Source organism: Ambystoma mexicanum, chromosome 11 (assembly GCF_040938575.1).
Source record: "Ambystoma mexicanum isolate Mex_15411 chromosome 11, UKY_AmexF1_1, whole genome shotgun sequence".
Lineage (NCBI taxonomy): Eukaryota > Metazoa > Chordata > Amphibia > Caudata > Ambystomatidae > Ambystoma > Ambystoma mexicanum.
In genome coordinates this window covers 1,290,227,280-1,290,371,458 of record NC_090934.1, presented here as the reverse complement: position 1 = coordinate 1,290,371,458, position 144,179 = coordinate 1,290,227,280, and positions in this window count along the sequence as shown.

Genomic DNA, 144,179 nt, shown 5'->3' with positions numbered 1-144,179 from the left:
GAAGACAATGGTGACGTTACGAGTGCCCGGACGGAGTCACAGATAGAACAAATGACGAACCAAGAATGACACAAGGAGACGAAACGCCATGAGAAAAGAGATTGTGAGCTTAAAGTGATAGAAAACTATCAAACCGCAAGAGAGTTAAGCTGTAAGCAGGATGAAGATATTCAACCAGCTAACGGCTGTACATATGCTTGAAACCGCAAGAAAGCTAAGAAAACAGTGTGGCTTGCTATGCTAAGTAGAAAAATAGCGCGGCAAGCGCCATTGTACATAATCTACCTCACAACGAAGCACAGTAATATAAGTGCGATTCCACCTTACACGAAAATCAGAATCAACTCAGGTTACTAGAGGCCAAACAAGACAAGATTCATATTCTAGAAAAATGAGAAGAGACGGCTGAATCGAAACTCAGCAGATGCAACTCATGCCAAGAGAGCCAAGGTCATACCAATAGAAAGAACGAACAGTAGCTACATCTAAATGAAACTAAGAACAGAATATCCTGTCTCTGAAAGGTCAAGATAAGGAAGCGTAGGCAGGTGGCAAGCCGAATAAGAATTAAATACACAAATTGAGAGAACCTAGGAAAATTCACGGTGTCCGCATCACGTGACCATCTGAGCGAGGAGAAGCACGAGTTCACACCTACGCGTGGCATCCGCCCAGGAGAAGATAGCAGAACCTTCTCAGGCAGAAGATGCAGTTTCAAGGCCAACCACAGTAACATAATTGACACATTGTTGTTGAAGTGATGATTGATTGTAACCTTAATTGAAGGAAGGCTGGGTAGCTGAGGGGGCACCCTGCACCTGGCTGACCATTCTGCATGCTGCTAAATAAAGTGGAAATGTATGCATGGGGTTGGTGCCAACCCAATCACAATAGACCAAATAATCTAGGGTGCTATAGTAGTAGAACCGATGGGACGTCGTACTTTTAGTGACGTATACAGTAGTCATTTTGAAGGAAGGGCTTAGACGCCCACCTGACAGTGTTTTACCCAATCCCTCACTCCGTTACCATATACAGATATAGCACCTATATTAAAGTTACCTTTTCCTAACCAATGCAATTGCATGTTAACTTTTGAGTGTTACACGTCAATTATGACGCGTTTTTAAAGTTACCTTTTCCTAACCAATGAAATTGCATGTTAACTTTTGAGTGTTACACGTCAATTATGACGCGTTTTAAGTATAAAAGTTATGATTTGTATGAAGTTCAGTGGAGTTGAAGCGAGAAAGACGATCACATCACTGCTGATTTCCATGACTCCCCGTTTTTTGTACTTGTCATTAAACAAACTCCCTTTGCTAAACCATTGAGTTGCTCTTATTGATTGGTGTTAGAGTAATAAATCTGTACCCCCATCCATCTCAAGGTGCAGCTATCTCGTCTTAAAGTACTCTCGGAGCAAACCTCGGCCATATGGGCCGGTCTAGGGTCTCCTGAGTACACTTAGTAGCAGAGGATGGTTATCGATTATCGATTATTGATTTGAATAAGACACCTATTGACCATCGACATAAAGTAACTGTAGGTCTTCGGCAATATCACGAGTCCTTTGCCATTCGGCTGAGTAGACCGTGAAGCTCCCCGTAGATAATGGCAGCACAAAGAGACTGCAGTCAGGGCCTGAAGGGAAACGTGTCCCCCACACATCCCTTCCCATTCCTACGGACAGCTGAGCGGGCGAAAAGTCAAAGAAGGCGGTAACAAAGGCGGTGATCCCGAGGATCCAGAGAAGAACCATGTAAACGGTGAGTGAAAAAGACTAATGTTCTGGCAAAAGTGCATGCTTTAGAACAAGTAACGGAAAAGGTAACTGAGGGAGGGGGGAAAAAAACTAAAATATAGTTAGAAATAGAGAAGACTGTATATATATAAAGGGATAATGACTCGAAAATAATAAAAGTAAGAGAAAGGTTACCGGAGCAGACACCTGAGAAGAGAGGGGATACTGGGGCAGACACCCGAGAAGTGAGATGATTCACCTTATACCTACACTTTTAATACAAGCGGCTAGAAGAAACGTGTACCCAGAGTCCCACATAACGGGGAACAAATAGACTACCACAGCGTTTAAAGACGTCGTGAAAGGGGTACGTTTACACTCCATGAAGGGGTAATGATTAGAGGCAGAGATATCTGTGTCCAGCTGGTGTCTGTATAGTCTGTCAAGCGTCTGTTTTATTTGTTTTGTTGTCACATCATATGAGGAAAAAAAAGAGAGACATTTTCTAGAGAAAACAGATTTGAATTTTGTGCGATTGGATAGCTGAGATAAAATCGCATATGAATTATGTTTTTTAATTAAATCAGAAGGTATAAAATTTTGTGAAAATCTGGATTGGAGTTTGCTGTGTTTGGGGCTCGCTCATATTGTTAGAAGTTGGTTAAGCCACACAAAAGCATTGACAAGTGTGATATGAGAGGAAAAGGGAACAGATTTAAGCATGGAAGATATGACTCCATTGGCACACTGATGCAAGCAGTTGCCAAAACACGCACCCAAACTAAAGAAATATAGTACCGAGTGGGTTAAAGGTACCGCCCACAAGATGTTTATGCCATGGCCACAAAATGGGTCTTTATCTAAAGCCGTTTTACAACATATGACAACATATTTGCATGCCACATATACAGGCAAGAAGTTAGAAAAACGCCTTGCTGTTCTCGAGTTGTGGAAAATGGACAAACAGGGAAAGGAGGAAGAGCCGCCAACAGATTGGATACTTAATGTATGCACAGAGGGGGGTGAGACGCCTACCGTGCCACCTGCCCCACCCAAAACAAAAATTGAAGAAAGCAAGGATGAGGGATTATACCCACTGAGAGAACTCAAAGCAGCCACGCAGTACAGCAACCCCGCATATGAGTCACCTACACATAGTAGTGATGAAAATCAAGAGAAAGATAAGGATAAGAATATTGCCTCTGCAGTCCCAAGGGACAAGGGGAGACATGATGATAAAAGAAGAGATCAGGCACAGACAAGTGCATCTCGCGACAAAGAGAGAGAAGGGAAGAGATGGAAGGGAAATGATTTGATTGAAACTCGATGGCAAAGGCATTGATGACGCGAAACAAAAGGAGAGGTTAGATGAGACATGCAGAAAGAGGAAAGAGAAGAAGTTAAGAGATGAAAGGATAAGAAAGAAAGACAGACAAAGGCGAGAACAACTATATCGCAAAGAGCAAGAGAGACAGCTCGATCGCAACCCAAGAGCAGCCAATGATGAAGACAGACAGAAACGGCAAAGGTTAGAGGAAGAGCAAAGGATACGTGAGAAAATAATAAAAAGACAAAGAGATGAGGAAATGCAAATGGCAGAAGAACATAGAAATGAAAAGAGAAATGAAGAAGATAGGGTCAGAGAAGAGGCGAGGAAACGCAAAGAATTTGATGACGACGTAGAACGTAAGTGAAGACAGAGAGCATGCAATCTTCAATGTCTGGGGAAAGAGGGTAAAAAACCTGCTCCAGTTGGAGACTGGGAAGACATCGAAGAATTCATTCCTGAGTACGATTCAGTACCAGGCACACCAAGGGCAAATATTGACGATGACTTCGACACCAGAAGCATCGGAGAGATGATCGATAGAATATATGATGAAATGGGTCTATAACAAATACCCCGAGGGGAGGGGAAAGACGAGCGCCTAGAGAGCACTCAGCTGTATGATACTGAGGATGTCTCCCGAAGTAGTGGGAATAGAGAGCTATCCCTTGATAGATTAGAAATAAGTAGAAACAAAGTGGATATGAGAAGTCGCACTAGTTGGGGAAAGACAATGTCTGACTCCGAAAGGGATGAGCGCGAGGAAAATGAGGAAGAGGGAAGGAGCAAAAGATGACTCCCGAGGGAAAAAGGAATAAGGTGTCAGACAATTGCGAATCTGCACCGAGAGCATTAGAGTCCGCCACACAGCCTGACTGATATGAAGAAGTATCTCACGGTCACAGGGGGGTGCCTTCACCGCCTTATGTGGACAGACTAAGGGCACTGCCAGGTAGACGGTGATACAGAAATATTACCCCTGCATAGACAGGAGAACAATGAGAGAAGAGAGAGAGGGCTACACATTCCAATTTCCATTGCTTGAGAAGGGGGGAGTAAGACCACAATATATACCATGGCCAAACATGGATCGAGAAAATTTGAAGAACAAGCTTCCAATGCTGACATCGGGAGCCGGAAAGTGGATACATGAGTTAGGAAAAATGACAGGAGGAAACACGTTAGCCATAGGGGACATAAAAGGTCTCCTAATTGCCATACTTGGTGAGAGAGCAGACGACGTATGGGCACGAGCAGGCTACCCTGGTATAACCACAATTAATACCACGCACAACGGAGCTCCATTCAACAATTGTAGAGCCGCAGTATGGAAAGCACTCCGAGTGCTTTACCCAGACACTTCTGATATGGGAGCTATAAAGACGCAAAAGATGAAATAGTCTGAAGATCCGTTAATTTACATACAAAATTTTCAAGACGCATGGGTGCTCGAGACTCATGAATCTTGGACGAAATCTATACCTGTGTTTTACCATATATTGTGCCAAGGGCTGCCAGAGCCAATACAGAAACAACTCAAGAAATTGGTAGGAATTGAAGCCAAGCCTTGGGCTGAAAGACAGTTGACCATCGCACATTATTGTAGATTGCTGCTGCAGGAAATAAAATCGCAAAAAGGAAGCAACTCGCAAGGGTGAGGAAGCAAAACTGGTGCAAAAGAAATTGTCAAAATATGCTCTTGAGGGAGCCATGATAACTAGCACAGCTGAATCAAGCATGCAGCAGGTGGCTACTCCACAGCAAAATAATCAAGGCAATGCAGGGTTTTATCCCAGGGGAAGAGGATTTAGGGGAAGAGGATGGCAGAGCAATCAGGGAGGCTTCCAAAATAATCAAGGAGGTTTTCAAAATATGCAAAATGGTAACCAAGATATGTCAAATGGGCAAATGATCTGACCACCGCCAGTATGTTGGCTGTGTGGAATGACAGGACTTTTGGCATGCACGTGCAGAAATCAAGGCATGATGCAGAACGGCCAAGGAACAGGAGCAGCCGTGGCAAATCCACCTGTAATTTTACAGCAGGGTGGTGCACAGAATCACACAGTGCAGCAACAAGCGCCAGGAGCGCAACTAGGTGTGCAACCACAAAGCATGGGGAATCTTCCACAAGGACAATCCCAACAGGCACCGCTGCAATTATCGCAGACGATGAGCACAGGGCAGACCACGAACCCTGGAATGGGGAGTAATAATGAGAATGGGAGAAATTCACCAGCACACAGTGGGCCAAATTTGTATATAAACTAGGACAGCTCACTGGGAACTCTGATGTGTTCTGTCCTATCAGTGACACCAGTGCCTCACAGGTAACCTAGGGTGGATGTCGTTATAGGGGATAAATAATATTCCTTCTTAGTTGACAAGGGTGCAACACGCTCGTGCATACTTGAAGGCAAGCTTTCCTTGTCAAGTGAGGCCATAGATTCTCAGAGTTTTACAGGCGCTACCAGTCGTGTTCCCTTCACAAATGCACTTCCAGTCTCCATAGGAGAATGTGAAATTAATGTACCTTTATTATATTCTCGCCAGACCCCAGTAAATATTTTGGATCGAGATTTAATGACAAAGTTAAACATGACAATCTCGTTCACGGAGAAGGGCATAGTATGTTCCACTACAGGAATGCACTACTCAAATATATGCAAAATGATTAGAGCATACTCAGGACACATAGCCATGAGGGCCATACCATTAGAGCCAGACATTTTTGCATATGGTATGCGTGTGCTTATGGCAGGATTGCCTGGCCTTGCAGACAAAACTATGAGAACTAATGATGAGTTCTTATTCAGACCCAGAATACTGATGCATGAGGAGAAGGGACAAGTATTTCCCTTGATGATACACACAGCTGCAGTGAAAGGGAGAGTGGCCTTGATTGATGTTTATGACGACGAGGGCTGACAGTGGTGCGCAGTAATCGACATTGAGGAGGGATATCGATTGACTGACATCACCGATGACAATCTGTTTGAAGAACAAGCAGATATGGGAGAGACAATGGTGGAAGTGAGTCTCACCTTTTGGGTAAAGATGATTAAAAGAGAAGTACCTCAGAGAATGATGTTGACACTAAATCATCCTGAATATTTTGATGATGACATAGCCAAGGTGCCTGTCTCAGTATGGACTACAGGCCCCTATGACGTAGGCCTCTTGAATGGGGTTGGAGAAGTGAAGATTAAACTGAAACCAAGAGCAATCCTACCTAGAGCCCGGCAATATCCCATGTCCAGAGAGGCAGATGAAGGGATTTTTAAGACAATTTCTGCTATGATAGAACAAGGCATCTTAGTGACGTCAGAGTCGTCATGTAATACGTCAGTGTACACGGTGAAAAAAAGTTAAGGGGGGTCATGGAGGCTAATTCAAGACCTTAGACCAATAAATGATATTGTTGAGGCCGAGTTCCCTCTAGTCCCTAACCCGGCTACAATTCTATGTAATATACCTGTTGAGGTAAAATATTTCACAGTGAATGACCTGAAAAATGCATTTTTATCAATCCTGTTGCACCGTGACTCACAAGATCTGACGTCATTTACGTTCAGACAAATGCGTCTGAAAAGCACGAGGCTGCCGCAGGGGTACTGTGAGTCTCCTTCTATTTTTAACAGAGTCCTGCAGATAGATTTGAGCAATATCGCACTAGAAAGTGTCGTCCTGCAATACGTGGATGACATCTTAATCTGCAGCACTACAGAAGAGCAATGCAGGCACGATTCTGTTCAGCTATTGACTATACTGGCTGAGAAGGGATATAAAGTTGACAAGGAAAATTACAATATTGTCGACAAGAGGTGCTGTACATGGGCCAGCTGATCTCACATGAGGGAAAGAAAGTGACCCCAGAAAGGGCTGAAGCCATATTTAACATGGCCAAACCACACACAATAAAACAGATGCAGAGCTTTTTAGGCCTATGCAACTATGTCAGGGCATGGGTTTTCGACTACAGCTCTTACACCAAGCCTTTACTTCAGGCCCTAAAGAAGGCCCAAGTGACAAAGGAAAAGATTGAATGGTCTGAGACCATGGAGAGAGGGTTTGCTGAACTCAAAAGAGCAATTTGCACAGCACCAGTTCTAGGGATCCCCAATTATGCAGAGGAATTTTACATGTTTTCACACACAAATGGCAGCGTTATGACGGCAGTACTCACACAGAGAACCACGTTGGGGTACAAGCCCCTGGCGTACCACAGTGGGAACTTGGACCCAGTTATGAGGGGTAATTTCCTGTGTGAACAAAGTTTAGCTGCCGCAGCGTTTGCCATAGAGAAAGCTACAACCATTGTAATGGGATGCTCAATGACGTTGTACATCGAGCACTTACTATTTGCCATTCTAGAGAAACCAAAGGGCACATTGACATCTCAGAGAGCTTCTGCTTATGAAGTGATCATATCAAATCCCTCAATTAAAATAGTCCGATGTAAAATAGTGAACCCAGCTATGTTCATGGCAGAGCCAGTCACTGAAGGAGAACCCATACATGACTGTACAAATTATGAAGAATTCTATGATGAAATCCCAAGGGTAAAAGAAAATGCCTTGGCAGGAGGAGAGATCATCTTTATTGATGGGTCTACAGGGATCGACCAAAATGATGGCCAAAGATATACAGGCGTTGCTGTGATGAAACACACAAAAAATGGAGAGTTTCAAGTGCTTCTTAGTGCACGAATACCATCTCATTATTCAGCACAGGCTGCAGAATTATTGGCGTTGATACTCACCATTGAGAATCACGCAGACCAGGAAGTAACAGTGTACAGTGACTCCGCCTATGTGACGTCATAACGCGCTGGAAAAGGAGGGGCTACCTCCGAGCAGACGGCACGCCAGTGCAGCACGCAGCCTTATTGGACAGGCTGATCAAGGCACTACAGCTCCCAGTGGGCATAGCGGTCATGAAATGCACCGCCCACACAAAAGGGACAGTTTTTTTTGGGGGGAAAATCAAATTTTATTAAGATTTTGCGTTTTAACAGTGCATAACATAATGAAACATGAATCCTCAAATCACATTTATAACACATCCCCCCTATCCCTACCCCCACCCACCCCCAGTTCGAGTGTTCGCACATGTTCCACTTAACGGGTTCATAGAGAGCTTAACAATGTCTGTCGGTTAGTTTCGATGCACACTGGTGTTTTGGGCCCATCCTTGAGCCGCTTTCAGTAGGTCCAATCAATGGTGGCGATTCACAACCAGGGGAGACCCCAGGTGTGTGTACGTCCCCCTAGGCCGTGCAACCGTATTTTTCAAAGGAGGGCCATAATTCTTCAATGTTTGTTTTAGACTCATCAATCAGATGGGTGAGGAACTCCATGTCGTAAATAGCCCGCACTTTCATGATCCATTCCTCCTCCCACGGCATATGAGTAGTTTTCCATTTCTGTGCCAGACAGCACCTAGCCGCCACCAACATAACCTGGAACATGTGACCCTGGGATTCCTCATGGTTGTCCCCTATATCAATCCCGAAGAGGAGGAGCCACAGGGACCTCTCCACTCCATCAACCCCCTTGATCCAGGATAGCAGCTCTCCCCAATATATCTGGATCTTCGGGCTCCTTCACCACATATGAATGTAGTCCCCCTTTACCCTCTTACACTTCCAGCAGTGTGGGTCATACCCCGGTCTCATTCTGGCTATCCTTTGCGGGGGGTGGTGCCATCTGTGTATGACCTTGAGAGCCTGGTGATGGAATTGTAACAAGGCTGTAGAGCGGTTGGTCCTTCTGCACATTTTTAACCATCTTTCCTCATCTATCTCCTTACCTAGGTCCCTACCCCATTGCAGGCGGGCTGACGGTGGGTCTCTCGGGGCGGAGAACAAGAAGAGTTTATAAAGACGAGATATCGCCCCTTTGGAACCCTGGGTGGAGATCAGGAGTCTCTCGAAGTCGGTTAGATCTCTCCTAAGGGTGTCAACCCACGAAGATTCGGTAAGGACCCCTTAGGTTGGAGGTATCGGAATGGGGACAGGGTGCCTATTCCCAGTGCCTCCTCCAGGTCTCTTAAGGGTAGAAAAGAGCCCCCCCACCCAAAGATGTCCAGTCCTGCATAGGCCAGCTTCAAACCATTTCTGGAACGCGGCTGGCTTTGCTATTTTGTCTGTGAAGGGGGGGCCAGATGCATCTCAATGGGGAGGGCGAGCGATAGTAACCTCCCTCCTTCCATAGGGACAATAGACCTTCAGGACTGGGTGGTTCAGGACCCTCCTGGGGATATTCTTTCTGGGGATCCAGAGCCATTCCTCCACTGTGACGGGTGCAAGGACTTTGTTATCCAAGGCCACCCATTGTTTTTCAGTACCTGGGGTTAAGTGATCTATAAGAACTCTCAATTGGGAGGCCCTATAATATTTCTCCAGGTCCGGATAACCCACCCCGCCGTCTTCCTTTAGCCTGATTAGTACCTCATAGGAAATCCTGTGTTTTTTGCCTGACCATAGGAAGTTCACGAGAACTCGCTTTGTTTCTGTGAACAACGTCTTAGGGACCTGTACGGGGAGCATTTGGAAGAGAAATAGAAACTTGGGGAGAATAACCATTTTCACAAGGTTAAGGCGCGCCATCCAAGAGAGGCCCGATCTTGCCCATCTTTCGATATCTTTTTTAATTTCTGACCAAGGCGGGGGAAAGTTACCCAGGAACAACCCCTCAGGGTCGCACGCCACATAAACCCCTAGATATCGGAACCCTTCCTCCTGTAGTTTAAAGGGGAGCCCTCGCACATAGTTCACCTCTGGGTCTGGGAGACCCCCCTATGAATGCCACCGATTTCCCGAGGTTGACCTTGTATTCTGATAGGTCCCCATAGTGTTTCAAACCCTGGAGAATCATGGGAACTGTCTGGGACGGCCTTGTGATGTAAAGTAGCATGTTGTCAGCGAATAGGCTAATCTTGCACCCTGTGTCCCCAATTTGTACCCCCCTAATGGCATCCTCCTTACGAACAGAGATTGCCCAGGGTTCCATCACAAGTGCGTATATCAGGGGGAACAATGGGCATCCTTGGCTTGAGCCTCGCTAAAGAGGGAACGACCTTGATTCCGTCGCATTGGCGACCACTCTAGCTGAGTGAGAAGAATATAGAGCGGACATCCACCCCAACCACCTCGGCCCCATCCCCAGGGCCAAGAAAACCTCCCCCATGAAGGCCCAGCTGACCCTATCGAAGGCCTTCTACGCATCGCGGGCCAACAAAAGTGTTCCCTCCTCCACACCACCCTTGAATTAAGAACATGAAGGGTTTTCCGCATATTGTCTGACCCCTGTCTATTTAAAATAAATCCCGCCTGGTTCGGGTGTATTAGGCAGGGGAGGCAACCCTCCAACCTGGTCGCCAGGATTCTGGTGAAGATTTTGGCATCTAGATTTAAGAGCGAGATGGGTATTACAGTGATTAGGGCCTGTTGGAATGTGGGTGTAAGCGAGTCCCGATCTCTAATTTGATTAAATAATTTGGTCAGTGGTTTCACCAGGGTCGATTGGCATTGTTTATAGAAGTCTGCTGTATAACCACCCCCCCCACACCCCCTGGGGCCTTCCCGGCCTTCAATCTTTTAATGGATCCCTCCACCTCGTCCTCTGAAATATCCCCCTCCAGGGCCTCACGCTCGGGGTCAGACAGTCGGGTCTGGGGGGACTCGGCTAGGTAAATCCATGTGTCCTCCCGTGATTCACCTTCAGGCCTGGAATATAGTTTGCTGTAGAAGTCAGTGAATCCCTCTGATATCTCCTCCAGATCTTTACGGATCCCTCCCTTCTCGTCCCTGAGGAGGCCCACCCCTCTCTCCACTCTACAGCCCTGAGCCCTTTGCGCCAGAAGGGTCCCCACCCTGTCCCCTTTTTCGTAATACCTTTGTTTGGTGTATCGCACTTTCTTGATGACTTCCCCTATGAGGACCGTGTGCAATGCCTGCCTCTTGCCCTGCATCTCTACCAAGAGGGCCTCTCGGTCTTACCCGGGCGTGCCGAGTCTAGCTCTCAGGCCCGTAGTTCTGTGCAGATTATTTTTTCAATTATGCCCCTTTCGCGCTTACGCCTTGAACCTTGGGCTATCAGGAGGCCCCTAAAGGTGGTTTTCGCCGCCTCCCACACCACTGCCATGTCTGTCTCCCCATTATCGTTTATCTCAAAGAAGGCCATTATTTCCTTCCTCATAAATTCCCAAAATATTGGGTCCCTGAGGAGTGTGTTGTTGCACCGCCATCTCGATGTTCTCGGGGAGACGGGCAGTGACCAGTTCGCTATCAGGAGTTCGTGGTCTGACCATGTTATTGCCTCACCCTTGGTTGTTCAACCTCCCCTCTCCCCTCCTCGGATATTAACAGAAGGTCAATTCTTGTATAGGTATAGTGTGGGGGAGAGAAGAAGGAATATATGCCCTGCCCCGGGTATGCCCTGCACCATGTGTCAACCCAATAGTGTTCCCTCAGAAGGGTCTGTAGGGCTAAGTTGTCCTTGGAGGGTCCCTTGGGCATTCCCCCCTTCACCGACCACCAATCCAAACGGGGGTCCAGCATAAGATTAAAGTCCCCACCAAGTATCATGGCCCCCTCCGCCCATTCGTCCATAACCCTGAAAATTTGAGTAAGGAATCGTATCTGGCCTGAGTTGGGCGCGTATAGGGTGGCTAGGGAGACGCGTTCCCCCTCGTAGGTGTCCTTAACTCTGAGGAACCCTCCCCCAAATCCCCTCTTGGTCTCTATTTCCGTAAGGCGGAACGTCTTCCCCAGTAGGATGCCCACCGCCTCCTTCTTGGTACTTCTATGGGAGGCCCAGTAGTTACTCCCAATGTCCTTCCCCCTTATAGTGGATTCCTTTCCCTGTTTATAGTGTGTTTCCTGTAGGAAGAGGACCAGTAGTCTTTGTTTACGAAACATATTACTCGTGAGAGATCTCTTATTCTGGGAGTTTAGGCCCTTAACATTCAGCGTGCCAATTCTCCCCTCAATCATTGTTGTTCCTCGTCTTGTGCTCTTCGAACTCCTCTATGTAGTTCCTATAGATAACCCGTTGTGAAACAAAAAACCCATGACTCAAACTGTTTTTCCCCTTTTCCCTTAACCCCCTCAAAAACTTCACCTCCCCCCTTCCTCCCTCCCTTACCCGTTTTGCCAAGGCGTTCGTCGTTGCCCCCCCCCGACTAGGGTTGCAGTTAACAATGAACCACCAGGGTTGGTACCCTGGCCCCGCGAAAAATTACATATGGGACGTTCCTCAACGCCCCCAACTCTGGGGTGACCCCTCTTTCCGTCTGCGTCGGAGCCCCGGTAAGGGCCCCCCTTTACACCCCCCCATGCTCACATTATGCAATCTGCCCCGATCGACACGGGATCCCGCACCGGGTGTCTCCCGACGTGGATCCGCCGGCCCACGTCTGTTCTAGCAAATGGAGCATTAGGGAGCACTCCACTCAACGCTGGGCCGATCTCTCACCATGCAACTGTGAAACTTTTAACTCACAACATTTGAACAAAAAACACCCCAACTGTGGTTTGGACTTAAGCTAGGCAACACTCTCCCCTGATGCTAAGGTCCCTCCACGGGTTGTATCCCAAGCTAGTCTAATGGTGGAACCTTCTTGACATTTTTCGCGTGTTCATGTGGGGCCCCCGGAGCTGCTGGGGATGTCTGGTTTTTTGGAACTTCCTAGAGCCTTTCACTTTGAGTTTTCCTTGAGAAAGGTCAGAGCCCTGGGGTCACCGCTGGGATACCTGTCGGTTTCATTTTGATCTCTGAATGTTCCCGCCATGTCCCCTGTCAGGTCGTCCGTGGCCCTCTGAATGTCTTCTTCCGTGACTAGCTGGTATCTCTGGCCCTGCCATTCAAAAGCAAGATAGAATGGGTGACCCCAGCGGTAGCGAACCCCCTTCTCCTGCAACCATCTGGTGATGGCTACACATTTTTTCCTCATCTGGAGTGTGAGGGGCGAAAGATCCTGGTAAATTGTCACCCTTGAGTTCCCATATTGAATGTCTCTCAAATCCTTGCCCTCTCCAAAAGTTTGGCCTTGTCTCTATAATAATGAAATCTTGCCAACACTGATTGCGGTCCCCTTCTGCCCCCGCCTGCGCGATGGACCCTGTCGAGCAGGAGCGTCTCTCCGGAGTCCGACCCCATGACGATCCTCATAATGTCTTGAACTTTCCCCTCCAGGCCCACCTGGGTCTCCCCTTCTGCTTCTGCCAGGCCGAAAATCCTCAGGTTATTTCTCCTTTCGCGGTTTTCCATGTCGTCGACCTCGCGGTGCAGCAGCTCCTTGAACCTCACTTCCATTTGTGTCTCAAGAAGGTCAGCAGAGGCCTGGTTATTCTCCACCCCTTCCATCCGATCTTCCAATGTGGAAACCTTGGCCGTGAGATCAGGAAGATTGAGCCCATGTCCGTCCGTATGCCTCTGATTTCATCAGGGATAGTCTGGATGTTGTTCTGCATGGTGTTCATGTCGGGAGCTGGCGCGGAGGGGGGGCTGGTTTCCATCCTCGGTTGCCCTGGTGTGAAAAGATATCTCGCAAGGGTTTCTTTCCAGTTCATGGGCCCCCAAGCACCCTGGTTTACTGTGATTTACAGCGTGTCTGCTGGTGTCTTTCCGGTGCCCTGGGTTTGTCTACGCTGTTGTGCGGGGCGGGTCTTTGAGGTGTTCTCTCCGTGCTTGTGGTATATGTTGCTCCCAGGGTCCCGTTCAACAGGTTACCGCTTTGATGTGCTGGTTGCGAATCAGCGATCTGGGGAAAAGTCTGGAACCACGTCTGGTACCCTGCTGAGGGCCTGGGTGGGTCCCAGTCGATGTCTGCAAGTTCAATGGTGAGGGATCTGCCTTTCAGTGCGGTCCCCTCTCTATTTCCTCCCTATGACCCCCCCAACGTGTTGGGGAGGTGTGGAGTTTCTAGGAGGCCTCCTGTGCTGCCACCCGGACCGGGCGACGCTTGTAGCAGGATGCTAATGTCTCTGCAGGTTCTGGTGAGGGCTCACTAGGCTGGCGGTGTCCCGTGTAGTTTTCTGAGATTGGCCGCATGAGGGCGGGGAGTCAGAGCCACCCCCTGATGTTGGAAGAGATGTTGCCTCCAGGGGAATACCAACTGGCTCCTGGAGCTGGTGGAGGGTGTGTCCCCCGGAGGAGGTGCAGGGTGCTTTGTGGTGCCCACTCTACTGAAGGTGCGCAGAAAGGTATCTGGGGCCCTGTGAGTGTTCCGCCGTGTGGGCACTTCAGGCTAGATGTGTGGCAGGGTGGTATGGCTGTGGGATCATGTTGTTCCTTTGAGCGCATGGCTTGGGGAGACTGACTTGATGTTTTGCTCCTTGCAGAGGTTGATTTCCCTGGATAGTCTCCCCCAGAGGTCTCGATGGGAGGAGAAGGGAGGGCCCAGGCGTGCTCCCGCGATGGCCCTGGTCTGTTGAAAACAATGCAAGGCAACTCCGAGGCCCCTGTAGGCTCACACTTCTGCTATTGCCCCTCACCGGGGTGGCCTGGCAAGATCCCAGCCGCTGCGTTGGGCAGAGAAGGCCCAGGTGCGCTCCTGCGTCGGCCCGGGCCAGACGGGGTCCACACTGATGGAAACGGGGGAGGCAGGGGAGCACGGTCCCCAGCGTCCCCACTGCGCAATGTCAAAGGCGCCTTGGCACCCGTGCCAGGCCCTCCTCTGGCCACTTCCCCACGCAGGGCCGTGAGGTCACTCTTCACTCCGGGGGTGGGGGAGGGGTGGGGAGAGGGTCACTGCGTCGGGGCTTCCCCAAATCGGCGAGTCTCCAGGGTGGGCCCGTTACCTCCAAAGCACAACGGGGCCCCCCCCCCCCGAGTCTGCAGGTGTTGGTCGCGTGGAGCGTGCCGGCCCCTCCACATTCGGCAGAGCAGGTTGCTCCGCAGGTTTCAGGCCGCGTCTTTCTCTGCGATGGCTGTATGAGGGGGAGGGCCGCAGTTCGCACACAGCTATATCAGCGACGGGGGCACCCCCGGAAGGCCGCTCCAGTGTTCAGGGGCTCCATGCCGGGTCGCCTCTCGGATCTCAGCAATTTGTTGGGGGGTCACAGAATTATATAGTGTATATTTTCATAGGTTCCCGGGGCCATGTGGGGAGCGTAATGCTTAGGCAGCCATCCTGCCTGCTCCCCCTGGTGGCCTTCAAAGGACATATTTTATCTCACGTGGGAATCAAGCAGCAGACACGGAAGCCACGCGTATGGCATCGAAAAGTGAGACGATTATGGAAGTGGAAGTTATCCATACCAACGAAGGAATGATGGTTACATGAACTGCACCGGAAAGTTACAGTAATTTGGGGCAAACAGAGCTAATGGAACTCCAAGGGGAGGCACCAGAGGAAGAGAAGAACCTGTGGAAACGTCGAGGGTGTTCTTCTTTAAACCCCTCTGACAGCTTGTGGCGACAAGACAGCACTGGTAAACCAGTAATGCCTGTAGCACTATTAAGAATAGCGCTGGAGCAGTTACATTACCCGGCGCACATGACAAAAGAGAATCTAGCAGCAACACTTGCAGAAGACTGGTTCATATTGAATTTAGCGGAGCACGTTGCATTCTTCATAGTGAACTCTATAATTTGCCAGCAATTTACGGCAGGGCACACATTAAAAGTAATGAGAGGAATCATCCGAAGGCCGAATGGGCCTTTTCAACACTTGCACATCAATTACGTCGACTTGATTCAAGTATGTAAAGGGTACAGATACTTAATTGTTGTGGTGTGTCCATTCTCTAGATGGATTGAGGCGGGTCCATGTACACACCCAGACTCTACCTGTGCGGCCACATTTTTTTGTGAGAGAAGTGTTCCCCAGGTGGGGGGGTGCGAGGTCATGAGGTCAGATAATGGCCCTCAATTTGTGAATGCAGTGTTCGAGCAGATTAGCTTGCTGCTTAGTATAATGCACAACTTCTCGTCGGCATATCATCCACAAAGTAATGGAGTCTGTGAGAACTTCAACGGCTTGTTAAAGGAAAGGATAGCCAAGTTGAAGCTCACTCTAAAGAAGGGATGGTTGCACTGCCTTCCATTGGCACTGTATGCTCTTCGGAACCAATCAGGGTCCAAGCATCATCTTACGCCACACGAGATAGCCACAGGAAGAAGAATGAGAACTCCTCTGACACCCCGAGATAGAACTAGATGTGATGCCCAGTCAACTGGAGAGGCTTTAGGTTCTGAAATGCAAAACGATCTGAACTGTATGACATCTTACCTTACAGTAATAGCAGACCAGCTGCAGCGACGACGAAAAGGATGCCGAGCAGCACAGAACACAGAAGGAGACACTACAACAGACCAAGTTCAAGGTCTACGTGTTCCACCCGTCATCCCTGGAGATGCCGTCCTTGTGAGGAATCACACTAGGAAAAAGTAGGACGAGCCAAGTTTCAACGGTCCTTTTACAGTGGAGAACTGCACTCCGTCCGCAGTGATTCTACAAGGCAGGAGAGCTTGGATTTTTCTCAGCGATATAAAACCCTACATCGCAGAAGGCCCACTCCCTGCACCCCAATGAGAGGAATCGACGAGCGACGGGAAAGAACCTCAGTACGTGCAGACAAAATCCATGACACAGAAGAAGGACACATGACCAGCCAGACAAAGACAAATAACTTTTTGCAAATTATGGCTTAAATTGGACACTTCATCTAAGCAAAAAAGGGGATAAGGACATAAAAAACAGACACTCTGTGCATCCTAGTTGCAGGGTGAAGAAGAAAATTGCACGCACAAGCCACAACACAGTCTGATGACTTTGAACTTTGAACTGAGGCATACTTAAGCTTCGAGGAAAGAATATGCCAAAGTTTGACCAAGGACACTTATATTGGAAGCAAATACAGTATCCCAATTTGTTTAATACTGAGACACTATTCGGAATCATTTATGGTGTCCCACAGTAGAGACATCACAAAGGACATAATAACATATCTTGTTCTAGTGCTAAGATCATACCCATCATTGGTAGGGAGGCTAACCAATGTCACTAACTTTCTACAAGATCCTGAAAACGAAAAGACAATAAGACAACTCCTCACTGTCATTGCCGAACAATTTATCCTACTCGCTGAGTACAGTGAGAAAGAATCAAATGATCCCAACAGAGGCACAAATAGATGAGCTCATCAACACACTGTCCTTTCGCATAATCGAAGACTGTCCAACTCTTATCGGAAGAACAACAGACAGACTCACCTTTCTTCGAGAGCCAGCAAATACAGAACATTCAAGCCATCTTTTAAATAAGATAATCATTCTGGTTGCACTCCAAGCGACCGGACCGTGTAGACATTGTTCACATTTGGGAGAAAACATATAATCCTGAACCTCAGCAGGACAGGACGGATGTCCCCGTCACCAGAAGACACCAGGTTGGCCCATAATGTTCTCTTTTGTCTAGTCACTGACTTCCCAGAGCTAGTGGGGAGACCAATCGATGTTGACATCCTCACTTTCATCAGAGACCCAACTAATATTGCACAGATGGGAATACTCTTACACGGAATCATACTCCAAGTGGAACTTTCTAACCATCAGAGGATCTATCTGAAGATATTCTAAGAACCTTCCGCCAAGAGACTGATCAAGGAAGCTGTGCCAAGAGCTCCACGTGTCATATTTGTTGTTATATTTGTCCCTAATCCTTCATACTGATCAAAGTACACTATGTCCTCAGGACTGAAGCAAATCCGAGGAGGGATTGGGAGCTCACCTATTTTGAACATGCACAGTAAAGGGACTCACTAAAAATGTTATTTTGGTTCTGATTTTTTCCATAGTCTAGCAAAGGATCTGTATCCTGACAAAATAAATAATTTGTACCTCGCGAGAGGGGGGACACTTGTGCAGTACCGGACACTCTTAAAATAAAGAAACAATAAGAGGAGGGACACTTGTGCAGTACCGGACACTCTTAAAATAAAGAAACAATAAACACTGACATTTGTTGAATGATCGAAATGGGGGTCCAGAACAGCAATCTGGTCCTCCCACAAGAAGAGAGGCAACCCCGCTTCTCTGGAAGAAAATGCTGTTGGCTGACCTACAGGGGCATAATGTACCTATGCATCATATTCATTATTGTTTTAATGTCATTAACAATCAGAACTGCATTCTTTATTGGTGCACAAAGCGTCCCAATTTCAGTGCACCTACCTAATGATGCACGCATAATACCCACAAAAGCACCCATACCTTATATAGTCATTCCAGTCCCTAGAAGATCTGATGGTGGAGTGAATGAACTTGAAATGGATGTAATTACCACACGTGTGGTAACGAATGAAAAGAAAAGCCGGAGACAGGGTCGGCAAAGGATGAATGAAGTAACCTTACTGACAACTACACGCACGCACACACTGAATGCACACAAAACAGGCCTAGTGTCAATGACCGCAGAACCACAAACTAAAACAGCAGAGAAAAAGAGACTGTCTGCCATAAGAAACTCCACAGCAGACATTGTGAGAAAACAAGAATTAAAGCAAAAATCAACAGAAGCAGTTATATCAGAAACTCTTAAGAAAACAAGAGCCAACGCTGAGAAACTCTCTGCACAGACACAACTGATAGTAGACTCATTAGTTCCGCACATAGCCAGAGCAAGGGAACTACAAGAGGAGCTGAAGAACAAAATTGCAGAGACTGTATTACAAAGCATAAACATTCCAATGCAAGGGACGAGTACCAGTTCTACAATACAACCATACACCAGTGTCAGGCTGGTTGGCATGGGCATTTGCAACCAGCAGAAGAAAGATGTATGAAGAGAAGGAAAGAGCTGTCAGATTCTTATCCACTCAAATGGCGCAGATTATTAGGCCTGCACCATGGACCAGGATACCTGAGAATCCTCCAGCAAGAAAAAGTCATACCGATCCATTCAGGGATGTACTCATAGCCAACTACATGAAAACATTAAGAATCAAGAAAGGCATGCATGGAGATGACAATGAACTAAACGACTACCTGGACAGCACAGCACATCTGGGAAACAGCATTTGGCACCAGCACATGAAAGAAGTTGGAAGACGAAATTCAGAAGGAGAATGCTTTGTTTGTGCACTCCTACCATACAGCATGGGGAAGTCCAAGATCTTCATAGCTGTAGAAATCGATGCCCAGACAGCACACTGTATGTCACACGTAGCATTGTGCAGTTATAGGTCAAAGGATCGACAACTAAAGGATCGAATGGTCAAAGGGTCGACACCAAAGGACCGAACACAAAAGGATCGAGAAAAAAAAAAAAAATTTTGGGGGGGGGGTCCACTTTTTTTCCCCTAAAAGAAAACCCCCAAAAAAATGTTTATTTCCCCCCCAAAAAATTTAATTAAAACAAAAAATTCAATCCTTTTTTTTTCTGTCCTTTGGTGTTGATCCTTTGACCATTCGACCCTTTGTAGTCGACCCTTTGACCGGACACCACAATGTGCAAGTCCAGAAGCCAGTTCATGGGTAGTGATGCCTCTCTGAAATGGGCAACTGACGCAAATGATCCAAATGAAGACGATTATGTCCAGGACATAAAGACAAGAAACAATGGAAAGACGAAACACATTGTGATCAGATGGAGTTAAAGGAGCAGAGATCAGAAGAGAAGCAAATCAAAAGCTAAATGTCGAAGGAAAAACTCCAGAAGAAGCTTGGAGATGGAAGAATAGAGGCCAAATGCAAATTTGGGGAACAGTGCTTTGGCCAGACGGATGGGAGAAAGGAGTAGTGATATGCCTAGCATGGATGGTCTTCGGTCACTATGAGCCCACCATCAACATAGTGCAAAACGGATGCAAACCATTATGGCCAAAGCTTGCAAAACTGCTGGCATGGGTCGAAGACAGAGGAGGACCCTTACAGATAGTTCCACTGGAAAGCCCAAAATTCTGCTTCAGCAATAAAGGCACAAGGAAGATGGGAGAGAATCAGAACTGTGGAAGAGTTTTTGATGCTCCAGGAATGGTACATGGAACAGCAGTGATAATGGACCATTATTGGGCGTGTGGATCCAAAGCATACATCAGACTGCCAAGAGACTATGGAGGCATATGCACGATTGTGAACGTCCATGTTCCAGCATTGGTGATCCCGAAAAGTGACCTGAATATTGAGTTTCCCAAAAGCAGATGCTCACCTAAGAAAGAAGAGATCTGTAGAACTGATAACTCGGATAAAGAGAGAGAATTACTTCTCTGCTAAATCAGAAGAAGCTTTTCGTGCAATCCCATATGAACACAGGCTGTTCAGCCTCACTTCATCAGTGTTCACAACGATTTTCATGCCAAGATTCCAAGTTGGAGCAAATATTAAATGGTTACAGATAACCAGATGGGAGTTACTGCAGACCATCAACACGACCATAAAAGGATTCAATGCGATCAAGGAAGAGTTAAGAGCCATCCGACTGATGACTTTCCAGAACAGATATGTGCTTGACATGATCACAGCCATGGATGGAGGAGTTTGTGCAAAAATAGGAGAATCATGTTGCACAGTTATACCTTCTCATGACGAGGAAAATTGAACTTTTACAGAAGCCATAGGTATGCTGACGAAGCTACAGAACCAGATGATCGACGAAACAAACGAGGTTGATGATCACAGCTGGTTTGGATCACTATTCTCTTGGGTCCCACAATGGATGGCAGACATATTTAAGTTTCTAGGAGCCCTGCTAGTGATGATATTACTAGGATTTTGTGTTATCAAGATAATAATCTCCCAATGCCAGAAAACTGCGAAGAAAGTCATAGGGATGAAGATCATGATTGATGTCAAGCCAGAATGGAAGCCCAAAGACCTGACTGATGAAGAAATAAGAGACTTTGTGAAGGCCAGCAGGCACGTGCCAGAAGGTACAAAGTTTCTCTATCCCAGGAAGCACAGAAACTATGTAGGAAGATGGGTTTACTGTAGCCCATATGGACAATGTCAACTAATGACATGGAATAAAGACGAACTGTAAGGACAGCAGGAAGCCTGAAAGGAGTAATAAAAATATGGACTCCAAAGAGACACTTCTTCAAACTATCATGGATAGATCCAGAAGATGAAGAAGGAATGAAATCAGGCGATGGAGTGAAGATAAATATAGAAGAATCGAGTGAATTGCATCCAAAGGAGGAGGTGAAAGTGGTCGATGAATCGCCCATAGGGGGAGTGTAGAGGAGGTCCCAAATAAAGCCTGCACTCCCATTGCCCATTTTGAAGTACCAGGAATGTTCACACCAAAATATGTGACATATGATGAGCAAATAAACTAGCAGAGAGCCGCAGTAGGGCTCTGCCCAGTACCCTTCAGAAGAGCAACACCTATTGAAGTACCAATAACTAGACAACCATGGACAGTAAGGTATCCATTGAGAAAACCCTACCAACAAGTGAGACGAAATGAAGATTGCCTAAGTACTGTCCCGGAAGAAACCAAAAAGGTCTTAATGGAAGATGAATGGTGACGTCACGAGAGCCCGGACGGAGTCACAGACAGAACAAATGACGAACCAAGAATGACACAAGGAGACGAAAGGCCATGAGAAAAGAGATTGTGAGCTTAAAGTGATAGAAAACTATCAAAGCATAGGAGAGCTAAGCTGTAACCAGGATGAAGCTATTCAACTAGCTAACGCCTGTACATATGCTTGAAACCACAAGAAAGCTAAGAAAACCTTGTGACTTGCTATGCCAAGTAGAAAAATAGCACGGGAAGCACCATTGTACCAATCTACCTCACAACAAAGCACAGTATTATAAGTGCGATTCCACCTTACACGAAAAGCAGAATCAACTCAGGTTACTAGAGGCCAAACAAGACACGATTCATATTCTAGCAAAATGAGAAGAGACGGCTGAATCGAAACTCAGCAGATGCAACTCATGCCAAGAGGGCCAAGGTCATAACAATAGAAGGAACGAACAGTAACTACATCTAATTGAAACTTAAGAACAGAATATCCTGTCTCTGAAAGGTCAAGATAAGGAAGCGTAGGCAGGTGGCAAGCCGAATAAGAATTAAATACACAAATTGAGAGAACCTAGGATAATTCACGGTGTCCGCATCACGTGACCATCCGAGTGAGGAGAAGCACGAGTTCACACCTACATGTGGCATCCGCCCAGGAGAAGATAGCGGAACCTTTTCAGGCAGAAGATGCAGCTTCGAGGTCAACCACAGTAACATAATTGACACATTGTTGTTGAAGTAATGCTTTATTGTAACCCTAATTGGAGGAAGGCCGGGTAGCTGAGGGGGCACCCTGCACCTGGCTGACCATTCTGCATGCTGGTAAGTAAAGTGGAAATGTATGCATGGGGTTGGTGCCAACCCAATCACAATAGACCAAATAATCTACGTTCCCATAGTAGTAGAACCAATGGGACGTCGTACCTTTAGTGACGTCTACAGTAGTCATTTTGAAGGAAGGGCTTAGACGCTCACCTGACAGTGTTTTACCCAATCCCTCACTCTGTTACCATATACAGATATAGCACCTATATTAAAGTTACCTTTTCCTAACCAATGAAATTGCATATTAACTTTTGAGTGTTACACGTCAATTATGACACATTTTTAGTATAAAAGTTATGATTTGTATGAAGTTCAGTGGAGTTGAAGCGAGAAGGACGATCGCATCACTGCTGATTTCCATGACTCCCTGTTTTTTGTACTTGTCATTAAACAGACTCCCTTTGCCAAACCATTGAGTTGTCCTTATTAATTGGTATTGGAGTAATACATCTGCACCCCCATCCATCTCAAGGTGCAGCTATCTTGTCTTAAAGTACTCTCGGAGCAAACCTCGGCTATATGGGCCGGTCAAGGGTCTGCTGAGTACACATTCGTACTGTCCGAAGACACTGAAAATGGCACCTTGAACTAGGGGTGAAGATGAAAAAAGAAGCCAGTGTTAAAGAAGAATACTAGTTCACCATGGCCTTCATCTGGGTCCCATCATGGCTTGGAACATTGGTGAAAATGATGGTGCCCATCATCGTGTCTTGGTGATTTTCTGCACGTGCCAATTGGGTCTCCGGTGTTGTGCCAAAGCAGTACCTACTAGCAAAATGATGATGGTTTCTATTTGTAATACTAATGTATAGGAAATAGAAATACAAACTGACCACCCGGTTCACCACATGGTCCCACTCCCTGTTGGAGATATAGTTGATAACATATACCACACAACCATTGTTCCTCCCCCTGACCCCGAGAATTACAAAGAAGTGTGGGTGGACCTGGCTGAAGGTGGGGGATGCATTTACATGACATGTATACCTGAGCAATACACGCAGGCAGGGGAAAGCTTAAGACATGTGTGTAGGGCCTGGATGCCGCTAAAAGGGATGCCCGCATGGGAGGAAGCAGTAAGGCGAGCCAATGAGCATAAATATGGGGGAGGAGAATTTGTTACTGTAGAAGTAACGAAAGGGGTGACTGTTGGGGGCAGAAATTAGTATATATCACCCCCTTAAGTTATTTCAGGTGAGGCGGATCCCCTATGCGATAGTGCAGTGAATAAGGGGGGGGAGAGAACCACACTATAAAACTTGGTGCGAAAGTAATATAGCACGAACAGCAGATGCATGGCATTAGGAGATAGATAGAAAGAAACACCATTTTGTAGTTATAACAAAAGCACAGGATTGCATGACAGCGCTGCACCAGTCCAGCACCCTGGAAAGATTTCACTAGGCCCAACATCATTAAGGAAGTATGAATCTGCACCGCCAGTTTTCACACAAGTCCACTCCTCCATGTCCCTTCATTGTTTCAAACATTTAGTATCTTTCAGAGGAATGCAGCCTTCAAGAGCGTGAGAAAACACCAGGCTCCGCGCAGTGCCCATTCATCACCACTAAGCTGCCAGCAGGCCTCCAACCTCCAACCGGGCAGCCCAGAGCCAGCCCCACACCACTGACCTGACCCCCACACCTCTGCATTCCCCGATAAGCTAGTGACCCCCCTGTCCTAGCACAAATCAATTGACCATAAAAGATTTAAGCATGCAGCACTGTTTCACCCCGAAGTTAAAAATATATCCTTTGTAACACGAGGTACAGGGAGGGATACATTATAGATCAAAACCCAGGGTGGAGACCTTGGGTGCGAGAAGAGCGGTATCAATGAAGCCCAGAATGCGTGGGTCAGTGTGACTGAACTTCATCCTCCCTTCCCCCTGGCACCGATCTCCGAACCGCCCAGTTGCATGACACAGTGATGTAGTAGTAGGCTTAATGAGCTAGTTTAGAAGTAATACCGTATTTTATGAGCGACCCGACCTTCACCAGAGAACAAGATGAGCCCAGCGGACCCACGTGGAGCCTGACCCACGGCAAAGGAACTAACCAATTATAGCCTTGCATCCCCTATGGAGCAAGCCTATGTATATGGACATGCCAATCAGTGGTGCTAGCTTTGTACTATATGTGATGACGCCACTCAGCCTTTTAAGCTTCTTCTTGTCTTATGATTAACGAGAACTTCTCGAGCAGCAGAGTCCTTTTCTGATATTTTATATTCTGTACAATTAAACCTTGCTATCCTTGCAAGTTGTCTCCTGGCATATTTCCCTAGAGGGTTGCATTCACTCTGGAGTGTGAGCATTAAAAGGGATTTGCCTTCATTGGTCCCTCACCGAGGCAATCCAAAACCATCCAGTTAGGCAATAATTTGGCTATAACATTAGCATACAGAGAATTAATCAACAAGGCCAAACGTGACGGAAAACAAGAGATGATTTTGTTTAGGGAATGCCCAATCCTACTTCAAAAGCATTTTTCTCATCAAGACTTACAAACAATAGTGGCATATCAGAGCCGTAAGGTCCACAATGTCAACATGTGCTTGTAAATTAGTGTGCCTTTAATTAATCATCATGAATCACAGCAACACATGATTTACTATGTTTGGGGCAATTCCCTTCTATATTTTGCCCATTGGAGTTTACAATCTGTATTCAACAGGAATCTGGGTGTTGTAACATGGGTGACAGGGATCAAATGACAAGACACAACCAATAGGTTCAGTGCAATTTTATTAGGTGATTATGGCCTGTTGGAATGTGGGTGTAATCGAGTCCCGATCTCTAATTTGATTAAATAATTTGGTCAGTGGTTTCACCAGGGTCGATTGGCATTGTTTATAGAAGTCTGCTATATAACCACCCCCCCACACCCCCTGGGGCCTTCCCGGCCTTCAATCTTTTAATGGATCCCTCCACCTCGTCCTCTGAAATATCCCCCTCCAGGGCCTCACGCTCGGGGTCAGACAGTCGGGTCTGGGGGGACTCGGCTAGGTAAATCCATATGTCCTCCCGTGATTCACCTTCAGGCCTGGAATATAGTTTGCTGTAGAAGTCAGTGAATCCCTCTGATATCTCCTCCAGATCTTTACGGATCCCTCCCTTCTCGTCCCTGAGGAGGCCCACCCCTCTCTCCACTCTACAACCCTGAGCCCTTTGCGCCAGAAGGGTCCCCACCCTGTCCCCTTTTTCGTAATACCTTTGTTTGGTGTATCGCACTTTCTTGATGACTTCCCCTATGAGGACCGTGTGCAATGCCTGCCTCTTGCCCTGCATCTCTACCAAGAGGGCCTCTCGGTCTTACCCGGGCGTGCCGAGTCTAGCTCTCAGGCCCGTAGTTCTGTGCAGATTATTTTTTCAATTATGCCCCTTTCGCGCTTACGCCTTGAACCTTGGGCTATCAGGAGGCCCCTAAAGGTGGTTTCCGCCGCCTCCCACACCACTGCCATGTCTGTCTCCCCATTATCGTTTATCTCAAAGAAGGCCATTATTTCCTTCCTCATAAATTCCCAAAATATTGGGTCCCTGAGGAGTGTGTTGTTGCACCGCCATCTCGATGTTCTCGGGGAGACGGGCAGTGACCAGTTCGCTATCAGGAGTTCGTGGTCTGACCATGTTATTGCCTCACCCTTGGTTGTTCAACCTCCCCTCTCCCCTCCTCGGATATTAACAGAAGGTCAATTCTTGTATAGGTATAGTGTGGGGGAGAGAAGAAGGAATATATGCCCTGCCCCGGGTATGCCCTGCACCATGTGTCAACCCAATAGTGTTCCCTCAGAAGGGTCTGTAGGGCTAAGTTGTCCTTGGAGGGTCCCTTGGGCATTCCCCCCTTCACCGACCACCAATCCAAACGGGGGTCCAGCATAAGATTAAAGTCCCCACCAAGTATCATGGCCCCCTCCGCCCATTCGTCCATAACCCTGAAAATTTGAGTAAGGAATCGTATCTGGCCTGAGTTGGGCGTGTATAGGGTGGCTAGGGAGACGCGTTCCCCCTCGTAGGTGTCCTTAACTCTGAGGAACCCTCCCCCAAATCCCCTCTTGGTCTCTATTTCCGTAAGGCGGAACGTCTTCCCCAGTAGGATGCCCACCCCCTCCTTCTTGGTACTTCTATGGGAGGCCCAGTAGTTACTCCCAATGTCCTTCCCCCTTATAGTGGATTCCTTTCCCTGTTTATAGTGTGTTTCCTGTAGGAAGAGGACCAGTAGTCTTTGTTTACGAAACATATTACTCGTGAGAGATCTCTTATTCTGGGAGTTTAGGCCCTTAACATTCAGCGTGCCAATTCTCCCCTCAATCATTGTTGTTCCTCGTCTTGTGCTCTTCGAACTCCTCTATGTAGTTCCTATAGATAACCCGTTGTGAAACAAAAAACCCATGACTCAAACTGTTTTTCCCCTTTTCCCTTAACCCCCTCAAAAACTTCACCTCCCCCCTTCCTCCCTCCCTTACCCGTTTTGCCAAGGCGTTCGTCGTTGCCCCCCCCCGACTAGGGTTGCAGTTAACAATGAACCACCAGGGTTGGTACCCTGTCCCCGCGAAAAATTACATATGGGACGTTCCTCAACGCCCCCAACTCTGGGGTGACCCCTCTTTCCGTCTGCGTCGGAGCCCCGGTAAGGGCCCCCCTTTACACCCCCCCATGCTCACATTATGCAATCTGCCCCGATCGACACGGGATCCCGCACCGGGTGTCTCCCGACGTGGATCCGCCGGCCCACGTCTGTTCTAGCAAATGGAGCATTAGGGAGCACTCCACTCAACGCTGGGCCGATCTCTCACCATGCAACTGTGAAACTTTTAACTCACAACATTTGAACAAAAAACACCCCAACTGTGGTTTGGACTTAAGCTAGGCAACACTCTCCCCTGATGCTAAGGTCCCTCCAGGGGTTGTATCCCAAGCTAGTCTAATGGTGGAACCTTCTTGACATTTTTAGCGTGTTCATGTGGGGCCCCCGCGGTCTGCTGGGGATGTCTGGTTTTTTGGAACTTCCTAGAGCCTTTCACTTTGAGTTTTCCTTGAGAAAGGTCAGAGCCCTGGGGTCACCGCTGGGATACCTGTCGGTTTCATTTTGATCTCTGAATGTTCCCGCCATGTCCCCTGTCAGGTCGTCCGTGGCCCTCTGAATGTCTCCTTCCGTGACTAGCTGGTATCTCTGGCCCTGCCATTCAAAAGCAAGATAGAATGGGTGACCCCAGCGGTAGCGAACCCCCTTCTCCTGCAACCATCTGGTGATGGCTACACATTTTTTCCTCATCTGGAGTGTGAGGGGCGAAAGATCCTGGTAAATTGTCACCCTTGAGTTCCCATATTGAATGTCTCTCAAATCCTTGCCCTCTCCAAAAGTTTGGCCTTGTCTCTATAATAATGAAATCTTGCCAACACTGATTGCGGTCCCCTTCCGCCCCCGCCTGCGCGATGGACCCTGTCGAGCAGGAGCGTCTCTCCGGAATCCGACCCCATGACGATCCTCATAATGTCTTGAACTTTCCCCTCCAGGCCCACCTGGGTCTCCCCTTCTGCTTCTGCCAGGCCGAAAATCCTCAGGTTATTTCTCCTTTCGCGGTTTTCCATGTCGTCGACCTCGCGGTGCAGCAGCTCCTTGAACCTCACTTCCATTTGTGTCTCAAGAAGGTCAGCAGAGGCCTGGTTATTCTCCACCCCTTCCATCCGATCTTCCAATGTGGAAACCTAGGCCGTGAGATCAGCAAGATTGAGCCCATGTCCGTCCGTATGCCTCTGATTTCATCAGGGATGGTCTGGATGTTGTTCTGCATGGTGTTCATGTCGGGAGCTGGCGCGGAGGGGGGGCTGGTTTCCATCCTCGGTTGCCCTGGTGTGAAAAGATATCTCGCAAGGGTTTCTTTCCAGTTCATGGGCCCCCAAGCACCCTGGTTTACTGTGATTTACAGCGTGTCTGCTGGTGTCTTTCCGGTGCCCTGGGTTTGTCTACGCTGTTGTGCGGGGCGGGTCTTTGAGGTGTTCTCTCCGTGCTTGTGGTATATGTTGCTCCCAGGGTCCCGTTCAACAGGTTACCGCTTTGATGTGCTGGTTGCGAGTCAGCGATCTGGGGAAAAGTCTGGAACCACGTCTGGTACCCTGCTGAGGGCCTGGGTGGGTCCCAGTCGATGTCTGCAAGTTCAATGGTGAGGGATCTGCCTTTCAGTGCGGTCCCCTCTCTATTTCCTCCCTATGACCGCCCCAACGTGTTGGGGAGGTGTGGAGTTTCTAGGAGGCCTCCTGTGCTGCCACCCGGACCGGGCGACGCTTGTAGCAGGATGCTAATGTCTCTGCAGGTTCTGGTGAGGGCTCACTAGGCTGGCGGTGTCCCGTGTAGTTTTCTGAGATTGGCCGCATGAGGGCGGGGAGTCAGAGCCACCCCCTGATGTTGGAAGAGATGTTGCCTCCAGGGGAATACCAGCTGGCTCCTGGAGCTGGTGGAGGGTGTGTCCCCCGGAGGAGGTGCAGGGTGCTTTGTGGTGCCCACTCCACTGAAGGTGCGCAGAAAGGTATCTGGGGCCCTGTGAGTGTTCCACCGTGTGGGCACTTCAGGCTAGATGTGTGGCAGGGTGGTATGGCTGTGGGATCATGTTGTTCCTTTGAGCGCATGGCTTGGGGAGACTGACTTGATGTTTTGCTCCTTGCAGAGGTTGATTTCCCTGGATAGTCTCCCCCAGAGGTCTCGATGGGAGGAGAAGGGAGGGCCCAGGCGTGCTCCCGCGATGGCCCTGGTCTGTTGAAAACAATGCAAGGCAACTCCGAGGCCCCTGTAGGCTCACACTTCTGCTATTGCCCCTCACCGGGGTGGCCTGGCAAGATCCCAGCCGCTGCGTTGGGCAGAGAAGGCCCAGGTGCGCTCCTGCGTCGGCCCGGGCCAGACGGGGTCCACACTGATGGAAACGGGGGAGGCAGGGGAGCACGGTCCCCAGCGTCCCCACTGCGCGATGTCAAAGGCGCCTTGGCACCCGTGCCAGGCCCTCCTCTGGCCACTTCCCCACGCAGGGCCGTGAGGTCACTCTTCACTCCGGGGGTGGGGGAGGGGTGGGGAGAGGGTCACTGCGTCGGGGCTTCCCCAAATCGGCGAGTCTCCAGGGTGGGCCCGTTACCTCCAAAGCACAACGGGGGCCCCCCCCCCGGAGTCTGCAGGTGTTGGTCGCGTGGAGCGTGCCAGCCCCTCCACATTCGGCAGAGCAGGTTGCTCCGCAGGTTTCAGGCCGCGTCTTTCTCTGCGATGGCTGTATGAGGGGGAGGGCCGCAGTTCGCACACAGCTATATCAGCGACGGGGGCACCCCCGGAAGGCCGCTCCAGTGTTCAGGGGCTCCATGCCGGGTCGCCTCTCGGATCTCAGCAATTTGTTGGGGGGTCACAGAATTATATAGTGTATATTTTCATAGGTTCCCGGGGCCATGTGGGGAGCGTAATGCTTAGGCAGCCATCCTGCCTGCTCCCCCTGGTGGCCTTCAAAGGACATATTTTATCTCACGTGGGAATCAAGCAGCAGACACGGAAGCCACGCGTATGGCATCGAAAAGTGAGACGATTATGGAAGTGGAAGTTATCCATACCAACGAAGGAATGATGGTTACATGAACTGCACCGGAAAGTTACAGTAATTTGGGGCAAACAGAGCTAATGGAACTCCAAGGGGAGGCACCAGAGGAAGAGAAGAACCTGTGGAAACGTCGAGGGTGTTCTTCTTTAAACCCCTCTGACAGCTTGTGGCGACAAGACAGCACTGGTAAACCAGTAATGCCTGTAGCACTATTAAGAATAGCGCTGGAGCAGTTACATTACCCGGCGCACATGACAAAAGAGAATCTAGCAGCAACACTTGCAGAAGACTGGTTCATATTGAATTTAGCGGAGCACGTTGCATTCTTCATAGTGAACTCTATAATTTGCCAGCAATTTACGGCAGGGCACACATTAAAAGTAATGAGAGGAATCATCCGAAGGCCGAATGGGCCTTTTCAACACTTGCACATCAATTACGTCGACTTGATTCAAGTATGTAAAGGGTACAGATACTTAATTGTTGTGGTGTGTCCATTCTCTAGATGGATTGAGGCGGGTCCATGTACACACCCAGACTCTACCTGTGCGGCCACATTTTTTTGTGAGAGAAGTGTTCCCCAGGTGGGGGGGTGCGAGGTCATGAGGTCAGATAATGGCCCTCAATTTGTGAATGCAGTGTTCGAGCAGATTAGCTTGCTGCTTAGTATAATGCACAACTTCTCGTCGGCATATCATCCACAAAGTAATGGAGTCTGTGAGAACTTCAACGGCTTGTTAAAGGAAAGGATAGCCAAGTTGAAGCTCACTCTAAAGAAGGGATGGTTGCACTGCCTTCCATTGGCACTGTATGCTCTTCGGAACCAATCAGGGTCCAAGCATCATCTTACGCCACACGAGATAGCCACAGGAAGAAGAATGAGAACTCCTCTGACACCCCGGATAGAACTAGATGTGATGCCCAGTCAACTGGAGAGGCTTTAGGTTCTGAAATGCAAAACGATCTGAACTGTATGACATCTTACCTTACAGTAATAGCAGACCAGCTGCAGCGACGACGAAAAGGATGCCGAGCAGCACAGAACACAGAAGGAGACACTACAACAGACCAAGTTCAAGGTCTACGTGTTCCACCCGTCATCCCTGGAGATGCCGTCCTTGTGAGGAATCACACTAGGAAAAAGTAGGACGAGCCAAGTTTCAACGGTCCTTTTACAGTGGAGAACTGCACTCCGTCCGCAGTGATTCTACAAGGCAGGAGAGCTTGGATTTTTCTCGGCGATATAAAACCCTACATCGCAGAAGGCCCACTCCCTGCACCCCAATGAGAGGAATCGACGAGCGACGGGAAAGAACCTCAGTACGTGCAGACAAAATCCATGACACAGAAGAAGGACACATGACCAGCCAGACAAAGACAAATAACTTTTTGCAAATTATGGCTTAAATTGGACACTTCATCTAAGCAAAAAAGGGGATAAGGACATAAAAAACAGACACTCTGTGCATCCTAGTTGCAGGGTGAAGAAGAAAATTGCACGCACAAGCCACAACACAGTCTGATGACTTTGAACTTTGAACTGAGGCATACTTAAGCTTCGAGAAAAGAATATGCCAAAGTTTGACCAAGGACACTTATATTGGAAGCAAATACAGTATCCCAATTTGTTTAATACTGAGACACTATTCGGAATCATTTATGGTGTCCCACAGTAGAGACATCACAAAGGACATAATAACATATCTTGTTCTAGTGCTAAGATCATACCCATCATTGGTAGGGAGGCTAACAATGTCACTAACTTTCTACAAGATCCTGAAAACGAAAAGACAATAAGACAACTCCTCACTGTCATTGCCGAACAATTTATCCTACTCGCTGAGTACAGTGAGAAAGAATCAAATGATCCCAACAGAGGCACAAATAGATGAGCTCATCAACACACTGGCCCTCATTACGACCCTGGCGGAGTGGGTTTACGCCAGCGTTATTCGCGGCGGACCCGTCCGCCCTACTACGAGTTTCCGTAGCGCCATGGAACGTTTTCCGCCTGGTTTTTCCGGGCGGAGAAATCCATGGCGCTACGGGACCTTGATGTTAATTACGCCACCGTATTTTACGGTGGCGCAATTAACGCCTTCCCCACTCCCATTATACCCTATGGGGCAAAAATGGGAATGGGGAAGGGTAAAATGGGGAATGGGGATTTACCGCCCCGCCAAGGTCGGCATGGGGCGGAAAATCCGCCAACCTCCATGGCGCTATCAGCAGCTTTCCGCCGTGCTCCGCGGTGCATTTAGCACCGCGATTTCCGCCAGGGTCGTAATGAGGGCCACTGTCCTTTCGCATAATCGAAGACTGTCCAACTCTTATCGGAAGAACAACAGACAGACTCACCTTTCTTCGAGAGCCAGCAAATACAGAACATTTAAGCCATCTTTTAAATAAGATAATCATTCTGGTTGCACTCCAAGCGACCGGACCGTGTAGACATTGTTCACATTTGGGAGAAAACATATAATCCTGAACCTCAGCAGGACAGGACGGATGTCCCTGTCACCAGAAGACACCAGGTTGGCCCATAATGTTCTCTTTTGTCTAGTCACTGACTTCCCAGAGCTAGTGGGGAGACCAATCGATGTTGACATCCTCACTTTCATCAGAGACCCAACTAATATTGCACAGATGGGAATACTCTTACACGGAATCATACTCCAAGTGGAACTTTCTAACCATCAGAGGATCTATCTGAAGATATTCTAAGAACCTTCCGCCAAGAGACTGATCAAGGAAGCGGTGCCAAGAGCTCCACGTGTCATATTTGTTGTTATATTTGTCCCTAATCCTTCATACTGATCAAAGTACACTATGTCCTCAGGACTGAAGCAAATCCGAGGAGGGGATTGGGAGCTCACCTATTTTGAACATGCACAGTAAAGGGACTCACTAAAAATGTTATTTTGGTTCTGATTTTTTCTATAGTCTAGCAAAGGATCTGTATCCTGACAAAATAAATAATTTGTACCTCGCGAGAGGGGGGACACTTGTGCAGTACCGGACACTCTTAAAATAAAGAAACAATAAGAGGAGGGACACTTGTGCAGTACCGGACACTCTTAAAATAAAGAAACAATAAACACTGACATTTGTTGAATGATCGAAATGGGGGTCCAGAACAGCAATCTGGTCCTCCCACAAGAAGAGAGGCAACCCCGCTTCTCTGGAAGAAAATGCTGTCGTCTGACCTACAGGGGCATAATGTACCTATGCATCATATTCATTATTGTTTTAATGTCATTAACAATCAGAACTGCATTCTTTATTGGTGCACAAAGCGTCCCAATTTCAGTGCACCTACCTAATGATGCACGCATAATACCCACAAAAGCACCCATACCTTATATAGTCATTCCAGTCCCTAGAAGATCTGATGGTGGAGTGAATGAACTTGAAATGGATGTAATTACCACACGTGTGGTAACGAATGAAAAGAAAAGCCGGAGACAGGGTCGGCAAAGGATGAATGAAGTAACCTTACTGACAACTACACGCACGCACACACTGAATGCACACAAAACAGGCCTAGTGTCAATGACCGCAGAACCACAAACTAAAACAGCAGAGAAAAAGAGACTGTCTGCCATAAGAAACTCCACAGCAGACATTGTGAGAAAACAAGAATTAAAGCAAAAATCAACAGAAGCAGTTATATCAGAAACTCTTAAGAAAACAAGAGCCAACGCTGAGAAACTCTCTGCACAGACACAACTGATAGTAGACTCATTAGTTCCGCACATAGCCAGAGCAAGGGAACTACAAGAGGAGCTGAAGAACAAAATTGCAGAGACTGTATTACAAAGCATAAACATTCCAATGCAAGGGACGAGTACCAGTTCTACAATACAACCATACACCAGTGTCAGGCTGGTTGGCATGGGCATTTGCAACCAGCAGAAGAAAGATGTATGAAGAGAAGGAAAGAGCTGTCAGATTCTTATCCACTCAAATGGCGCAGATTATTAGGCCTGCACCATGGACCAGGATACCTGAGAATCCTCCAGCAAGAAAAAGTCATACCGATCCATTCAGGGATGTACTCATAGCCAACTACATGAAAACATTAAGAATCAAGAAAGGCATGCATGGAGATGACAATGAACTAAACGACTACCTGGACAGCACAGCACATCTGGGAAACAGCATTTGGCACCAGCACATGAAAGAAGTTGGAAGACGAAATTCAGAAGGAGAATGCTTTGTTTGTGCACTCCTACCATACAGCATGGGGAAGTCCAAGATCCTCATAGCTGTAGAAATCGATGCCCAGACAGCACACTGTATGTCACACGTAGCATTGTGCGGTTATAGGTCAAAGGATCGACAACTAAAGGATCGAATGGTCAAAGGGTCGACACCAAAGGACCGAACACAAAAGGATCGAGAAAAAAAAAGATATTTTTTTTGGGGGGGGGGGGTCACCCCCAACCCCAGTTTATTTGTGGTAAAACCACTTTTTGTCCCCTAAAAGAAAACCCCCAAAAAAAATGTTTATTTCCCCCCCTTTGTAGTCGACCCTTTGACCGGACACCACAATGTGCAAGTCCAGAAGCCAGTTCATGGGTAGTGATGCCTCTCTGAAATGGGCAACTGACGCAAATGATCCAAATGAAGACGATTATGTCCAGGACATAAAGACAAGAAACAATGGAAAGACGAAACACATTGTGATCAGATGGAGTTAAAGGAGCAGAGATCAGAAGAGAAGCAAATCAAAAGCTAAATGTCGAAGGAAAAACTCCAGAAGAAGCTTGGAGATGGAAGAATAGAGGCCAAATGCAAATTTGGGGAACAGTGCTTTGGCCAGACGGATGGGAGAAAGGAGTAGTGATATGCCTAGCATGGATGGTCTTCGGTCACTATGAGCCCACCATCAACATAGTGCAAAACGGATGCAAACCATTATGGCCAAAGCTTGCAAAACTGCTGGCATGGGTCGAAGACAGAGGAGGACCCTTACAGATAGTTCCACTGGAAAGCCCAAAATTCTGCTTCAGCAATAAAGGCACAAGGAAGATGGGAGAGAATCAGAACTGTGGAAGAGTTTTTGATGCTCCAGGAATGGTACATGGAACAGCAGTGATAATGGACCATTATTGGGCGTGTGGATCCAAAGCATACATCAGACTGCCAAGAGACTATGGAGGCATATGCACGATTGTAAACGTCCATGTTCCAGCATTGGTGATCCCGAAAAGTGACCTGAATATTGACAGTTTCCCAAAAGCAGATGCTCACCTAAGAAAGAAGAGATCTGTAGAACTGATAACTCGGATAAAGAGAGAGAATTACTTCTCTGCTAAATCAGAAGAAGCTTTTCGTGCAATCCCATATGAACACAGGCTGTTCAGCCTCACTTCATCAGTGTTCACAACGATTTTCATGCCAAGATTCCAAGTTGGAGCAAATATTAAATGGTTACAGATAACCAGATGGGAGTTACTGCAGACCATCAACACGACCATAAAAGGATTCAATGCGATCAAGGAAGAGTTAAGAGCCATCCGACTGATGACTTTCCAGAACAGATATGTGCTTGACATGATCACAGCCATGGATGGAGGAGTTTGTGCAAAAATAGGAGAATCATGTTGCACAGTTATACCTTCTCATGACGAGGAAAATTGAACTTTTACAGAAGCCATAGGTATGCTGACGAAGCTACAGAACCAGATGATCGACGAAACAAACGAGGTTGATGATCACAGCTGGTTTGGATCACTATTCTCTTGGGTCCCACAATAGATGGCAGACATATTTAAGTTTCTAGGAGCCCTGCTAGTGATGATATTACTAGGATTTTGTGTTATCAAGATAATAATCTCCCAATGCCAGAAAACTGCGAAGAAAGTCATAGGGATGAAGATCATGATTGATGTCAAGCCAGAATGGAAGCCCAAAGACCTGACTGATGAAGAAATAAGAGACTTTGTGAAGGCCAGCAGGCACGTGCCAGAAGGTACAAAGTTTCTCTATCCCAGGAAGCACAGAAACTATGTAGGAAGATGGGTTTACTGTAGCCCATATGGACAATGTCAACTAATGACATGGAATAAAGACGAACTGTAAGGACAGCAGGAAGCCTGAAAGGAGTAATAAAAATATGGACTCCAAAGAGACACTTCTTCAAACTATCATGGATAGATCCAGAAGATAAAGAAGGAATGAAATCAGGCGATGGAGTGAAGATAAATATAGAAGAATCGAGTGAATTGCATCCAAAGGAGGAGGTGAAAGTGGTCGATGAATCGCCCATAGGGGGAGTGTAGAGGAGGTCCCAAATAAAGCCTGCACTCCCATTGCCCATTTTGAAGTACCAGGAATGTTCACACCAAAATATGTGACATATGATGAGCAAATAAACTAGCAGAGAGCCGCAGTAGGGCTCTGCCCAGTACCCTTCAGAAGAGCAACACCTATTGAAGTACCAATAACTAGACAACCATGGACAGTAAGGTATCCATTGAGAAAACCCTACCAACAAGTGAGACGAAATGAAGATTGCCTAAGTACTGTCCCGGAAGAAACCAAAAAGGTCTTAATGGAAGATGAATGGTGACGTCACGAGAGCCCGGACGGAGTCACAGACAGAACAAATGACGAACCAAGAATGACACAAGGAGACGAAAGGCCATGAGAAAAGAGATTGTGAGCTTAAAGTGATAGAAAACTATCAAAGCATAAGAGAGTTAAGCTGTAACCAGGATGAAGCTATTCAACTAGCTAACGCCTGTACATATGCTTGAAACCACAAGAAAGCTAAGAAAACCTTGTGACTTGCTATGCCGAGTAGAAAAATAGCACGGGAAGCACCATTGTACCAATCTACCTCACAACAAAGCACAGTATTATAAGTGCGATTCCACCTTACACGAAAAGCAGAATCAACTCAGGTTACTAGAGGCCAAACAAGACACGATTCATATTCTAGCAAAATGAGAAGAGACGGCTGAATCGAAACTCAGCAGATGCAACTCATGCCAAGAGGGCCAAGGTCATAACAATAGAAGGAACGAACAGTAACTACATCTAATTGAAACTTAAGAACAGAATATCCTGTCTCTGAAAGGTCAAGATAAGGAAGCGTAGGCAGGTGGCAAGCCGAATAAGAATTAAATACACAAATTGAGAGAACCTAGGATAATTCACGGTGTCCGCATCACGTGACCATCCGAGTGAGGAGAAGCACGAGTTCACACCTACATGTGGCATCCGCCCAGGAGAAGATAGCGGAACCTTTTCAGGCAGAAGATGCAGCTTCGAGGTCAACCACAGTAACATAATTGACACATTGTTGTTGAAGTAATGCTTTATTGTAACCTTAATTGGAGGAAGGCCGGGTAGCTGAGGGGGCACCCTGCACCTGGCTGACCATTCTGCATGCTGGTAAGTAAAGTGGAAATGTATGCATGGGGTTGGTGCCAACCCAATCACAATAGACCAAATAATCTACGTTCCCATAGTAGTAGAACCAATGGGACGTCGTACCTTTAGTGACGTCTACAGTAGTCATTTTGAAGGAAGGGCTTAGACGCTCACCTGACAGTGTTTTACCCAATCCCTCACTCTGTTACCATATACAGATATAGCACCTATATTAAAGTTACCTTTTCCTAACCAATGAAATTGCATATTAACTTTTGAGTGTTACACGTCAATTATGACACATTTTTAGTATAAAAGTTATGATTTGTATGAAGTTCAGTGGAGTTGAAGCGAGAAGGACGATCGCATCACTGCTGATTTCCAGGACTCCCTGTTTTTTGTACTTGTCATTAAACAGACTCCCTTTGCCAAACCATTGAGTTGTCCTTATTGATTGGTATTGGAGTAATACATCTGCACCCCCATCCATCTCAAGGTGCAGCTATCTCGTCTTAAAGTACTCTCGGAGCAAACCTCGGCTATATGGGCCGGTCAAGGGTCTGCTTAGTACACATTCGTACTGTCCGAAGACACTGAAAATGGCACCTTGAACTAGGGGTGAAGATGAAAAAAGAAGCCAGTGTTAAAGAAGAATACTAGTTCACCATGGCCTTCATCTGGGTCCCATCATGGCTTGGAACATTGGTGAAAATGATGGTGCCCATCATCGTGTCTTGGTGATTTTCTGCACGTGCCAATTGGGTCTCCGGTGTTATGCCAAAGCAGTACCTACTAGCGAAATGATGATGGTTTCTATTTGTAATACTAATGTATAGGAAATAGAAATACAAACTGACCACCCGGTTCACCACATGGTCCCACTCCCTGTTGGAGATATAGTTGATAACATATACCACACAACCATTGTTCCTCCCCCTGACCCCGAGAATTACAAAGAAGTGTGGGTGGACCTGGCTGAAGGTGGGGGATGCATTTACATGACATGTATACCTGAGCAATACACGCAGGCAGGGGAAAGCTTAAGACATGTGTGTAGGGCCTGGATGCCGCTAAAAGGGATGCCCGCATGGGAGGAAGCAGTAAGGCGAGCCAATGAGCATAAATATGGGGGAGGAGAATTTGTTACTGTAGAAGTAACGAAAGGGGTGACTGTTGGGCGCAGAAATTAGTATATATCACCCCCTTAAGTTATTTCAGGTGAGGCGGATCCCCTATGCGATAGTGCAGTGAATAAGGGGGGGGAGAGAACCACACTATAAAACTTGGTGCGAAAGTAATATAGCACGAACAGCAGATGCATGGCATTAGGAGATAGATAGAAAGAAACACCATTTTGTAGTTATAACAAAAGCACAGGATTGCATGACCGCGCTGCACCAGTCCAGCACCCTGGAAAGATTTCACTAGGCCCAACATCATTAAGGAAGTATGAATCTGCACCGCCAGTTTTCACACAAGTCCACTCCTCCATGTCCCTTCATTGTTTCAAACATTTAGTATCTTTCAGAGGAATGCAGCCTTCAAGAGCGTGAGAAAACACCAGGCTCCGCGCAGTGCCCATTCATCACCACTAAGCTGCCAGCAGGCCTCCAACCTCCAACCGGGCAGCCCAGAGCCAGCCCCACACCACTGACCTGACCCCCACACCTCTGCATTCCCCGATAAGCTAGTGACCCCCCTGTCCTAGCACAAATCAATTGACCATAAAAGATTTAAGCATGCAGCACTGTTTCACCCCGAAGTTAAAAATATATCCTTTGTAACACGAGGTACAGGGAGGGATACATTATAGATCAAAACCCAGGGTGGAGACCTTGGGTGCGAGAAGAGCGGTATCAATGAAGCCCAGAATGCGTGGGTCAGTGTGACTGAACTTCATCCTCCCTTCCCCCTGGCACCGATCTCCGAACCGCCCAGCTGCATGACACAGTGATGTAGTAGTAGGCTTAATGAGCTAGTTTAGAAGTAATACCGTATTTTATGAGCGACCCGACCTTCACCAGAGAACAAGATGAGCCCAGCGGACCCACGTGGAGCCTGACCCACGGCAAAGGAACTAACCAATTATAGCCTTGCATCCCCTATGGAGCAAGCCTATGTATATGGACATGCCAATCAGTGGTGCTAGCTTTGTACTATATGTGATGACGCCACTCAGCCTTTTAAGCTCCTTCTTGTCTTATGATTAACGAGAACTTTCTCGAGCAGCAGAGTCCTTTTCTGATATTTTATATTCTGTACAATTAAACCTTGCTATCCTTGCAAGTTGTCTCCTGGCATATTTCCCTAGAGGGTTGCATTCACTCTGGAGTGTGAGCATTAAAAGGGATTTGCCTTCATTGGTCCCTCACCGAGGCAATCCAAAACCATCCAGTTAGGCAATAATTTGGCTATAACATTAGCATACAGAGAATTAATCAACAAGGCCAAACGTGACGGAAAACAAGAGATGATTTTGTTTAGGGAATGCCCAATCCTACTTCAAAAGCATTTTTCTCATCAAGACTTACAAACAATAGTGGCATATCAGAGCCGTAAGGTCCACAATGTCAACATGTGCTTGTAAATTAGTGTGCCTTTAATTAATCATCATGAATCACAGCAACACATGATTTACTATGTTTGGGGCAATTCCCTTCTATATTTTGCCCATTGGAGTTTACAATCTGTATTCAACAGGAATCTGGGTGTTGTAACATGGGTGACAGGGATCAAATGACAAGACACAACCAATAGGTTCAGTGCAATTTTATTAGGGGACTGGTACAATGCATGGCAACATAATAAATGGGGATGGAAGGATTAGAGTGCAACTGAATTGTCTGGATCACCGAAAGGTTCAAGGCAGCAAAGGTTCATTGAAACCTGAAGTTTAAGTAAAATTAAATGTTCAGAATGGCTTCAAGTCTCTACAAGTTTCAATGGTGGTTTCTGGGGACCTCTGGTCCTCCCCTCCTATTAACAACCTTAGCTTTTGGAATTTCTGCACCCTTCTTTTCTGTTGCTTTAGGTCTTGCTCTCAGTATTTTCATAATGCTATAGTCTTGTGTTGGCTGGTACTAATCTTCCATCCTTTCCCCGTCCCCTTGCAGACTCCCCAGACAATGAGTGCCTGGTTGATGATGCAGCAGGTCCCAAAGGTCCAGGTGTAGGGCAGGAGAGAATGGTAGAGTGGGAGGTTGGCCAACCACACTGCTACTACACTGATTAGGGGTTTCTGAGACCCCTCAATCCAGCCCTCTATTTATTCATGCTTTCAAGTCTTCTCCCTTTCTATTTACACTTCCCTTGTCTACTCCTCACAGATGTCTTTGTTTCATGTCTCTATTCTCGCCTTCCTCCTTCTACTCATCTAGTCTGTGTTTACTGTTCCTACTTCTTTACCCCTTTGGGCCCTTCTCACTCTCCTACCTACTCTCCCACACAAAAGCTGTGCCTTCTCCTAAACCTCTACTTGATATTCTCCTCCTTGCTGTTTTTCTTACTTCTGACTTCCTGTCCCATTTTGAGCTCCTTCTTCCGATTCTTTAACTCATCTTGTAGCTTCTCCTTCCACTTCCTAGCATTCTTCAGCTGTGCTGGCCAACTCCTGAATTCCACTTTCCATTAAACGCTCATGTTCAGTTTCTGCTTCCATTTCATGAAGTGCGCCTTCTTCCACCTCTTCCTGGTGTTCTTTTTCTGCTACCGCCCCCATATGTTCATTTGCCACTACCAACTCCAGGTAGCCCCTTTCTGTTAGCACCTCCTGCTATTCACTTTTGCCTACTAATTCCTAGCATTCACCTTCTCCACCTCCTTGTATTCACTTTCCACTACCTTCTACTGGCATCTGTTTTCTACTACCACCACCTGGTGTTTGCCTTCTATCACCTCCATGCATTTGCTTTCCAGTACCACCTCCAGGTATCCCCTTTCCATTACCACCTCTTTGAATCTTCTTTTTCTAGCTACCCCGTTCTGGGGTTCCCTCACACCTCATTCTACCCGAAGTTTGCATTCCTCCTCCTAGACAATTTTCCTTGTTTGCCCCCACTCTCAACCCAATCCTTCTGGGTCACTCACACACTCTGTGGGTGGTTCTTGTGCTTCTGCTCCAGCCTTGGCTCACACTTCTGCTCATTCCCCCTTATTGAGCATACACTCCAGAGCCAGCCTTGTGTCTAGCTCCTGCTCCATGCTGCTTTTGGACTTCTGGTTCCCCCTCCTGGCTTCTCCAAACTCCTGCTAGCACCTGCTTCAAACACCCCGACTGCCTGGATACGCCTATGAGCTTTTATCACCGGGTGCTGCCTCCCACTGGGCTGGACTCTTTGTGGGGGTCTGCACCTATGTCCTGGAATTGGTGAAGAGCTGGCTTTGCATGCCTCTAATTGGTGTCCCTAAAGCTGTTCTGGGGTTCAGTGGCCGGACCAAGCTTTATAAGGCCTGACCGCAATTTATGATTTCACTTTCCCTTTCCTGTTGTTGCAGAAGATCACTGCATGGCAAAGGCACTGCTTCCTCAGCATGTGAGAAGGGTGCTAGCACATCAAAAAGGCTGTCTGAATCCTCTGTGTGGGAAAGGAAAGCTTGTTTTCAGTGAAATTACAACTTTTTAAATCAGTGGAAATCATTTTAAATACGAAAAAGAGTTCTTGAATAATTGGGGTGCCAACGCTATGGGGGCATCTCCATGAATGAAGTAGCTGAAAGAGTTTAGCATTAGGTATCCAGGCAGTAATACTGTTGCTGGGAGGATGGGATGAAGCAGACATTGCACAGCAGGGGGCAACACAGGCACTTGGGAAACTGGTTAGTGCTTGCAGTCTGCTGCACTCTAGGATGGAGGATGATTAACAGGGCATCTTTAGGGAGGTTCTCGTGTATATTGGCTTGTCATGTTATTTGCACATACATGTCACCATGGATGAAGGTAGCAGAACACTAGCATAGTCCCATGGGCAACCGTGTCCTCGATGGGGGATGTATTGCTATGAATGTCAGTTGTGAAAAAGGTTGAGTATTTCTCCACGGTGTTGTGGGGGAACAGGGTTGAAGTTACTCATCATGATATGTTCCAAATGTCACTGTGACATGGATGGGTGCAAACATGGGCGAGGATGGGGCAGGAGAAACATTGGACAATAACTTTAGGATGAGCTAGGATTCAACAGCACAGAGACCATAGGGTATTACTTGGGGGTGAAGAGGGTGGGGGACTGCTGCTTCACAACCGGGATTAAATAGATTGTGGGGTGCGGATTGCTAGGTGTGAAAAGGGCATGTGCTGGGTAATAACTAGGGGTAAGTGAGGTGTCATTTGCAAGTGCCCTCACTGTAGACCGGATGGTAACATTCATTCTGCACCTTCTTCCATGAGTTTCAGATCCAGTGAGGGCGGCAAGGATTCCCCCACACAGTGAGCAAACCCCTTGCAGCCGCTCTGAACTGCAGTTCCTGCACTGAATTCCTGCAGTGTGTGGCGAGTCTGAAGGGAAGTCCCAGGGCAAGTCCCTGCAGATTTACCAGGTGTGCATAAGCACTGAAAGACTTACTTTTGGGTGAGTCGGGATGACAACTAATTTCACTGCTCTTCAGTGGGGTCGGTGAGGCACTGGGGGCACACGTGAGCAGGCTTAGCCACTGCATGGAAATGTACCCATTCTCCAGGATCATCAAAGCACTCTATTGTGCCCTATACCGTCCTCATTGCATTTGTGTTTCTTTCTTTTCATTTAAAAATATTTTTTCTCCTCTTTACATTTTTTTTTTCATCCTGAAACCTAAAATGTAGGTCACTCTCACAAAAAAAAATGAATTCCTCTAGATATTCCTAACGGGAGTTGATACTCAAAACATCTACTGCTTTTTTTCACATTCACTTAAAAACAGCAATAGAGCTTCAAGAACCTGACAACAGCGATCTGTAGCTTGACACGTTTACCATAGAGCATGTCTAACCACAGCAGGTCCAGGTCCACACACTCAGTATTTGGAACATATTTACTAAAATGACTGATGCGTTCAGTCCTTAGACCATCACACTCAGTCAGTACATGCTGCAGAGTCTCTTGATTCTCCCCTTGTTTAAAAAATTTACAAAAAGGAGGATCCACTACTCTGTCCACTTCTAATGTCAAATATTTGTCCCGTACTCAACACATTAAAGCGGAATCGCATATATTCCTGCCTCCACATTTTATCAGGAAATTTAGTTAAATATGGTTCCAGTTCCCCCATCTTTTTACAATCAGAAACAATGTGTTTGTATAATTTAGACATTTTAACCTCTTGAACTGTTAAATTCCAGTCAGCATGAAGCAGTATTTTTTTTACTTTCATAGGATTTGCGATAAGCATATCTCTGGGGACCCCCAGTTTGTCGAGAACCTCATTTGCTTCTTCCAGCATATCCCTAAGGTACTTAGAAGTAGGAGCACCACTCCTGATACCCCTACCCATGATGTCAGATAAGGTGGTATCTTTGCTGGTTAACAATTTCCTGAATAGTGCCATTCTACGCCATTCGATGGTACTTCTAATCGAGTGTAGGCCAAGCTCATATCTTATTCCCACCAAAGGAACACACTTCGGCAGGCACTTTATCATAGAATTTAGGATTTTTGATTCGTACCCAGCCACCTCCTTTCTGCACCATAAAGGACCCAGTTCTAGACCATAGCAGAATTGGGGCACTAGTCTATTTTTATAAAGGCGAACACATGGCATTAGGGAGAATTTGCCGTACTTTAGGTCAATTTCGCATAGTTGGGCTTTCATAGGGGCGATTTTCGCTTCCAGTAGAGCTCTAAAGTTTACCTTGTTCTTATTACCGAGCACTGGATATCCCAAATATCTTATTGCTGATTTTGTTGGTAGTTTCTCATGATTTAGGAACAGTGCATTAATTTTTAGATTTTTCTTATGGGACAAACATAGTATCACTGTTTTAGAGTAGTTGATTTTCAGGGCATTTGTGAAGATATAATCTTTGAACGCAGTTAGGAGTCATTGAAGACCTATGGCGGTGTGGTCAAAAAGAGTTACATCGTCTGCGTAAGCAGTCCACTGTACCTTGATGCCCTCCACTTTAGGTGAGTTTATAACCAATTTGCCGAAACATTCTCCCAAATCTGAAAAATAAAGGTTAAATAACGTTGGGGCACATATGCATCCTTGCCGCAGACCGTTGGTTACCTTGATATCCTGTGACAAATTTCCCTCCATGCTCATACGAACCTTTAATCTAGAGTTTTGATGCATGTTATATACAATTGAGAGGAGCGAAACAGGCATCCCAAGATTCGCTAATTTGGTCCATAGAATTGTTCTATCCACTAAGTCAAAAGCAGATGTTAGATCGATTGAGGCCAAATATATGGGGAGATTTCCAGGGGTCCAAGCCGCATTTTGCATAACATTGATCAACAAACCTCCTGCGTCAGTACCCACCTTTTTTCTAAAACCAAACTGCAGGGACGAAAGTATTTTATGTTGGTCCATCCAGCTCCGAATGTGCTCCAGAACGAGGCTTGCAAATATTTTGGAGTCGACATCCAACAGGGCTATAGGTCTATAGCTTATAGGAAGGGCCCTGTCCCCTTTCTTATAGATTGGTATTATATAGGACATTTTCCAGCTATTTGGAAGAAGATGAATCTTTACAATGTCTTTATATAACCGGAATAGGATTTTAGCCCATAAATTTGGCTTCCCCTTCATAACCTTGTTGCAGAGCAGATTCGGACCAGATGCCCTGGAAGGTGAGCTCTTTAAAATAATGTCTTCGATATCTTTTACGCAGAAAGTGATGTTCCATGTGGCATTTTCAATATCTGAAGGCACAACCCACGCTGCATTAGGGGGACAATAAAGACTCGAAAAATGCCCTTCCCATTTCTTTGAGTTTATACAGGAGGTTTGGGACTTGATTTGTTTGTGCCCCCCATTGTTGACTAAAGACCAAAATCTACGGTTATTTACCTTGCACAACGAAATTAGCATAGATTCTGCGTCTCCCTGATAGAGCTTTGCACGCAAGAATCTTAACTTTGTTTTCCATTTATTTTTTATTGCATGTAGTTCCTACGCTTCCACCTCTGTAAAAGGGATTGGATGCCGTCTGCGGAAAGCACGAATTTCGCAATTTCTACCCTGCTTGAGTGTATTCATATCTGCAGAGTAAATATGTTTGTGTCGTTTGTTACCTTTGGCCTTTTCCTTTATTCTAGCCTTTCCTCTGATTACCGATTCAACGTAATTCTCAAAGGAATCATGACAATACATCTTTTTTTTCACATCATAAGCACTATTTTGAAAGTCAGCCTGAAACAGTATATTAACTTTCTCAATATTATTTGTATGCCAGGAAATTCTATTCGATTGGATGTTCGTTGAAACCTGAGTTTCCCACTTTTGTACCTCTCTCATGTCCATATCCACCGAAAGAGACATTCTAAGCATTCTGTGATCACTTTCCTTCGTGTCCAGCAGGCAAAAATCATGGACAAGGTCAAAAGTGTATGTACAGACAAAAATGTAATCTATGGTGGATGACCATCTTCCATTAGACCATGTTGAATTTTCCGAGGAGTCATCTAAAAATTAATTTACACCTTGGAAGCCCCAGCCTCCCAGGAAGAGGGCCCATGTATCCCCCTGATGACATTTCCGCTGGTCGATTCTTTCACCGATCAGTCGTCCAAACCTACATTCATTTGAATCTTCCTCTAGGCATATTTTAGAGTTAAAATCCCCAGACAGAATCATATATAGCTCATTGTTCGTATCCTGGCATTCTTGGATTACATAGTCTATTGCCTCAATGTTTGCCTTTAAATCACCTTCAGGTTGCCAATAGATGTTTATTATTAATAGGCACATAGGGGCACTCTTGCGATCTATTTCCACAAGGACAGCTAAACATCCTTTGTTTACATGAAACTCCTTTTGGATTTTAAAGTCTATATTATTCTCTATATTATTCTTGATCGCGATTAATAGCCCACCCGACGGTCTCCCCTTAGATTTTTTTATGGCGGGTTCCTGAAAAATAGTAAAGCCATCCAAAACAATAGCGGTCTCTGCCCAAGTTTCGTGAATACATAGAAACGAATAAGGCAGGAGCTCCGCACACGTATCAAAAGAATGCAATAAAGCACGTGATCCCCTCGAGTTCCATGATACCACTGTGAGTTTCGCGATACTCTAGGTTAAATCTTTCATGCCTTGGATTTTGGATATAGATTCCCTCAAGGTTGAGGCCAGCCATCTCAGCTCCGCCACCTCATCGGGGTGTATCTCAGCATTCTTGGCTCTTGCCCCTTCTCTATCATTTCTCATCTGCATCTCTCTGGAGAATCCTCCCCTCTCCCCTCCCTGCTGTTTCCCTGCACCTTCGCTAAAGTTCACTATATCATACCCAAAACGTTGCAAAGCAACTCCTTCTGTAAGGGCAAGTTCGTATGTAGCCCTGGAGTAGAACACAATCCTGACACAGTCATATCTTGTCGGGTGAATGTAATCGATGAGCTTAATGTCACTTGAAGTGATTAAAGATAGTCGGGCATTTCATTAAATAATGACAAGATCCGCCCTCTATGCAGGGATGGAGGCCCTCCTATTGTGAGCACTTGATGTGGTATTTTCAGCCTTCCCAAATTTAGTCTCATTTTGATGTTCCACTTTTTCGATTTTTTCCTGATTTATTGCTATCAATCTTTTTAGTTCATTCATATTTTCCAAAGTTACGTCCCCTTCTTGTGGACATAATTTGTTTCCTGTTTGGGAACCTTGGTTGAATGTACTTATTTTTTCCAATGGCGGAATTGGGAGGGTTTCTTTCATGCTTAAAGCATGAACAAACCCTTCCAACCTACTCAATTTATCTATGCATTCAACCACCATGCATCGTAATTCCTGTAACTCCCCATGAGTCCTTTCATGACCTTTATCTAAAAGGTTCAAGATCCTAGTTAGTACCAGGAAAGCCTCTGGTTCTAGCATGTTCTCATCTACCTCACTTTTCTTGCTATGCTGGTTGTGCATGCTTTCCTCAAACTCTCCTTGCCGAGGGGAGATAGGATGAGTCGGGCTGGAACATTTGTTTCCAGATACCTTATGTTCTCCCGTTTCGCTACCACCAGACAGGTCCAACGTGGGGCCCTTTATGTACTCGCTTAGCTTCTCCCTACTTTCCAGGATGGATTTGTGTAGGTGGACATTTTCGAGCCCTCCACCCCTGGCCCTTGCAGGCGTTGAGGGGCCCGTTGAGAGTCTCACACTCCTATCCAGTTCGGCAGACACCACAGGAGCCAGAAGTGACATATCCAGCTGGGGTGTGGTGGGCATGGAATCGTCCATGTTTAGGACAGAGGGTCTAATGGGTACTTCTTGGACAATTTGAAAGTTTTTCTGTGCAGCCTCTTCGACGAGATCCATTTTCTGAATGGAGTCCATTTGTGTCTTTATCTGTTCACTTACAACATTGGGCAAAGGCGGGAAATCAATACCGCTTAATTCCCACTTTTCTGTGTCACCTACCCCCAATGTGTCCCTAGAATCTTTATCGTTCATTTTGGGGGAGCTGGGGTTTGTCATGTGGGTGTTACTTGTTTGGGTAAACACAAAAGTCCCACTTGCAATAATTGTATTGTGTCTCTCAGGATTATTTTGTATATTTTGCCGCTTTGGGTGTTTTTGAGTCTCACACACTGTTGGCATCGTTCCACTCCTTAGGGTTCCCACCATACTCCGAATGCGGGAATCCCTCTCACTTGGAGGCAAGATACAAATGCCTTTTTCCCCCACCGAGACCAACACAATGTACACAGCACTCCCTTATTCAGGGTGCCTAACTATACAGTTTGCTGCAGGATTAGAAGGTCTAACTTGTACCCGCCGTGTTTACCACGACTACTTAAGGTCTATACATAGATGCAGCAGAAATCTAGTGGGCACCACGAATCATTACCACCCCGACTCTGATCACCCGACCACACACATAAGTACAAAACACATGTGCTAATCTACCAGTTATCCAGGTAAGGCTGTGCTCAATTACAGACTACAAATTGCTGATTGCAAAGTCAGGAGATTTTATAACCACGATCCTAGATAAGGACACTCAATGATTTCGCCTGATAATGGTTCTATAACGGAACAAACACCATGCATGGTAGGCGGCTTTCAATATAACACAAAACTAGCCCCCTCCCTGGATCCTGCTAAATGAGTCCCCCCATAGTATTAAGCATCTGCTTACCGCTGTCACCATTTATAAAATGGATTTCCACATAGAGTTAAGATGCCAACATAAGCAGCTGCTCCCAGAACTTTAAATCATATACACGGATGGCCCCAGCGCCCCCGCGCACCGTGAACAGTAAACAGTACTTCTATGTACTTCGCGGGTGCGCGCGCTGGGGCCATGTGTCTTATGGGAATCAAGGAAGCGTCACCACGCCAGGGGGGCGGGGCCTCGTGCAAAGTGCACACCCTAAAAAAGAAAGAAAAGCAATTAGGAGCCGGTTTGCTAAAGAAATTCAAAACAGAGAGTCACTCAGAGGGGCGTGACAAGAGCAGCCACTAGGGCTCAGCGTGTAGTTTTAACTAGCACAGAGTGCGGGTGTCACGTAGGATCACATAGGATCACAGCGTTCTTATGAAAAACACAGTCAATGGTTTAAACCAATCTGTGGCAGTGAATCCACTCGTGAAACTAAAACAGTCACCTTTTTTTTTTCTCCTTTTTCCTCTATCCGCAAGTCAGGCAGAGTGTGTAACTGCCAGGGACCTCCTGTCTTGTCCAAAGGCAGTGTTAGAGCACGGAGGCACGAGGTCCAGAGACAGCAGCTGAAGCACACAGAACGAAATCAGGACACGCCTCCAGCAGCACCCGCCCGCAGTAAACAGTACTTCTATGTACTTCACGGGTGCGCGCATTCTTTCTAGAATGTTTCAGTGTGAGCATGTGCTGTAGAGAATTGCAGCGAAAAGGTCCCCAAATAGGTATTTTGGTGCGCGCTTGCCAGTAATGAAATTGTAATTAGTAAGCAAGAAGGTACTAATAAAAGTAATGACAACCAATACATTAACGCTCTTTTCTGCCGGACTTAATCAGAAAAGGTCGGTGATGCCAAGGCAGGGTGCAACATAATATCTTTGATTGCTAAAGTACAGTATGCCCCCCCTCCCCCTCGAAAAAAAACCATAATACAACTCATCCCACTAGGCGTTGATTTACCGCTCTCATTTCCCACTCACCTTCTCACTAACTCAGCCCCTAGTGTCTGTACGTGTTTCAAAAGTGTTCCCGGTGGGATTCATTGGCTGGCTGCTCCTGGACATGCAACGTATCACCACTGACAAGCCTGCGCCGATTGTGGTGCTTCCAAAAAAGCTTTTAACCCAGTCTGTTGGCTATTACTCTTCACTGTACGTCCACTCTGTGGCTTCTTTCCACTGCACTGCCACGCTGTAGCTTCCCACCTCTGCACTGCCACTCTGTGGTTTCCCCCCACTGCACTGCCACTTCGAGGCTTCTCTCCACTGCACTGCCACTTCTCTCCACTCCAACTCTACAGCTTCTTTCTTCTGCACTGCCACTCTGTGGTTTTTCCACCACTGCACTGTCCCTCTGTGGCTTTGTCCCACTGAACTGCCACTCTGTGGCTTTGCCCCACTGCACTGCCACTTCGAGGCTTCTCTCCACTGCACTGCCACTTCTCTTCACTCCACTGCAACTCTACAGCTTCTTTCCACTGCACTTCCACTGTGTGGCTTCTCATCACTGCAATTCCACTCTGTGGCTTTGCCCCACTGCACTGCCACACTGCGGCATTGCCTCTACTGCACTGCCACTTCTCTCCAGTGCACTGCAACTCTGCAGCTTCTTTCCACTGCACTGCCACTATGTGGCTTCTCACCACTGCACTGCCACACTGTGGCTTATCACCACTGCACTGCCACTTTGAGGCTTCTCGCCACTGCACTGCCATACTACTTCTCTCCACTGCTCTGCCACTCTGTGGATTCTCACCACTGCAATTCCACTCTGAGGCATTGCCCCTACTGCACTGCCACTTCTCTCCAGTGCGCTGCCATTTTGCTTCTCTCCACTGCGCTGCCACTCTGGGGCTTCTCACCACTGCACTGCCACTTTGGGGCTTCTCACCACTGCACTGCCACTTTGAGGCTTCTCGCCACTGCACTGCCATACTACTTCTCTCCACTGCTCTGCCACTCTGTGGATTCTCACCACTGCAATTCCACTCTGAGGCTTTGCCCCACAGCACTGCCACTCTGTGGCATTGTCCCCATTGCACTGCCACTTTGATGCTTCTATCCACTGCACTGCCACTTCTCTCCACCGTGCTGCCACTCTGCAGTTTTGTTCCGATGCAATGCCACTCTGCAGCTTCTTTCCACTGCAATTCCACTCGGGGGCTTTTCCCCACTGCGCTGCTTCTCTCCACTGCACTGCCACTCTGGGGCTTCTCTCCACTGCAATGCCACTTTGAGGCTTCTCGCCACTGCACTGCCATTCTACTTCTCTCCACTGCACTGCCACTCTGTGTATTCTCACCACTGCAATTCCACTCTTAGGCTTTGCCCCACAGCACTGCCACTCTGTGGCATTGTCCCCATTGCACTGCCCCTTTGAGGCTTCCCTCCACTGCACTGCCACTTCTCTCCACTGCGCTGCCACCCTGCAGCTTCGTTCCGCTGCACTGCTACTCTGCAGTTTTGCTCCACTAGACTGCCACTCTGCAGCTTCTTTTCACTGCACTGCCACTCTGTGGCTTCTCACCACTGCGATTCCACTCTGGGGCTTTGCCCCACTGCACTGCCACTCTGCACCATTGCCCCCATTGCACTGCCCCTTTGAGGATTCTCTTCACTGCACTGCCACTTCTCTCCACTGCACTGCCACCCTGCAGCTTCGTTCCGCTGCACTGTCACTCTGCAGCTTTGCTCCACTAGACTGCCACTCTGCAGCTTCTTTTCACTGCACTGCCACTCTGTGGCTTCTCACCACTGCAATTCCACTCGGCGCCTTTTCCCCACTGCACTGCTACTCTGCGGCATTGCCATCATTACTCTGACACTTTGAGACTTCTCTCCACTGCACTGCCACTTCTCTCCACTGCGCTGCCACTCTGCAGCTTTGCTCCTCTGCACTCCTCTGCACTGCCACTCTGCACCTTCGGTACTATGATGAAGCCGCTGATCAAGGCTCAGTCGGTTTTCATTGTAATGGTCAGAGGCCTGACTGGAGGTACACCACAGGGCTGGCTGCCGCACCCCATTCTTTCCAATCTCTTGCCTAAACTACGGGCTCAAGTAAGAAGAATTAATACATCTATGCAAGGATTTGCATTCGCAGACAGGGAACATAAAATCGCAGCATGTGCAGACAAGACAGAGCTGATCCAGTGCCAGATCAGTGAAGAGGGTCAGATGAGGGGAGCGTGGAGAGGTGTTCAGTGGGTGGGATTCAGCAGCACTGGTTCGGCGAGAGGAGAACTTGGGGCGAAGGCAGTTGTCTCTAAACGTTCTTAACCTTGCTAATGGCCCCTTTTGTTTCCCTGGCCTTGGTCATGTCCCGGGGTTCACGAGAAGGGGTGCAATGGCGTTGAAGACACACACGTGCCAGTCTGGCCCAGTCTGCCATTCTGCTTTGTTGCTGCAATCCTGTATTGACTCTGCAGGGCTCAGAAGAGTTCAACACTTTCCAATAAACTGATTTGACTCCAGTGAAGGTGTCCTAGGTTGCAAAAGAAGGAGGGGCAAAGTGTTTGAACATTGGCTGTATTTTCTCCCCTCCTGCCATTGGGCTGTGTGTCTAGAAGACATTGATGGCGCATGCCTCCAAAGTGTTCAGAAACTCGCCAGCTTGATTGCCTTGAACCTATCCGGAGGTGCAATAGAAGGGGGTGCAATATGTCCTCTCTTATCAAGCTCACTGATTGGCTGTTTTACACACTCACACTAACTGCAAGTATCGACAGGTTACTCAGTAGCCAGTTGCTTTCTCTTCATGGGAAGTGGGTAAAATGGGCTTCTATGGTCAAATCAAGTGACAACATATCAGAGAAGAGCGGCACGCACATGTCTAAATGGCCAAGTACACAGCAGCATCATATGCCAAACAAAATAAAGCCATTAAGTTGTCACACATTGCAATTCATAGTCTATGTCATTTTTACTGTATTAGAAGTAAACAAAAAAAAAACATGCTTCGAAAATATGCGAGGAAAGAGTAGAGTGTCGAGTTAGTGCATCATGGATTCAGAAATATACATGCAGAGAGAGACTGACGAATAATGATACAACTTTGGATGCAGAATCAAATTAAATACATTCACCTTTTGTCTAGTACTGTATGTAGAGTCACAGATCCTGGGTACTCTTACGGGTGTGCAGAGCACTACAGTGCATACATGCCAAGTCGATTATTTAGTTGGACAACTTTTTCTAGAGAAACAAAACACTCAGTCTACTAGACTTTTAAACGACTTCCATATTTAGTTTTGGCTATTAGGTGGCGCTGAAATGTTAAGGTATTTGTGACGTGCACCGTCACCAATGGAATTGGTCGCCAGGCGCTCAGGCGGATCTGCAAACAAGAAGGCGGGTGGGGTTAGTCGGATGAAGAGGGAGTAGGAAAGTGAGAAAAGTGATGCCCTGTTGACAGCTTCAGTTCGGTTTTCACCGTGCGCTGAGCTTGGGTGTGAATATCGGGTCGCTGTGAGTCCTCGTGTGCTGTTGGTGTGACTTATGTGTTGTTTTGTTGCTGTGTAGTGAAGTGCGTGCTGTTTGCTGTGCGAGAAGGTGGTTGTGTGGACTTTTGTGTGAGTTAAGTATGCAGAAATTTGATCTTCTGGGTTACTGTGTTATATGTTTCTTAGTCCTTATAATTCTTGATCTATCTATCCGGTTGTCCTATGAAGTAGGCATATTATTTTTCTTTTTCTTTCCTGTCCATCTAATTGTTAGGAGTGATGGCTGGCAAGTTCCCAGCTGTATTATTTTCTTTGTGTACCAGGTTGAGGCATGCATTGTCCCGCACTCTGGTAGTGGTGCTGTATTTTTACAATCACCCGCTTCCTTCCTATCAATTTACCATCGGTGCATCCATTGCTGCCTGTGTTTACTTTGTAGGCCGTGGTGTTATTGACATACCATCCTTACCCTTCCATCCTGATTTCTCCATGATCGTTCTCTGGTATGCTTCTAGCTTATCTATCTTTCGATTGGTAAGTTGATATGCCGTAGATTTGTTGAAGGACTATGTCCGTCACGAGTGCATGCAGGTTGCCTGCTGGCAACAGGCTTTCTCAATTCACAAATCTATGTCTCCTTAGGCATGGGGACAATGCCCACATGCACCTGAAGTCTACTGAAGCAATTTATTTAAAGGTTTTATGAGCCATAGAATTAACAGTAGCTGAAAAACTAGCTTCTGCTAGTTTGTGCTAGCCAAAAAGTTTTGGTTAGCTTGTGCTAGCCAATACTTTTTGAAGAACCTCTGTCGCCCCAATTTGGAGGTAGCACGCATTCTATACATAATAGAGATTGCCCTTTGAGTATGTAATTCACAAAAATAGATTCAACAACGACTAATCGCACCAAAGTAATCGGCTTTAGTGACGATGAGGCTCGTAGAATCCTTCAACTAATCAAATCTACTGGAGAAGAATTGATGTCATCTTATAAACCTGAGGCCCTTATAAGACAACTTGAATGGGTCATACTTAGAAAGATTAATCTCAAATTACACGCAGTTACACTAGCACAATATCATAAAGCACAAAGTATACCACGCAGGCTGAGGGTTGAAAGCGCTACCTTTAAGCCGAAACTATTGTCATTAAAATAAGAGCTTTCATAGAAGAGCTTCAAATAGGGGCTTTGAATGATGGTCTGTAATGCTTTTCAATGCAGATGACATGTGAGGATGGAGTTGTGTTGCCCATTTAACGCCCATCTCTAAGTGAAATCTATATGATTTTCCTCCCATTCCCACCCATGTCACCCCCAAACGACACCCCTTTTTGCACTCTTTGCCTGCATTTGTATTGTGGCAGCCATTTTACTTTGAAAATGGCGGGAGCATGCTTTTATCTAATATGAAACTTCAGAGAGGATCTGGCACGCGTTTCCCTAGTCTGCAGTGAAAGGAAATGTTGAGCAAACCATAACTAAATGCGTGCCGGTCAGCCCCTTGAAACAGACGCTGCGTTAGCTCGACTCTGCTTTGATTTAGTTGTTTCACTCCGACCGCTGTACTTTTGACTGAAAAAGAAGGTGGTGGGTGAGCATTCAAACACAAAGCACTAGTATTACAGGTGCATGGGCGGTAAGGCAGAGGCCAAGCGGGTCTGGGGCAGTCAAATGATCGCACCTTCACGTGATGAACCAAGCACAGCAGCTGGAGTAGACTCACAGTAGCTGCCGAGCTGAGCGGCTTCTCCGTTCTACAGTTCAGCACAGCTCATCTTGTCAGCCGCCATCTGGAAAGCCCCTGTGCCAGCAGTAAGTGAGCCTGCAGACAGAATGAGCATTTGGAGAGCTTGCGAGGTGGGAGAAGTGTGCCACGCGTTGCTCACTCGGTTTCTTTCACAATTGTTGCATGTCACCCCCTGTAGGGAGACATGGTATCTCCCAGTGTGGGTATGGTATCGCCCAGTGTGTGTGTGTGTGTGTGTGTCACACACACACACACACTGGGAGATACCATGTCTCCCTACAGGGGGTGACATGCAACACCAATCATCACGCCTACTTACTCAAAGTGCATCAAGTGCATCAAAAAGTGCTGATGCTTGTGCAAAATAAAAGACTCACATGGTAATGCAACTTTATTCAGTCCAGCATGCGTGTCTTCTGGCGCTTGGAGAGGCTCGGCGTGTTGAGTGCCTGTGGTTTCTGTCCTATTTTCTGTCCTATTTTCCCTGCCTTCTTCTGTGAAGGGATGAGTGTTGAAAGTGTGGAATGCTTTGTGAAAGCTGCTGTACGCTCTATGTGTGACATTTGGTGAAAGAATGGGCTGGTGGATTGTCTGTCGCCTGCCCGGGACCCCTGAGCTTTGCCTCCTCATGCCCAGCACTACTTTGTTGCTTAGGATACTATGTGCACTGGAAGGATACTTTCACCTTATTGTCTCACTGAGCTGTGATCCAGGCTGGCAGTCCCTGCTCCCCAATAGCTGCTCTGTCTCAGGCAGTCCCTGAGGCGCCTATGGCAAGGTTTGGGATGAAGGTCCAGTGTCTTGTGGGAAGAACGGGTAAATGACCGAGAAGACACATCAAATGAGCCTTATAATTAATCTATTTCTAATTCAGGGCAAATATGATCGTTCTTGGAGTGGCTGTGCAAGTGTTAACTCTGTACATTTTAGGACCGGGCTAGTGGTATAACGAGTAGCAGAAGGGCACCTGTCACTCTCCCCATGAGTCCAAATTGTAGAAAACATGGGCCGCAGGCTTGGGCTCAAAGGCCTTGCCACATCCTGTTGCGTTCCAAGCTTTTGTTGAGTTTGTGTCTGGCTCTCACTCTCTCACCCTTACACGCTATATTGCGCGTACTTGAACTTACTGCCCACAGCATGGTAAACGTTGCTCTGCCTTGTTGTGGAATTCACACTACTGTTGTCATACTCGCTCATTCACCCATCCTCACTTGATTTACCCATTGTCAAATACATGTATTCACCCCTACATGCTTATCCAGTATTGATTCATCCATATTACACGAATGCATGTATCCTTCCATACATCCTCACACTATCATATGCCCTTAAAGTTTCATTCTCATTTCTCCAGCACCGCACCCTTACCCATTCATCTAGCCTCATATTTATTCATACAACCTCCCCCCACCCATCGATCTTCATATCCATGTTCAGTGATCCATTCCTCCTGCACCCATTCCCCCCTCTGCCTAAGTGTGTGCAGAAACTCAGAAAATGATTTCACCAGTCGGCCGCCAAAACTGTTGTCTTTGTCAATACAGGTGCTTGGCCATCATAATATCCCCGTGGTGCATGCCTGCATCGTCCTGGTTCACCATGCCTGTGCCGACCTAACTCCAGTAAAGGGGAAAAAAAGAATTGAAGGACCACACTGCAGTTACCTTTGGGGATTTTAGCAGGTCGGGTACTCCTGTTCTCCTGCATCCCTTACCCAAGTTGGGTACTAACGTTTGAGGATACACAGACCCATCCCCCTCCCGAGCCGGACAAGGGCATTTTAATATCCATCAGGATATGCAATCACTTAGCCTGATTTCCCACACAGCTCCTCATTCATGCCTTAATGCAAATCAAAGGGCGGATAGGCACAGAGGGTACAATACACATCTTTATTCAAGCGTGTCCCTCCTTGTAACTAACTCCTCCCCATCCGCCTACTTCCCTTCCCCCTTCCCCGTGATTTGGGGTACCCCTAACACGTGACATGGGTGCTGGCTTCACAAGACGTCACAATGCCCCACCCCTTTCTAACAGCACGTTACTACTCAGTTAATTTCTTCAATGAGTCTCTGGGGTCTGTTCTTCACTCGCTGGGGCCTCTACATCAGATTTAACTGCCAATGACCATTTCCCTGCCGCATGGGTGAACTGACTTGCTCTTCACTGGAGTCCTCACCATCGCCTTCATAGTGAGCATCCCACACCTGGAGATCAGAGTCCTCTGCTGGAGTTCTTGCCGTTATGATCGCAGGCATCTTCTTGAAATGCGAGGAATTTCAGGTCACCTCTCTCCTTTCCCCTTCAGAGGTAACGAGAGACCCTTTCACTCAGGTGACCTTCAATGGTTCCTCGTCAAAAGCGGTGGTGTGTTCGCGGGTCTGGGGCTGGCGTACTATCACAACATCTCCCACCTCTAGATCATTGTTAAAAGCTTTCCTTTACATAGCCACTGAGGAGCCTGGAGGGCTGCAGGAGATGAAATCTGCGTCTCCTGCAGCCCTCCAGGGTCCTCAGCGGCTATCCAGCATACTTAATCAAGGACCTATACCCATCCTAAAAACTCTGCCTTGATAAAGGCCTACGGTCGAAACACGTGTTGGCTTTCCTTATGTGACCAAGCACTACACATGTCGAGTAAACCACTGGCAATTGTGTACCGATTAAATCAAGACAACACATATAATCAAGTGTCTTGACCCTTCATTTACCAAGATCAACTAGATGTGAGTGAATCTTTCATGGATCCAGCGCCAATACACAGGGGGTTTCAACTATCCTTCTAACAATGAAGTGATCTTGCAGTATATGTAGAAAATGAGTGGGAATAATTGTTGGAAGTTGTTTATTAAGAAATAAACATTCTAGGAGTGTAGTGTGACATTGCAGATTTTTTGTTTGCTTTAATAAATGGTGTTGCCAAAAAAGATAAGAACATTTGGAAACAGCTTATAGATATTGGAAACGTGAAAAATGCATTTGCTTTTCTATTGGAGCACAATTATTTATACAATGGCAGTGTGACTGTACCAGACTTATGTATGTTTGATGTTCAGTTAACAAACTAAAGCTTTTTTGTAGGTGGCTTCCACTCTGATGAACAGGGATAAATGAGAGTTTTATTTTATTTATTTATTTGATTTCTAGCAGCCGTTCCTAGGTCGAATTTCTGAGTTAACTACTTAAAGAGTAGCATTTTTAGTTTCTTTTTGAACACCGAGAAGTTGGGTTCTAGTCTAAGCGTGACTGGAAGATTGTTTCACTTTGAGGAGGCTCTAAATGGAAAAGATCGTTGCAGACCATTTGCTTTTTTGATACTGGTGGTCCTCACTAGGCATTGGTCCATTGATCTCAACGATTGTCCAGGTTGATATAGTGATATTTGCTCCTTTAAGTATGATGGGGCAGTGCCATAGAGGCAGTGGTGAACGATTGAAACTGACTTAAAAGTAATGCGATCTTCTATGGCTAGCCAGTGCATGGATTTTCTGTCTTCTGTGATGTGGTCCCTTCTTGATTTTCTTTTGATGACCCTCACCGCGTTGTTTTGAATGACTTGACATTCGACTATTCTAGTCTAGTCTAGTCTTGAAAAGATGATGGCTCTGGCGATGTTTGTGCAATTTCTTTCATTCAGGACAGGTCTTATGTGTCAGAGTAGCCTTTGATAGTATCTACAATTTTTCCTTAGGTAAGCTACCTGGACATTTGCTCCTTGAGTGGATTCCAAGTACACGCCTAGAGTTTTTACTTTGTCAGAGACTGAGATGCTTGAGTTTTTTATGTTAAATTCAGCGTAATCCGGGCTAAACTTGGCCCTGGCCTGGGCGGATCCAAAGATCATGAGCTCTGTTTTGCTGCAATTTAAACAGAGCTAGTTTGTTTTCATCCAGGCCTCGATTACGTTGTAGATACTTGTGACCGTAGAGCTATCTTTGTTATGACGCCCGCTTAGTTCTACTATAAATTGGGTGTCGTCTGTGAAATTAGTAAATAGCACGCCCAAGTTTTTGAGGAGGGTGCAAAGACATCGAAGATATAGATTGAAACCGAGGGGTGACAATCTGGCCCCCTGGGGCTCACCACAATTTATATATGTATGGGTTTAGAAAATGTGTCACCCCAGTGTATCTTCGAGCTGCGTTCTGCCAGGAAAGAAGAAATCCAAACTATGGCTTCCTGAGAGCAGTTACCCGATGATGCCAGTGCTTCTAGGAGTTTGTGCTGATCCAGCAGATCAAATGCTACTTACAAGTCTAAAAGCATCAGCATGCCAGTATTTCCCTTTTCTAGGATGTTTAACATTCTGGTCTGGAGGTCAAGCAGCGCAGTATCGGTGCTATGTGAACCTCTGAACCCAGATTGTTGCGCGTGAAGCAGATTCTGTTCGTCCACATATGTGTGTAGCTGTTTAGTTGCTACTTTATCAAGAATGTTCAATAGTAGATTGAAGTTAGTGATTTGACAGAGATTTGATGGATCTTGTTGGTCAAGCCCTGTTTTTTTTACCAGTGGAGTAACCGCCACTACTTTAAAAGCTGCTGGGACTTTTTCTATCTGTAAAATAGGCATTGGTCGTTCTGCAAAAAAGTGGAGCTAAAATGTCTATATTTTCCAATATGATTTTCGGGGGTAAGATGTTTTCTGAGCAGGTTGTCTGCCTGACGGAAGAGAGAAGCTTCTTCATTTCTTCTATAGTGAAGGGATTGAACTTATATTTGTCCTCTCGCGAAGTGGAAATGTCTAGGTTGGTCAAAACAGATTTAGCTACAGTGGATATTTGGCAAAGACTGATGACCTTGCAAGCTTTCAGGATTTTTTCAAAGATGGCGAGTTGGACCCTCTCACGGTCGTCTTGTGAAGGTTGAAAGGGAGGGGAAAGAGTTGGAGGTTTTTCCACTGATTTGAGGATTTGAAAGAGCTTTCCTGTGGAGTTAGCAGCCCCAGAGATTTGCTTGTTATACAAACATTTCTTGACCTCTGTAAGTTTATTTTTGTACTGGGTGTCCAGTTCTTTCCATTTTTTCTTATTTTCTTCCATTTGGCTTTTTTTGCCACTGTCTTTCTAACTTCCTTTTCTCTTGGTTCAGGGTTTTAGTTTCTTCATTAAACCATTTTTGATGATTTGCATTGGGTCTAACCTGTTTTTGTCTCATTGGTGCATACAAGTCTACAAGCTCTTGGAATTGTCTGTTGTATATGGTGACAATGTCGTTGCAGGAATCCTCATCTGAAGTAGCGGCCATTATATTAGCAATGGTGTGTGCTAGGATGTCAGGTGTAAGATTTTTGTAATTTCTAGTTTAAATTTTTATGGGTGCATTATCAGGTTTTTTGAGTTAAGATTTAGGTGTCAGTTTTAATTAGATTTTAAGGTGATCTGATCAAATGCAGGGAACTGTTTTTTGTGTGATAAAATCTACATTGCTGGAAATGACCCAGTCCAGTTGATTTCCTTTGTCAGTGGTGGGCTCGTTGTTTGCCTCCCTATAGTTGATGGAATTAAGGTATTTTTCTAAGGCAGTAGCCTCTTTGTCTTTGCTATTGCCTTTCCATCTATTGAGGTCTCCTAAGACCACCGTCCCTGTATTAGGCCCATTTAGGGTGTTGAGCATCTGTATTAGACCTTGATTGAAGTCTGAGATCAATGAGGGAGGGCAGTAGATTGTTAAAATATTGATGCAATTATTTTTGGAGGGTGTCATTTTTAGAAGGAGGGTTTCGCAACCTGGACAATGAATGGGTGATGGAAATAGGTGTAGTTGGTTTCTGGCTATTATGGCCACTCTTCCTCCCTTTCATAGGTCTCTGTTTTTGTAAAAAACATTGTAACCTAGGGGAACTGCTATGTCTATTGTGGGACTGACTGGTTCTTGAAGCCAGGATTCGGTAAGGCATAGGTGTCTACATGTTCCTGGGTGATGTAGTTGTGAATGTTTTGAGCATGGTTATTCATTGACCTCGTGTTTAGTAAGGCTATTTTAATGGCGCAATCTCCAGCCTTTAACCCAGAGAGGACATGGTTGGGGTTGCCGTTGGTGCGATGTTTGTGGTAGGCATGTCCACCGTAGGTGTGGATGTCAAGCAATAGTTTGGAATTGGGCTTGCCTGCTTGGGCAGTGCCTGAGTCAATTTTCCTTCTGATAGTATGTTTCTAATTGTTTCCAACACATCTGGTAGCAACGTACTGCCACTGTTTCCAGACCGACAAACAGTGTTTGCTGGTAGGGGTTCGGAACTCTTGGCAGGCCTGAACTGCTGAGAGTTCAGGCTCTTACCGGCAGTGTTTTTACTAAAGCACCAGCATTGTTAGCTACAGTGCCGGTATTTCAGTGAGTTCATTCCCATAGAGTCTTATGGAATTCCACGGGAATGGGGATGTAGCTTTTCCACCGCCTGCCACAATATCTTGGTGGCACCTGGACTGGAAGTGACTAGGTGGAAATGGTGTTGCAGGTTATCTCTTAAGTGTATCTGAGAGTGGTGGTTGTGTATATTCAAACTCCACCTAATGAAGGTGCTGCTAGCAACAGCTACAGTCTTCAAACATCTGCAGCATTGGAACACTCTATTTGAAGAGTTATTAGAAATGCTAGGGAGGTTTAGAGAGGTGGCTTCTTTTTTTGTGGCATTGTCTTTTTTTTAACGTGTTTATTTTAAACCAGCACACAGATGACAGTAATAGCAAACAATAAAGAACAAAGCATTATCTCCAGACTGACTTATGAGAGCTCCGCAAGCTCCTCCCCCATGCTCCCTTCAAGGCAACTTTCGGCAGGGTCTGGCAAAGAGTTGGTGGGGGCCAGTTGTCCGCAATCTGGTTGCAGAGCCCTTGCCACCAGCTGCAATTTGTGAGTTAGTGCCGGAAATTTCTGGTCATAGTTAAGTAGGGATGCCCAAATGTTTGAGAAGTGGAGAAGGAGGCCCGCTTTGGCCGCCATGATTTTCTCTGCTTTCCGAATGTCCTACAATTTCAGCCACCAAATGGTCATGAAGAGTCATCCGCCCGGGATTGGGGCTCCCAGGAGGATGAATATAGGTTCCAGAGGGATCGCAATCTGAGTGATCTCTTTTATTGTAGCAATACATTGGGACCCGAACTCCTTCACCATTGGACATGTCCACCACATATGAAAATAGGAACCTGGGAGTCCACAACCACGCCAACATAGGGGGTCCAAGGTCCGGCAAAAGTGGTGCAGGTGGAGTGGCGGATAATACCATTGTAGGAGCAACATATGAGCACATTCCGTATAGGTAATGCAGAAGGAGGAGGAATGTGTTCTCAACCAAATGTCTACCCAGATCTGGTCCTCTATGGGATGTCCCGGGTCCTCATCCCATCGTGACATGTATGAGGCCTTTGCGGTAAGAATGTGAGGGTGGACATTTTCCCTCGAGGGGGTAGGTCTTTTATGGTGAGTTCATGGGGGCTGAGGGAGCAGAATGCCGCAGATCGAGTCAGCGGATGGCAGCACCAGTGTCAGAGCTGCGAATAGGCATACCTGTCTGATTCTGCTAATTGGAAGGCTGCTTTGCATTGATAGAAGGAGCGCAGCTGGCCCTCCTCAAAAAGTTGACCCAGGGATTCGAGGCCTCCCACAACCCAGTTCCTAACGTTCATGGGGCAAGATCCCAGTGAAAGGCCGGGTTGTGAAAGACAGGGAGGAGGGGCTCCGACCCCTCGGGGTGCCCTTATGTTTCGAAGCCCAGTCCCATGCCTTCAGGGTATGTTTGGTGGAGGACAGAATTCCAGGCCAGGTCGACCTAAAGGGGAAGGGGGATATGTGGAAGCAAACACAGAGGGAGGGGAATGTGAGATTGCTCCACCTCTACCCATTTTGGGGCACCCAGAGGCAATAACCTAGGCCTGAATGTGGGCCAGCTGCGCTATCTGATATCTATCGAGGTTGGGGACCCCCAGTCCTGCTAGTCTGGCATTGCACATCATGGCCCTCTGGGGGATTCTCGATTTCCTACCCCCCCCCCCCCCCAAATGAACCAGAACATTTTCTTCTGCAGGCGCTGCAGGGGGGGCAGAGGGATTGTAGTGGGCAGAGAGGCACAGACATAGCGGAATTGGGGGAGGAGGTTAATCTTGCAAGCGGTAATATGGCCAAGAAGTGAGATTTCCTGCGAAATCCAATGGTCGAGGTCCCTCTCCAGCTCCTTTAAGAGCGGGGGAACGTTTGCCTGATAGACATCTCCCGGCCGGGCAGGGGTCTGAACCCCAAGATAGGGGATAGCCTTTTCGCTCCATTGAATTGGGCATAGTGATTCTAACGCTTCCCACTCCCCTGGGCCCAGCCCGACTCCCAGAGCTACTGATTTCCCAAAATTAATGGTGAAGCCGGCCCCTCTCCCAAACCCAAGGATCTCGGCAAGGGCTGGCCTCAGCGAGGCAGAGATATCTGAGATGGATAATAAGACATTGTCAGCATAGAGTGCGATTTTGTGCTGGGAGGAGGCCTACTTGAAGGTTCCATGGCCTGGGCAAAAAGCAGGGGAGACAGGGGCATCCCTGTCTAGTTCCAGAGGACAGGGGAATTGGGTCAGATAGGTGGCCATTGACTCTAAGAAGGTTCTTTGGGGACTGGTAGTTCGCTAGAACCGCCTTTTGGAAGATTGGGCCAAAGTGGAAGGCTTCAAGGGAATATTGTAGAAACGCCAAGTCCACATTATCAAATGCTTTGGTAGCGTCTAGAGCCAGCAGAGCCAACTTCCGTGACTCATGATTTGCGACATCTATTAGATTCAAGACTCTACGAATATTGTCCCCCGTCGACCTGTGCATTATAAATCCCGTCTGGTCAGGGTCTACAACATCGGGAAGGAAGCCTGCCAAGCAATTTGCTAGGATTTTTGAGTAAATGTTAGCAACTATGTTTAATAGTGAGATAGGTCTGTATGAGCTGGTATCCCTGGGGTCTTTCCCCGGTTTAAGTATAAGAACTGTGATGGATTCCTGCATGGAGGGGGTGATGGTTCCCGAGGTGGCAAATAAATTGAATAAGGTTGTTAGGGGGGCTATGAGTTGGACACAAAGGTTTGTAAAACCGAGTGGAGTACCCATCAGGTCCCTGGGCTTTGGATTTGAGACCCTTGATGGTTGCGTCAACGTCCTCGCTTGAGATTGAGGTCTCAAGGCTCGCTCTCACTGAGTCCTTGAGACGGGGAAGAACAGCACCTCATATGTAATCGTGTTGTTTCTCTTGGTTCCTAGAAGAGGCTGACATTAGTTCCCAGATGTGGGCGGCTGCAAGCCACAATTTGTCTTGATTAGTAAATTTGACTTTTCCCTGAGGGTCACGTAGGCCCACAATGGTGTTCCGTTTCTTTGCTTTAGCAAGTTTGTCAACTAATAGCTTGTTTGCCTTGTTACTTTTAGCATAGCATAGTACCGTTGCTTGGTCTTAGCCAGGAGATGTGCAGTGTCCTCTGCGTAGTGTGCCTCAAGCGTTTTATGGGCGATTTGTAGAGCCCGATGGGTTTTCAGGGACCAACCTTTGCACTTGCGAACGGCTTCGGCTTCTCGGACCTTCCCCTCTAGGTCTGCGCGGACCTGCCACCTGTGCTTATGGAAGGCCGCTCCCTAGGCGATCAGTTCCCCTCGGATCACCGCCTTCATAGCATCCCAGGTATTGGCTGCGGAAGTGTCTTCGTTCCAGTTCTCCTTGAAGAATGTATTGATTGTCTTAGCTATGGAGTCTCTTAATGGCATGTCATTACAACTGGAGCATGATCGGAAAGCACCCTAGGGCCAATGATTCTGTCATCTGTGAAGGCCAGGATTTGAGGGGAGGCTAGTAAGAGGTCAATCCGAGAGAAGGTTCTATGAACATGGGAGTGAAAGGAGTAATCTCTTTCGCTGGGGTGCATTACTCTCCATGTGTCCACCAGTCCCCAGTCTAAAGTCTCTGGAGGTCAGGGGATGCGTTCTATCTTTAAGCGGATCTGGGGCCCCATTGAAATCTCCCCCAATTATGATTTGGTCTTCTCTGAATGGGAGGAGGGACCCTTCCAAGGCTCTGTAGAAGTCCTCTTGTTTGTCATTCGGGGCATAGATTGAGATGAGGGAGTAGAACTGACCAAAGATAAGGCATTTGACTGCCACGAAGCTGCTCTCTGGGCAGCGCAGGGTCTCCAAGACTTGTGGTCTTACTCCTCTTGCGAAGAAGATTGCGGTGCCCCCTTTCTTATTGCCATTGGAAGCTAGGAATTGCTGGGGGAAAAATCTGCTGCAGAGGCGGGTGAAATCCACAGGGATTACATGGGACTCTTGCAGGAAGACCACTGAGGATTCTCCATCTTGTAGGCGTTGTAGGTGGGACTTCCCTTTAGGGGGCGGGGGATTCAGCCCTCTGACATTTAGAATGACGAACCTCAGTTTCTGGTGCGCAGGTGGTGCGCCCTGGGTTTCCGAAGATCCGGGGTGAGGGGACCGGGCAGAGCAGAGCTCAGTCATTGTCTGGAGGATTAATCAGCATGGGGTCATCGTGTGGCCGGGGTTTTAACAGCAAACTCGGTATCAACCTCCAACGGGAGTCCAAGACAAACACCGGGGGAGCCGACGTCTTTTTATCAGGGCTTCTGGGACAGAGAAAGTGGGGTATTGAGGGCTCCAGTGGCTCTTGCTGCTCCGGCGGGAGGGGGGAGCGGGAGCATTGTGAGATTCCTCTGGAAGCAAGGGGTCTGAGTGGAAAGCTTGTGTTCGAGTCCTGGTGGGATACCAGGCACCGCTGTGATGGTGGTCCTGGATTGCGTGCATCTGAGTGGGCTGGCGACCCCTTCAGGGGTCCCCGTCTAATTACTGGTCACTCCTTCTCCCCACTATCAGGGCAGATCTGAATATGTCCTAGGGATAGGGACCTCACAAGGCTGTATGGCAACTCCTCCTCCCACTGGTCGCATCGTCAGAGGTTGGAGGCTCCTTCTGTCTCACAGCAGTTCGTGGGTCCTCTTCCGCACCTCTGCGCCGCAGTCAGCTCAGGGCTAGAGGTGCGCTGGAGTGACAGGCAGGAACCCCTACCCCCACAGTGTGTGCGGTCAGACGCACCCCCAGGGCGACCACCCCACCACAGTCAGGCCAGGTGAGCCCCGCTCAGCAATCCGGAGCAGAGCTCGACACCACGACACCCAAACTTGATCAGCTGGGCTCCAAGCCGCTGCAGCCCTCGGGCTGGTCCGCCATCTTGGCTCGTGTCCGCGACTAGACCGGCCAACTGGAAATTCACTTTGCCCTCGGGTCAGGAAGAGTGTTAGGAGCTCATTTTACATGTAGCCCTGATCTTCCGATTTCAGAGGCCACCTTTACAGAGTTTGAACGACACCTGGAATTATATTTACAGTGCAGGCCTCACACAGAGACTTTCAGAGGAGCCGCTGCATCAATGGCGCTCCAAGCCACGCCCCCTGGCATTGTCTTTTTAAAGTTGTTATTTTGGTTATTTTATATTTTCGTCACGTGTTGTACATTTGAATATGTCTAACATTGTGCAGGAAAACACTAAGATGTGGCCCTTTTAATGTTCTGTCAGAAAGCTTGGGAACCTCAATTATGAAAAATCATCTGCTACAGGTCCCCTGGGATGATGTGGATGATGTGTATTGGAAATTGCGTGAGATGGTCTGGCGCATACTGGGCTGTAGCCTATTTTAGTTTATATGTGGTCTTATATCTTCACTCTACTTGTGAGCTGTAATTATGCATAATCAACCTCCACATAGTAAAGGTGCAGCTAGCAAGAGCTAGAGTTTTGAAACACCTGCAGCACCGGAACACTCTTTTTGAGGAGTTATTAGAAATGCTAGAGAGGTTCAGTGAGGAGGCTTTCCATTAAGTGTTTACAGATGTGGTGCTCCTATCTCCAGTAGAACCACTTGGATGAGCGAGAGGCCTTCCCACGATCTTTTCTTTCTGATGAAATGCATCTGTTGGAAGTTTTCATCCACTTCATTCCGCGGTACTAATAGTGTCTTTATTCGGTTGAAGACACACTGGTATTTCACAACTGAAAAATAAAAAAAAATAAAAGAGGTCATGGAATGGGATATGAAGCTTGGAAACATCAATTATTATACAATATTTTGTGTGAGTTTCCTGTGATGATGTGAATGATGCGTATTGAAAATTGTACGAGATGGTCTGGCCCATACTGGGCCGCAGACTTTTTTGCTTATATTTAGTGTTATATCTTTACTGCATCTGCAAGCGGTGGTTGTGAAGAATCAGCCTCCACCCATTAAATGAGCTGCAAGCAACAGCTAGAGTTTTCAAACACCTGCAGCACCGGAACACTCTTTTGAAGAGTCATTAGATATGCCAGAGAGGTTCAGAGAGGAGGCTTCATTTTCTGTGGCATTGTCTTTTTAGAGTTGTCATTTTTGTTATTTTATATTTTCGTCACTAGTTGGACATTTGAAAACACGAAGATGGGGCCCTTCTGATGTTTTGCCAGAAAGCTTGGGAACATCAATCATGATAAATCACATGGTGCATGTCTCCTGGGATGATGTCGATGATGCATATTGGAAACTGCACGAGATGGTCTGGCCCATACTGGGTGGAAGTCTTTTTCGGCTTATATGTGGTGTTATATATTTACTGTAGGTGGGAGTGGTGGTTGTGCAGAATCAACCTCCCCCATCAAAAGTGCTTCGAGCAACAGCCAGTCTCTTTAAACACTGGGTGCCCTGAAACACTCTGTTTGAAGAGTTATTAGAAATGCTAGAGAGGTTCCGAGAGGAGGCTTTTCATGAATTGTTTACAGATGTGATGCTCCCATCTCCAGTAGTACCACTTGAATGAGCGAGAGGCCTTCGAAGGATTTTTTCTTTCTGATGCAATGCATCTGTGGGAAGTTTTCATCCACTTCATCCAGGGGTACTAATAGTCTCTTTATTCAGTTGAAGACACTTCAGCATTTCGCATCTGAAAAAAGAATGAAGCGTGGGAACATCAATTATGATAAATCATTTGGTGCGAGTCTCTTACGATGAGGGTAATGTGTATTTGAAATTGCATGAGATGGTTTGGACCATACTGGGCTGTAGTCTGTTTTGGTTTATATGTGGGTTTTATATCTTTATTGTGGCTGTGAGTGGTGGCTGTGTAGAATCAACTTCCACCCATTAAAGGTGCTGCTAGCAGCAGCCAAAGTCTTCAAACACAAGTAGCACTGGAACACTCTATGTGAAGAGTTATTAGAAATGGTTGAGACGTTTAGAAAGGAGGCTTTTCATGAAGTGTCTACAGATGTGTTTCTCCTACCTTCACCAGTACCACTTGGATGATCGAGAGGCCTTCGCCGGATCTTTTCTTTCTGATGCAATGCATCTGCCGGAAGTCTTCATCCACTTCATCCTGGGCTACTTTATTGTCTTTATTGCCTTGGTGTCTTTATTTGGTTGAAGACACTTCAGCATTTTGCAACTAAAAACATAAAAAGGATCTGGCATATGAAGCTTGGGAACATCAATTATGATCAATCATTTGGTGTGAGTATCCTGGGATCTTGTGGATGATGTGTATTGAAAATAGCATGAGATGGTCTGGACCATCCTGGGCTGCAGTCTTTTTTGGCTTATCATTATAGCTGTGAGCGGTGGTTGTCCAGAATCAACCTCCACCCATTGAAGGCGTTGCTAGCAAAAGCCAGAATCTTCATACACTGTGGCAACACTGCAACACTATTTGAAAAGTTATTTGAAATGCTAAATAAAATTGAACACGGACTGCAAAAATATCATCATTGTGTGGTCATACAATGTGCAACAGGAGTGCAACGTTAAGGTGGCATTAGCTGAATTTCAGAGGTTTCGTTGCGTTAAGTTCTCACCTTAACGTCCCTGCAACTAAAGTTTTCTCCTTGAATATAGATATATATATATATAGATATACATATATATATAGATATAGATAATATAGATATAGATATATAGATATTGTGTATTAGGGGTAGTGGATTGGGAGTTTGGGGGTGGTGTGTCGAAGGTAGAGGTGGTGGGTTAGATGGGGGGTTGGGGAGAACCGCCGCATCAAAAAATATTTTTGCAAACCGGCTGAGAGGAAAACTACATGGTTAAAATGCCAACTTGTAAAGATGAAAACACGTGCAACCCTTTTAGAAGAGGTCTGTTATGGAGAAATAGGTTATGTTCACTTCTGACCATTGTACATATCAAGCGAAAGTTGTGGTGTGCAGTGGAACTCACTGCATCTTAATTTAAATGTGAATATTAAACATGTCACTAACTTGACAACCTGCAGACAAGAGCAAATAAATGTACTTTTTAACCCTTAGGAATACAAGGCTTAAGATTTTAAAACAGAATTAAAACTAAAATGTACCAGGGCTGCAACCAGGAAGATCAAAAAACGTATTTTCATGGGGACTTTCTTACTCGTAGTTCTTGCTCTCTCTCCTTCACAACTAGTAGGGATAGCCTGCACCGGGCTGGATGGGAAAATAGCTTCTACAAAAGAGGTCACTATCACTTTAAAACTTTAGAATGGGGCTTGGTATGCAGGAGCATCTCTCAGCACAAGCAGCCGGTCCCACTCGGGCATCACCAACCACTGTCTCCCATTTCCACCCACGAGGTTTCCACACAGCTTTTTCTTAAAGGGGGGCAGCTGGGAGGGTGCAGCGAGGTGGAGCAAGGACTAGCAGTATCGGAATCGCCATGCAGGTCATTTTTTCACACTCCAGCATCCTGTTCCCCTTCCTTCCCTACTGGTTGGGAAGCAGACTGACTGTGCAGATCCATGTAATTGGTGAGGAGACATCACATGCTCGGCCAGGGTTCAAGCAAAGATGTTGTGCAACCCGTGCGGGCCAAAGAAAGCATCCTTCTCGAAGGAACATCCAAAGAATAGTGCCTGAGAAAAGCATGAGGAGTGGCAGAGGTGGCTGCCCTACAGATGTCTGCAGTGCGAACATGTCTCTGGAAGGCCACCGATGCTGCCATAGCTCTGGTCGAATGAGCACAAAGTATTTCACGAACCTGAAGGCCAGACACCAGGTGATATTTGGAGAGGTAAGTGTCTATCCCACCTGAAATGGTCTCCATAACGGTTACCAGTCAATTGGTCGAAAACATTTGGTCGACAGGACAATTGGTCGACACCATTTGGTCGAATGCCAAATGGTCGATTTTTTTTTTTTAAATTTTTTTACCCCTTTTTTGGTTTTTTTTGGGGGGGTCCCCCCCCAAACCCCTTTTTTTCTTTTTTTTTTTTCCCCACACGAAAACCCACAAAACACATATATATAAAACAAAAAAAAAAATCGACCATTTGGCATTCGACCAAATGGTGTCGACCAAATTGCAGTCGACCAGTTTGTTGTCGACCAATTGACCGGACACCCTCCATAAACACTTTGTATCCATGTGAAAGACTATCCATGTGCTAATATCCCAGCAAAAATATCACCATATTTATGCAGCGATATTTCGACATGGAACCTGCGGGGGACACCCTTGCAACCCCTGTATTATTTTAAAAGGAGCCGGGGACACCCCTGCAACCCCCACTCCCAAAAAAACCTAATATTCTCCCCACTAAAATATCACTTTTGGCCGTTCCCGACGACCATATAAACGGCGATATTTTTGGTGGGGATAATATTACCTGACACCATGCAAAGGGGGTCAGATTTCCGGAAAGACTCAGTACCATCCAGGTAGAACTTTAAAGTTTTTGCAACATCAAGATTGTGCAACGTCTCCTTTGCAGAGGAAGCATGATACCTTGGGTGAAAGGTCGGCAAAACAATCTCCTGGTTGAAATGGAAATCTGATATTATTGTGGCAACAGAAGAAGGCACAGTCCAAAGCATGACCTTCTCTCTGTGAAAGACAATTAAAGGATCTTCAGAAGAGAGAGCCTAAAGCTCAGTTACTCTTCTGGATGACGTAATGGCCACCAGAAAGGAAGCCTTGCAAGTAAGGTAGTCCAAGTGACAAAATGCCAACGGTTAAAAAGGTTTTCCCATAATAGCCACCACCAAACCCACACTGAGGCCCCACTGAGGCACTAGTTCTCTGAACAGAGGGTGAAGATGAAGAAGAAACTGAAAATGCCTTTTGACAATTTCATTTTTCAGAGAAAAAGTCGTAGCCACCATTTCCACCTGTGGATGGCTCAAACCAATTTCCTGTGGCCCATTTTGAGGGTTTGCTAGGTTAACGTCCCATAATTTAAAATAACCTTTATGAAATATTTACTAAAATGGTTTACATCATTAGTCACAGGGGATGCCAATTACAGCAGGCCAATGTCATTTAAAACAAATACATTATCGAGTTCTATATGCAGTAGCAAAATTAAAATTGCACGGTGTAATAATTAAGACAAAGTACCTATCCAATATATGAAATACATTAAAGGACAGAAATGTCAGTAAAACCACAACAATTGCTCATTACAGACATAAATAAAGTGCATTATAATCAAGTTATGAATGAAAACCTAATTTTCTACTTATATTTGAGGCACACAAACGTATGGCAGACCAGGTGTAGAGCGGAGTGGGAATTAAGGAAGAGGGAGGGATACAAATTATGTCAATGGCGGTTACAAGAATGTACGGGCTCTTTGGGGAAACAAATTTGACAAGCGGTTTAAACTGTTGTCAGAGAAATATCAATCTTTTGTAAATGTTTTTAACACAAGGCAGATGCCTGTCTGGCCCTAAGCAGCTCTTTACAACAGCAAAGGTACTTGCTTCAGGGTCACTGACCCAGCCACAATGACGATGATATTGAGGGCCCCTGTTTGCCCCCCCCCCCATAAATGTACTATGCCTCTTGTACCTGCTAAAATGGCTGACACAATTCACAGCCTTCCACCGCAGGCTACTGCCCTGGGGGACGTTCGTGGAAAGGCGGCTACCTCTACTGCCTTTGTCACAGGCTCTGATTGGCCTCCGGCACCCTCATCCTGCCCACCAGCATCGAGCCGGAAGGCGAATCTGGAGCCCTCCACCAAAGGCCCCTACACAAGGCTCAGGCCTGTGTGGCCCTGAACAGCTCTTTACAACAGCAAAGGCACTTGCCTCAGGGTCGTCCACCCAGCCGCAACAGCGATGACATTGAGGGCCCCTGTTTGCCCCCCCCCCCAATACAGGTACTTGCCTCTTTTACCTGTTGAGATGTTCAACACGATTTGCAGCCTTCCCCAACCCTGGGGGACGCTGGCAGAAAGGATACTGCCTTTGCCACATCCTCCGATTGGCCTCCAGCACCCTTATCCCGCCCACCAGCAGTGAGCCAGAAGATGAAGCCGGAGCCCTCCACCAAAGGCCCCCACACAAGGCTGATGCCTGTCTGGCCCTGTCAGGCTACTGGAAGCTAGTGGCCAGCTCTCATTATAAGGTATGTCTCGCTTCATGAGTTCGACCCCAAACGTACGACTATTCTTTCAATGTCGCCTGCACTACTTCATTACTCAGATGCACCACCCTCCTTCATCCTACCCAATGCCCGGCCATACCACACTACGGCAATCAAGATTGTCACTAACTTGGTCCACAATGACTATTTGGCCTCCAAACCATGCACCTTGCCACATAGGAACATGCTACTGCCCACCCACCGAACTACAGGTCTATGCACCATGGCCCTAGACACTTTGCATCAGGCGCATCACTAACCTGCCCTGCAGGGGCCTATAAACGTGCACACTCACGACCATAGGAGCGGCATAGGTGTAAACCGAACCTGCGCTACACAGGCACCGACTGCCAAAGCTTGAATTCCCAGGCATACCGCATAACGCCTATTGCCACCGACTTACTCACTGCCTTGCACAGCCCCACTACCAAACACACTAACGTGGCCTCAGCCGCACTTGACCCAGCTGCCTCTACAACTATCAAAGTATTGCGCAACCTGGAGCCGACGGCTCACACCACTACCAAGGACACCGGTCCCCGAATACTAATGGTAACACTAATCAACGATTTTGGCATGCCTGATGATTCATGCTCACTGGAACTCTCTGCCTTTGCGACTACCAAAGACACACACACTTTGGACCATGTGTCACCTAAAATCAGTGCCACCGCTGATATGGCTACTACTACAGGTACCTTACTATCAGTTGTCCCCGTATCCATTGTTGTCACATGCAGACTGGAGCTTGCTGTGCCCTATACACCTGATGCTACTTGTATTTTGATGCCAGCAGCCCCCACTATTCATGATGATGCCTGTATATTGAAGCCTGTTACCCCCACTATTCATTATGCCACTTGTATCTTGAAGCATGTTGCCCCACTATTCATGATGACACCTGTATCTTGAAGCCTGTTGCCCCCACTATTTGTGATGCCACTTGTATCTTGAAGCATGTTTCCTCACTATTCATGATACCACTCCTATCTTGAAGCTTGTTGCCCCCACTATTCGTGATGCCACTTGTATCTTGAAGCATGGTCCCCCCACTATTCGTGAGGCCACTTGTATCTTGAAGTCTGTTGCCTCCACTACTTGTGTTACCACATACATTTCAGAGCTTGTTGCCCCTACTACTTGTGTAACCACATGCATTTCAGAGCCTGTTACCCCCACTATTTGTGTTACCACATGCATTTCAGAGCCTGTTGCCCCCACTACTCATGATGCCACTTGTATCTTGAAGCCGGTTGCCTCCTCTACTTGTGTTACCACATACATTTAAGAGCTTGTTGCCCCTACTACTTGTGTAACCAAATACATTTCAGAGCCTGTTGACCCCACTACTTGTGATGCCACTTGTATCTTGAAGCTTGTTGCCTCCACTATTTGCGTTACCATATGTACTTCAGAGCCTGTTGCCCCTACTACTGGTGATACCACATGCACTCTGGTGTCTGCTGCACACGGTATGCCTACACCTGCCAACAGACAGACAGGTCATTACAGACGCATCCAAAACTCCTCTCAGGGGTGCACTTATTTATGCTAGATCCCTCCTAGCACATGCCCTCGACATATCAACCTCATCACCTCACACAACTTAGACATAATAGCCATCATGGAAACGTGGCTGCATGTAGCCACAGGACCATCCCTCTACTTCGCTATCCCAGACAGCTGTACCATTTTCAGAAAGGACAGATTGCTCAAGACAGGCGGAGGTGTGGCCATCATACCCAAGAATCACTTAGACATCAGAGAAATGTCGAACAAAGTTTCCACTCCCGAGAACTGCTCTCCATCAAATTATCCCTCTCTGACATTGCTACACTAACTATCCACCTTATCTATAGATCACCTGGCCCCTTGCTATCCTTCGAAGAAGACATTGCACTTCTCCTCTCAAGCAACACTAAGCATTCTTCCTGGATCATCCTCATTGGAGCCGTAAACATAGGCTTCAACGACCCTAACAATGACAATGCACTAACATTAGCCAACTCTATTGAAGAATTGGGCTTCACCCAACGCATAACATGCCCCACTCATGACAAAGGGCACACACTAGATTGGCTCGCCGATATTAACTGTAACACTAACATAATTTCCAACACCCCATGTCCCTGGTCCTGTCCAGAAATATGTGCAACATCACCCCAGCAAGCATTCTCCAATGGCAACAAACTGTAATTGACTACCAACACTCAACTACTGATCCTAACTCTATGGTAGAACTATACAACCAAACACTCCTTCTAGCTATCGACAAAGTAGCTCAGGCGAGCATACATAAGCCCAAACCACTAGCCCACCTGAATTCCGGTATACCCCCAACCTTAAAGCTCTACAGTCCTCCAAGCGAGCTGCAGAGGCTATGTGGAAAAAGTCTCTCTCAGCTGCCAACAAAGATTACTTCAGCTCATTGACCAAATCCTACCAACAAGCCATCCTCTTAGACAAAAGCTCAACTTATAACGAACAAATAGAAAAGGCTAACTCTGGCCTAAGCTCTTCACCATCCTGTGAGAACTCGAATCACCAGTCGCTCCCCCAGACAGCTTCCTCAAAGACAGCATCTGGTGCTCCAATATTCAGAAGGCACTAATAGACAGATTGCAACCCAAAAAAATAAACTATCATTAACTGAGACACCTCCCACTCTCTTACCACCCTCTCCTCAATCCGACAACCTATTTGAATTCAGACCAGACTCTATCTTAGAAGTCACCAAAATGATCAAAGGCATGAAGCCCTCCAGGTGCCGAGGTGATATTTGTCCAGCATCTTTCATAAAAGACTGCGCAGCAGAATTCACCCCATTTATCGCATCACTAATTAACAACTCCTTCTCTGCCGGTAATACACCTACCAACCTAAAAGATGCATGGGTCCTTCCACTCCTAAAGAAGCCTACACTAGACCCTAATATCCTTTCAAACTACCACCCCATCACGACAGTCCCCTTCCTACTGAAAATACTGGACTGAGCAGCATAGTGAAAATACAAAAATACCTCAAATCCACTAACCTCTGTGGCTTGCGCCAGTCTGGCTTCCGACCAGGTCATGGCACGGAGTCAGCAAACCTGGACTCAAAAATACAAATGGATGAGATCATAGACAAAGGGAACCTGGCCCTCCTCCTTATACTTGACCTCACTGCTGCCTTTGACTTGGTGGACTTTTAGGCAGAATCCTGTGCAGTTCCCTTAGGGAGCACTACACAAGATTAGGACTACAGGTGAGAGCAATAAATCCCCTTTGGTATCAGTCTGTACCACAAAGCCACAAAGATTTAGTTGATAGCTGTGGCTGAGCAGTCAGACTTATCTCAAGAGGGAGATGAGCAGTATTCAGGGTTTACACGATAGGCCTACAAGACCATGGTACAAGGAAACACTGACCAAAGCTTTTTATTAAAAAGTAGTTATATATTTATTTTATACACTTCTAATAAAACACATGTATCACAGTCATCAAGCAAGTTAAATTAAGTCAAAAGGAAAAATATACACACTCCCAAGTTAAATTGTAGACAAAGTGAACCAGAGTGAAAACTGAGCAAAACGGCACAATGACAACTACACACAAGGGATCCTCTAACAATTCCTCACAAGGGAGGGAAAGCACAAGTTATCTAGAAATAGTGTCTTACACACCCTAGCAACACTTCCCATCAGTTTGTGAACCAGTTCAAGCAAGGCAGTGCATCAGTATAAGCAATACTTAAATTTACAAGGTTTGAAAATGGGAAGGAAAGGGTAGATAAAAGAAATAGGTGCACCAACACAGTTCTCAGTGAAAATCAATCTAAAGAAGGCAGATCTAACAAATGTAGCCAGAGTCAGTAGGCCTGTGCCAGAGTCAGTGGTACAGGGCATGGGCACAGGAGCAAAATGTTCTTGTAGCTGCAGTCAAGTCTTTGGTTAACGATTTTGAAAAGGTGGATGCAGAAGGTGAACAGACAATGTTAAGAGAGAGGGGCGGCCAACCCAACAGGTAGGTGAAGGATTTAAAACACCTTTAGTGCTACCAGGAAGAAAGGGCGGCCTGGTGGAACAATTTACCTTTAACTGAAGAAGTGGCTCTTCGGTGACGGTTGTTCCTGGTAGTTCGTGCAGTTCGGGTGATCCAGCAGAGGAAGAGAGGCTCTCGTCGTGGAGGAAGGTTCGAGTTACTGCACTACCAGGGATGAAACCAGCCGCTGTGCTGCCCGACAAATAAAAGTTACGCTCCTTTAAATCACAGTCAGGGTGGACTGGTGCCTGGCTATCCGGCCTCTGAGTACTGGGTACGGGAGATTCGACCAAGGCAGGTCCGGGAAGGCGATTGGCAAATTGGTTGGCCCCACCAGCTCAAGGAAAGAAGGCTCTTGCAGGTGAAGATCTTCTCTTGTCGTGTGGAGAAAAGTGGTGAGACGCTGCAGCAGGGCTTCATCGCTGGTTCAGTCGTTGCAGATGTCTTTTGCTTCTCTCCTCTTAGGCTTCTTAGTTCCAGTGGCAACGTCTTGCTCTTCCAGTCTTCAGGACCCTGCTTTTATGCAAAAAGATCCCCATTCATACAGCCTAGCTGTCACTCACACAGTGGAGTGGTCATCTTGGCGGGAGACCCTCCAGCCTATCAGGATAGAGTGCGACATGGGTTGAGGAGGCAACCCTGTCCAGGGGTCCTACTCCCCCTCGCACACAATGGACCCACCCCAGACTCAGTGGCGCCGAAAGGAGGGCTTCTCAGCAGAAGCCCGCCAAACAGACGAACAAAGGATCCCCGACCTGGATTAGGAGTTTAGAGAAAGACACGAGAAAGTTCTGGCAAATAAAACCTACCGGAGTAAAGTTAATATTAAAATACACCGGCGGTATGTTAGAGGCTGTCAGAAAATGTTGTAGCCTCGAACAATGGGAAAATCCCATAGCGAAATATTTGCACTTGAATATTTATGATAGTAACCACTGCCACCAGCCAGAAACTTTTGAGAGAGGGACTGTACGGTACCCTCTCGAAAATGAAGATAGGGGAAAAACTATTAACCCCTTTCAGTACCTCCATAGTAAGATGGGTTGCACTGGTTTAGTTCATAGGATTTGACTAGTAAAATCAATGGGGACTTTACATGCCCTGGGAGACAGTAGTCAGTCCCAGGGTATGGAGTCTATGTTTGGGGGTCGCTACGACACCCCTGTGTCACTGCATGGAGGGTGCTGTGTAACACATGTGAATAAATATGGTTCCTATGGGGTTGAGAAAGATCCCATAGGCATTAAACACAAAAATAGCCTAGAGCACACAGCAAAAATGCCTAAGAGTGGGAAAAAGAGTCTCACTCTTAGCAGGTAAAAAGAAACAAACCCTTCAAATCCAGCAAAGCTGCTGGGGGACTCTATAGGTTAAGGAAATTATCCATAGAATGAGAATTCTCCCTAACACTCGCTCCCCTCCCCCCAGACTAAGGGACAGGAGGATCTAATCCACTCCTGGATGAGTCTCTTACCTCTAGTCGGTTATAAACATCCTAGAGAGACCATCAGCATTTTGGTGGTGACATCCTGATCTGTGCTCAATGGTAAAATCAAAACCTTGGAGGCAGATTGACCATTTTAGCAGTTTTGGGTTTTCCCCTTTCATTTGCATCAACTCAAGGGTTGGTGGTCTGTTTGAATGATGAAAGTAGATCCATACAAGTATGGTCTAAACTTCTTCAAAGCCCACACAATGGAAAAACATTATTTCTCAATAGTTGCCCACCTTGTTTCAGGTTCCTTCAGTTTCCTACTGATGAAGCAAATTGGGTGCTCCCTACCTTTCTCATCCAGTTTACTGAGTACTGCACCTATACCTATTTGGAACCATCTGTTTGTACAATGAAGGGTTGGTGGTAGTCAGGAGCTCTGAGAACTGGAGATTGACACAGGGCTTTCTTCAGGCTTCCAAAGGCCTGATTGCACTCCTCATTCCATTTGATCTTTTTAGGGAATTTAGGAGAAGAGATTACATTCAGTGGAGAAGCTATGGATCCATAGTTCTCAATGAAATTCCTGTAATACCCAGTGAGGCCTAGGAAGGCTCTCACCTGGGTTTGAGTAGAAGGGGTTGTCCAATTTAGCACAGCTTCAATCTTGCTGAGCAAAGGCCTTATTTCACCACCTCCTACCCCATGCCCAAGGTAGACCACTTTATTCTGACCAATTTGACATTTACTTGCCTTTATGGTCATATGGGCCTGTTCCAGAGCCTGCAAAACATATCCTAGGTGGTCAACATGTTCTTTCCAAGTAGGGCTGAACACTGCAATGTCATCCAAGTATGCCATGCAGAAGTCCTCCATCCCATTCAGAACCTGATTAACCATCCTTTGGAATGTAGCAGGTGCATTCTTTAATCCAAAAGGCATAACCTTAAACTGGTATAAGTTAACTGGGGTGGAGAATGCAGTTTTCTCCTTGGCATGGTCAGTCAGGGCTATTTGCCAATAGCCTGACGTGAGATGAAATGTGCTGAGGAACTTGGCTGAATCAAGTCTATCCACCAGCTCATCTATCCTTGGCAAAGGATGGGCATCAGTCTTAGTGACTGCATTTAGAGCTCTAAAGTCCACGCAGAATCTCAACTCCTTGGATCCTGCCTTTGGTACTAACACAACTGGGCTAGAACATGGACTAGTAGAGGGCTCTATTACCCCGAAATCAAGAATCTTGTTGACCTCTCCTTTAATGTGGGTTCTTACATTTTCTGACATCCTGTAGCCCCTGCATTTGACAGGTAAACAGTCACCAGTTTGGATATCATGCTGCCCCCAAGGGATCAAGCCTGGTGCTAGAGAAAATAGGGAGTCAAATTGATTTAACAAAACGTTCCACTCCTCCTGTTGCTCAGGTGTCAGATTAGAAGAGAGATTAACTCCTTCTATTTTTCCATTCAAAGGTTTGCCTCTGAGGAGGTCAGGTAGAGGTTCACTCTCCTCCTCCTCTTGAGCTGAAGCTAGTAGCAGAGCTCCCAGTTCTGGTCTCAAGACATAAGCTTTTAGACGGTTGATGTGAAAGACTCTAGGAGCCTCCTTAGAATTGCCTAAATCCACCAGATAGTTTACCTCTCCAAGTTTTCCCACAACCTTGAAGGGTCCCATCCACTTGTCCTGCAAGGCCCTCTGCCTTGTTGGGACCATAACAAGAACTAGCTGGTCTTGAGCGAACTCAACCATGTTGGCCTTCTGGTCATGCCAATGCTTGACCAGAGCCTGACCTGCTTTCAAGTTATCACTTGCCTCAGCCATCATGTATGACATTCTCCTCCGGAGTCCTATCACATAGTCAGTGACTCTGACTGGCGTGGGGGAAGGAGCACTCTCCAACCCCTCCTTGATCAGGGCCAATGGACCTCTGACCGGATGGCCATAGAGAAGTTCAAAGGGACTGTACCCCACTCCCTCCTGAGGGGCTTCTCTATATGCAAAGAGAAGGCATGGCAGTAAAAGATCCCACTTTTTCTTAAGTGGGTCCTCTAAAGCTCCTATCATGCTCTTCATGGTTCTGTTAAACCTTTCTACCAACCCATTTGTCTGAGGGTGGTATGCTGTTGAGAACTTGTAGGTAACTCCACAGTTTTTGCACATGGCCTTCATGTAGTGGGACATAAAATTTGATCCCCTATCGGATATTACCTCCTTAGGAAACCCAACCCTGGTAAAAATACCAAGGAGGGCCTTAGCCACAGCCAGAGCTGTAACAGTCCTCATATGAATTGCTTCAGGGAACCTAGTAGCATGGTCTACTACAACAAGTATAAACCTGTTGCCTGAAGAAGTTGGAGGATCAAGGGGACCAACAATGTCGATTCCTACCCTCTCAAATGGTACTCCCACCACAGGGAGAGGCACTAGGGATGCCACGTTCTTGGAGCCACTTTTACCAGAGGTTTGGCAAGTGTGGCAACTCTTGCAATACTTAACTACCTCAGCCCCCATTTTAGGCCAATAAAAGTAGAGAGAGAGCCTTTCCTTGGTCTTAATGAAGCTCAAGTGACCAGCCAAAGGTATCTCATGGGCTAGTTGCAAGAATTGGAGTCTGTTCCCTTGGGGCACCACAAGTCTCTTGTAGTCTCCAGGGGTTGACTCTGTCAGTTCACTATAGAAGAGGCCATCTTCCCAGTGTAACCTATACTTCCCAAGCTCTTGCCCTTCAAGCTGAGAAGCTGCCTGGTGGCGAAGACCTTCCAGAGTTGGACATTCTCTTTGTCCCTAACTGAAGTCTGCCCTGTTGGGGCCACCTTCTGCCAGTAAAGACTGCAGCTCAGGATGGTCCACAGGATCAAGATCCCCAATGAGTTCCTGGCCTCCTACTAGATCTGAATCTTCAGGCTCTAGTTCAACCACAAAGGGTTGTACTTCCCTCTCAGCCTCAGCTGGAGGAGGAATCACAGGTGTGATTTTTGACAACCTAGGAGATTTCCTGGTTGGCAGCACTGAAGTGCTTTCTGCTGGTTTCTTTTTGGAAGTCTTAGGTTTCCCCTTTGCTTCTGGTTGTTTTGAAATAGCAGTTAGTAACTCCAGTGGAGAAGGAGTGATTTCTTTTTCTATCATCTCCTCAGGAGAGCCCCTCAAGGTCCTCTCCCTTGCAGGTCTGGTAAGCTCCTGTAATCTCTTACTAGGAGGTCTGGGAGTACTTGACACTACTCCCAGGTCTTTCAGATGATTGCCCAACAGCACCCTTCCTGGTACTTCAAATTCTACACTCACAGGTATTCTGACAGACATTTCATTGCACTGGATGAGAGCTGGTAATTGGGGAAGCATCTGCACAAGCCCTCCAGCTAACTTGGTGAGGCGTTTGGGTACCTTAGCAACATCCTCCAACTTGAACAAAGATTTGTCCACCACAGTTATGCTGGCCCCAGTGTCTCTAATGGCAGGAATTTCCTCACCATTGACTAGGATACTGTCTTTATCATACTCTTTAGTATTAGGAGGGATAGAATTATACACATCTAAATTCTGCTGTTCCCACAACCCTAGGCATACTAAAGATACACTAGCTGAGACTCCAATGGGATCTTCAGCTAGTAGTTGAAAAATTCCACTGGCCATATGTACTTGCTCCTCTGGAGCGAAGGCTAAGGAGACAGTGAGGACCCCTGAAGGTTTACCCTTACATCTGGGATCCCCTTTCACATGATCAGTACAGCCACAAACATAACATTTGCCAAATGTCTTTATGAATGGTGGCTTGTTCTGACCTCCTTCTGTCCTGGGACCAGAAGGTGCACTAGCCTGACTAGGTTTCCGTTGTGGCTTACCCTTAAAATTTTGTTTGGGGCCCTCTTTGGAATTGGAATTATTTGAATTCTCTTTGTTGTCTTTCTTTGGCTCCTTTCCCTCATCCTTTTTCTGAGTTACCCCTGAATCCTTGTGAGAAGCCCTTTTGGCAACCCACAAGTCAGCAGTCTTAGCTAGCTTCTAAGAATCCAGTTCTTTTGAATCAGCCAAATGCTGTCTGAGCTCAGGAGAGCAGGCATCATAGATAGACTCCATCATTACAAGATTTATCATTCCTTCATAAGTGTTAACTCTATAACCCTTAATCCATCCCTCTACATTCTTCAAACACTCATTTGCCCAAGTAGCCCAAGGGGTACTATCATGCTTTTTGAGGGTCCTAAACCTCTTAAGGTACTGGGAAGGAATCTTCCCAAATATAGCTATCAAAGCTAGCTTTACACATTCATAATCAATCCTATCCACCCCCACAACTCCATTACCACATCAGATGCAACAGGGGGGAGCCTAGAGAATAACCAGGGGATCAACTGATTCCCTGTGATATCCTGGAGCCCATGATTGTATTCAAACATAGCAAGCCAATCTCATACATCCAACTTAGGTTCATACATACCCACAATCTCTTTAGGCATCCAGGGTCTTTTTGGACTGGAAGATCTAGAGGATTCGGGGAGAGAAGCATTTTCCAAAGACAATTTCTTCATCTCAAGCTCATGGTTGAGCTCCATTTCTTTGAGCCTTAGTTCTTGATGTCTCTGTTCAGTTTGGGCACTAACTCGTTTGAATTCAAGCTCAAGTCTCCTTTTTCTAGTGAGATAAATTCAGGACTTAATGTGGGACCTGGTAAGGGTCCAGTAGCCATAGGTTGAGGTCCTTGAGCAGGGAGAGGGCCAGAGGGGGTGACATTGTTGTCCTCCTCTTCCTCATCTGTTTCAACAATAACATCTTCAACATTATTCTCCTCAAGATTTGCTACATTTGCTGGAGTAGTGGGCACTACAGCACCACTATCCAGACTTTGTTTCTCTAACAGTCTATCAATCATTTCTAATTTCTTGCCTTTGACAGAAAGACCTTTCTGTCTACACAGATCCCTTAATTAATCAGCAGTATTAGTAAGGAGGGTCTCCTGTCTGTAACTTTCTATAATTTTGACTTTTGTTTAAAATAAACTTGGTGTGATAGTTAGCCTTGTGGTTATTTGAACCAAAGTACTAGCAGAACTCTAAAATGTAAATGCAATACTTTTATCCCACCACTGCCACCAGTGTTAGGCAGAATCCTGTGCAGTTCCCTTAGGGAGCACTACACAAGATTAGGACTACAGGTGAGAGCAATAAATCCCATTTGGTATAAGTCTGTACCACAAAGATTTAGTTGGTAGCTGTGGCTGAGCAGTCAGACTTACCTCAAGAGGGAGATGAGCAGTATTCAGGGTTTACACAATAGGCGTACAAGACCATGGTACAAGGAAGCATTGACCAAAGCTTTGTATTAAAAAGTAGTTATATATTTATTTTATACTCTTCTAATAAAACACATGTATCACAGTCATCAAGCAAGTTAATTTAAGACAAAGGGAAACATATACACACTCCCAAGTTAAATTGTAGACCAAGTGAACCAGAGTGAAAACTGAGCAAAACGGCAAAGTGACAACTACACACAAGGGATCCTCTAACAATTCCTCACAAGGGAGAGAAAACACACGTTATCTAGAAATAGTGCCTTACACAACCTAGCAACACTTCCCATCAGTTTGTGAACCCGTTTAAGCAAGGCAGTGCATCAGTATAAGCAATACTTAAATGAAAACTGAGCAAAATGGCATTTCATAAGGTTTGAAAATGGAAACGAAAGGGTAGTTAAACGAAATAGGTGCACCAACACAGTTCTCAGTGAAAATCAATCTGAAGAAGGCAGATCTAACAAATTTAGCCAGAGTCAGTAGGCCTGTGCCAGAGTCAGTGGTAGAGGGCAAGGGCCCAGGAGCAGAATGTTCTTGTAGCTGCAGTCAAGTCTTTGGTTAACGATTTTGAAAAGGTGGATGCAGAAGGTGATCAGACAATGTTAAGAGAGAGGGGCGGCCAACCCAACAGGTAGGTAGAGGATTTAAAACACCTTTAGTGCTACTGCGAAGAAAGGGCGGCCTGGCAGAACAATGTACCTTTAAATGAAGCAGTGGCTCCTGCGGTGGCGGTTGTTCCTGGTAGTTCCTGCAGTTCGGGTGATCCAGCAGAGGAAGAGGGGCTCTCGTCGTGGAGGAAGGTTCAAGTTACTGCACTACCCAGGGATGAAACCAGCTGCGGTGCTGCCCGACGAATAAAAGGTACGCTCTTTTAAATCGTGGTCCGGGTGGACTGGTGCCTGGCTATCCGGCCTCCGAGTACTGGGTACGGGAGATTTGACCAAGGAAGGTCCGGGAAGGCGATTGGCAAACTGGTTGGCCCCACCAGCTCAAGGGAAGAAGGCTCTTGCAGGTGAAGATCTTCTCTCGTCGTGTGGAGAAAAGTGATGAGACGCTGCAGCAGGGCTTCACCAGTGGTTTAGTCGTTGCAGATGTCTTTGGCTTCTCTCCTCTTCAGCTTCTTAGTTCCAGTGGCAACATCTTGGTCTTCCAATCTTCAGGACCCTGCTTTTATGCAAAAAAATCCCCATTCATACAGCCTAGCTATCACGCACACAGTGGAGTGGTCATCTTGGCGGGAGACCCTCCAGCCTATCAGGATAGAGTGCGACATGGGTTGCGGAGTCAACCCTGTCCAGGGGTCCTACTCCCCCTCCCACACAATGGACACACCCCAGACTCAGCGACGCCGAAAGGAGGGCTTCTCGGCAGAAGCCTGCCAAATGGACGAACAAAGGATCCCCGACCTGGGTTAGGAGTTTAGAGAAAGACACGAGAAAGAAGTTATATTAAAGTTCTGGCAAATAAAACCTACCGGAGTAAAGTTAATATTAAAATACTCGAACAATGGGAAAATCCCATAGGGAAACATTTGCGGTCAAATATGTATGGTAGTAACCACTGCCACCAGCCAGAAACTTTTGAGAGAGTGACTGTAGGGTACCCTCTCGAAAATGAACATAGGGAAAAAACTATTAACCCCTTCCAGTACCTCCATAGTAAGATGGGTTGTACTGTTTTATTTCATAGGATTTGACTAGTAAAGTCAATGGGGACTTTTCATGCCCTGGGAGACAGTAGTCAGTCCCAGGGTATGGAGTCTATGTTTGGGGGTCGCTACGCCACCCCTGTGTCACTGCACGGAGGGTGCTGTGTAACACATGTGAATAAAGATGGTTCCTTGGGGTTGAGAAAGATCCCATAGGCATTAAACACAAAAATAGCCTAGAACACACATAGCAAACATGCCTAAGAGTGGGAAAAAGAGTCTCACTCTTAGCAGGTAAAAAGAAACAAACCCTTCAAATCCAGCAAAGCTGCTGGGGGACTCTATAGGTAAGGGAAATTAGCCATAGAATGAGAATTCTCCCTAACATGGACCATACAATCTTATGCCTTCACCTCTCCTCATCAGCTAACTTATCCTCCAAAGCCATAGCCCGGATTGACTCTGTCCTATCAAACCGGACAATTAGGGGTTTTTCCAACACAGCAGCTGCCCCCCAACCCCTTCGAGCCCTAGTTACCTGTGGAGTTCCCCTTCGACCTTCTGGACAGGCTGGGTGTCTTGTACACTAACTATGCGCATGACACCCAGATCCTCCTTCCCATTTCTGGCAACTAAAAGTCTGACGCTAACACACTGAGTAAAATATATCAAATCATCCTGGCCTGGATGGCTCAACATGGACTATGCCTAAACAACAAAAAAACGAGCTACTCCTAGTGGGAACTCAAACACGACTTAACAAACTCAACGACAACTACAAATCATTTATCATACACGGGGACCCCATCCGTGTCTCCAAAGAAATGAAAACTGTGGGGGTCTACTTGTACTCCTTGCTCTCTCTAACTAGACAGGTAAACGCCATTGCATCTGCTGCTGCATACACGTCCAAACTAATCAACGCTTGCAGACCTTTCTTAACATCGGAGAGCTGTATCACAATTGCCAGAGCACTCATTCTATCCAGGATAGACTATTACAACATCCTCTTTGCAGGCTCAACCGTTCGCAACATCAAAAACTCCAGATCATATAAAACATTGCTCTAAGAGCAGCATTGAACATTCCTAAAAAAAGAGCACATATCTGCAGCCAGACGGAAGGCATACTGGCTGCCGGTTCGCTAGCACATTATGTTTAAGTCTGTCTCACTTAGCTGTATCACAATTGCCAGAGCACTCATTCTATCCAGGATAGACTATTACAACATCCTCTTTGCAGGCTCAACCGTTCACAACATCAAAAACTCCAGATCATATAAAACATTGCTCTAAGAGCAGCATTGAACATTCCTAAAAAAAGAGCACATATCTGCAGCCAGACGGAAGGCATACTGGCTGCCGGTTCGCTAGCACATTATGTTTAAGTCTGTCTCACTTATGCACAAATGCCTATCTAACACTGCCCCCAAATACCTCTCTAGTAAAGTCTCCAAAACTCAGTCTAGTGCCGACCACTCCCAATTACTATCCATACCCGAATTCAAAAGGCCGAGGGCCGCAGCTTCCCTGTGGTGGCGGCACAAAAATGGAATGCACTCCTGTCTTCTCTAAGGTCCGATTCCTCCCTTTGGCCCTTCCGCAGAAGCCTCAAAACATGGCTATTCATACAAGACCCTTAATTCGAGGAAACCACCACACTATGCTAAGGATGTTAAGCCCCGATGCATGCCAATGATAGTACTTTTGGCTGTATCATGCTTTTCTGTAACCAACAACCAGCCATATGTGTTTTGTAATTGTTTTGTACCTTGTCTTTAATGTAGCCGGCGCCCAGATGCGCCCGGGTACGGCGCTCTCTACAAATGTCAAAATAAATAAACTTCTTTAAAATGTTATAACATTGGAACACTATGTATGAATTAGCTGGGGTTTCATCCAAATTATTTCTCCATGAGTTGCATGCGCATATTAGTTTGGTATCAAAAAGACTGTCCCTGATTATTGAAGCCTTACTGCGCATTTTGGTGTACCAGTGTGAGCAACCTCCACAAGCCGATAGTAAGGGCAGCCTTAGGCTTCTAGGTGTACATTGCCCTAAGAATTGAATTAGGACTATAGAGCTGAACCTTTGTGCAGTCCTTCTGGGTTATAATGTGGCTTATTTGGCAGAGCAGGTACTCTAGCCTGCTGCTGGAGTGCTGGAGGATGGCAGGGAGGGATAGGTAGGCCACCTTAGGCAGCAACTTGTGGCAACGAAGGAGCCTACAGTGAAATCGACGTGGCACCCCTGGCTACCTCACTGATCTTATTAGATCGCCGTCTTCAATTCCTGAATGGTGCATGAGGTTGTCTTAATGTTTGTTTGTTTACTTCCCATTTGGTTTGCTAATCCAAGCCACAATGGTTGCCTAGAATAGGGCCCTCGTCCCGTGGCCCATATGCTGGCTTGTTGTGACGTACAAGTGCAGATAAAGTTGTAGTTGGGTGTAGACCCTGGTAGACCTGCTAGAGTAAAAGGTGATGGGCAAGGTGCAACTAAACTGGCGTGTGACGTAATGCACTTGACACATGCATACATGTATGCAGCCTGCACATATGGACACCCCTGTACATTCTATACTGACATGGGGGTCATTCCGAGTTTGGAGGCAGCCATGGTGCTATAAGCACCATGGCTGCCTCCAAACCCGGGTCCGGGTCCGGTGTCTCTGAATGGGGGGACTTACCGGGTCATTCCAACCTTGGAGGACCCGGTAAGTCCCCATTCAGAAAACCATTCCCCATTCCCATTTGAGCCCCCATAGGGCTCAATGGGAATGGGAAAGGAGCTACTAAAGGGTCTGCAAATTGAGGGCTCGTTATTAGCTCCATGGTCCCTTAACGGGCCCGCTAAGGATGGCTGGTCAGACCGGCATCCTTACCGGTGCCGCTAACCTACCACCAGGGTCGGAATGACCCCCTAATTGCAGGAAATCAAGCCCAATAAGTTAATCACAACAAGTCATGAGATATTCGTTCTGAAATATTACACATATACACGTTGCTGCATAAATGCGCATTATGATATAGAACTGTTTCTACAGTGGAAACATACATTTACTCACCCAGCGCAGGGGCACATAATGGGCATTACACCATTTTCCTTGAGATTCTAGTGTTGGGGGGTGGTCCATTGTTCAATATTTGTGGACATAGTCAGAAGCGGCCATACAAGCCTGTTAATATTGTAGCTGGCCTCCAGAGGTGTGCCCTCTTCCATGAGTGACAAATAATTGGCCAGTGCTCTTGACAGCCTTGAGATTTCAGAAACGCATGGGAAGAAGGTGTCTTCCACAACAAAGGTGTCTTCCACAAAGAAGGTGTCTTCCACATGAATTATCAATTCCACACTCTGGTCACCACTTGAGCAGGTTGTGCATGAGCTTCAGTGCATCTGAGCCAGGGTCGGGTCAGCTTCCCCTCTTGTCCTCCCCCAAACCCCCCGTGTGCCCAGAGCACCCCCCAGCCTCCCGCTGGGACCCCATTATCCACCCCCGGCACCAAAAGCTGCCTCCGCTAGTATTGAGGTTGTGGACACAGTGCAATAGAGAGTTAAATATATAGTGACCTGAGCATAGCAATCTTGAGCCTTACACAAAAGGCCACCCTCATCTCCAAAATATTGGGTGATGTGTACGGAAGCACTTAGCAACACATGCAAACATGCCAGCATAGGGGAAACCATATCTGGTCTTCATAGGCAATGGTGATCTGCCCCCAAAATGCACAGCAGTTTGACAGCTCGCAAAGTGTATCTGACCTATACAGCACACAACACGGTCACTGAGTTACTGCAATGCATCAACATGAACCTATCCATGGGTTCAATGTTCAAGCAAAACAAACATCAAAATACAAAAATCGGTCACCTGTTGCCCATTCCCGACTTGCTGAGATGACACCAGAAACCAACATTTAAAAAACAAAACATAAAACCATTCATATGAGGAGGGCATCAAAATCCTTCATAATGCTCTCGCCTTTTATCTGTTGTCTGGTTTCAACCGTTAATCACTTGCAGCTTTCAACAGGACAAAATAATAAAAGAAGTTTAAGGTCTACATTAGGCTGGCGTATCTGTATGATGAGGACTTCTGTATGTACTCGGCACAATGATGCTTAGACAGTGGTACACTGCATAACTTTAACGAATAGAAAAAAGCATGGCGAATTAATGTTTGTGTCACCCATCCAACCATACATGAAAACTGAGTTTACGTGAAATGAATTGTAACTCACTACGGAAGAGTATGGGTGCGTAACATGGCATTCATGGCCGCTCATGAGGTCGGACATGGCCGGTAATGGCCAGATGCAGATGCCCAGCACAGGAGTTTCAAGCCTCAATGTTCATCTTCAAAATACATCCAAGCTGAGGCGTTGCTGGGGGGGCTCAGGGGGATGTAGCCCCGGGTCTTTTGGTTGTAGCCCCGGATAGAAGCTCAGGGGTTATAACCAAAAAGGCTAGCTAGCCCCCAGTCCCGACAGTCCCAGAATGAGCATAGCCCTGGATCTTTTCCAGACTTAGCAACACCCAGGCATCCAAGAACAAGGACCCAGGACTTAAGAGTAGGAATTCTTGGGATAGTCCTTCTTTTGGCTTTAGATTATTCCCATCTCAGAGGTCACGCTTACCATGGCATTGCTCGAAAATGCTCTATCTTTCCGGCTTGCCCTTGAGTTTCTCTGCATGGTGCCAGCATTTCTATTATTGCCAGCACCCCCTTTAGGATAGTTGCCCGAAATGCATCGGCAAGGGACTCTGCCCGGCAAAAATAGAAAATGAAAAATAAAATAGAAGAATCTGGGATTATTATATTTTTTGATATTGTGTTGCAAGTAGAGCATTTGTGTAAATGTCATAGTATGCAGTGGTATTCACTACACCCCTGGCGTCCGCAGGTCTGGTGATTGTCTCACCAGACATTTGTTTGTGCTTAAGGCATGAAGCTCACTCACCCTATGAGCAGAGGTGATGGCCACTAGAAAAATTGTATTTAGAGTCAGTATCCTGAGCGAACAAGAATGGAGAGGCTCAAAGTGGGCTCCCATTAAAAAATTCAACACCAAGTTAAGGTCCCAAGCCGGAACTATGAATGGAACCAGAGGGAAAATTCTCGTAAGTCCCTTAAGGAACTGAATAAGAGTGGGAACCTTAAAATAAGAGCCTTGTTCTGGCGTGTACTTACATTTAATTATTTATTTGAATTCTTGCATAGCGCCACATGCCCTTGGGCCTCAAGGTGCACGAAAAACAGACACAGGATGGGGCAACAGATAGAGGGTCAAAGCAGGGGGAAGGAAGAGGCTAGACGAAAGACATTCAGCCAGGTTTAAGGTTAAAAGGGTGGATTTTGGTCATTTTTTAAAATTCTGTAAGGGTGCTTGCTGTTCTCAGACCCAGGGGAAGACTATTCCATGCTGTAGTTGCCTGGACATCAAAGCCGGTTCCGTCAAATCTGGACAGCTTAAACCTGGGTTGCATCAGTTTAAACTAGTCTTGAGACCGAAGGCTGCAGCTTAGTCGGCTCACCTTAAGGCGGTCTGAGTGGTATTTAGGAGCCAAATTAGTCCAACATTTGTAGGATAAGGTAAGGAGCTTATGTGTGATTCTGTGCTCAATCGGGAGCTAGTGGAGCACCCTCCTGGCGTTTGTAATATGGTCTCATCGAGAGAGACCTTGAATCACTAGGACTGCGCCATTTTGAGTGGCTTGGGGCGATTTGATGTTGACTTGAGACGTACCATTCAGCAGGCTGTTATAGCAGTCTAATCTAGAGTTTACTAGTGTAGTGGCTTGTAAAAACCTACTGCTGGTGGAAATGTAGGGGCACATGTGGGTGAGTAGGTTGGTGATGTAACCATAAATGGACCGGATATGAGAGACCTGTGGTCCCATCATAAGCTCCGCATCGTGAAATACGCACAGAGTCTTGACGCTCTTGGCCACTCTGATTCTACTGCCAGCAATGGTGAAGCTCTCATACTTGGGGTTAAGTTTCTTTAATCTTGGTCCCGAGGCAACAATCAGGAGCTCTGTCTTATCCCTGTTGAGGGCAAGGGCGTTAGATCCCTTCCATGCCTGGATTGCCTCATAGATGTTATTGATGGTGAGGGAATCCTGTAGGCAGACACCTGACAACTCGAAGGCGACCTGGGTGTCATCAGCATAGTTGGTATATTGCACACCGAGGTGGTCCAGGAGGCTGAGCAGCGGCCTAATGTAGAGGCGAGACAGGAGGCCAGTGTGGCACTACAGATCGTGGCTGCTGGGGAGAAGCTGGCGCCATCTGTTGCCACTCTAGCTCTCCGGGGCCCCAAGAAGGAAGAGATCCATTGAGCCACCAGACTGGAGCAGGCGGCCTAGTCCTTTAATCTGCTCACCAACAGAGAGTGTTCAACCAGATCAAAGGCTGCCAAGCGATGCAGGAGCATAAGTAAAGCTGGTTGACCTCTGTCCATAATGCTGGTGAGGTTGGACTTGAGATCCAGCATGTCCATTTCAGTGCTGTGCCTGGCTTTGAAGCCCGACTGACGTGAGCCGAGGATGTCATTATTTTTGATAAATTCCTGGAACTGTGTGTATGCCACACGATCCATGATTTTTCACAGGAAAGGCTACCGATGAGTCCATGTTGCTCTTCTTCAGTAGTGGTGTGATCCATGGTTCCTTTAATAAGAGAGGCACTTTGCCTTTGCTGAATGAGAGATTGACTAGTTTAGTGGTCTATGGGACCAGTACGTCTGGGCAGCTTTTGAAGATGCTGACGAGGCAGCTGTCTCCAAGACAGGAGGTGGGCTTCATGACCGATAATGTGTACTGGATTTCAGATTTGGTGCATTGTTTGAACTTGAATTTGGGAGACATAGTCTCATCATGGAGGATGGTAGGACTGGAAGGCAGATGTCAGGACTTCCCTGTGTTTATGAGACTCCCTTTTCGAGCAAGGATGGCCTGCTGATGTCCTGTGATTTTAGAGGAGAATTCATTGTGTATCTCCTGACACCAGGCTGAGTCTCTGTTAAGTGTTTGATTCCCTGTGAATTTTCCTACAAATTCCTTCAGAATTTTAAAGAGTTCACTGGAGCTGTATTTTGCGTTAGATATCCTATTGTTGTAGCTATTGGTAACCCTTGGCAGTAAACACCTGAGCCCCTGTTAGGACAGGTGTATTGGAAAGGACAATACAGTTCGAGTGTCACAATTGAAAGGATCAATATCTTTGGCTTTACACGGGCTGCAAAATGTGTTCCAAGGGCAGCAGTAAAGAGCTTTTGCTGCTTGCCTCCAAGCCGAAAGCAAAACCTCCAGAATGTCTTCCGGGAGATCCCAGTCTTTGTCTCTTAACCTCTCAGAAACCAGATGTGAAGATTCCGAGTCCTGATTTTTGAATGGAGAAGACTGCCTCACTCTTGGGAGAGCAGATCTGCTCTCTGGGGAAGACGTATTGGAGGGCAAATGGACATGTCCAAAAGTTGCGGGTACCATGTCCTCCTGGCCCAATCCAAGGAATCAGGATCATGGACTTCCCAAACGTCCTCAACCTCCTCATGATGTGAGGAATGAATGGGACTAGTGGGAACGCGTATAGGAGTGGAAAATCCCAGTCCACCACAAACGTGTCCCCCATAGCTCCTCTCCTGAGGAAATTCCCTGGAGCAGAACAGGTTGCATTTCCTGTTGATACTGGACATGAACATATCCACTTGAGGGGTTCTCCAAAGAGCAAAGATATAGAGAAGGACTTCCTGAGCCAACCCCCACTCGTGGGAGATCATACTCTGCTTGCTCAGAGCGTCCACCCTTGTGTTCTCTTCTCCAGCTAGTTTAACAGCCAATAGAGATATTCTGTGTTGAAGAGCCCAAGCCCAGAGCTGCATTGCCTCCCTGCACAGTGGTAGTGACCTTACACCTCCTCTTTTGTTGAGGTAATGCATGGCCACTGTGCTGTTTTCATTATCAGGATGCTCTTCCCCTGTATGGATAGCAAAAAGGTCATCAGTGCAAGTCTGATTGCCCTCAGCTCTAAATGATGTGCAGTCTGGATTCTGAGAGAGACCAACGACCGCTGATTGTGACATTGTTCAGATGGGCTCCACATCCCGTGAGGGAATAATCCATGACTACGGTTACCTCCGCCCATAGTGGCCACAAAGGTTCCTCTATCATCACATTCTGCTTGCAGGCCCACCACAGGAGATCCTGGGCGACCTTGCTCGGAAACCTGGAGAAGGTCCATCATCCTGCCGGAGAATTGTGACCATTGGAATTGTGACACCAGGAAAATGCAAGATACCATGAGACCGAGCAACCTCAGAAAATCAAAGGCCGGTAGATGCTGCGCATTCTGAAACTTCATTACCATTTACAAGATATGTTTAGCCCTTAACTCAGGAGGCAAATCCTTTGATCAGGAAAAGTCCAAGCCCTCTTCAATGAATAGCAGGGAATATGTCACCTGAGACTTCTTGAAGTTGAGGGAGAAGCCCAGTTTTTGGGCAGAGTGGCAGATGTTCCAGAGCTTGTTCAGGAGAACACGCTCTGATCAGCCAATTGTCTAAGTAGGGAAAGATGTGAATCCTCCGCCAATCCTTAGATTCGCTGCCACCACCACCATCAACTTTGAAAATAACCTTGGGCAGAGGTGAGCGAGAAAGGCATAACCCGAAAAATGAAAGTGAGAACTGCCAATGGCAAACCTCAAGTACTTCCTGTGCTTGGGATGTATAGGCACATGAATGTAAGTATCCTGATGATCGAGTGACACTATCCAGTCCTGGAGCTGAATGGCCTGGAGGATCTGCGAGAGAGTGACCATCTGGAATCTGTCCTTTCTGAGGAACTTGTTCAAACGTCTGGCAAGACGACCCCACCCCAAGCAATCTGTAACCTTACTCATAACAGATCTATAAGCCCCACTAGAGTGAGCATAAGGATCTGGTGTGGCAAACTCCACTTCAGGGGTAGTGTAAAGTCCACTAGCCTCTTTAGACCTGATGTCATATCTTCCAGTCTGGCTTCATTGGAAATAAGCTCCTCTGGTGCCCTAAGCATAGCCAAAAGGAGAATCAGAGTAATCCTCTTCCTGAAATATCGACCCCATAGATTTGAAAAAGACTGTCTTCGATAAAGGTTTGAAAGCCATAGATGGGTTGGTGGAAGATGTTGATGGCTTCGACGTCGAAGGTGTTGGCGTCAAAACCTTCGAGGAGGAGGGAGAAAGAACAAGACACTTCTACTTTTCTGGAAATGAAGACTGTGTCGACACATGTCGAGGAAGATCCTCCAGTTTACGACCCGGGCCTTTGATGACTCCCTGTCAGCCTTCTGAGGCATGATGGGGACGGACACTTTATCTGGCTTTTTTTATGTGGCCGGTAGGAGCCGCCTTCAAACACACCTCCATCATTTTAATTCTAAACTCTTCCCACTCTGCTTTAGAAGCAGATATGTGAGGAAATCTTACCTCCTTCCTGTCAGGTGAGGATTCAGATGATGAAGAGCGATGATGTCTCTTCTTCGATTTTCGTTGAGACGATGATGACGAAGAGTGGTGAGAGTCGCTCCTTGATCTCAAGCGCTTTGGGTGTTTCGAATGCGCGTTTTAGGTCTTTGCAGAGAAACACCCCTAAGACTATTGTCTTCGGACAGCCTCCTTTTGAAAGAAGTAGACGTGGGGGATTTAGAAGCCGACAGGCCTATGACAGGTTTTGCCTTTCTCTCTTTTAAGGCATTGCTGAGTATTGATTGACATGACCCTCAGTCATCGACCCTATGCTCTGTAGCAAGACAACAGAGACAACTTCTGTGTGGATCTGTGATCGGCATTTGCAATGGTTGTGGTGCATGCTATTTATACCAATGTCAATATCAAGTCTGAGTGCGTGGGTGGAAGCTGCTGAGGGACCTCGACTCAAAGACACATGATGCCCTCTGCTGTTGAAAATGTTTCTGAAGCTGCAAGCAGGATATCGGTATATCAAAGATGAGGAATTCGGGGAGGACATGATCCATTAGAGATAACAATTTATTATTTTACTTTTTTGGGAAAGAAGCACATTTATTGTAAATGTATGCATTAGTTTTAAAAATGTGTTTTTGATTTCCTATAGCAGTGCCATGGAAACCCCAATGTTGCATCCCAACATGTACCCATCACTCCATTATTTGCACTTGTCGATATCCATTTTTGAAGGTATGGTCTCAAAATGGGCGGGCACCTGCATACCCTCAAGTACCATTCCAGCCCTCTGCCCTCTGTCTTCAGTAATGCTCTAACCCATACTGATTTTACAATTTGTTTAAAAATATTGAAGTTGGGATATTTTTGCTTTATTGGTTTGTACCTAAGTTATTTTCAGTAAAAGTCATGTTTAACTTTTCGTTTTTCAAGTTCTTCATCTTTCTGCAGAGTTATTTTAGCTGTGTACGGATGCCTCTCCCCTTATACTCTTCTCGTTGAACAGTGAAGTGGCCTGCGCGATGCTTAAGCATTCCAATGAAGCTGATCTCATGGATCCACTAAATAAGTTGCACTTGGGGGTTCGCAGCTAGAAAGAGGTTCTCAATTAGAACTTGTTACTGGGAATTAAATACTGTCAGAATATATTACAACATTTCCAACACACATTTTGGGAAATATAACGCTTACTCGTCTCTCCTCTTCACGCAAGTCTTTTTTCTCTGTTCAACTGCAATTTATGTAACCTTTCAGGGGAGATTTTCAATTACTTTCCAGGAATCAAGCCTTCTCGCTTGGAAGCGGTACAAACCCCGTGTTTTTTCTACAGAAACAGACCTGCACAGGAATGCATGATTTATGAGCCCGCGCTATTGGAAGCCAGAGTAATAGTGAATGATTTCAAGCCTTCAGCGCTCAGAAATTACCTTCGCTTACAAAAGCAGGCTCTGGGAAAAACAAGAGGGGCTTCAGCAATTCCAGGGGGGAAAGCCCCTCCGACATCGGTTAGACAGTAAGGCGTTCAGTCACAGAGAGCGGGAATGCATGAACTTTCCAGAGCTCCAAGAAAAACAAGTACGCCACTTGTTTGACTTTTAGCTTGTGAGATTGTTATGTTGGCCGGGATGGGATTCATTTGAGGAAAGATTCTGTTTACAACATGAAATGAAAACTGTTTATGTGTTAACATGTTTGTTCAGCATTGACTGCTTCACAATGCTGGAATACGTCGTGATGGTCAGCGTGTGCACCGCACACTCTTGCCTGGGAAGAGGGAGGGGGCAACGCTTCCTGAATAAACACTAGTGCATTTGGGGCGTCATTGCAGTAAGGCTGGTTTGAATACCCTAGGTGCTAACTGGCAATTGTCACCAGTCTTAAAATTACTTTTGGGTAAACTGGCAATTAAAGATTGTGGTCAAATAATTCCCATTATTACAGACAGAAGAGGATGCCAGGCAAAAAACCAAGTTACCACATGTGTTAAAATGACCACCAACAGTAATTGTATCACTGCCAGCAGTCCCCAGAATAAAATCAAACACTGTCTGACAATGATTAAATAAGGCTTGACATAGCAGATGCGAGGCAGTTTTAAGAAGCTATTCAAATGTAACCAAATGTCAAATGATGACACCAGAGTGGTTTGTGTAGCAGGACTGCCGAGCACCAGCAATGACTTTCAGTTAAAGAGTGAAGTCCATTCTGGGTAGTGTTGCATGGCACCCCTGTGAGGGGCCATGGTACCTTCCACGGTGTTGTGTGGTCACATGTGACCGACCCAATAAAAGGTCCGAGCCGCTTCCGACTCGGCAGTCAAGAGTGAACCTGACTCCGCGTGTGTGTGCTGTGCTGGTGCTAGGATGGCGCCTCGCCACGTGCGCTGGGCCCAAGGACGGGGCCCGGATTGAGGACGGTGCCCCTGCTGGGCAACACCGTCCGGACGGTGCCCCTGCCGGGCAACGCCGTCCCAGTGGGTCCTCAACCATGTGAGGCGGGTTGGGAATGCGACCCCGGCCTGGGTGCCCCCAGAGCCGGGGCCGAGGTGGCCAGGTGAACCTGCCCACGTGTGCAGAGCTCCGGTGTCCCCGGAGCGGGTGAGGTGACCCCCACCCGGGTGTAATTGCAGCGTGCCCGCTGCACCGAAGTGCGCTGTGGGATGTTCCCCGACAGGAGCACGGGGCTGCCCGGTGATCCGGAGCAGCCCCCAACAATGGCGACGAGGAAGTCGTCCCCGTGTGCCCGAAGAATGCATGCGGTGGCGGGCCCGTCTCCAACTGGGCCCGCAATGGAAGGCTGGCAGGCTACCTGCCCAGTCCCCCGAGGGAGACGGAATAGGTCGGCGGCTGTGCCGCATGGAGGGATGCGGGCCCATCTCTAACGGGGCCCGCCAGAAGGAGTTTGCGGCCGGGCCACAACAACGGGGGGTAGCCCCGAGAGGAGAAGCTGCTGTTTCCCCGTGGGGAGGAGGATGTGCGGTGGTGGCCGCGTGAGCTGCCCCCCCTCCCATCTGGGGGGAGGACTGGCCCAAGGAAGGGAGAGGTCTGCGGCATCGGCCGCATATCGAGGGAGGCCGTCTTTTTCCCCTTCCCCCAAAAAGGGGAGTGACAGTATCCTGCGGCGTCGGCCGCACAAAGAAGGAGGCGGGCCCAACACCAGCTGGGCCCGCAAGGAAAACATGGTGGGCGAGCGGCCCGCCCGTCCCCTGAGGGAGACGGAAGATGTTCGCGGCATCGGCCGCGTGGGTGGCTGCGCCCCTCCCCCACCACCAACAGGAAGGGAATTGCCGGCGGCGTCGGCCGCACTGGGCTGGCGGAGCCAACCGCCTGAGCTGCCCCCTCGCCCATCTGGGGGAGGAATGCCCGTGGTAGAGGGACACATGAGGCGGGCCCAAAACCAACTGGGCCCGCGCAAAAAAAAAAAAGATGCTGCAGGCCCAATCCAACGGGGCCTGCAAATGCAAAGAACAAAGGAAGGCGGCCTGTGTGCGAGCCCCGCACGTTTCCCATACTGGGATGGGAGCTGTCTGCCCCACCTCCCCGTGGGGAGGACGAAGATTGCCCTGGCCGCAACTGTGCAGGGGAGAGGGGTGCTGCCCCATGCCTGCCAGCATCACTTGTGGAGCCACGGAGGGCGGCGGGAGCCGTGCGGCGGAGTCTCTGCCCACATACACCCCCCCTGGAAAATGAGACAATGACGCGGGCCCGCCACCATCTGGGCCCGTAGAAAAAAAAAGGGGACAAAGGAGGCGGGCCCAGCACCAGCTGGGCTCGCAAGAAAGATGGAGTGCTCGCTCTGGGAAGCGGGCGGAGGAGCTGCCTGCCGCGCCCCTACAGGCAATGAAGCGGCATCTGCCGAAAAAGGGGGGGCGGCTTCCCCACTCCCATCTGGGGGGGGTAGTGGCGGTGGTAGCCGCAACAACGAAGGGGGGCTGCCTGCCTTCCCCAACGGCAAATAAAGGGCAGGCATGAAGGTGAGGACTGGGGGCGCAGCAGGTGCTGGTGATGAGTGTGTTGGGAGGGGCCTGCAGCTAGGGCACCCTACCACCGGTGTTTGCCTGCTGCCTGCCCCCGGAGAGGAAAGGAGGCGTATGGAGGGGGCCTCCCCCGAAGACCGTGGACTTGGCCGATGTGGCCCCTGGGCATACCCAGGTGCGGCTTTGCCGGTTTGTTTGATGTGAACTGTGAATGTCCTGAGCGAACTCTGGTGAGGGTGCGAGCTGGTTTCCGGCGATTCCACGCGCACGGTGGACATCATAATTGACATTCCCCGGAAGACTGAGCCTGCAGACACAGATTTGCTTAAAATGGCCCAGCTAGTGGGCAATGTTGTGTGGTGCACACCTGTAGACGCAGAGTGCTTTATGTGGTGCCAGTAGCCCTCACTGGTGCCGTTCAGGAACATGAGAGCCACTCACCCAGGTTAATAAAGGGTGTGTTAAGTAGTAGAGTGGCAGTTATGGTGGGATGTTGGGGTTTTGTGTTTTGTTATGAAAAAGGAGGAGTGTTGCATGGCACCCCTGTGAGGGGCCATGGTACCTTCCACGGTGTTGTGTGGTCACATGGTTACCCATGTGACCGACCCAATAAAAGGTCCGAGCCGCTTCCGGCTCGGCAGTCAAGAGTGAACCTGACTCCACGTGTGTGTGCTGTGCTGGTGCCAGGATGGTGCCTCGCCACGTGCGCTGGGCCCAAGGACGGGGCCCAGCTTGAGGACAGTGCCCCTGCTGGGCAACGCCATCCGGACGGTGCCCCTGCCGGGCAACGCCGTCCCAGTGGGTCCCCAACCATGTGAGGCGGGTTGGGAATGCGACCCCGGCCTGAGTGCCCCCAGAGCCGGGGCCGAGGTGGCCAGGTGAACCTGCCCACGTGTGCGGAGCTCCGGTGTCCCCGGAGCGGGTGAGGTGACCCCCACCCGGGTGTAATTGCAGCGTGCCCGCTGCACCGAAGTGCGCTGTCAGATGTTCCCCGACAGGAGCACGGGGCTGCCCGGTGATCTGGAGCAGCCCCCAACAGGTAGTATTTATTGAGCATCTGAAAACGGAGAAACATATCTTGCTGTATCTTTTACCAACGTGAGTAATTATCCATGCGCCACAGCTGTACTTACCAAGCAGTTACACCATACCAAAGACAAGAGAACATAAAAAAAAACGTTCATGGTCATTCAGGTTCTTTTAGTCCTTGTCCTCCCTCCTACAGAACGGGTTGGGAGCGCCTGCATCGGTTCCCAACCAGTTGGGAAGCAGGACAGAGGAGCTATGGCCATACTGCCAAAGCTACTAGCTAGCAGATTGGACCACTCAGCATTGTGGCGGTTTACCTCCTGCGGTATTTCTAATGTAACAAGGACCTGTGCAGTCTTTTAGAAGAAAGATAATTTTCGAAGGGTTTTGCCTGATCATGGGAACATCCCTGACTCACGGTAATAAAGATTTTCAAAACTAGAAGTAAGGGATAACTATATACTCCATTAAAGACAGGGGGGCAAGCATTATGCTTCTAATTTCTTTATTATGATACTGAAGCAGCAACCTTTCAAAGTTTAAAACATCCCAATCAAACTACACATACAATAAACTTAGAGAGAAAATCGTAGTCCAGCAGAAATTTATGGCATGTTTCCTTGTCACCAATCACAGTCCTTGACCAGCCCATTAAACTCTATAGTAACACCACCTCTTCCTTTTCCTCTGCAGCGCAACACTGTAAGAAGTTGTCCTTTGACACTGCAAGAACTTATTCCATAAAAGGTAGCAGGCGCCCCTCTCCAGAAAGAGCACAACGTGATAACCTGTTCAATTGTTTTTTCCCCACTATGAGAGTTCGAAGCCATCTGTTTTTTGCTCACTGTACCTTTCACAGATGGGAAATAACCATTTGCATATCAGTCTTTGTCCCACCCACATGGGCAGTCCAGCACCAAATGCTATGGCAATTCCTTTCTGAACAAGAGTACCAACAGCAACCCCATACACGTGTTTCAGCCTTGTTGCGGCTCATCTGTGAGGTGGAGCTGTGCCTCTCTGAGCACAGTGAGCAGTGGGTCCACGTCTGAGTTCCCCCAAGTGACTCAGGGGGACCAACCCCAAGTTCCTTGCAAACATTTTTCATAAATGGTAGCAGGCGCCCCTCTCCAGAAAGAGCACAGCGTGATAACCTGTTCAATGGTTTTTTCCCACTTTGAGAGTTTGCAGCCATCTGCTTTTTGCTCACCGTACCTTTAACAGATGGGAAATAACCAAACAGGTTATCATGTCGTGTTCTTTCGAGAGAGGGGTGCCTGCTACCTTTTTTGTATTTTTGGAAGGAACTTTGGGTTGGTCACCCTACGTTACCTGGGGGCAACCAGACGTGGACCCCCTGCTCACTGTGCTCAGAGAGGCACAGTTCCACCTCACAGATGAGGCCCAACAAGGCTGAAACACGTGTATGGGGTTGCTGTTGGTACTCTTGTTCATAAGGGAATTGCCATAGCATTTCAGTGCTGGACTGATATGCAAATGGATATTTCCCATCTGTGAAAGGTACAGTGAGCAAAAAGCAGATGGCTGCAAACTCTCAAAGTGGTTAAAAAACACTGAACAGGTTATTATGCCGTGTTCTTTCGAGAGAGGGGGCGCCTGCTACCTTTTTGTAATACTACCTTTGAAGCAAAGAACTAATAACTGGAACGAGCCTACTGTAACCTTCAACTGAACACAAGACCTGCAGCACTTCCTCTCATAAGGTCTTACCTCTGCACCTATGAGAGTAGAATGCCAGTCCCCAGTCGGGCAGGAGCAGAAACAATACTGACAAGAACAAGCGCATGTCACACGCAAATAAAAAACTGCAGTTGAAGCACTGAAGTCAACTGTTCATTGTATGCAACGAAACACAATGGGCCTCATTACGACGCTGGCGGTGACGGTATGAACGGTGCCAGGAAGGCACCGTCACCATTCATACCGTGCCGGCGCATTACGAGTTCTGCTCGCCGGTTCCTGAAAGCCCGCCAGTTTACCTGGCGGGCTGTGCGGCACCCGCGAGCGTAACTCGTAATTGCGCCGGCACCGTTATCAACAGTGCTGGCACATCCATGCTCCCCACCCCATTCTGCCCTCTGGGGCAGAATGGGGATCGGGAGCCTGGCAATTCCGCCACCCGTGAATGGGCAATTACCAGCCCATTCATCTCGTAATGGGCCAGTTATTGCCCAATTGCGGGAGGCGGTGCCGGTAGTGAGCATGGCGGTAGTCGTGCCTGCCATACAGGCATGGCTACCGCCATGCTGGTAATGAAGCCCAATGTGTGTTGAACAACCACAAACCTTACAGCCATTTCAGATACTGCTTAACTAGTACAGTTTCTATATAAGAGGGTGGGATAACGCTCACCCCCCTATGTCTTCAACACAATCTGGGCTTTCCTTCAGATCAACTTTGGAAAATCTATATCCTATGTCAAGACCAGAGGACTATGGAAGCCGGTAGGAGAGTACTATGGTAGCCGGTAGGTTGATATACTTCAAGGTAAATATTCTTAAACATTGAATCCCCTTATGAGGTAGGTATAAGGAGTCAATCTAGCAATGTGATAGATTTGCAGGCCGTAATATACAAGCAATACATATTGTTGTGAAGGCATACTCAGTGATTCAAACTATGTGATTAAGTCAAGAGGGGATGGGGGTTTCTCTCAGCATGGAGCGGAAGTCAGAGCCAGTCCCATCCCAGAGGGGGACACTGGCAGTTCAGAGGACCCCAATACCTGTCCCCTCCCCAAGTTCCTGCTTATATATGAACAATACCAACTTGCATCACCCCACAACTATTGAGGCCAATGCTGGTCAGTTTTTCCTCTTTCTTTTGCAGAAACAGAAATGAGGCAGCCGAGTTAAAGAAAACCTCCCAGCAGGACTGCAACCCATCACCATCCCACGCTAAATGCCTACGATCATCTGGAATCCAGAACCAGAAGAGAGAGCGAGCCATTGAACAGAGAAACGGAAAGCCTACGCGGCCGCCAGACACACCGCACACCCTTCTCTAGCACTGGCCTATGCGGTCACTAACCGTGTGCCAGATTTATTTCAATAAGGACTTGCTGCGGAGTGGCTCTCATCTGATTAGTTTTCACATTTCTTGTGAATTTCCACACAGTGGCCCCCTAACATAAACTGGGACACACTGCAACGCAGGTCACCCCTGCCTCGGCACGACGGCCCGACGCGGGGAAAAAGGGCAGGGCTTATTGCACTAGTTATGAACTCCAATGATTGTAAGACCTCCTGAGCCGCCAAGTCAGGACCAGTAATTCTATCGTAGATGGAGGGGAAGAAAAAGAGCAACAGCAGTACACAGGAAGGTGTGCATTGTTCAGGTGAGGTTAGAGGAGGAGGAGGTGGCAGACCAAGAAAGCAGTAGAATGAAGGGTGGTAGATTAGAGTGTGCAGGCGAATTGGAGAAATGGCAAGCTATTGGTTGGTGAGAGCAAGTGGCATTGTGTGGTGAGCTGATGTGTAAGGTTGGAGGAAGTGTCATGAGTCAGGAAACTGTGAGTGTTGAATTGAAAGGAGGGTGACTGGAAAGAAGGTGCGGTGGACTGGTAGTAGTGTGGAGGAGAGAGGAGAGATTTTGAAGGATGTAGCAGGTAGTAGAGGGAGAGGGAGACATCGGAGGGACAGACAAGGAAGACATAGGGACAGAAGGTGGGTGGTGTTGGACGTCAGAAAGTAGTTAGAGGAGAGTAGCAGTCAGGGATAGGCAGAGGAACACTAGGGCTTGAGAGGAAGGAGGAACAGTCAGCAAGTGTGTTTGAATGGTACAACCCTATAATCTCTGTAGTTACCAATAACGTTGATAGTGTAGGGCCAGTTTAGAAGGTCCCAGAGGGAGCTTAGATAGCGAAGGTGATTGCCTTTAGGTCCTCATCGACAGCTACCTGGAGATTAGATAGTAGAGGTTAATAATCTCTATAAGAGTCAGGAGCTGAGTCAGGATGAAATACTGGCACTGGGTGCTGAAGGATAGTCTGGTTTGTACTACCCAAGAGACGACAGGAGGAGTGACTACATATACTCCTATCCAGCACAGAGCGCCGCAGAGTCAGGAGCAGAGTCAGGGGCAGTTAGCAGCTGGTGCAGCGTGAGGCTTATCTTGGACCCATGAGTAAAGACATTTCAAATTGTTCGCTTACAGCTAAAAGTGCCTTGAGCTGGTATAAGGTAACCTCAAGTGTTGAGGGGAAGCGCGATCCCAGACCGCTTTTAAAGGAGGGTCCTAAATTAAAATATGCTGCCTACATTAAGATGCAAACTGATTGTCGTTGAAGGTAATGATATGACAGCGGATTTGAAGGTGGCGCTGAGATCAGAGACAGTTGCTGGTGTTTGTAAGTACAGCCCTGACAAAGCTAGGAGGAAATGGCGCCCATTTACAACAGGAATCCTTGTTTCTTTAACACCGATTCAAGGGGAAAATCATCTGGTGAAAGCCCCACCATCTAAAATCACAGCCTCCAAAATGACTGCTTCTTTCTCGAAACCTATGGCAGCCAGGCTGAACAAAGAATCAAAAGTTGCACTATTGGATGACTCACTCATGAAAGGTGCGAAAACCCAAGCAACTCAGAGGAGGTCGATTAACACTGACTTAGCCACCAAACCTGGTGCAGACCTAATTATTCATGAAATTGGACTGCTAAGATCTCAGGTTGAGATAAAAGGCCGGTCAGAGGCGTTTGGAGGGGAAGGGGAGAAAACTATTACCTAACAACATGAGATTATTGAATTTGGAGAGCATATTGAAAATAACGCTGAGCGGGAAATGACTGTGCATTTAATGCGCCCAATAAGGGATCAATGATCTCCCTTTCCGCCTCTCCGATTCTTTACCCTGATTCTGACGATGAGGACACCACGCATAACTCTTCCTCAACAACAGATCAGTATACACCAGCCCAGCGGACCCTAAAATTACATTACCCATTCTCAGAAGAAACTATTTATAACAACCCACTCTCTCAATCAATTGGCAATGCCAACATTAATTAAACTGTACAACTCCTTGAATGGGAAAATAAATGATCAAGTTTCCCTATTAGTAAAATGACATTCCAAAATGTCACGGTTACATCACTGGAATGAAAGTTTCAAATGCCCCTTTAAACCAGATAAACTCTGGATGTCTGCGAAGCTGCCCTCTGCATGTTAAGTAATAGAGCCAGTAAATACTGTAAACACAGAGCAGCCTGAAACAACAAGTTAGCAGCTGCAAGGCCATTACTCCTAATTTCTGTCTCCAAACGAAGACGAGGCTGTGATTGGTAGACCAGTTCTGAACCAAAAAGGAAGTCAGATCCGGGCCAAAACCATAAACCAAGAGCTACGTGAAGTCTGGTTGTAGAGACAAATGGGGGACAGCTGATCTACCCCTTTTCCAGAACCGGAATTTGAAAAGCCCAGACGCATGAGAAAAAGAACTTGTCAAACAAAAAAAATCCAAAATGAGGAAACGTCTCGTAAAGCTCTACATAATGGTTTGAGAAGGTTCCTTTGTGCATTAACGATTCCAGAACACTCCTGTAGGCAGAGCAATGTTGGGTAGGGGTAGGTTAAAAAAAAACAGGTTTAAATAGGCGTAAGGACGAGATTCTGGTGCAGATTGTAAATGAACACCAGCCAGGCCTTGTACAGAGGAGACACGCTAGACCCAGAAATATTGAACCTGTCGACATACTCATATGAAGACCCAGCAGACCAACTACTTTCACAAAGAAACGTGACCGCGAGCAATGAAGATGTAATTATGGTGGGGAAGGATCAGTCCTTAGTGCCATCGAGATTTATTATGGAAGCTCGCCCGTGGACAGCAATCTAAGAGGTTGATGGCTCTACCCAGACTTTTTGCACACTGAAGCAAACCAGAAAACATTTAAACTGCAATAAGGAAAAAGAAGCTCTATACAATCGCATCAAGGAGGGTCTTCATCAAAGTCAACAGCAACAAGAAAAATGCCTATTGCTTGAACAGTTGCTGCTATCTAAAAATGTTTTAATCAGGAACAGATCAAATGTTTTGAAATTGTTTGACTCTATCCCAGCTCTACGTTTAATACAATCGAGAGACATTTTTGAGTTTTTCGACATATCCTCTCAAATTTGACCAGTACTACTCTATTAGAAAACACTTTCTTAGTCCAATGGGTTTTGATTAATACGAAGCGCACAAGGACACCTATATAAAGAACTCAAATCAAAATGATATCAAACTATGATCCACTGCCAATCCCTTGATATTTCCACCTTTCAAAATGGCCTGCTCAGTTAAAAAACCCACAGGCAGGAAAGTTCATGAGCAAACAACTGTAGGCCCATTGATTGAATTACATCAAAATTGGTCGTGGCTAGTTGGAGTCCAGGCTACAGGGAATACTAGAAAGTAAAAAAGCAAAAGTGAAGGAGTTGGCCGTGGTTCAGCTGGGTTCCTGGAACACAAGGGGATTCTCTCATTTATTCAGATCGTGGAATAATACACTCTCTGGCTGGGTTTTAGTGGTTCTACAACAAACCTGTTTTTTTAAATCCCCGTTATGAACGAGTTTTCTGGCTTATTAAATCCAGCAATTCAAGGGTTAAACTATAGACCTGTCTCAGGTCTATTAATAGCAGCAAGAGTTGAAAGAGGTGTCACAGTCATGAAGTGGTGAGCACCCAACTGCTTTATCCAAGGATTAAAAATAAACTGGGACACAGGGATTTACCCAAGTGTGGGGCAATTTTCCCTGTTAAGTCTATATTGGAACCCAGCTAGAATATCAGCCAAAGCTTTTATAGATGAGGTAATCGATGACAGTTTATGTGACCCTTTGGTGATGGCCATCATTATTTGTGGAGACCTTAATATCACATTTGACCAACTGGATATTCAATTTATGGCTCAGATATCGTGTCAAGGCAATAGGCAAAAGCGGGGTCGTTGTGGAGCCATTTGATGGATTATAGAGGTTTATGCATGCTCAATGGAGTGATTGAGGGCGACATACCGGCGAGGACAACATGGTCCAGATTTGCACAACAATCAATCTTGGACTATGTGTTTGTGTCAAGCTCTATATTGACGAATGTACCTAAGCTAAATGTTCTGGTAAATCAAGAGAGTGATCATAACATCCTACAATTCACTTGGACATTTCCCCATAATGATCGGCAAGCAAGGTTATATAACCCAAAAATAGAAGTAAATAGGGGAGAAATAGAATAGTTTGTTCTGAATCTCTAACAAGCAAATTAAATTGCATGCTAGTAAACTGGTCAAATGAATGAACAACCCACGGAGTGGTGCCGGCCAAGAGATATATAGCTATACTAAACTCCTTTGTAGCAGTATATGGGAACCGTGATGAGCCCTTATTTAAATATAAGCATGTTTTTTATCCGTATGTGCAAATAAAAAGAGAGAATTGAGAGCTGCACTTCAAAGATTGAGAAAGAAAAATGATCTGTTTCACCACACTGAGGGAAACCAACTGAAACTCAAATTTAGAAAATGGTTAAGAGGTCACAGATCCCATCTCTTCCAGAAAGATATGCAGGCAAAGCTAAGAGCTTTAACCTCTAAAATCTTGTCAGGCATCTGGAAATTAATTTAAAATTATGACACCTCCCAGTCAGCCCTACAAACAAATCTAATTGCAGAAGGGACCTGGATTGACCATTTTATCAACATATTTTAATTACTGACCCAGAGAAAACAAGCTGATGCGAAAACTAGAGAAGAGGAGTGGCCCTTGGTCTTTGATAACAAAGACATTCACGCTCTAATTACCAAGTGCAGTGGGTTGCAAGCCCCAGAACTGGATAGCCTCTCGAATTCTATATTTAAAAATATCCTGAGATCTGGAGGAGTAAATTGGTTAAGATATTTAGAACTATAATAGAAACAAGATCAATACCAGCCCCATGGAAGACTGCAGTAGTCATATCTATCTTTAAAAAGGGATTGAGAACGTAACCTTCCAATTATCGCCCAATCACGTTGTTAACCGCGCTTGGGACCATTATTTGCCTCCTTGGTTTTTGGTAATTTAAAAGGAGGGTTAGTGACATCCACGCATTATGACAGAAATCAGTCAGGGTTTGTGTGGGCACAGCACTGAATGGTTGTCTGTTAAATTACCTAAAAAAGAAGGCCCTATCGGATGGAACTCTGGTGTTTCTAGCATTCATTGACCTTGCTGTTGCTTTCGATAGTATAGATGGCCCTACTATTGTCAAAACTGAGAAAATTGGGCTGTTCTTCAGGTCTGCTAGAAATGATTATACAACTTCACACAAATACTTAATTATTTTTTAGGCTAAATCATCAAGGAAAGCTCTCAGAGGGAATTTCGAGATTCAGAGGACTAAAGCAGGGTTGTATTTGTGCCCCTCCTTTGTTCAATGTGTTTGTCTCGGATTTAAAAGTAACTATCACTCTCTCTAGGGCGAACCTCTCAAGAACTTCGGGCCAGGCAATCCATTGGTACTACTTATTCAAACATAATGGTTATAAAATCGACCAGATCTGGAAAGGAAGTGAGATTTACTTGGCACATTGTAGAGTCTGTGTTGTCAAGAGTGAATCAATACTGGTACTTGGGTTTTAATTTCATAATGATGCAAGGGAAATGAAAAATATTGAACACCTAAGATTGAAGGTGGAGTCATTAGCTGTTCAGGGACTACTGATCTCAAGGAAATTTGGGAAATTCACCTTGTTACCAGTGCTCCAATTCTACAAACTTAAAGTAGTTCCCATCATTACATACAGAGCGGAAATGTATATATCTAGCTCTATAATGAATTGGAATATACTTGAAGGTCTTTATTGAAAGAATGTCCTAGGACTCCCTAAAAGTACTCCAATCCAACTAATTCCATATGGCTTAACCATCCTGTCACTAAAAGCCATGGTGTTTTGGAAAAGGTTGGCATTTTAACAAGAGTGTCTGATGACTCCTCTCTCCTTTCAGTTATAGGGAAGGTTTTAAAATTAGATAAATGTGTTCTACTATCAAAGTTGAAGGAGGACTGTCTGCAGGGCTTGAGGGGGGCAGATTGCGAAGGGGATGGTCTGATCCTGAACCCGCAAGAGGTGAAAAAGAAATTGTGGAGACGCGACTGGATATCCAGCCTGGAGCAATGTAGTTTGTGTAAAGCCTTTGACAATTTTAGGAATGAGTTTAAGCCATTTAATCAGTCACCAACTTATTTAACGAAACAACCAGATGTTTCATTGAGAAAGAAGGGAGGCGATGGTAAGAGGATTAAGGGGAGGATGGATCACTTTGCTGATCTTGTTCTGTGTTCTGAAGTGCGTCCTGCTGCCAGGTACTGCGTCCCTGCGGGACAATGCTCCAAAAGTCCTGTGTAGTGAGGTATAGGAAGAGGAAAGGAACCTGTCTGTAATGGCGCCAGTACAGACGGGGTTCCTTTCCTCTTCACTTCCATGAGAAGGACTTTTGTAAATATGCTCCTAAATCTGTTACCAACGAAAGACGTGTTGGGTGCAAGAGCTAAATGAGAAGCCGTTATGAGATGCTGTCGGTTTTGTCAGAATCCGGTAGAATTGGAAACAGTACAACACATTCTAGCTGAGTGTAATTCCTTGGTAGAAAAGAGAGGTCTTATATTGGAAAGATACATAAAACATTATATAACATTGACCCCCAGATAGATGGTGAACGATAATACACACTGGCCAATACCTCAGTGTCTCCTGCCATTTTTAAACCAAGTTTTGATTTAGTCTATCTTATTGTGCTAATGATGATGTTTAAGAAATGGATGTAATTAAGTGATGAAATTGTTGAAGTGATTAAATTATTTATGTTTCGTAATGCTAACTTTCTTTTGTAAATAGCTAAACGTTTGCTGTGTGCAAGCTAATAACTGAATAAATACAAAAATAAAACAATAATGTCTATATACTGACTTGGTGACTAAGGACGCCTGGACTAGGGTGGAAAATGATGTAACTAGACAAGAGAGTGAGGGATGGCTCTAGCGCCCTGCCAAGGAACTCAATAAAAAAAACCTTGAACCGTCTCTGGGATTTGTACTGTACTTTAATTCATCAGTTACATTTGACAAATGCCAAGCCTGGTCTGGACCACTGCAGTGGTGGTGTTTGTGATATCTCTTCATTACCTGCAAGCAGCAGTAGTGAATTGAACAGTGTGTCTACATACCATCAAAGTGATGATGAAGGGATTGTTTGTGGTTTACACTGGAGCAGGTACTGATCACACTGACACGATCTGTGTCAAAGACGAGGATGGGGGTTCGTTTTAAACAAGACAACCGTGCAAGAATGCTAAACTTACCGTAGCTCCCTATAATGGTCGGCATGCTGGCATGTGAACTATTGCATAGCAGAAACATGATCCTTTGTCAATTCATGGGAGGTTTCAAAATGCGCAACCACAAACTTGCACTACTTCTGAGTGGGACAGCTGCTGATGCCCATAGCTCCCTGTGTGATGCCAGCGATGTCACATTCAGTTAATTATCCTGCAGAACAGTAGTTAACCGAGAGCTCAGTTAATACTGGGGGTGATGGGCCAATGTGCATGAAGGGATGACATCAATTTCAGATATCTGCATTCAATTTCAGCCGTGGGACAACCTCCTCTGGCCACATAACATTTTCTAAAGAGTAAGCCTCTTTCATAAGGTTGACTTTGGTAACACATATCATTGGCACACCCATGTGTAATGGGGACACTAAGATGTCAGCAACATATATGGTTTGTACTTGTCCCTCTAATAGTACATCATGGCAACAATTTGATACCAATGTTGCTGCACTGAAATTAAAGGGGAAGTTCACTCAAAAATATTATTGGGCCCCATCACGAGTCTGGTGGTAACCCTTAAATGCGGCGATAGCGCTATTACTGCTGCATTTAAGGGTCCGCCAGATAATGGCTTTGGCAGATTTCCCCCAGCTCTGAGCTTTGGGGAAATCCGTGGCAAAATTGCTGAGTTTTGGTGTGATTACCGCCTGCGGGAAATCCGCCGGCGGTAATAGCGCAAATTTTCCCCATTGGGCCCAATGGGGAATGAGGAATTCCCAAATGGGCCCAATGGGGAATGGGCAATAACCCTTCCGCCAAACCCGTGATCCGGTGCTAATAGCACCCGGGGTTTGGCGGTAGGGCTATTAGCGCCGGCGCTAATAGCGCCGGCGTTTCCGCCCAACTCGTGATGAGGCTCATTGTCTCAAAAGATGGGCCATAATAAAAAATAGTTATAAAACATATTTTTAAAGAAAGTTCCTATGTAAAATTTTGAGCAAATGATGATCAAAGTCAAACATTTCAAGCACTAGGAGGCATCAATTTTGTGAAATGTATGAGCCTCATGAGCTTGTGTTAATCTCCGCAAGCTCTGCCTTCACGGCAATAATGAAGCAAAAACCACCTACTGGTAGCTTTTGTTTATTACAGCCGGCTTTTGCTTCATTATTGCCGGAGAGCAGAGAATGCAATCAGGATCCTTCCTGCCGTCTCCTGCTGGTAAGTGCTTTTTTCTTTTTTACTTAAAAAGAAAACCACAGCAATTATAAATGCAACCACGTTGTATTTATGATTACAGTGGCTTTCGTTCAAGTCTCCCAGGCTCCCCTGAGCAGGAGGAGCGAGGAGACTCAAAGTGAAAGTTACCGCAATTATAAATACAACCACGTTGTATTTATGATTGCAGTGGCTTTCTTTTCAAGTCTCCCGGGCTCCCCTGGCACGGGGGAGCCCGGGAGACTGAAAGCGAAAGTACCGCCAATTATAAATACAACATTGTTGTATTTATGATTGCCTTGGTTTTCTTTTTAAGTTTCCCGAGCTCCACCAAGGTGGGGGAGTCCGGGAAACTTAAAAAGATAACTACACCAATCATAAATCCAACGTTATATTTATAATTGCAGCGCCTTTTGTCTTAGGCAAGTCCAGGCAATTATGAATACTTCACCGGCATCTGGCAGAGTATTCATAATTGCTGTGACTTTATTTTTTAGATTCCCGTGCTTGGAAACTAGAAAAGAAAGTTGCAGCAGTTATGAAAACTCTGCCGGTAGACAGTGAAGTATTTATAATTGCTCTGCCTTTCATTTGACATTTTCTGTGCTTCGCTTGGCTTGAGGAGCACAGAAAACATAAAATGAAAGTGAAGGCAATTGTAAACACTGGCAGCCTCCTCTCCATGTTAAGTTCTGCTCTCTGGCTGCAGTAAGCAAAAGTTTGCAGTAGGGGACTTTTGCTGGTTGATTATTGCTGCCAGAGCAGAGCTTAACATGAACAGAGGAGGCTGCTTCATATCACAAAATGGATGCCCCCATGTAAAAACGTTGAGCCTCATTTGTCAAAAATTGTACACAGGAACTTTCTTTAAAAATATGTTTTATATATATTTTTGATTATTGGCCACCTTTTGAGGCAATAATGTTTTTGAGTGAACTTCCCCATTAGCTGGATGACCCTATGTGTACATTCCACGTTCTAAAAACTACCCGCTCGGTAGCAACATTTCAGGGAAGTGTGTCAATGGTACTAAACTGATTTCCTGTGCCCAGCCCTCAATCTAAATCAATCACATTGGATGCCATGAGAATGTTACTGTCCACGTCATGGACAATGCAGAAAGCTAACCCAAGCCATTGACAGCCACGTCATGAGCAGTAAACTGCTTAATGGAGCTGGCCTGTGTAAAGGATTGGCAGGCAAGATTAGAAACAAGCATTGGCAATGGCAACAAATTTGGCTTTTGTTTAGATTTGGAAAAGGTAGTTGCCAGGCATTGCCATTATGGCACTAACTGGCTATTAATGATGTCAGCTTGAAAATTGTGCGAGCACCTGGGCATATGATAGCAGTGTATGGTAAATGCCTATCTAATGAATATACGCAAGCCAAAACTGTTGGCTTTGCTCATGCTTGTTTTTAACAGAACATCAGTGAAGGACATGCATACTGCTTATATATCAAGTGGCTAAAGGCAGATCTAGTTAAGACATTTGTATTATACCAGCAGCGCACATTTACAGTGCCAATTAAACTGTTAGCTCTCAGAAGACTGCTTTGAAATAACCCTGGCAGGTACTTTGAGCGCAAAGTTTGAGTTGAAGGCTTGATTAACTTAGCTCAAAGAGATCCCAGGAGAGCATGTTATAGGCGGCAAATGCGGGAAGTGGGTGGGAAAGGCTATAGGGATTAGCATGGCCATGGGCAGACAATGGGTGGGTAAATGACCAAACAACACCTACAAGAATTGCGTCTCTTCTCATGTGCCATATCTCCTTTGATGCACGCCAATACATTTGTTTTGTTTATAGGTGACACTAAAGCGCCACCTTATAGGTAAAACTAAAAATACTAGAATTGACAGTAATACACAGATATGAACTTCAGTATGGCGTGTATGTGGGCATGTGGGTAGTGTGAGGCTGTCACGGTTGGCTTATCTAGACGCATTGTGGTTGTAAGGCATGCCAGTGCACATTCAAGCAATATGCCAGCAGATCCATTGCTCATGTGCCTGTCAGGGTGGCCCACTTGACAGGAAGTATTTTGTGGAACCCTCTCTACGGCATTCCATGAATGGCACTACAGACATGCATTCGTTTTAAGAGTCAACTAATATCACTTTACCAAAAGTATAAAAATGAAAATCTATTCAGAACAAACTTACCAGTGATTTCATTTCACATTAGACAGGAACATGTGCACCCTAAGATAATCATACAGGGTGGGTACCTCACGAGTAAAGCGCTCACCTCTCACATGGGGCTAGCCGGTACATCGCAAGTGTCGATCTTGTGGCAAGGTGGCTTAACCTTTCAGCCTTCCACATAAATACATGCAGCAACATTAAACTGATTAATGACGCCTGTTCCTACGGAGGAATCCGGCCCAAAGGACTGCCCAAGAAGACAAAACATTTTGACCTTAAATGTATGTATGGGATTTTTCAAGCGTGCACCTGCTTAGGAAGCTACTGAATAGGCGTTCCCAGACACTTGGTTACAGGTATGTTGTGAAGCTAGCAGAGGTTGCTCGAATGGACAGCAGGAGCAGGAAAAAGGGAGCTCCCAACAGGGTGAAGAAGGTTTGAGTGGCGTGCTCAGCGATTCGCAAGATGTTCTTTGAAGTGTAGGGACTTTGGGCCTTCCTGTAGTGAAGGATGGAGGGGGAGAGTCTTCTATTCCGCCAGAAACGTGTTCCTGAGACAGAGTGTGTAGCAGGAAATTGCATGTTTCTCCTATTATGATTCTATGTTGCCCTGTCTAGACACTGCACCCCACATTATTTTTTTTATTTTGGAAAACATGTTGACAGATGCAGGGGAGGTGGTAATCACGGATCTGCATTGTTTGACCGTGGCAGAATTGTTTGCGGCGGAATTGACTGTAGTCAATTTCGTAGCTAATACAATTTTACAGCGGCCAAACTCACCCAATCTATTTTCCCTCACCTCCAATACACCCTCCAGCCCCCCTACTTACCTTTTCCATGTCCACTGCCTCTCCTGACCCTGCAGCGTCAGTTCCGTCCCTCTAACGCATATAATGATAAGGCGATAAGGAGCTGCTAGACCAACCATGCACCTGAACACCAGGCACATATTGTTGTTCAAACAATATGTTGAAGTACAGGAAGTGAAAGAAGTGATCTGCGGATGGGGGGGAGATGTGCAGAATCGTTTACCAAACAAATCTTCTGAGAAGCTGCATTTAATACTTGCTGCAGGAATTGCATTCGATAAGCCTGGAGACCCACAAGAAGAGGGTTCCCATAATCTAATTTAGAGTTGATGAGAGAGCCAAATACTACATGATAGAGCAGCGTGGGGATACAAGGGAGAACTCTACAGAGCTGCCAAAGTGTGAAAAAGCTGTCTCTGACCACTGAGCCAACCTGGTCGTCCATTCTGAGATTGTCCTCCCAGTTGACTCCAAGGTTCTTAACTTTGTTAGTAAAGGAACGGTGAAGGCCAAAACTTTCAGGCTGAATGAGGACGACTGAGGGAGTCTGGGACCAAGAAGGAGAACCTCAGTGATGGAGGCGTTTAACCTGACACTGCTTCTGCTGTTTACCCTCTCCAGAACACGAGACAGTATGGTCCACTGACCCTCAGATTAACCTGCAAATCGTCTGCGTAAGAGTGAAAACGTATGGTTAAAGTTTGTGGAAGACTCACAAGGTCCACAATGTAAATGTTAAAGGTGAAAGGTTCAAGTGGGAAACCTTGAAGTACCCTGCAGTTCATCCAAAGAGGGGTGCATAGAAAGGGGGATCCTAAGAATCAATGCACCAGAAAAAATCTGAACCAGCCGAGAATATTTCCAGAATCATGTGCCACTCTGGCCAGCCACCCGAGAAGGAGGATGTGGTCCTTGCTGTGGAAATATGCCCATAGATCTGTCATTATTAACAGTGAAAGACCACCTTCATACGCCTGAGCAGTGATATCATCTCACACACCGAGAATCGCTGTCCAGTTGCCATGCCTTGGACGAAAACCAGACTGGCAGGCATCAAAAGGTTTTCCCCATCGGGAAACACTTGCAGTTTAGTGGTCACACGTTTTTCAAGGACCTTAGAAACCCAAAGAGACCAGCAATAGATTGGTGGTTATGTAGGGTCAAGTGGTCAATTGTATTTTTTTTTTAGAAACTGCATCAAAATCTGCTTGTTTTAAAGCTTGCAGCAGAAGGCCAGAAGACGTGGTGAAAGTAAAAGTATTAATCCATGGAGTTGAGACAGAAGCAAATTCTCTAACTGCACATCAGGGGATGGCATCCTGGGAGTCATAGAAGGATGAGGGCTAAAAGCAAGGGCGGAAAAGTCCGCCTGGAACAGCATCCTTTGAAGTGACGCAATTAAAAGAGCAGGCAGATATGGCCGTGTCATCATTAAGAGACACCATTTCTGATTGAGACTGAGAGAAATCAGATTGAATTTCCTTAATTAAAGTGAAAAGGAACTGATTAAAGGACCCACAGAGCTCTTGAGGTGGAGTCAGAGCACCAGACAGGCAATGGGGAGGCAGAACATCCTGAATAACTTGAAAGTTGCTATTTTATGAAGGGAATTATTTAACTTATTAGGTTGAAAGGTTGTTTAGCACAAGTGCAAAAAAACTGTTGCACGGAGAAGGAGGACAATCGGATCCCCATTGTTAGACAGAATTAACTTGATTCTAAGGCCAGCAAATTCAAAAAAAATACTAGAAAGTGGATTACATATACTAACCAAAATAATAATCTAAAGAAAAACAATAAGAAATGCAGAACTTTGACATAAAATAGATACTCTCCTGAAGATCCCTTTGAATTGAATAGGGTGAAACACGTGCAGAGAGTTCTGAAATATTACTTTGAATTCAATTAAAGTCAATTCATTTGAAAATCATCTAAGCAGAATCAAGATGTATTTTTGATCTCACCTACTTAAAAACTTTAACTACTTGTTGAGTTGGCGCAAAAGGGGGGTACGCATTCTTTTGGATCGTTAAACTTTTTATCTCAAGCAATCAAAATAATGGTATAACCCCATTGCAGGCGTCAGATTAATTTACTTTACCATAATTGAAGATTCAATTCACCCAAAAAATAAATCCTTTAACTGATTGCGTTCTCTGTATAAAACAATGTTCTTGAACATTACAAATAGCTTTTTTTATAGGTGGTGATGGCCTTTTTTGGCACAAGTTAACCTGAAGTAACGTGTGACATTCATCGGTTGATTTTCAGTTTCCAAAATGTGTGCGTAAGCACAGATCAGGGAAAAAACATCCAGATGGACTACGTTTAAAGTTGGGCCTTTCCAAGGGAGCGCCCTCATCTGCCAGATTTCGTAAGGAACTTTGTAAGTTATCAAAGAAAGCTTTGTAAGCTACCAAAGAAAGCTAAGGAAGGTACAGATTTCAGAGGAGAAGCTTCATATTTGATGAAAGTACGTTTTTTTCTTAATAGGGAAATGTCTGGCGGAAGGAAAAAGTCAAAGGCGACATAATATAAAAGTAAAGAACCTTATGGCATGATCTAACCAAGCAGTCAGAATGGTGGTGATAAGCGGCGTGCAAATATCTCTGGGCATAACCAGAAAGTGAGTGCACTGAGGTCTGGACAGGCAGTCCAGCCACAAATTAAAATCTCACAAAAGGAGAAAAGTGGAGGAGGCTAAGCCTCAAGAAGAAATAAACGCCTTAAACCCCTCGATAAAGGCCTGCTCAGGGCCAGTGTTGTAATTAAGAAGCATATGCAGGCATTTGCTGGGATCGATAGTAGAGTTAAGGGAAAGGAATACGGTGGAGAATAGAGAGGTAGGAACGGCAGTAAAGGAGTTCTGCAAACATCACTGGAATGATCAGTCTGGAACACACACCTCTTCATAGGTATAACCTCTTGGCTGTTACAGACACCAAAAGGTGATGGAGAGAACCTTTTCCAGTTATCATCGCATCCAATGTCTATGGGCAACTTTCATTGAATGTATAGGTTGGAATTTATTATGTGCTAACCTGGCTGGGCAGCAATACAGTGCTATATATATAGGGAACACATCAAGGTGGTTAAATGTATGGTCCAGTGAATCAGAGGTAGCTGGAGTGTGTAGGGGGAGGAGTGGAGGAGGTGAGCAGGAGAATGGTGGAGGGAAAGAAGTAGGGTTAAGTGGAGCAAACAGTGATTGGTACCATGTTCTTTGAAGAGTAGGTTGTTCATGTCTTTCTCGAAAGTGAAGGACGGAAAGGGCCAATATTATCTGCATTGGTAACTGGTTCCAGAGAGATAGTGTGTAGCAGGAACATGTGTCCTTCATTGTTTCTCTGCTCATGCAGATCTTTCTTTCCAGCCTGGTGATATTGTGTTTTCTTTTGGTGTTTTGGCCTCCAGAGATTGCGAGTTTCTTGGACAGGTTTTGGCTGTGACATCTTTGCAAGGGATGAAAGCTGTCTTGAATATGATGTGTGCTTGAGGTGCTAGCTACTGCAGCTTCATGGGGAGCAAACTATGCCAAAACATTTGTGGGCTTGCTTGTGCTACCATGCAGGGGGCACGTGGCCTAGAGTTTGGCACGATTGCTCCCATTGGTAGCAGGATTAAGACTGGTTTACATCTAGGTGGCTCAATCCTGAAGCGGTGCAGATTGTAATAGAATTGTAGCTGCGCAGAGAAGTTTCCAGTGGTTAGGATTAATTCTAAGCTTTAAATCCATCACTTCTTTCTCTATAGTGAGCTTCCCTCACTGGCAGTGAGTGTCCAAAATGTGGATGCATTGCTCACTGTGTTTACAAAATTAAGGTACACCACACTGATGATCCCCACCGAGGCTAACCAATACCCATTTTCCTATGCAGAGGTGCCATGGCCTTGCTGTATGTGCTGGACTGCTTTCATTGGTGGTAGGACAAAAGCTGACTTGCACAAGGCTGTTCACCTTCCATAATGGTGCAGAAGGACACTGTTTCCGTAACTACTGATGTTCTTCCCATCATATCTGCTAACCAGAAACCTGGTTAAATACGGCAACCAATCATGCTGCACTACTAGCAACACAAGCAGGCTAAAAGATTATAAGATCTGACCGTGAAAAGGGCAGAGGTAGTGCAGTTGCTGTTATTTTAAAAGAAGATTTTAGGACTTCAAGATGGCTACCGACACGAGATAGACGTGTCGATGGTGCTCCGGAGAGCCGCAGAAAAAAAATAACGGATCCACCACCACTTTAGAGCCTGCAGTGACCTGCAGTGACTCGACAACAGAGGAGAATTCCCAGAGAACAGTGTAAAGGACCGGTAGGGGGTGGTGTGTACTTCTGCTCTCTATATGGTAGAGGGGAGGCACAGAGGACCCCAGCCTAGATTCTCTATTCTGTAGCTATGGTCGAGCAATCAAGGCCTAGCTTCTCAGGAGGTGATGCAGGCTGGTTCTTAAGTACAGTGTAGTCCCCAAACCCCCACAAAGGAATGTCCACACACTGTATTGGTTAGAACACAGTCTTTATATAATCAATATTCAAGGTTATGTACACTTATCATAATAACTCACTTTGAACTTAGGAAAATCAACAATGGCAAATATATACAATTCTAAAGTGGTACCACCCTTTGTATTAGATCTCATTAAAGTGCATCAACAATACTGTAACAATGTCATACAGATCAATAGAGTGAAACCAGCAATAGAGAGAGGAGAGAAAATAAGATGGTTGAGCAATAGGCAGAATACTGGCCCCTACCACTAGACACAGTTCTGTGTGGAGATCCCCCCACCTGGGCAACCTGTAAAATAAAGATACAGCACAAGCCCAGTCCATATATTGTTCTGCAAGTCTTATTCCCTCCTATAATGTTTTTACCCCCCCAATGTACCTGGTGGAGTCGAGTTCTTCGAAGAGGCGTCGACGGATCCTTCTTGAGCGACCCCCTTTCAAGCGGGAGTCACGGATCGTCGAGAGGCGTCGAGAAGCATTGAGGAACTCGGCGTTCGGCGGCGGGGAATCGACGGCCCTTCTTGAATGCCTTCCCTTTCAAGCGGGAGACACGGGGCGTCGAACGTCCGTCAAGGAACTCGGCGTTCGGCGTCGGGGAATTGACGACCCTTCTTGAGTGCCTGCCCTTTAAAGCGGGAGACACAGGTCGTCGAACGTCCGACGGAGAACACGGGTGAACGGCGTCGATGAGGCGGCAGCTTCGTCCGAGCGGTGCTCGTCGGCGTCGGAGCGTCGGCGTCCTGCAAGGAAGAGGCGTGCGGGGCACCTCAGTGACAATAGTTCTGGACCGGAAAGATTGTGGAGACGGGGGCCCAGCAAGGGCGTCGAGTCGTTCGAGTCTTTGTGGTCTTCGGGTGGCGGGAAACCCACCGGCAGGTTCCTCCTCGGTGCGTTGGTCGTCCTCGACTTTCTCCGGCAGGATAAAGCGGTCGACGGTGCGGGCGAGGGAGTCCTTCGATTTGAATGTTCTTAGGCAAAGGAGCGGGCGGCTCCGGTCGTCGGCGGCACGGCATCAAGGGGTCCCCACGGCTGGGCAACACAACTTCGACGGGCCTCCAGCGGTTACACAAACCTGCGAACCCTGGTCGACGGCAATGGACTTCGACGGCGGCGATGTCCGGGTGCTTCACTTCGATCTCCTCGGCGGTCCCATCTCGGGTCGGCAGCCTTTCGAGGGTCTGACTTCCAGGGCGCTTCAGCGAAGATGGAGCGGTGCTCGATGGTCCCTCGGAGCACGGGAAGAGGGCGCCTTACCAGGTCCTCTCTCGGGTCAGTCTTCGACGATTTCGGCAGTCTTCGGATCGGTCGAAGCAAATGCAGCAGCAAGTCTACTTCTTCCAGCTGGGCGTCGAGGATCAGCAGTTCCAGTTACTCTTAGAGTGGAGACTCAGCTCCTGAACGCTTCTGAACAACTACCAGTGGTGAGAGGTCCCCAGATATACTATTCTGTCTCTCATCCACACTGCTGGCACACACTCAGCAGCCAATCATACAGAAGGACATTCATGCAGTCAGTCAGCCAATCAGGCACACAGTGCATTCAGGCCACACTCCTCCCTTTCAGACACTCACAACAAGGAATGTGGATTGGGACAAGTACCGAGCCATTCAACACTACACACTGCATTCAGGCCAGTTTCGGGCAGGGCTGTCTCAGTCTTTGTCTCTCATGCCAGAAACCAGACAACCACAACAAGGAGTGTATATTGGTCACACACTCCATTCACCCAGGTCCCACCCACAGGAGGTACCCACAACATACAGTCACTGGGAAGGCTCCAGTCAGTCTAGCTGGGCCTTCACAACAACACCATATATGGAACTTCCACCCAACAGCCAGTCAGGGGGAAGGGACAGAGTCAGGGCTTCCCAGGACTTTGGGAAAACAAGGTAACAGGCAATAGAAAGCAAGAGGCCACAGGAGCCATCTTGTTTCCTATCAGGAATCAACTGATCCCAATGGCAGGGCCTGGGTATCCCAAAATGGAGGACACCCAGAGCACCTGTCAAATTCAGCATGGAGCTGCCACCAGCCCATACCCTGCTCTGTGGGCCACCCACAGGTGCCCAAAAACATACACTAGGGGTACAGGGTTGTACCCCTACCCATGGGTGCCATAAGGGTATCCCATGGGTCTGTTCACCAAACCAAAAGAGAGAGCTGCACTGCCAGGAGTCCCACATGGACTCCTGGGCAGAAAATACGACAGGACACACAATAAAAAGCAGTAAAGGACAAGGATTCAGAGGCCCTGTCCCTCTGATGCATTTCCAGCATCACAGTCCCCCCCCCCCAGACTGAGGTTGAGGGTGTCTAATCTCCCACGGGATAGACACCCTCATCCAGAGGGTCAACATACCTTCTGGAAAGGCCATCTGCATTATCGTGACTCTTCCCTGGTCTGTGCTCTATGGTGAAGTCTAGCCCTTGCAGGCTAATGGACCACCTGAGCAATTTCGGATTCTCACCCTTCATTTGCATAAGCCACTTCAGGGGCTTATGATCTGTTTGGACCTTGAAGGTAGACCCCGTAAGGTAGGGCCTAAAACGCCTAAGGCTCCAAACTATGCTAAAACACTCCTTTTCAACAGTAGCCCACCTAAGTTCTCTACCCTTGAGTTGTCTACTGATGAATATGATAGGATGTTCTCTCCCTTTGTCATCTAACTTGGACAAGACAGCTCCAATTCCGGTGTCACAGGCATCCGTCTGGACGATAAAGGGTCGGCTGTAGTCAGGCGCACACAACACAGGTGCCCTACACAGACTTTCTTTCAAGCCATCAAAGGCCCTCTGACAGTCTTCGGTCCAATTAACCTTCCTAGGCTGTTTGGGTGAAGTTAGAGCTGTCAGGGGTGCAGCTATGGTTCCATAGTCTGCCATGAAATTGTGATAGTACCCAGTGAGGCCCAAAAAGGCTCTCACCTGGGTTTGAGTAGTGGGAGTCTCCCAGTTCTGTACATCCTGTACTTTACTGGAGAGAGGTTGGATTTGACCCCCTCCTACCTCATGACCAAGATAGGTAACTTTCCCCTGAGCTATCTGGCACTTGGTGGCCTTGATAGTGAGGTTAGCCCTTTTCAAGGCCTGCAACACCTTATCCAGATGTGTCAAATGCTCTTCCCAGGTGGAACTGTAGACGGCAATGTCGTCTAAGTAAGCCACACAAAAGGCTTCCAGCCCACTGAGCGCATGGTTGACCAATCTCTGGAAGGTGGCAGGGGCATTCTTCAACCCAAAAGGCATGACCCTAAACTGGTAGAGTCCCTCAGGTGTTGAGAAGGCCGTCTTTTCCTTGGCATGGTCCGTCAGAGCTATTTGCCAATAGCCTGAGGTAAGGTCAAAGGTGCTCACAAATTTGGCAGCACCTATGGTGTCCACGAGCTCATCAGCCCTGGGCAATGGGTGCGCGTCAGTTTTGGTGACGGCATTGACTCCTCAGTAGTCCACACAGAACCTCCAATCCTTGGTACCCGCCTGGGAACTTGCCTTGGGGACAAGGACCACTGGACTGGACCAGGGACTAGTTGAGGGTTCAATAACACCCAGATCCAACATCTTGGCAACCTCAGCCTGGCTCTGGTTCTTGACGGTATCTGACATACGGTAGCACCTGCTTTTGACAGGCACACTGTCACCAGTGTCAATTTCATACCTACACCACGGTGTAAGGCCTGGCGTCAGTGAAAACAGAGAGGCATACTGTTGGAGCAAAGCCCTGCAGGCCCTCTGTTGCTCTGTTGTCAAATCCGGAGAGAGATGTACTCCCTCCACTGAGCCATCCTGAGGGTTGCTATGCAGCAAATCAGGAAGGGGCTCACTCTCATCCTCTTCTTGCCCTGAAGCTAGCAAGAGACATGAGACTTCCGCTCGCCGGTGGAAAGGCTTGAGCCTGTTGACATGGAATACCTGAGGGGCTACCCCAGAGGCTCCCATGTCAACCAGATAATTGACTTCGCCCATCTTGGAGATGATCCTGAAGGGTCCAGCCCACTTGTCTGCCAAAGCTCTAGGCTTGATAGGCTCCATCACAAGGATTTCCTGTCCCGGAGTCCAATCCACTTGCGAGGCTTTAAGGCCTTGAGATTTGCTGCTGCCTGACCCATCATCTGTGTCATCCTCCATCTGAGGCCTAACACATAGTCCCCCACTTGCTTGCCGGGACCTGGAGGGGTGGCTTCCAAGCCTTCTCTGATCAAGGCGAGGGGCCCCCTCACGGGATGTCCAAAGAGTAACTCAAAGGGGCTGAAACCAACACCCTCTTGAGGTACCTCTCTGTAAGCAAACAGCAGGCATGGCAGGAGGAGATCCCATTTCCTCCTTAGGGGTTCTTCCAAAGCCCCTAGCATTCCCTTGAGAGTTTTATTAAATCTCTCAACCAGACCATTGGTCTGGGGGTGGTAAGAGGTGGAGAACTTGTAGGTTACCCCGCACTCTTTCCACATGGTTTTCATGTAACTAGACATGAAGTTGGATCCTCTGTCAGAGACAACCTCCTTGGGGAATCCAACACGGGTGAAAATGCCCAGGAGAGCCCTGGCAACCACCTTGGCAGTAACAGTCCGAAGGGGTATTGCCTCAGGGTACCTGGTGGCATGATCTACCAAGACCAGGATGAACCGATGTCCACCTGAAGTGGGAGGGTCAAGGGGACCGACGATGTCGATGCCCACCCTCTCAAATGGTGTGCCAACCACTGGCAATGGCTGCAGTGGGGCAATGACACTGCCTCCAGTCTTGCCAGACAACTGACAAGTTGGGCAGGTCCTGCAGTGGGACTCCACCTCTACTCCCATCCGTGGACAGTAGAAATGGGCAGAGAGCCTCTGCTTAGTCTTCTTGGTCCCAAGATGACAAGCCAAGGGCACCTCATGCGCCAACTGCAGTAGGAAGGGCCTGTAAACCTGGGGTACCACCAACCTCTTGAGGGCACCAGGTTCAGGCTTAGTGGGCTCACTAACAAGGAGCTCACCCTCCCAATAAATCCGGAATGTCCTAGGCACTTCTCCTTGTGCCTGGGACAGGGCCTGTTTCCTCAGTCCCTCGAGAGAGTGGCACTCGCTCTGTCCCTTACAGAAGTCTGCCCAGGAGGGTCCCCCTTCAGCTAACAAGCATTGAAGGTCGGGATGATCCTCCGGGTTGAGAACCTCTCCCAAAGGAGAGTCTTCTGTCTCTTCTCCCACAGGAGTTGAGTTTGGGTTTTCCACTGGACCCAGCCCGTCCGGAGCAGGGATCCCAATGGGTGCTGTCGGAACAGCAGGAAGAGAAGGTGTTCCCTCCACAGAGGTGGCCTTCTTGGTCTTCCTTCTTCTTGCCTTAGGCCTCGCCTTTGGCTCGGGTACCTGACTCACAGCCAGACCCGGTGTCACCTGTGACCTAGTGACTGCAGCAGCAGTCATGGGAAGACCATCCAAGATCAACCCCAACTCTACTAGAACATTTCCTAACAGAATGTTAGCAGGGACATTGTCCTGAACCAGGACAGGAAGCTTTGCTGTCTTGCCTCCAATCATGAGTGTGACTAAGGCTACAGGCGATAATTTGGGAGGCCCACCAGCTAACCTGGTGGTTCTCAGAGGAGCACCTACATAGTCCTCTGGCTTGAGCAGGGTCCTGTCCACTACTGTCATGCTTGCCCCAGTGTCTCTCAAACCAGTAGAAGGCTGGCCATTCAAGAGGACACTTCTCAAAAACCTACGGGTGTTCTGTGGGACAGTCGCCAGTACTTCTGCATACTGGTCCCAGGCCCCAAGGGACACTAAGGAAATCTCTACCGGAGCACCAAATGTGATCCCGGTAGAGGAGGGGAGGACAGTGGCCTCCACCTCAGACACGGGGTAAGGGTAGGTCAGGCTGACAGCCTGTACTCCAAGTGCCTTACCTTTACACTTGGAGTCACCCCTTCTGTGATCCAGAGCCCCACAGTCCCAACAAGTGCCAGGAGTGCGGGGGTACGCTACTGGAACCACTGGGAGCCTGCTTTACAGCAGGTGGACCACTACTCTTATTCCCACCCACAGATGACTTATCCCCACTAGACTTTTGGGTCTTGGGAGAGGAAGGTTTAGGTTTACCCGACTGTGACTGCTTGTGGGACTCCTCAGCTTTCTGAGAGGCACCCTTTTCTTTGTCCTTGTCCTTCCCACTGGAGTCCTTAGGGGACACCCGGTGGGAGACCCACTTGTCAGCCAACCTAGCCAGCTTAAAGGCGTCCAAAATGTTCTGGCCAGCCACATACTGACGCAGCTCTGGTGAACAGGCTTCAGAAAAATGCTCAAAAAACAAGAGGTGGGACAATTCAACAAAAGTCTTAACCTTGTATCCATCAATCCACCCCATCATGTTCATGTGCGCAGCACTCACCCAGTCAACCCAAGACACATTCTCTCTTTTCTTAAAATCCCTGAACCTTTTAAGGTATTGGGTAGGTGTCTTGCCAAACTTGGCAATCAAAGCAGACTTCATACACTCATACTGACCCCTTTCATCTACACTCAGCTTCAGAATACAGTCATATCCAGTTTGAGGCACTCTGCTTAACAAACACTTAGCCCAATCTCTTTTATCAACATCATGAATCACACAAGCCATTTCAAACGCTTCAATCCATTGGAGGATATCTGAACCCTCCACAAATACACCAACCAAATCCTTCATAAACTTGGTGGCTGGGGACCTGACACTCTCACTGGTTTTAGCTGAAGTCTCCACTCTAGCTTTCTCTAGCTGGATTCTCTGACATTCAGTGTCCTGGCTCTTGAGTTCAAGGTCCTTATTTCTGAGTTCAAGATCCCTATTCTTGAGCTCCACTTGTTGAGCCAACTCCTCTTTCTTAAGTTCAGCATCTATTTCCAACTTGCGGTATTCAAAGGCCAATTTCATCCTTAATAACTCAAGCTCCAAGGAATTGCTGGGGTTTGGAACAGAGGCAGCAGGAATGGCGGCATTCCCAGAAACAGATTCAGCAAAAACCCCAGGGGCAGAGTCCTCATTGGTTGCATTCCCCCCCTCATAAAGAGTTTCACCATCAGTCTGGTAGTCCACCAGGGCAGCTATTAGCTCAGCCATAGACTTATCCACAAAGTCTAACTCCCTGGCTTCACAAGCACTCTGGAGAGCCTCCAAGCTCATCCGAGTCAATTTGCCATTTGCAATAGACTCCATTGTTTGTAATGCAGTTATCTTGTACACAACTAAACCTTAATTTAATAAAGTGCAGATATTTTGTAAGTGGCACGGTTATACACTGATTCTTAAAACCATAAGCATCCCACCGCTGCCACCAGTGTAAAGGACCGGTAGGGGGTGGTCTGTACTTCTGCTCTCTATATGGTAGAGGGGAGGCACAGAGGACCCCAGCCTAGATTCTCTATTCGGTAGCTATGGTCGAGCAATCAAGGCCTAGCTTCTCAGGAGGTGATGCAGGCTGGTTCTTAAGTACAGTGTAGTCCCCAAACCCCCACAAAGGAATGTCCACACACTGTATTGGTTAGAACACAGTCTTTATATAATCAATATTCAAGGTTATGTACACTTATCATAATAACTCACTTTGAACTTAGGAAAATCAACAATGGCAAATATATACAATTCTAAAGTGGTACCACCCTTTGTATTAGATCTCATTAAAGTGCATCAACAATACTGTAACAATGTCACACAGATCAATAGAGTGAAACCAGCAATAGAGAGAGGAGAGAAAATAAGATGGTTGAGTAATAGGCAGAATACTGGCCCCTACCACTAGACACAGTTCTGTGTGGAGATCCCCCCACCTGGGCAACCTGTAAAATAAAGATATAGCACAAGCCCAGTCCATATATTGTTCTGCAAGTCTTATTCCCTCCTATAATGTTTTTACCCCCCAATGTACCTGGTGGAGTCGAGTTCTTCGAAGAGGCGTCAACGGATCCTTCTTGAGCAACCCCCTTTCAAGCGGGAGTCACGGATCGTCGAGAGGTGTCGAGAAGCGTCGAGGAACTCGGCGTTCGGCGGCGGGGAATCGACGGCCCTTCTTGAATGCCTTCCCTTTCAAGCGGGAGACACGGGGCGTCGAACGTCCGTCGAGGAACTCGGCGTTCGGCGTCGGGGAATCGACGACCCTTCTTGAGTGCCTGCCCTTTGAAGCGGGAGACACAGGTCGTCGAACGTCCGACGGAGAACACGGTTGAACGGCGTCGATGAGGCGGCAGCTTCGTCCGAGCGGTGCTCGTCGGCGTCGGAGCGTCGGCGTCCTGCAAGGAAGAGGCGTGCGGGGCACCTCGGTGACAATAGTTCTGGACCGCAAAGATTGTGGAGACGGAGGCCCAGCAAGGGCGTCGAGTCGTTCGAGTCTTTGTGGTCTTCGGGTGGCAGGAAACCCACCGGCAGGTTTCTCCTCGGCGCGTTGGTCGTCCTCGACTTTCTCCGGCAGGATAAAGCGGTCGACGGTGCGGACGAGGGAGTCCTTCGATTCGAATGTTCTTAGGCAAAGGAGCGGGCGGCTCCGGTCGTCGGCGGCACGGCGTCAAGGGGTCCCCATGGCTGGGCAACACAACTTCGACGGGCCTCCAGCGGTTACACAAACCTGCGAACCCTGGTTAACGGCAATGGACTTCGACGGCGGCGATGTCCGGGTGCTTCACTTCGATCTCCTCGGCAGTCCCGTCTCGGGTCGGCAACCTTTCGAGGGTCTGACTTCCAGGGCGCTTCGGCGAAGATGGAGCGGTGCTCGATGGTCCCTCGGAGCACGGGAAGAGGGCGCCTTACCAGGTCCTCTCTCGGGTCAGTCTTCGACGATTTCGGCAGTCTTCGGATCGGTCGAAGCAAATGCAGCAGCAAGTCTTCTTCTTCCAGCTGGGCGTCGAGGATCAGCAGTTCCAGTTACTCTTAGAGTGGAGACTCAGCTCCTGAACGCTTCTGAACAACTACCAGTGGTGAGAGGTCCCCAGATATACTATTCTGTCTCTCATCCACACTGCTGTCACACACTCAGCAGCCAATCATACAGAAGGGCATTCATGCAGTCAGTCAGCCAATCAGGCACACAGTGCATTCAGGCCACACTCCTCCCTTTCAGACACTAACAACAAGGAATGTGGATTGGGACAAGTACCCAGCCATTCAACACTACACACTGCATTCAGGCCAGTTTCGGGCAGGGCTGTCTCAGTCTTTGTCTCTCATGCCAGAAACCAGACAACCACAACAAGGAGTGTATATTGGTCACACACTCCATTCACCCAGGTCCCACCCACAGGAGGTACCCACAACATACAGTCACTGGGAAGGCTCCAGTCAGTCTAGCTGGGCCTTCACAACAACACCATATATGGAACTTCCACCCAACAGCCAGTCAGGGGGAAGGCACAGAGTCAGGGCTTCCCAGGACTTTGGGAAAACAAGGTAACAGGCAATAGAAAGCAAGAGGCCACAGGGGCCATCTTGTTTCCTATCAGGAATCAACTGATCCCAATGGCAGGGCCTGGGTATCCCAAAATGGAGGACACCCAGAGCACCTGTCAAATTCAGCATGGAGCTGCCACCAGCCCATACCCTGCTCTGTGGGCCACCCACAGGTGCCCAAAAACATACACTAGGGGTACAGGGTTGTACCCCTACCCATGGGTGCCATAAGGGTATCCCATGGGTCTGTTCACCAAACCAAAAGAGAGAGCTGCACTGCTAGGAGTCCCACATGGACTCCTGGGCAGAAAATACGACAGGACACACGATAAAAAGCAGTAAAAGACAAGGATTCAGAGGCCCTGTCCCTCTGATGCATTTCCAGCATCACAAACAGCTCTGTCAAGTTCTGGAGAGAGAAGGAGAGAGGGAGAAGCGCCAACGAGCCAAGTCATAAGGAGAAGCGAAGCTGGTCCGAGACACAGGCCAGCGGGGCGCAGAAAAGCAACCAGCGGACCCAGAGGAAAAGGGAGCCACAAAGGAAAGTAAGTGGCTGCCCTGAGGCTGCGAGAGCAGCACAGCGGCATTCCAACACCAGCGCGGAGCCGGGGAGACCAAAAGAACAAAAGAGAAATGCTAGCACTACAGTCCAACGTGGCCAAGACGTTAAAGGAGCAGACACAGTTAATCAGAACACACATCAAGCAGACCATGACAGAGATGAAGCAGGAGGTGGGACAGTTAGGTGAGGGAACAGACCTCCTGGAAAAGGTCCTGCAAGAAGTGGACAGGGAAACAATGGAGAACAGGTCCAGAAGGGTCAACATTCGACTGAAAGCACTGTCGGAAACGGTGGCAGACAGAGACCTAAAGAGGGCCCTAGAGGCTATCTTTGCAGACCTACTAGAGGAAAACAGCCCCGGATGAAGTGGAGTTGGACTGAGTCCACAGAGTGGGGCGACCAAACAAAGGCCCAAATGCTAGACCTAGGGATGTGCTGGCTGCCTTTACGAGATATGGACAGAAGGAGGCAGTATTGAGAGTGGCTAGACAGCGAGAGCCAGTGGTACAATGGGCAAGCAATTGAGTTATACCAGGATCTGGACAACAGTACTCTAGTGAAGCAACGCCAAATGACCCAATTGTGACATTTCTCAGGAACCGAGGAATCAGATACAAGTGGACCTTCCCCTTCCGTCTCCTCTTCGAATGGGCAGGATCACAGAAAAGAATAACCCCCCTGCAAGAAAGGTCTCATTTTGACTTCACTACTGTCAAGCCGTGTGATTTATCAAGGATCTGGAAGAGCCCTACCAATTGTATCCTTTTTGGTTATTGTATCCTTTTCATATGATACTTGGGTGAATTATGACAGTGGGGTCTTGAGAACTAAAAGGGCAGAAGCGGCATTACACTTTGTCTGGCAAAAATTCTATGCGAAAGCAAAAAAGGCGGATGCCCTCCTGGCACAGGGGGCAGCAGCCAAAAATGGGATTACAGCACTGAAGTCAGACTCAGGGGACAGGATAATGTGAGATGAGGACATCCAAGAAAGTCTGGCAAAATTATATGAGACATTGTATACATCACAGAATCCCCAGCCCCATTTGCAGAAGGAATTCCTGAGGACAGCTGGCCTGCGCAAAATCTCTAGGGAGTCCCAGTAGTCCCGTGACCAAGAGATCACAGCGGAAGAGGTGAAGTGGGTTATTGCGGGTTTACCCACAGGCAAGGCACCAGGCCCAGACGGCTATACAGCTGCCTTTTATAAAACACTTGCAACGACCCAGGCACCACATTTAACCCACCTATACAACTCTTTTAAAGACACGGGTCGCATAGCCCCCTCCATGGAAGAGGCCAAAATGACCCTAATCCTAAAACCCCATAAGGATCCCACGGAGCACACGTCTTACAGACCGATCGCATTAATTAATATAGATGCGAAAATGTACACGAAAATACTAGCAAACAGATTAGAGGGGCTACTCCTGGGTCTAATCCGCCAAGACCAGGCAGGTCTTATAGGGGGCAGGCAAATGGCAGATAACATAAGAAGAGTCGCCCATCTCGAATTCATATGGGAGGGGAAGAGGGCAAGGATTAACAGGCACTTGCTTAAGGCCCCCAGGAGAGAGGGAGGGCTGTCCCTCGCCAACTTGAGGCAGTACTACGAGGCAACCCAACTACGAATTATCAGGGAATGGTTACACAAAGGCGAGGAGAAATTGTGGGTCGGGATGGACAGGGCAGTGACAAAACACAACCTGGAGGAGGTACTATGGCTAAGGAAACAGCATAGGCCAAATCGTATGTATGAAAGAACCATACTGGGCCTCATGACGGAGAACTGGGACAGATTAGCGAAAACGCAGGGAATCACATCCTTCCCGTCCCCCTTCACACCCATCTTTGACAATGGAGACTTTGCACCTAGAATGGAGAGGGGAGCGTTTAGGAAATGGCAGGAGGGAGGGTGCAAGAGGATGCAGGATATGTTTCAGGACAGGGAGATCCTGCCCTTCACGGAATGCAAAAAAGTATGAGCAATCGAAGAGGGGGAAAGGCTTAGGTATGCCCAGCTGCGCCACTGGTTGCTACACCTGACTAACAAGAAAGCAGCCACCAGAGAAGAAACCCCCTTCGAGATATTTTTGACATCAAATGACGGGTCCAAGGGGCTGATTTCCAATTTATATGAGATTTTGGACGATGCCATACCTAGACAGCAATGGCAGTACATGAATAGGTGGGAGCAGATACTGGGGAGGGACTTCGAAAAGGAGGAGTGGAGGAAACTATGGGGGAAGATTCCCAAACTGGCCAGGGCCTCCCAGTTACAACGGGCCTGGTATAAAATACTTTTTGGTTGGCACTATACACCAACCCGCCTTCACAGAATCTACCCAGGAGCAATGGGGGAATGCTGGAGAAGATGCGGGAATGAGGGCACATCGGAACACATATGGTGGAGGTGCCCAAAAATCACCCCATTCTGGGACGAAGTGCAGCAGGCACAAGAGCAGGCATGTAGGAAAGGGGGGAAGAGATCCCCGGAGCAGATAATACTGGGTTTAAAAGGGGGGAGGCAGTGGTGGAACCCAGCAATCGAGAAAAGGCGAGAGTAATCCTAACCCTAGCGGCGATTACATTAATTGTGCAGAGATGGAAAAGCGGGAACATACCTACAATCCAAGAATGGCTATGCAAAGTCTGGGACATAGTAGCTTTAGAATGGGCCACATACGCTATGAATGGAAACATACAGAACTTTGGAAAAGACTGGGGAGAGACGCTAGCCTTCCTCAAAGATGACTCTAGAGGGGTGTGGTGCCCTCAGCGTCTTAAACTCCTGGACTTGCAATGAACGCAAAGAACTGGCACAAGCAGAATCAACTCAAGGAAATACGAATGGACGGCCTGGGGAGTGGGGGGCGGGGGGAAAAGTTGCGGAAATGGTTTTTCATGTTGTAAACTCAATAAAAAGAAGTTTAAAAGAAATGTTTTTAAATATAATGTTCTGAGTACTACTAATCTCGATAGCTGCGAGAACTTAGTTATTATAATTTTAATTTATAATAACACTACTATCAATTTAACAATTATTTATCAGCCACCAACTAGAATGCCTTGATTTGAAGAGCCTTTACTGACATTGCTCCACTACCTTGCTAAACCTTCCTTTCACACTGTGCTTTTAGGGGATGTTAATCTTTGCCATCTCTCTCATCACGTCATTGCAAGCCATTGGGCTCCAGCAACTCATAAAACATCCTACCCATAGCGATAGGCATACGTTCGATTGGGTCCTGACTCATAACCTCCAAACCTTCCTCTTTAATATCATTCAATGTCCATAGACTGACTCATTTTCGTTTTTTTTTAAATCTCATTTCTCTGGCTTCTTGTAAAAAGGTCAGTGTGCAACCACATGTAGAAATCAGAAAAAGAAACCTGAATAGAGTGCCAAGTTCAGATTCTTTTGACCTTCTACTCCAACTGATGCCTCCCGCATGGCTTTTTTTTTTATACTGAAGCATTGGTGCAGGAGTATACCAATATGGCAGCTTTAGCTATTAACAAATTAGCAGCCATTATCGTTAAGAAATTAAAAACCAAAAATACAGGGAGTTCATGGTTTTCTATCGACATTATTAAGCATCGAAAAAAAAGAACATCTGAAAAACAGTGGAAGAAGGATCCATGTCCCAAATCTCTTGACTCGGATAGATCCGCAGCTGCTGACTATAAAAAGGCTATTCTGACTGCAAAAAAGGAAAGATGATGCTAACAGAATCAGCAATGCTAAATTAGAAAAAAATAATTGTTCTCCATTTTGCATGAATTGTATGGAAAAAAAGCACCACCAACAAAGTCCTCTTAGTAATTCTTGGTGTCAAGAAATCCAAGACAGCTTTTCTGCCAAAATAAGGATTCACCAGTCCATCATCGGCAGCCCTAGGCTAGCAATAGTCCATAGTCCATAGTATCTCTGAGAATAGGGCTCCAATAATCACTCTCAGTGACTCTGTTGCAGAATTCAGTTTGAGCTCTGTTACTCAAACGTCCCTGACTGATATTGTAAATGGGCATAAACCCACTACATGTGCTGGTGATGTATGCCCTGCGATTATCATCAAGGCCCTATCACACGTCTTTCTCCATTAATCACTAGAATTTTCAACTTCTCTATAACTAACTTGTGTGTTCCCGTCAGTCCTAAAGAGGCCTGGATTAACCAGTCTTGAGAGAAACTACTGTAGATCCCGAGGCTGTGGGTAGTTACAGACCGATTACCAATGTTCCTTACTTGTGGAAAATTCTAGATAAAGTTGCTTACTTACAGCTTCACGATCATGTGGAAAAGAACAATCTACTTGGAACACGTCAGTCCGGCTATTGTGCAATGCATGGGACAGAAACAGCAATGCTGGACCTGTGAGTGAATTTGGCGGAAATGGTCGACAAAGGTAATATTGCACTCCTTATGTTGCTCGACCTTTCAGCCGCATTTGACTTGGTGGACCATGCTTTATTGCTATAAAGGCTGCGTAAGATTGTTTACTGCTGTGAGCCAACCATCAAATGGTTTGCTTCATTCCGAGGCCCCAGACCAGCAATAGTGGCAATGAATGGTTTTCAGGATGGTGCAGAGCTACTATCTTTCGAAGTCCCACAGGGCGCCTGTCTGTCTCCACTGTTGTTTAATGTTTATATGCGCCCTCTCTTTGACCAGCTGGACAGCGTCAGCTTCAAATATACCAACTATGGCGATGATACCCAGCTGGTCTTTGAGCTCTCTGGTGACTTTGAGACAGATTCCATTCTTATTAATGACACCTACAACATGATCAAGGACTGGGTGTCAGTCAACTCATTGGCGCTGAACAAAGAAAAGACAGAGGTTATGATTGTAAGTTCTAGTCAAAGGATAAAAAAGTTAGATCTAAGATAACGCCATTTCACCATATCTGGATGTATTATTCCAGTAAGCCCATTTGTGAAAACATTAGACGTTATCCTGGATTCCGGATTGACAATGAAGCGACATGTAAGCCATGTTAAGATGTCACGCGTTTACGTTACCAAGTTGCTTAGACAGTTTTAGTCCGTACCTGTCCTCTGAACATCTTTCTTTCTTCCCTGGCTACAGCACTTGTTAACTCTCGGCTCGACCTTTGCATTAGTCTCCTTGTATGATTGACAAGGCTCCCAGGTACCTTTGCTCTAGTAGGGACAACAAACATTTTGTACCAAGACACAATTTGAAAATTTTGGTGACAGTGATTTCAAGTATTCGCCCCAAATGGATGGAATTCTCTTCCCGTGGATCTAGGGAACCTTGATTCTCTCTAGTTTTAAGAGAGCCCTAAAAACACTTCTCTTTAATTATGATTCGTTCTTTTTCTCTGTCCTTTAACCCACGGCTCTGACCTCCTTTCTCTCTCTGACCAGGTCTTGTCTTCATGGTAACTGAGGCGTTCACGCGTGTTGCACAATATAAAAATTAAATAGTAATAAAAATAATAAGATGGGCTGAACAATTATGGGATGGTGACTGTCCAAAAGAACTCCCAGTTGTGATTGATTTGATGCAAAGCTTTCCACCCATGGTATTTTGATGCACAATGTCCCTGATCATATGTTTAGCATCAACGCAACACCGTTGTTGGTACTTTAAAGGCATGCACATTATTTGCAGAAGCTTTGTGGATGTTTGCAATCACTGTGGATTGCTTTGCAACTGGTATGATTTAAAGAACGTTACTACTGATCTACTAAAAGAACTTATGCAATTTGATTTTATTTCAGTTAGACGTGCACATGCCTGCTAGCATTAATTATTTATTAACATATTGTGACTGCATGTTGCCACCGCAGAATGATAGAAAGAAAGTACACAATGGTCTATCATTTGGGATCAAAGATCATGTGACATTGCTTCCTGTGATGTCACAGTGAGACAAAGGGCCATGTGAGGTCACATCCACCAACACTACCATACTGGTGAAAAGACGCCTGTCGGAAAGCTTTCATGTGACCGCTCCTCGAGTCTAAAGGCTTGCTGGCAGCACATTGTTTTTTTTTTTTTTTTGCCAAAAATAGCCAATAATTTTTGTTTAAAGAAGGGTATCTATTTCATATTTGGGCACCCTCAAAACCAAACTACCATGGAGTTTTCCATTGGCAAGTGGGCCCACTATTCAAACAACCTTGCTAAATTTAGACAGGGAACAACTGGATAAAAAAAGTAAAGACATAATATTCCATGCTCAAACGCGCGCCAGAGATGTCCTTATACATTTCTACCATTTATTTCCCTGCATCTTTCTTTACTGCGTTTTCACTGTAAACAATTGCATTTCCCAATCTATTCTCCAGCCCTTATTAACCTGTTTACAAGAAATAAAGTGTAAGGGCTTTGCGTGATTAAAGGTTTCTGCAAGCAACTGTGAATGTAGGAATTCTTTAAAGTTCAGCCAAAGATTTAAAATGGCTGATATTTTGTTATTGGTTCTATTTTCTATTTCTGTCCGTGTGTAATCCATCTTGAGGCCTTCTGAGACCACACAAATGCTTTTAAGCTACGGGCTGTGGTGTAGAGAAAAACACAATTTCTTTGTAAACAAGTTCTGTCCTTCCATCAGAAAGCATTCCTTCTTTGCACAGTTGCGCGTTACGAAAACTGTTAATGGCACCACAACAGCACAGCTTCCATATGCAGCTCCATAAGACCTTTTGAGCCGTAGCTGAAGATTCACGTGAGATCACCTTGCAGCTAGCTGTGTGTGTCTAGCGCCATCTTAAACAACCCCATTCCCTGCCCCTCACACACTCTCAGCGTGATTACTGTTGCATAGTCACAGGCTCCTCCATGACCCCCGTGACCCCCCCAAATTACAGAACACTCACGGGATGCGTGCTCTTAGTTCAGGCTCCACACTCACTCTGACTCGGCCGTAGAACACCCCCTTTATGTAAACAACACGCAGCAGAGTTGCGTCACTCTGCCGCATGTGTACGCCCTTAAAGGGGCAGTCACCACACACCTCCTTTTTCATAACAAAACAGCAAAAGAGGTAAACTACACACAACGCACAACAATACACTGCACTCAAAATAAACACCCCTTTAATCACATGCCACCCCACCCATCAGTCACTCCCCAGTCCATGGGCTAGGCCCACCAGTTCACGGGTCCAAAACATAGTCATTGAGATGGGCAGGCTTCCCCCTGCCGACCCTTTGGAGATACCTCCTGCCCACCTACCGGATCGGGCCCTCCTCACCAGTGTCCCCCCGACCTGGGGAACTCAGCAGATGGGCCAGTCCACTGCCCTCGTCCAGTACATCACCATAGTCCCTTCTTTGAATCGCCTCCGGCCTGGTGTCTCCAATCTTCTTGAAGAAGCTGGCATTGAGGGTGAAAGTGGCAGTCCCGTTAGAAGCAGTCACCATTGAGCCATGTATCGCCACCACGTCCATTGGACTAGGCTTGTATGTTAGCAACAGCTTGCCTTGAGGGTGCCGGTTCTTTACAAGCACTTGTTCTCCCATAGCTAGCTGATGTTCTCCCCCTCCGTCCTGAGACGTCTCTCCTGTTCCACCTGAGCATTGTCAATGACGGCCGGAGCTCTCTCCATCACTACCGGAATCAGACCCCTAGGACATAGCCGAAACATGGCTTCTGCTAGTGCCACTCCCATGGACGCATGTGGGGTGGCCCTGTCCTCCCTTAAAAACTGATACAGAGCTCCCTGTGGGTGATGCAAAACACATTATTTAACGTCCTTATAAATAGTTCTGCTTCGCCGTTCGCCCGAGGCCAGACAGGAGTGATCTTGTGATGTTGTAACCCGTATTGTTCCATCAGATGGGCAAAACTGTCCCCTGGAACTGCGGTCCGTTGTCAGAACACCTGGTCTGAGGCAGGCCATGGGTAGGAAAGATCTTCTCCAAGGCCACAGCCACCTTGTCAATTGACACTGAGTCAATAAACTCAACCTCCAGATATCGGGACCATTCGTCAACGACTACCAGGAAATGAGTGTCATGGCCTGTCGGCATGGACGTTTTCCCAGGCCTTTGTTCATCTGGGCATGGTCTCGATCAGAGACTCCTTCTGCACCGGGAACGCCACCTGGCACCACACGCAGGTAGCGACAAACTCCATACCTTCTGTCGCAGACGGGTCTTGGTTTTGGCAATGCCCTGGTGTCCCTGGTGTGCCATTTCGATGACCCGGGGGACCTTGCACCGTGGTATTACTATTCCGTTGCCCCTAGTAACAGTCCCAACTCCACAAATGCCAGTTCATCCTTGACCCTCCACAGCTGTTCCAGCGCCGATCTTGCCTCTTGGGTCCTCTGAGCCAGCGTGTCTATGACCGACCTACCTGAACCCTGTTGAAGGGGTACCTTCAAGATGTTGAAACAATCACCATCGGCCGTCGCCTGTTCCAGTTCGTGGATGGCCACTAAGTTTGGAGTTGCCGCCTCCATCACCAGCCTCACATGTTCATCGACCTCATCGGCACTGATGTTTCTGTGTCCATCTGGCTCGCAACTGGGGTGTCTGCACAATTAGTCGGCCACGTCATTGCTGCCGGGCCAGTACACCAAAGAGACCCCATATTCAAACAGTGCCAGCATCCACCTCTCGATGCGGGCTGGAGGCTTGGACAACGAACTGCCCATGATCGGCAGCAGGGGCTTTTGGTCCATTACCACGGTCACCGGCCGTCCGAGCACATATAGGTGAAAATGGCGTCATCCCCACAGGACAGCCAGGTCCTCTCTCTCAATTTGGGAATATCGTTGTTCCGTTTCTGATAGTGCCTTGCTCACACATGCGATCGGCTGGCATCCAGCACAATTTCTGAGTACAAGGCCAGGTCGAAGAAGGCCATTGCATCTTCTGCCGTCAGTGCCGCCTTCACGTCTTCAAACGCAGCCTGCTCAAGGGGTCCCCACTGCCACGTATCGTCTTTCTTGGTTAAGGCCCGCAGAGGTTCCAAACAGGATTTCTGATGAACCGGCCACATTACGTGACCATCCCCAAGAAGCTTCGAACCTCAGATACATTCTGTGGGGCCGTGCCTCCACGATGTCTTTGACCTTGCAAGGATCTGGTGACACATCCCCTTCTTTGAACACAGATGCAAAGAATTCAATGGTCTTCTTGAGCAACTTGCACTTGTCCTTATGCAGGGTTAACCCGAGCGCCTACAGCCACTCCAAGGTCTTCACCAGCCTGTCCAGGTACTCCGCCTCTGTTCTTGCAATTACCAAGATGTCGTCGCTCATGTTCAGGACGCCATCCAAGTCAGCGAGAGCCCCGCGGATGATATTCTGAAAGACCTCTGCCGCAGATGACACACCAAATCTCAGGCGTTTGTACCTCTAGAGGCCCCGCGGTGCGGGTGTAACACAACCTGATGGTACCTGGCCCGAAGATCGAGTTTTGAGAAGAAGCACGCCCCCTGCAGTTCTGCATTGATATCATCTATCATGGGGGTGATATGTCATTCGCCCTTAATCACCTTGTTTGGGAGCCTCATGTCCACACAGACCCGCACAGAGCCAGGTTGTTTGGACTTTCTAGCATGACAATCGGAGATACCCAGGGGGTAGGGCATCCACTTTCTCGATTATGTCCAACTCCACCAAACTGTCCAGCTCCTTATCCACAAGGTCAGGCAGATGAAATGGGACTCGCTGGTGTTTCAGCGCAATGGGTTGTATCAACTTGTCGATATGGAGCCTCACCGGGTCGCCCGCCAATGTAGCCAATACCTTCGAATAGCTGGCTGTATTTTGCCAGCAGCCCCTGCATGTCCTCCACATACACTGAGTACGCAAAGCTCATGATGCCGAATACCTTGGCTGCCGCACAACTCTGGAGGGTGTTGCTGCTGACGGTTGTTACGTAGAACCGGGCCTTGATGGACGACCCGCCACGCTCTGCGTTGTCTATAAACGCCCTAGCCAGCGGGATCAGTTGCTTGCCGTCAAATGTAAAAATGCACGCCCTTGGCTTCTATAATTTGGGTGATACCACCAAGGGGTCGTAGTGCACCCTCGCCATTACATTAACAGATGCCCCTGTGTCCACCAGCACCGGCACCGCTGACTCATTCACTCTTACCAGGCACCATGGCTGTCTCCTGTTGGTGGTCCACAGCGCACTGACACTCGAGATGAAAAAGATGTTTTCTTCACCCTCTTCGTCATCCACCTCGTGAGGGGATCTGTCCTCCCCCTGGTCTAACTGGGAGACATTGGGCAGGCGCTGTGAGCTAAATAACCCTGCCCGCACTGGCCCCCTTGGTATCACCACCGGCACTGGAGCTCTGCACATGCGGGCATAGTGGTTAAGCACCCCCCAATGTCCACAAGCCTTCCTTTGCGCCGGGCATTCAGTGGGATGTGGGAGGTCGTACCCACACTTTGTACATGAATCAAGGGCCCTTGCACCCCTGTCCCACTGGCCTCCAATTGGACGACTGGCTCCTCTGCCACCTTGACCACGGCCCAAAGCACACATATCACCCACTTTCCGTGGGTGCACAGCCGCATCTATCCTTGATGCACGCACCTCCGACACCTCTTGGCAGTGTCCCAGTTACAGTATGCAAGGCAGTGCAAGTTCCGGCTCTCGCAGCACCTGCCTACACAGTTTGCCAGACGAACATCCCTGTATGAGCTGGTTCCTTATCATTCTATCAGGATTATCCCAGACACATGACAGGGGCATGCAGCACAGCGGCCCATAGAAATAGTCCAGGGCCTCATCATCTCATCATCCTTTTGCCTAGCGCTGCACATCACAAACCGCTCGTAGTCTGTGTTGGCAACTAGCATGAAATGCTCTTGCAGCGCATCTTTAGCTGCAGCAGAGGTCGCATTTGCAGGTGTCAGGGACTGAAAAACCTCATGTACCACCCATCCAGCTGAGTATAGGAGCGTAGCCACCTTACTGTCTTCATCCGTCTCCCCAGTGGCCCGGAAGTACATGTCAAGCCTATCAATCCACAGTCTCCATCTCGGTCGTAGGCTGGATGTGACCCCCGAGATATCAAACTCGGGCATTGGTGTCAGTGTCCCCTACTGTCTCAGTACATATGCCACGACTGGCCAGCTGGCCCTGGTACTTGGGCAGCAGCGGGCGCTGCAGCAGCATGGCTATCCATGGTAGCGAGCGCACAGGCACCCCACTAGAGTACTGGGGCCGCAACTCACTGATGTGCTGCTCCAGGCACAACTGCGTACAGATGTTGAGTGTGATGATGTTGGCCAGCCACACCCCTTGCAGCTACTTCTGATGATCTTCTTCCACCACCACACAGCCAGCCAACGCCTTACCAGTCACCTTCTTCAACCGTCCAAAACTGTGGGCGTAGAGACACTTGGCATTCTAATACCCAAGGGCACTAAACACATTAGCCCTCCTCCACCAATGTCCAAACAGCCAGGAATAACAAAGAAGGAACCCCTACTCCATAGATAATGGGTCCAAAAATTGAGTGGGGTGGGCCTAGGGGGCAAAGAACAAAATATGGTAGGCCTCCCCCAGCTCACACTCAACGTGTTAGAAATGGCCAAAGCACTTCAAAATGAAGAATACACAGCACAATGCTGTCCCCTATACAGGGAATCCAAAAATGTAGTGTGTGGGGGCGCACAAGAGCTTCTGGAAGGAGCCGCGACCCTCTCCACCACGTGCGCAAGATTGTGGCCAAAACCGCGAGGTGACCGTCGTCCCCACGGCATGAGAAGATGGAGAAAAGTAAAACAAATGCTCCACTTTCCTCACTGCCTATGCTGGGGTTGGTTCCCTGCCTCGTTGCCACATTTGCATAGTCACGGGCTCCTCCGTGATCCCCGTGACCCCACCAAAGTACAGAACACACATGGCAGGCGTGCTCTTAATACGGGCTCCACGATCGCTCTGACGTGGCAGTGGAACACCCCCTATATTTAAAGCACACGCAGTGGAGTTGCGTCACTCCGCCACATGTATACTCCCTTCAAGGGGTAGCCAACACAATTACTTCTGTGTACACATGGCGGTGCTGCTCCATAATAACGGTTATGTGCAAAAGTTGTACATTCCGCATTCGAAAAAAGAGTACATTTGGGAATTGAGTTGTGATGAAAACATTTCCCACGTAAGGCAAACCGTCAATACTATGCTTCTTGATAATTTTTAATTAATAATTAATTTAAAACCATGCTCTTTTGTGATGCTCTCTCCACCATGACCTATGAGAAGCTCCTGAACATGGTAAGTAAATTAAAGATGTAATTCGGTGCTGCTGGCTGCTTGCCTACATCAGTACTTTAAGATTTCTCTCTTTGTTTTGTATATGGTTAAATTATTTCAACCTTTACAATGAATTAAATTAAACAAACATTACATTAATTTCATAACACATTACCATGTTATATATGCACAATAAACATTAATTATACATTTCATAATACAAAGCTATAAAAATAAGTGCAAAAATCATGAAAAGTATTAACAATTCTAACCACCTGATTAAAAAAACATATACTATTTAAAATCAGCAAAAAGACCCGATTTTATCAATTACGTACACTTTTAAAATATTGATAAAATTCCACACTGCAAAACAAACCAATGTGGAATCAAGACCGACTAATTTATGCCATAATCTGTCCTTGTACACATAGTAAATATTATGCACAAATTGTCTGAGATAATGAACATGGACAAAGGTAAATGCAGGCCAGTTAAGTAACATATGTTGCCATGTTTCCATTTCATCTTTTTTCATACAATGATCACAGAAATTATGCTCCCTTGGGATAAGACCTCTTTTTGCCAAAATAGCACTAGTCGGCAACAAATTCGCCCTAATTCTAAGCAGAATATTGTGAGCAAAGGCATTGGGAAAGCGGGACAAATACAGGGCTATTTATTGCAGTTTTTTATGTTTTTTATGTTTTAACTTTAGGTGAGAGAGGAAGCTATAGCCATGCATCGTCTCCATTGTTAGAAACCAGTCTGCTCTAAACAGAGCCACTTTATTCCTACCGGGACTATCAACAAGATCATTCACATTACAATTTATTTCATACAGTAAATTCCTTCAATTGATTCATTGCAGCATTACAACAAATAGTTAAAAGAGCTTTTAGGTCCACATAAAGTGATTTATCTAGAGTATCCACTATTTTATGTAACAAAACCAAAGGTTTCCAATTCTCTCTTGTTAGCATTGAGATCAGGCCTAATTCAACTCTTATGAATGCTAATGGAGAACACTTAGGTAGGCCAAGAGCCCTTCTCCGAATTAGGGCTTCCAGCTTCTTCAAACTGTCAAAACCCATGCCGGGAAAATTGCAATCTATCTTCCTTAGTTGGCATGCTAACATAATTGCTTTATTTCTTAAATAATTCCAGATAGTATATTTTATCAGCAGCTTTCTACTGGGAACCCCAAATATATAAGACTATCAACTTTAGTTGGTGGTTCATTATTCACTGTCCATACAAAAACAATCTGACTTTTTTGTAGTTGTAAACTGTAAAATCTTCGTTTTTGGGGATTCATCAGCAGCGAACGCACAAGTAACCTTTTAAGACCTATACATGTACAGTCACACAGCCTGACGTATACCCAACTGATACACTGACCACCTAATTTTGGAGCAATTAAGGATACCTTCTCCAATTATAACTCCAGATCCGCCATATCCAAATTAAAAAGACAGAGGGCGAGACTGCTCTTCTGCCTTAAACCCAAAGTAGCCTCTATTTCATTTGATAGGCTACCATTCATTTCTACTTTGACTTGAATATTGAATTATCATGCATCTTATTCAGTATGCGTAATAAGTCCTCTGATAAGCCCCATTTTGCAAGTTTTACCCCGAGCCTGCCCCAAACCATCAAGTCAATTGCAGCGGTAAGGTCGACTGATGCTGTATTTATAGACTCGTATTTCTGATCCCACATCAACTCTTGCACAACATTTCAAGATGGTTCCATTTAAGGTGGTACCATGTCATCGCCTAAAGCCGGTTGATATTATTTAATTATGCCATTTCCAGCGCCCAATTTTCCAGAACCAGTGACGCAAAAATCTTACTATCAGCATCCATTATCATAATGGGCTAATAGTTTTTGGGATTCGATCTTTTCCCTTTTTTATGTATAGGTATAAAATAGGCAGTTCACCAGGACTCAGGGAAGGTGTTAGTCTGTAGAATCCTCTTAAAAAATATATCTAGCACCACTGCCAAGTCTCAGACGCAGTAAGCTTATTAGGAAAAATGGCTTTAGAGGAGCTGGTTCTCTGGATTTGCACCAAAACATCACTAATATCAAAGGTTATAGCACATGTACCCTCGCCTGGCAAACAATCTTCCAGCCAATTCACACTTACAGTGAACATACCTTTGAAAAATTGAGCTGATTCATTTTCCAAAATACAGTTAGCTTGCAAGACTGTTTGCAATGTTTCTAAATTATTAACCAATTGCCAACAAGTGGAGACATCCTTTTAAATTAATATTTACAACATAGTCTCACAATCCTGCTGATTAATTTTCGATCTACAATTTTGAATCCGATTAAGATAAAAAAAAAATCTTAATTGAAGCGTATTTCTCATTACCAGAGAGACAAGACAACCTTTTAATGTGAAGTCTCAATTGTTTTTTCCGTTCCTTTATTTGGAAATCAAACATCGACATGAGGATAAGTCTTTTGTGTGTGAGATGTGCCTACAGCTTTTTGGCAAAATTAGCTCACAATAAGCTCCCCAATGTAGGTATGGAAGTATTCTAGGCCTAGAAAATACTGTTTCCAATCATAGCATGTATTTGCCATAACATTAGTCATTCTTTCATTTAAAGGAAGACATTTTATCATTGCTCCACCTCAGCCTATTTTTCCTCGGATTTACAACAAAAACTCTAGGTATGGATTCTACACACTCTACTCTCTGAATGGCGAATTTTACTGTCAACATATAGTGGTTGTTAAGAGTAGACTCCCTCACAATCATGCTGTTACAGAAATGTAATAAACAGTGACCAACATAGATATAATCAATAACAGAGGCAGATGCCGTCTGTGCCATATATTTGCTTTTGACAAGTGTCCCTCCATGTTACCATTTTTTTGTTGTAATCCAAAAGATGAGTGTTGATTGCCAGACCCTACCATCCCTAAATTTCTGCGAGCCCACTTCCGATAGCCAATGCTCAAACAACTCATCATCATTAACCCCATTCATACAGGTGGAGTTAAAATATCCTCCCACTATGACAGAACCCTCCGTATGTACATGACACCAATCATCTACAAATTCTTGAAGTGGCTGTAGAAAGCAATGTAATGGAGCTACTTCTGCATGCAAATAAACATTCACGATGTGCATCACACTATCGGCATCATCCTTACAATTTAGAGCTAATTCCAAGCCCAAAGCACCTAGTTGAATATTAAAAGAATTGAGATGATAGAAACCAATTTTACTGCTTTGAGGAAGCCGTCAGATGGGCGACCCCCCTTCTTGGCCTAGCAGTTTGGAATGCAAAGGATTAACCATCCATAACCGGATATTCTGCCAACCAGATCTCTTGAAGCAAGGTTATATCAAAAGACTTAAGACAAGCATACAGATCAGTATTTTCCATCAACTGACTGTACCCTCTACAGTTCCAAGGGACTAGTCTCAGATTTTTTTTTCTCAAGTGTATGGTTTGAGGAACCACCCTCTGCCTCTCTTACAAAAAGGGCCCTGTGATCCAAGACCAATCATGAGCTGTTGTTTTGTAAGACATCTCAGTTGGCGCCAAATGTACTTCCCGACAAGGAACATCAGCCTGATGAAGGGACATTAGCAGTTCCTTAGGGTGTGGTAGAGTCAAGCTGGTTCTGGAACCCACAAGTAATTTCAGGGGCTCTTTAAATGATGTAGAATCATAACCCAACTGACGCATAATGGCAGATTCGTTCAAGAAGACATCATATAAAATTTTGATTTTAAATCCAATGTTATCAAATCCACTCATTTATCATCATCAATGAACTCCACTCGGGAGATATATTTTGTCGATAGTGCCCTGAGTTTGGGGATCAGTGCAAATAGTAGAAGAATATTTTGTGCATTCATTACCACAGGTTAAGCTTCTTTAAAGATTAACTATAATCTCAATCCATTTTCACAGATTTCTCCCTGAGGT